The sequence below is a fragment of the Salmo trutta genome, chromosome 31 (assembly GCF_901001165.1).
Source record: "Salmo trutta chromosome 31, fSalTru1.1, whole genome shotgun sequence".
NCBI classification, from domain to species: Eukaryota; Metazoa; Chordata; class Actinopteri; order Salmoniformes; family Salmonidae; genus Salmo; species Salmo trutta.
Genome location: NC_042987.1, coordinates 14,400,816 through 14,544,994, shown reverse-complemented (window position 1 = coordinate 14,544,994; position 144,179 = coordinate 14,400,816). Strand labels below are relative to the sequence as shown.

General features: G+C 41.8%; 3 protein-coding genes across 6 annotated transcripts; 1 reads left to right on the top strand and 2 right to left on the bottom strand.

Moving 5' to 3' along the window:
- Positions 1-40,537: 40,537 nt before the first annotated feature.
- LOC115169603 (zinc finger protein SNAI2) lies at positions 40,538-43,154 on the bottom strand. The gene is made up of 3 exons (XM_029725376.1): positions 42,902-43,154; positions 42,054-42,575; positions 40,538-41,489 (listed from the first exon to the last, which is right to left on the bottom strand). Exons 1-3 carry the CDS (start codon positions 42,978-42,980, stop codon positions 41,308-41,310), a joined length of 783 nt encoding a protein of 260 aa, XP_029581236.1. The 5' UTR covers positions 42,981-43,154; the 3' UTR covers positions 40,538-41,307.
- A 2,165-nt stretch (positions 43,155-45,319) lies between these two features.
- Positions 45,320-114,780, top strand: sntg1 (syntrophin, gamma 1). Of its 4 annotated transcripts, XM_029725372.1 has the most exons (20): positions 45,320-45,921; positions 46,010-46,072; positions 83,969-84,297; positions 85,344-85,398; positions 90,950-91,084; positions 91,579-91,635; positions 91,863-91,920; positions 92,015-92,058; positions 92,459-92,500; positions 92,818-92,920; positions 93,249-93,331; positions 94,342-94,472; positions 94,909-95,038; positions 98,226-98,264; positions 100,501-100,617; positions 108,552-108,623; positions 110,434-110,586; positions 111,329-111,421; positions 112,408-112,518; positions 112,906-114,780. In XM_029725372.1, the coding sequence occupies exons 4-20, from the start codon at positions 85,372-85,374 to the stop codon at positions 113,089-113,091; spliced, it is 1,581 nt and encodes a 526-aa protein (XP_029581232.1). In that variant the 5' UTR covers positions 45,320-45,921; positions 46,010-46,072; positions 83,969-84,297; positions 85,344-85,371; the 3' UTR covers positions 113,092-114,780. The 4 variants fall into 4 exon arrangements, with proteins under 4 accessions (XP_029581232.1, XP_029581231.1, XP_029581235.1 ...); XM_029725371.1 differs by having other exon boundaries at positions 45,320-46,072; XM_029725375.1 differs by lacking the exon at positions 100,501-100,617 and having other exon boundaries at positions 45,320-46,072.
- A 916-nt stretch (positions 114,781-115,696) lies between these two features.
- pcmtd1 (protein-L-isoaspartate (D-aspartate) O-methyltransferase domain containing 1) lies at positions 115,697-138,553 on the bottom strand. The gene is made up of 7 exons (XM_029725370.1): positions 138,368-138,553; positions 121,681-122,007; positions 121,359-121,525; positions 121,021-121,123; positions 120,581-120,752; positions 119,506-119,629; positions 115,697-118,776 (listed from the first exon to the last, which is right to left on the bottom strand). The coding sequence occupies exons 2-7, from the start codon at positions 121,818-121,820 to the stop codon at positions 118,388-118,390; spliced, it is 1,095 nt and encodes a 364-aa protein (XP_029581230.1). The 5' UTR covers positions 121,821-122,007; positions 138,368-138,553; the 3' UTR covers positions 115,697-118,387.
- Between the last annotated feature and the right edge of the window lie 5,626 nt (positions 138,554-144,179).

Below are 144,179 nucleotides of genomic sequence, written 5' to 3'. Positions count from 1 at the left end.
TAATTTGCAGTACGTTTTCCAATCAGTTGGGCTGCCAGACTTATTTTTCATACCTTTTGCCTCATCCCTCTCAACCATACAATTTTTCAATTCCTCATCAATCCAAGGGAACTTAACTGTTTTTAAAGTCATTGTTTTAATGGATGCGTGCTTATTAGTAACTAGAATAAGCAATTTCATAAATGTGTCAAGTGCAGCGTCTGGTTGCTCCTCATTACACACCACAGACCAGCAAATATTCTTTACATCATCAACATAATATGAATCACTACAAAACTTCTTGTATGACCTCTTATACACTATATTAGGCCCAGCCTTTGGAACTTTGGTTTTCCTAGATATGGCTATTATATTGTGATCACTACATCCTATGGATTTGGATACTGCTTTAAAGCAAGTTTCTGCAGCATTAGTAAAAATGTGATCAATACATGTTGATGATTTAATTCCTGTGCTGTTTGTAACAACCCTGGTAGGTTGACTGACAACCGGAACCAGGTTGCAGGCATTGGTTACAGTTTGAAGTTTTTTTCTTGATGGCAGCTTGATGATAGCCAGTCAATATTTAAATCCCCCAGAAAATGTACTTCTCTGTTGATATCACATACATTATCAAGCATTTCACACATATTATCCAGATACTGACTGTTAGCACTTGGTGGTCTCTAGCAGCTTCCCAGTAGAATGGGCTTTAGGTGAGGCAGATGAACCTGTAGCCATATGACTTCAACAGTATTTAACATTAGATCGTCTCTAAGCTTTACAGGAATGTGGCTCTGAATATAGACCACAACACTGCCCCCGTTGGCATTTCTGTCTTTTCGGTAGATGTTATAACCATGTATTGCTACCACTGTATCATCAAAGGTATTATCTAAGTGGGTTTCAGAGATTGTCAGAATATGAATGTCATTTGTTACAAGCAAGTTATTGACTTCATGGACCTTGTTTCTCAGGCTGCATATGTAAATATTGGCTATTTTTAGCACTTTTCTGGGTTGCTTGATTGTTTTTAATGCTTTACTGGGAAGCTTATCAGAAGTAGACTTACTCATGTTATTGATATTGGAGCTGATAGTGCAGGGTCAGGTGCACACAGTGGTCTTCCTACTAGGGCACACTGCGTCATTGCTAACAGTGCAATTCTGGTTCATAGGCTTATAATTACTGCATACAATAGCGGTAGCTGTAGGATAAACATAAGTATTCTGTGCAATTAGGGGCACATAAATTAAGTTACTTACTGTCACGTCCTGACCAGCAGAGGGCGTATTGTGTTAGTCTTGGTCAGGATGTGGCAGGTGGTTTGTGTTTGTTAAATGTTGGGTTGGTGATTGGGACTTCCAATTGAAGGCAGGTGTGTTGAGTTGCCTTTGATTGGAAGTCCTATATAGGTGTGTGTGTATTTCTTTGGGGTTGTGGGTGGTTGTCCTTGCACTGCGTTGTATGTGCCTGCAAGACTGTTGCTGTTGTCTTTATTGTTTTTTGTCCAGTGGATACTTTACTCCTTTTTTTTAAATTAAAAACATGAGTATCCACATACCTGCTGAGCCTTGGTCTTCTCTCCATGACAACTTCTGTGACAGAACCACCCACCACCAAAGGACCAAGCAGCGGAAGAGGAGGAAGCCATAGGAGAACAAAATGGAGGAATGGACATGGGAGGACGTCCTGGACGGCAAGGGAGCCTACACCTGGGAAGAGATCCTGGCCGGAAGGGATTGCCTCCCATGGGCACAGGTGGAGGCACTCAGGAGAGTGGAGGCAGCTGGACAGAGGAACCAACGCGAACGTTATGCTGGAACACGGCTGGCGAGGAAGCCGGAGAGGCACCCCCGGAGAGGCACACGGGTAGTTTGGCCAGGCCAAGGAAGAGCCGTAAGCCAGCTACCCGTGACTACAGGGAGGTGCGTATGAGGTGGAGGGCGCCATGTTACGCTGAGGTACGCACCATCTCGCCTATACGGATGCACAGCCCAGTCCGCCCGGTACCAGCGCCCCGCAGGTGCCAGGGCAAGGTGAGCATCGAGCCGGAAGGGGTGATGCCAACCCTGCACTCAAGACCGCCAGTGCGCCCTTTCGGTCCGGTGTTTCCCGCTAGACGCACTAGCATGGAGGTGCGTGTCTCCAGGCTGGCACGTCCAGTACCATCCCCACGCATCAGGAATCTAGTGCGTCAGCCCAGCCTCGCCAGTCAACAGTCACCAGAGCTGCCCGCCAGTCAAGAGTCACCAGAGCTGCCCGCCAGTCGTAAGTCACCAGAGCTGCCCGCCAGTCATAAGTCGCCAGAGCTGCCCGCCAGTCAGGAGTCACTTGAGCTGCCCGCCAGTCAAGAGTCACCAGAGCTGCCAGCCAGTCGTAAGTCGCCAGAGCTGCCCGCCAGTCGTAAGTCGCCAGAGCTGCCCGCCAGTCAGGAGTCACCAGAGCTGCCCGCCAGTCAGGAGTTACCAGAGCCGCCCGTTAGTCAGGAGCCGCCAGAGCCGCCCGCTAGTCAGGAGCCGCCAGAGTGGCCCGTCTGCCCGGAGATGCCCGAGTGGCCCGTCTGCCCGGAGATGCCCGAGTGGCCCGTCTGCCCGGAACTGCCCAAGTGGCCCGTCTTCCCGGAACTGCCAGAGTGGCCCGACTGCCCGGAACTGCCAGAGTGGCCTGCCTGTTCGGGGCTGCCAGAGTGCCCTGCCTGTCTGGATCTGCCAGAGTGCCCTGCCTGTTTGGATCTGCCAGAGAGGCCCTGCCTGTCTGGATCTGCCAGAGTGGCCCAACTGCACGGAACTGCCAGAGTGGCCTGCCTGTTCGGGGCTGCCAGAGTGACCTGCCTGTCTGGATCTGCCAGAGTGGCCCGACAGTCCGGATCTGCCAGAGTGGCTTGCCTGTTCGGGGCTGCCAGAGTGCCCTGCCTGTCCTCCGGCCCAGCCCGAGTGGCCCTCCGGTCCTCCGGCCCAGCCCGAGTGGCCCTCCTGTCCTCCGGCCCAGCCCGAGTGGCCCTCCTGTCCTCCGGCCCAGCCCGAGTGGCCCTCCTGTCCTCCGGCCCAGCCCGAGTGGCCCTCCGGTCCTCCGGCCCAGCCCGAGTGGCCCTCACTAACAGCTCACTAACAGCAATGCAAACAGTTGTGCACACAATTTGAGAGAAATAAGCTTTTTCTGCGTATGGAACATTTCTGTGATCTTTTGTTTCAGCTCATGAAACATGGGACAAACACTTTACATGTTGCGTTTATATTTTTGTTCAGTATATTACATCTATGTATTTGAAACATGTCATTATATTAGGCTTCGGTACAGGTCCATATCTCAATCATCTGAAATGAGTTATAGTCGAATCTAATCTCTTTTATAGACAGCCTGTCATGTCGTGCCAAGAAGTGTCTATTATTTGACAATTTTTTTTATTATAAAGTGACACATAAAGACAGCACATGGCCAGATTATGATATGAATGATCATTATTATCCTTTAAGTCAAGCCAATAGTATTCAGATAAAGATGCTGGGATTTCAGTAAGACTAAAATGTGGTGTTGTACAAGCACACTGCACTTTATTACGGGCTACAGTTTTAGTACTCGTCATTACATTCTCTACCAGAAAGTTGCTTGGCCGTCTTTGATGTCAAAATAATCGTCAAGCTTTGGTAATTTGAATCAGCTGTGTAGTGTTAGGGCAAAAACCTCCATGGATGTTTGGAATGTCCAGGCCGGAAAACATTTCCACACACAGAGAATTGGTTAGAATCAGTTAGTATTGTGAACAATTATTCCCTGGAACTGGAAGACACGGACTGACCAATCATATGTCAGTCATCTGGTTCTCTCTCTCTCTCTCTCTCTCTCTCGCTCTCAATATCACACGTAAAAAATCTAATCTGTCACAGAGAAATGGCTAGAGGAGGAGCTAAGTAAATCTAAATTGACCCTGGAAGAAGGTGGAATTGGATACATTCTTACTATGATTACTGGATATGAGTTGAGGAAATCCTTATGTGGGATAAATATTCAGTTGGCCCACAGCTCAACACAGCCTTGAACAGAACAGCTGCATTGAACATGAAAAATGGAGCACAGCTTGGCAAGGGAAAGCAACTCTCAAATTGGGGAAATATTAGGAGGTATGTAAGATACTATAAACATTTATACTAGTAGGTGTTTCGCATCAGTTCAGTGGGAATGTGTAATGTTAGTTTTGGTTTGAGTCAGCTAAATATATTTTTTCTTCTTCAGCTCAGCCAGCTGGCGATGGGTACCCTTGAGGAAGCAGGTGTTTTTGAATTTGAATGACAGGTGGTAACCAGTGTGCTTGCTGTGGCATGGTTGGTGTAGCTGGGCTGTCTGTAATGTCTCTGTATCCTGCCAGTACATTTTGAAGCCAAACTTTTGCGCTAATACAGCAAGATTTAGATGATGACCTAACAGAAGGAAAACCATTTTCTTTACACTATTCAAAGAACTGTTCATGTTTTCTTTGTCATTGAATCGAACTTACAATAACATAATCACCTATCCGAAAGCATAGTGCACAAATTGAAATAACACTAAACTGCAGCCACATTTTTGTATAACTAACAAACATAGACTTCACTTTATTAACGATACTATGAAAGATCTTTAGCAGGTGTACCACTTTTAAATTCCCATCCCCCAATAGAAGTTGAACTGAATGAACCCTTTACACTCGTGGTAATTGGCCTATAGGGATAGGGCTAAATTGAAATGTTTCTTACAGACAAAATATGAAAAGCATATGCATAACCATGGTAGCAAATGAAAGGAAACAGTTTGGAGATTATGGGGAAATTATTAGACCAAAGGTGAGGACACAAGAGTTCACCGTGACACAAGACTGAATCCATAAAAAATAAAGGAGAGCCGCACACTCTAGGAGCTCAGATGCAAAAATATTTATGTCCAACGTTTCGACAGACAAACTGTCTTCATCAGGGTATAATGACAAACACTGCGGGGTGACTCGTTTATATAGTGTCAAAAGACACACACAGGTGTCTGTAATCATGGCCGGGAGTGGCCTGATAGCATTGGTTAATTCTCATATATTAAAATAGCATACAAAAAACAGAAATGGATAGCGTACGATCATAGATACAATTTGGCTACATAAGCCTACAAACATTTACAATAGCAAAATCACAATAATCACAAGAATGGCTTCAGATCAAAGTCTACGTTGAGACCGAAGGGAGAAAGGGTCTTTAAATTAAAGACCAGGCAGCCTCTCGTGTCAACAATAATTGTCGAGGTCACCCCCTCTCCTAGGGAGGGTGACATGTTCGATGCCAATACAACGTAGAGACAAAATCGAGTGGTTTGCTTCCAAAAAGTGGGCCGCAACTGGGTAAGTCGAGTTTTTGCACCTAATGGTGCTACGAGGCTCCGAGATTCGTACCTTTAATTTGCGTTTTGTTTTACCCACATAAGTACTGTTGTTGTTCACGCAATCCAAAAATGGTCCATTATAAATCACAATCTGGGTCAAGTGGGCATCATTTGAAGGCTTGTTCTATTGCCAACATTACTAGCTCATTTATAAAATACGATATTACAGTGTTAGGCTTTCACAATGTAATTCAGGTAAATCAAATCAAATTTCAAATCATATAAAATGTATTTATATAGCCCTTCTTACATCAGCTGATATCTCAAAGTGCTGTACAGAAACCCAGCCTAAAACCCCAAACAGCAAGCAATGCAGGTGTAGAAGCACGGTGGCTAGGAAAAACTCCCTAGAAAGAACAAAACCTAGGAAGACACCTAGAGAGGAACCAGGCTATGAGGGGTGGCCAGTCCTCTTCTGGCTGTGTCGGGTGGAGATTATAACAGAACATGGCCAAGATGTTCAAATGTTCATAAATGACCAGCATGGTCAAATAATAATAAACAGATTGGAATTTAGATGGGCATAGAAAGGAGTCATGACTGCATTCAGGTGCATGCCGCGGCTCATTTTCTTCACAGTAGACAAACAGGCTCATTCTGTTCAGAACAACCCAGGGTACGACGCCATGTCATCTTGTAACTGTACATCAAACATAGTGATTATAAACGTTGACACTGTACAGAGCCTTCGGAAAGTATTCAGACCCCATGACTTTTAACACATTTTGTTACGTTACAGCCTCATTCTAAAATTGATTAAATCGTTTTTTCCCCTCATCAATCTAGACACAATACACCATAATAACAAGCAAAAATATATATTTTTTAAACATTTTTGCTAATTTAAAAAAAAATTAAAACTCAAATATCACATTTACATAAGTATTCAGACCCTTTACTCAGGACTTTGTTGAAGCACCTTTGGCAGTGATTACAGCCTTGATTCTTCTTGGGTATGATGCTACAAGCTTGGCACACATGTATTTGGGGAGTTTCTCCCACGGACATTCAGAGACTTGCCCCGAAGCCACTCCTGCATTGTCTTGGCTGTGTGCTTAGGGTTGTTGTCCTGTTGGAAGGTGAACCTTCGCTCCAGTCTGAGGTCCTGAGCACTCTGGAGCAGGTTTTCAATGAGGATCTCTCTGTACTTTGCTCCGTTCATCTTTCCCTCGATCCTGACTAGTCTCCCAGTCCCTGCCGCTGAAAAACTTCCCCACAGCATGGTGCTGCCACCACCATGCTTCACCGTAGGGATGGTGCCAGGTTTCCTCCAGACGTGACACTTGTCATTCAGGTCAAAGAGTTCAATCTTGGTTTCATCAGACCAAAGAATCTTGTTTCTAATGGTATGACGTGACACTTGTCAGTCCTTTGGGTGCCTTTTGGCAAACTCCAAGCAGGCTGTCATGTGCCTTTTACTGAAGAGTGGCTTCTGTCTGGCCACTCTACCATAAAGACCTGATTGGTGAAGTGCTGCAGAGATGGTTGTCCTTCTGCAAGGTTCTCCCATCTCCACTGAGGAACTCTAGAGCTCTGTCAGAGTGACCATTGGGTTCTTGGTCACCTCCCTGACCAAGGTACTTCTCCCCCGATTGCTCAGTTTGGCCGGGGGTGGCCAGCTCTAGGAACAGTCTTGGTGGTTCCAAACTTCTTCAATTTAAGAATGATGGAGGCCACTGTGTGCTTGGGGACCTTCAATGCTGCAGACATTTTTTCTTATCCTTCCCCAGATCTGTGCCTCTACACAATCCTGTCTCTGAGCTCTACGGAGAATTCCTTTGACCTCATGGCTTGTTTTTTTGCGCTGATATGCACTGTCAACTGTGGAACCTTATATAGACAGGTGTGTTCCTTTCCAAATCATGTCCAATCAATTGAATTTACCACAGGTGGACTCCAACCAAGTTGTAGAAACATCTCAAGGACGATAAATGGAAACAGGATGCACCTGAGCTCAATTTTGAGTCTCATAGCAAAGGATCTGAATACTTACAGTTGAAGTCGGAAGTTTACATACACCTTAGCCAAATACATTTAACTCAGTTTTTCACAATTCCTGACATTTAATCCTAGTAAAAATTCCCTGTCTTAGGTCAGTTAGGATCACCATTTTATTTTAAGAATGTGAAATGTCAGATTAATAGTAGAGAGAATGATTTATTTCAGCTTTCATTTCTTTCATCACATTCCCAGTGGGTCAGAAGTTTACATACACTCAATTAGTATTTGGTAACATTGCCTTTAAATTGTTTAACTTGGGTCAAATGTTTCAGGTAGCCTTCCACAAGCTTCCCACAATAAGTTGGGTGAATTTTGGCCCATTCCTCCTGACAGAGCTGGTGTAACTGAGTCAGGTTTGTAAGGCCTCCTTGCTCGCACACGCTTTTTCAGTTCTGCCCACACATTTTCTATGGGATTGAGGTCAGGGCTTTGTGATGGCCACTCCAATACCTTGACTTTGTTATCCTTAAGCCATTTTGCCACAACTTTGGAAGTATGCCCGTGCTTCACGGTTGGGATGGTGTTCTTCGTCTTGCAAGCTCCCCCTTTTCCTCCAAACATAACAATGGTCATTATGGCAAAACAGTTCTATTTTTGTTTTCGTCAGACCAGAGGACATTTCTCCAAGAAGTACGATCTTTGTCCCCATGTGCAGTTGCAAACCATAGTCTGGCTTTTTTATGGCGGTTTTGGAGCAGTGGCTTCTTCTTTGCTGAGCGGCCTTTCAGGTTATGTCAATATAAGACTAGTTTTATTGTGGATATAGATACTTTTGTACCTGTTTCCTCCATCATCTTCACAAGGTCTTTTGCTGTTGTTCTGGGATTGATTTGCACTTTTCGCACCAAAGTACGTTAATCTCTAGGAGACAGAACGCTTCTCCTTCCTGAGCGTTATGACAGCTGCGTTGTCCCATGGTGTTTATACTTGTGTACTATTGTTTGTACAGATGAACGTGGTACCTTCAGGCGTTTGGAAAATGCCAATGATGAACCCGACTTGTGGAGGTCTACAATTTTTTTTGGAGGTCTTGGCTGATTTCTTTTGATTTTCCCATGATGTCATTCAAAGAGGCACTGAGTTTGAAGTTAGGCCTTGAAATACATCCACAGGTACACCTCCAATTGACTCAAATGATGTCAATTAGCCTATCAGAAGCTTCTAAAGCCATGACATCATTTTATGGATTTTTCCAAGCTGTTTAAAGGCACAGTCAACTTAGTGTATGCAAACTTCTGACCCACTGGAATTGTGATACAGTGAATTATAAGTGAAATAATCTGTCTTTAAACAATTGTTGGAAAAATTACTTGTGTCATGCACAACGTAGACGTCCTAACCGACTTACTAAAACTATAGTTTGTTAACAAGAAATTTGTGGAGTGGTTGAAAAACGAGTTTTAATCCAATTAAAATCAAATCAAATGTATTTATAAAGCCCTTCTTACATCAGCTTATATCTCAAAGTGCTGTACAAAAACCCAACCTTAATTACTCCAACCTAAGTGTATGTTAACTTCTGACTTCAACTGTATGTAAATAAGGTATTTCTGTTTTTTTTTTTTTATATACATTTGCAAACATCTCTAACAACCTGCTTTCGCTTTGTCATTATGGGGTATTGTGTGTAGATTGCTGAGGAATTGTATTTTTTTTAATTCATTTTAAAATGAGGCTGTAACGTAAGAAAATAAATTCACAGGTGTTTGGCTCGCTTGTATGACTTCAAATCAGTATATATTATAATCCTCAATGTCTAATCTTTCATAATATATTGAGTCCTATTAATTTACTGCTTTTCCCTCACTCAGACCTCCAAAAACATGTTGTCTCGCGAGGTACTCAGGTTCAGAACGTCTGTCAGTCAAAACCCATACAGCGCTGTGAAGCGCAGAGCCTGATGTCTGACGTCATGTATAGCATGTTACTGTACACCCACTGCATTCCAATTTAGACGTTTATCAGTGTTTGCAGGGCAACAAAACTTCTGGGAAACCAAACCCACTATTGTGTCCTAAAGCAATGACTCCAGTCCCAAACACCACTAGCTGTAAAATGATTTACTAAAACAGTGATGGTGCTGTGAGCAGCGTGTTTTAACTTGCTGTGGGTGTTACTCAGATTTACAGCACACTGCCCTGGAATGTAGGGCTTTCCATCTGGTTAGAGGTGGTGCTACCTGCCTCTCCTCCTCTCCTGGCTGTCAGTCTATTATTATGACTACAGTAGTCACACAGTTAAGTGAATGAAGCACTTGGACAGATTTCCTACTCATGATGACAAAGTTACAGTAGTCTACCTCAAACCACACACCTGTGCTTAACAATAAGCTCTGAGATCACCCTGTGATACAATATATGAAAATAATTGAATCACGATAACTCAGGACTTATGATGTTTTATACTGTCAAAAGAGGTGATCAAAGCATTACAGTAATCAAAATGTGGGGGAATGTATTCTGAAGAACTGAACAAGAGCACTTTACTCTAGCAAGTTGAAAGCTGACCTTGAAAGCTGACCACATGCATGCATTTGTGTGTGATCAAGTGTGTAAAGCCTTGACATGATCATTTTGACTGAAGAGGATCTGCGTTGCGGGCCGTCAGGTGAGGTGACAGGGGCTAGCACCATTCTTCCTCCAGGACAGGCAATCCCAGGCTCAGGTCACCACCCCTGGCTTCAAACCACCTCTCGAGAGGAGCTACCTGGCAGTTTAGACATCCTCCCATCTCTCCTTCCATTCCCCATCTAGGAAGCACTTAACATTACAGCAGGGAATAAAGTGGTAATAATATGGTAATAGTAGAGCAGTAATATAAAGTGCTAACCTCTGTATGAAGTAGGAAGACTGGGGACAGGGTATGAGGGGATAATATACTTAATAATTCTCAGAAATGGCACTATAAGTGAATCAGAACATAGCCAGGGGGGTAGTTAGGGTACTGCAGCTAGATATGGGTTATATGGGCCTATCCATGTTATGGCGCACATTACAATATGCCCACAAGGACAAGGTACTATTCATGTCATACATACACTACCTGCCCGAATGCTTAGTGCCAACTGTAAAGTTTGGTGAAGGAGGAATAATGGTCTGAGGCTGTTTTTCATGGTTCGGGCTAGGCCCCTTTGTTCCAGTGAAGGGAAATCTTAACGCTACAGCATACAATGACATTCTAGACGATGCTGTGCTTCCAACTTTGTGGCAAAAGCTTGGAGAAGGCCCTTTTCTGTTTCAGCATGACAATGTCCCCATGCACAAAGCAAGGTCCATACAGATATGGTTTGTCGAGATCGGTGTGGAAGAACTTGACTGGCCTGCTCTTTTGGCTAAATGAAGCAAGTACCTGCAGCAATGTTCCAACATCTAGTGGAAAGCCTTCCCAGAAGAGTGGAGGGTGTTATAGCAGCAAAGGGGGGACCAAATGCATATTAATGGCCATGATTTTGGAATGAGATGTTTCGACGAGCAGGTTTCCACATACTTTTGGTCATGTAGTGTATATGAACTCTTCACCTGCCTTGGGGCAGTTTACAAAATAACTTCCTGTTGTTGTCTTTGTCACACTGGTTGAAAATTCTTTAAGGATTTTGAAAATAAGCCACTCTTTCTCTCTCCGCCACAGGCTTTGATTCTAAAATGCTAACGCTAGATAGCCGGAGGCTACAATGAGATGACTTGAAGATAAGGGCTGGTTCAACCTGTCTATACTCAACACTGCACAGCTTTCTACAACAGAGGACAAGACAACATTAGATCATTATTTGATCAAATAGTGTATGTAAGTCACTTGTATGGCTTTGGAAAGCCCCACTGTATAGCTGAGAGGAAACCATGTGCATTGAATTATTAATGGTACGCTATGCAATTGTGTTAGCTAGGCTAAGGGTTAAGGTTAGGGTTATGATTTAGGTTAAAGGGTTAAGGTTAGGATTAGGGGAAGGGTCAGCTAACATGTAAAGTAGTTGCAAAGTAGCTAAAAAGCAGTAAGTAGTCGCTAATTAGCTACAATGCTAATTTTGTCCGTGATGAGATTTGAACACGCAACCATTGGGTTGCTAGACGTTCACATTATACAGCTTGCGAATGTCTAACAACCCAAAGGCTGTGTTGTTGACTCTCATCACGGACAATGTTAGCTTTTTAGATAATTAGCATCTACTAACTACTTTTTAGCTACTGCAACTACTTAGCACCTTCTGTCTTATCTAACCATAGCAAATGTAGCATATCATACTAATTTGAGTTAATGTTTGCTATGTCACGTCTAGTCTATGAAACCAGGCTGTTCGAGGAAACATGCATTTTCAATGGGGTTACAAGTTATTAGTCAGGCTAAACATGTCTGACAAATGCCTTTAAAATTGAAAGTTAATTAGACTGAATAATATGTGTATTAGTAGAGAGCAGAGCTTTTACTGCAAATGCTAATATCCTGTTTCACCAGAAAAGTGTCTTAGATTTTTATGATAAACTAAAGGGGGGTTAAATATTTATGTTCTACGAGGGGATATGTTGCAATTACAACACACTTATAAACATCACTTCAAAATCAAAATGGCCTTTTCCAAGAAACTTTCAAGAGATTATTTTCATTTCCAGTTAGTGGTCACAATCTCGACTGTCATAAATAATGTCATTGCTGCATTCCTGGGCCTACCACAACCTTTGAGGATTTGAGATGGACTGGTCTGGTCTGCTGTCTCTGCACCACTGCCCTGATCTGAAGGGTAATTGATCAAATTGTGTCATGAGCTGCAGAAAAAACAGCTGCTGATAACGGATATGGGGAAGACACTGATTGATGTAGGATAAGCTGTGGCTTTAAAGCCAACAACAAGTGCCATTTGGAATGTATTAGGAGATAAGGTTAATGACTTTCTGATTAATACTCATTTAGACCTCTTAACTGAGCCTGTTCATTTCCCTGTCTGTAACCAGGGATCATTGGAGATCTTTATCAATAAGATGTGATTTTTCTTCCACTGTGTCACTCTACACTGAGTACAGAAGTGGAGATGATAGCTACACTAGGGCTTGTAGAACGCAGAGACACATCGTCATCCCACAACAGTCGCGGTACTTGCCACAGATAACAGGAATGTTCCACTATGATGACAGAGGGAGTGGCCAGGCAGGCCGAACACAGGATAGGATGCACGCACGCACACACACATACACACACACATTCACCTCCTTCTCCTGACTCGTCCATGCTTCTCTACTGAGTCCTTTCACTAATCCCAGGTCTGGGCTATCTTCGCTGGTCAGCCAAAACAAATGGCTGGGTTTTCTGCTGCTGCTGGTGGGGAAGCAGCAGGTGTTGTGGCTGTCAAAAGTCACTTTACACCTCCCCCTCCCCTTCTCTCTCTCTGCTCACACCCCCTGTGTGTCTATCCTAGCCACCAGCCACACTCACTGCAGGAGGGAGAGTAGAGACAGAGAAGGGGGTGGAGAGGGACTCTCCAGGCCTCTGCTTTGTTATCAGCATGCTCCAGCTTTGAAGTGAGCTAGCGGCCAGAATCTGGACTGTGTTTACTTGAAGGCAAGCATAGCAGGCAGTGAAGGCATCCCCTTGTTGTTGTGTGTGAGGTAATCATGGCAGAGTGGTAAAGTTGCCCTGGCTGTGGCTGTCTGTAGTGATGATAACGACATGCTGAGGTAGGACAGGAGAGAGAGGGGAGAGACCAGGGCCCGTATTCATAAAGCGTCACAAAATAGGAGTATTGATCTAGGACCAGTTCTGTCTTTTAGGTCATAATGAATAAGATTAGCTGGGCAGCAGAGACGTGATCATAGATCAGCACTCCTACTTTGAGACACTTTGTGAATACGGGCCCTGGACCAGGCAGGGCCATGATAAGTACTGTCTGGAGCACCTCTTACTCACTAGGATGTGGTGGAGACAGAAAGACAGGCAGGGGAGCTCACAGGGGGGAATGTTGCCTACGTGGACAGGATTTATAAAAATCATGCAAACTACAAGGTGGTGTTGTGTACAGGGATCTGGCAACTGTCTTGGGTTAAGCTGCTGATTGTCTTAAGATTCAAGAGTTAGCGATGTACTCTAATAAGTCTTATGTGTCTAAGTCAGGGTGGACCGAATGTGGCCCGTGAGCTTATTTAATGCAGCCAAGAAATCAAACAATACTTTCACAGTACAGTAGTAGGTATTTGTCAGTCAAACATGTCATATTTACTTATCCAATACAATATTGATAATACTCATGGTAAATAGATTTAGAATTTGTAACATTCTGTTTAATGAGGTGGATATGAAAAAAATATGATTATATCCACTGCATTCCAAAAGCAGAAGGCATAAGGGCCCTAGTGATGGTTTATAATGCGTTTTTTTTTTCCTCTGCTCAGCAGCCAAACTGTAGTATTTTTGTTGTCGCTTGGGGAGTGCATGAGACATGCACACTTGAGGCTGCAACAAAAATATATATTTTTTAATCAAAGAATGTCAGTGCTTCATCTTTACACCATTGCTATAATTCCGTCGTTATCAATAATTACAAGCTACTCACTGTTGTAACATGGAACGAGACACTTACATTTTTTGAATAGCTGCAGTTCAGACATAGTCACAGCTTGATGATGTCAGACAGCTAGTCTGAGGTTAAGGGTCAAATTTCACATCATTCCATCCTGGTCATTAGGACTTGTGAATGCACAACCTCCCCAGATACCAGTGCAATGCATGGACCCTGTAACCTAAAGTGATGTCATCTAGGGGTCTGGAGGTTGTTGCACTGCAAAGGCCAGATAGAACCATAGAAGCCATCCAGGCCTTGTTCACTTCAGCTGCTTTTGCAGATGTGCTGCAAGCCTTCAGTGAGTTGGGTGCCAAGAGTAAGGAGGCCAAGTTTGCCTATAGGAAGGCCTGTGTTATGTGTCTGAACTGGTGAAGCAATTCTAGATCCTGAGTGGTATCTCATCTGATTGTATATTTCAGTCATATAGGCTAACATCAAGCTTTCATTTTCCATTTGTTGATGTTGTATGTATTCATGTCAGCAATTTCCGTGTTTAGTTTTTTTTGCAGTGCTGCGGTAAATAAAAGCAATCTAGTTTCACTTTGCTTTACTAACTACATTTTAATTGGCATCTAAATGCTTGAGTATTCTTATTTAGTTCTTTAGGTAATGTGCTGCAAAATCAAAAATTATGTTCATTTTATAACACACAGTAGATCATACATTTTAAATTGAAAACGAAGTACTGTCAAGACAACCTGACATTATACTTCTTTGCCATTAGGAAAAGAACAAAGGATTGTGAATTTCCTTCAAATTATGTCTGATGAAAAACAATATAACCCAGAGCTTGTAAAAGTGACAGTGAAGAGGATTTCAAAGGGAGAGCTCATCAAAGCCCTAATGTCAGTCTGATAAGACTGGTGCTGTTTTCATTTGTGAGTGTTTCTGCTTTTCTCTCCCAGAAATGTTAGCCTTCCTTATCACCTGCAACGCATCTGGAATTCCAACAGCTGATGAATGTCTTCATTAGTAGTGATATGAGGAAAGAGCTAAACAAACAGACAGAAATGTGTGGAGTAGAAAATATTTACTGCAAGAAAAGCAATGTGGGCATATACCTGTAGTTTGCTGAAGTTTGTTGAAAACGGTTAACTTAGCAGAATTTGATAATGCAGCACTTAAAAAAAAAAACAACATTTTGATGAGTTTGTTTTTCATTACGATTCAAACATTTCATAATGAAAGCAAAAGTATTAACCTATAAATAAACACAACTTTAGCGATTTGACTTTTATAGTCAGGTAAATCTCCTGTGTGTTCATGTCAAGAGAAAGTAGCTGCAGCAGAAAGGCAATAGTTGACCTTGTCCTTCTCTGCTGTGGGTCTGTGGGTTTTGGTCCAGAGACAGGAACTCCCATTACAGACACTGTGTCTGCGATCAACTCCACTACACACTAGAATGCTTTGTTCCCTGCCACCAACGAAAACCTTAGACAACAAAAACACACACATTCTGGAAGAATGAACATTTTAACATTTGAGAAGGGCCCGTTTCTCCTCAAAAAGCATGCTTTAGTTTGGTCTTCAGTGGTAAATATTATTCCCCCATTAGAAAGAGAAAAATTTGGGAGTTTCAGAGAAATACACTGAATATACAAAACATTAAGAACACCTTCTCTTTCCAGGACATAGACTGACCAGGTGGATCCAGGTAAAACATATGATCCATTATTGATGTCACTTGTTAAATCCACTTCATTCAGTGTAGATGAACGGGAGGGGACAGTTTCAAAAAGTTTTTTTAAAGCCTAAAGACAATTAACACGTGGATTGTGTATTTGTGCCATTCAGAGGGTGAATGGGCAAGACAAAAGATTTAAGTGCCTTTGAATGGGGCGCACCGGTTTGTGTCAAGAACTGCAACGCTGCTGGGTTTTTCACGCTCAACAGTTTCCTGTGTATATCAAGAATGGTCCACCACCCAAAGGACATCCAGCCAACTTGACACAACTGTGAGAAACATTGGAGTCAACATGGGCCAGCATCCCTGTGGAACGCTTTCGACACCTTGTAGAGTCCATGCCCCGACGAATTTAGGCGAGGGGTGTAACTCAATATTAGGAAGCTGTTAGGAAGGTGTTACTCAGTGTACAGTATGTCTGGAGAGGCTGCTGAGGGGAGGACATCTCATAATAATGGCTGGAATGGAGCGCATGGAATGGCATCAAACACATGGAAACCATGTGTTTATTGTATTTGATATCATTCCACTTATTCCGCTCCACCCATTACCATGAGCCCTTTCTCCCCAATTAAGGTGCCACCAACCTCCTGTGCTGGAGATAACATAGGAGCTGTTGTTAAAGGTCCAATGCAGCTGTTTTTATCTCAATATCAAATCAATTACGTACCTTACTGTGATTGTTTTCAATTAAAATGGTCAAAAGGAAACAGAAATTGCTTCTTAGCAGTCATTTCTCAAACAAGAATTCTGCTATGACTGTCTGGAAGTGGTTTGAGTGTGGAGGGGAAAACTGAAAATGTGCTGTTATTGGCAGAGATGTTTGGAACTCTCTTTCTTAAACAGGCTGAAATTTCAGGTGGTCTTTGCAACTACTCTTACACTAAAAGAGCTTTATCGTCCTTTTCACAATTCACAGTATGATTCCAACCTCATAGTGTGGAAATATTTTTTAAACACAGGACAATCACGTTTTTTGAATGCACTGGGCCTTCAAAAACCCATTAATCAAGGTTCACAGCCAGGGGTAATCGGTTATGATGTCATGGCATGCCTTGAGAAAATGAAATGTTTTGGTATTGCGAAAGGAACCACCGAACCACATAGTGACCCCAGACATACAGTACCAGTTAAAAGATTGGACACACCTACTCATTCAAGGGTTTTTCTTTATTTTTACCACAAGTGTACAAAGCTGTCATCAAGGCAAAGGGTGGCTACTTTGAAGAATCTCAAATATAAAATACATTTTAATTTGTTTAATATTTTTTTGCTCACTACATGATTCCATATGTGTTATTTCATAGTTTTGATGTATTCACTTTTATTCTACAATGTAGAAAATAGTAAAAATATAGAAAAACCCTGGAATGAGTAGGTGTGTCCAAATTTTTGACTGGGACTGTAAGTGCTTTAGCTATGGGGGTTAGCTAGCTACTGCTTGCTTGAAGAAATACCAATTGGAGACCACAACACACAGTCAAATAATAGAATGTGAGCATGTCACTAGAACAACAATTCTAAGAGAATTGTAAGAAAATTGAGAAGTAGAATTTTACAGAGGAAAATATAAAGTAAAATGTATTCAACATATTGGAAAGGTCAATTTTGGTGTGTTGTGGAAACCGAAAAGGTGGCTGTGCAATAACCAACCAACAAAAAAATGTGTTATCCAATCATGTGTGTTGATGCTGTGCCTGTTTCCTGTTAAGCAGAAACATTGCTCATGACCTTTTTTGCCAATAGCAATGAATTTTTCATCCGCTCAAGCTAAACAAAATCTCCTCAAACTCCACCCTATTCTCAATGACAGGGTGAGTCACTCTCGACTAGACACACTAGTTTACAAAAAAAAAACCTTCGCACCCCCTTCGCATGTGTCACCTGCACCGATTTCAGCATTAACATGTCTTCTCTGAGTTTGCATAACGAGTTGATTGGGGCGATTAAATAGAGTTGGTTTATGAATCGTCCGGCACTCCCTCCCTCCCTACCTCCCCACCCGTGTCTAAGAGCAGTTATCTCCTCCAGCAGCAAGCTGCCACGCGCCTCCTGCACCTGATTATCTCATCGGCGCATTCCAGACGAGAGGGCCAAACAAGCCGAAACCAAGCACCCACAGACACTGATACACTTGTTCAGTCAGCCATCCGCAGGTGTAGCTGCCCTCCTTTCTCTGGCTCTGTCCTAGAGGTAGGCGACTGGGCGCGGCATCGTAGAGTCGAGGAGCACTATGGCTAATCACAGAGAAGAAAGGAGAGAAATAAAGAAGTCAGTGACAAATGGCCTTTCTGCCTCAAGGAGCAATGTGGAAAAGAACAGCCAGAGGAGATTATATATTTTTTTGCTTCTATGTTAATGACTCCCCCCCCATTTGTTTTTCATCACAAGAGTGCTCATTCAAGATTGATATTGTATGCGTGGTACACAGTGAGCATTGTGGTTAAGCTACATTGGAGTCTGCCATCCTATCACATTTTAAGTGAATCCACAATTGCCCTATACACTAGTATGCAGTCTCACTTTCCTGGTTAGGGCTTTCAAGTGAAAATGTTAAATGCATACCACAGTACAGTGCCTGCACATATATACAGTGTGTAAGACTGACATGTATTTGAAGTCTCCAATGGGATTTTGAGGACAGGCATGAAAGTATACAATATGTGTCATTTTAAAAGGGAACATTTTACCCAATCCCTTGTATAGATCTGGCTTTAATTTAATCAACTTCCTCCCAAGCGAAATAATGTTCTCTCGCTGGCTCAAATGACTAGTAGATGAGAAAAAAGAGGGGCTCATAACTTTCGGGCAGAATTCTGCCTCTCTTAAATTTTTTTTGCTTAGTTCATTCATACATCATACACCTCCTCCTCCATTTCTGCCTCAATAGATTCAAGAATTTCCTCGCCATGCTGTGTACTCAGACATTGAAGGAGGAAATCGCAGGAACTGGAGCATTTTGATGACGTAATTGGCAGCAGATGGAGAGAAAGATGGAGATGGAGAGATAAAGGAAGAGGAATGCAAAATAATATCTGCTTGCGCATGTACCGTGGGGCTGTCAGGGCAGGAGCGGCAAGGGGACTCTTCTCTGACTTCCGTCTCTAAAATGTACTACCCCAAAAATGTATACAATATATTACACAGTGGCCTAGGGTGTGTTGTGGAAATTAAAGTAACTCGGTTCTAGTATGGAGGCTTGCTATAAAAAAAAAATAGATTACTTTTTGAGAAAGATTTTTATTATGGTTATCTCCACCTGATCGTGGCTCACACAAGGCAATTTAGAAAAGAAGAGTTTCATTCTGAAACGCTATATATCCATTTTAAGAAATGTTGGTAAATTAACTTTCATTGTTTAAAGAAATTATGAAAATAATTAGTGTGCTTTTTCACTATCTAATCATGGCATGGGGTTGTTCAATGACAGATATGTGTTTGTTTAAAATCTATCACTGGTTTCATTTCAGAGAGACAAATCATATTTTTGTTGGTTGCAAAATGCTATATATCCGCCTCACTCTCAGAGAAGTAAGTAATACTGCTAGATTTTAAAACGTTGAATGTAACAAATAACTACATTTTTATAAAGAACTGTACAAATGATACATTTGAAATGTCAATATTTTTTTGTTAAATGAACAAATAATGAAATACAGTAATATGAGATCTGATCTTACATTTGAGTCATTTACCAGATGCTCTTATCCAGAGTGACTTAAGTGCGTTCATCTTAAGATAGCTAGGTGAGACAACCTATCAGGTATGAAGGTAAGACCCAGATGCAGACAACGTTGAATTAACAATGGTTTAATAATCCAACAGGGGCAGGCAATAGACAGGTAAAGGCAGGCAGGGGTCAGAAAACCAGAGGTGGGGCAACGGTACCGGACTGCAGGCAGGGTCAGGGTCAGGGTAGGCAGAGGTCAATAATCCAGAGGTGGGGCAAAGGTATAGGTACAAAGGTACAAGACAAACAGCAGTGGGGCTAATGACTCTAGAGATGGGGAACAGGGCCGATGAAATGTTTATGGGACTCCACCCGGAGGATCTAAAAAATTGGTAGGCATAGTGTTTTGGAAATAAACTCTTTAAACGCTACTACAGCAGAAACACTATGTACTGGTCATAGACTGCATTATCTGCCATATTTAATTCACTCTGTAGCACCAGCTGAGCTACGAGAATAACTTCTCAACCAACCGAGTCCTCCTGGAAAAGCTCCATGTCTTCCAGTCCAAGGGCAATCGACATATTCCCCTGAAAGCTATTGCAATACCATATAAACGCTCCCAAAAGAGGGTCAAGTAGGCTCTTTTCTATACCCTAGCCTGTTGACAATGGGACATTCAAGGAACAACCAGTAAGACGATGGAGTGACTGAGGATGCAGGCTGAGACCTGTACCGGCATGAAGTTATGCCTTTGTAAAGGCTAAGGCACTTGCCTGTGGCAGGTGCAGGGAGCAGACGTGATGAAGCTGAGGCGCTGAGCTGTTCCTATTAAGAGGTACCCAACCTGTCGAATTGTCAGGACAAGTTAGAGACTGCAACCACCCTGTTAAAAAAAGGCCATAGATTCAGCACATTGTGACGTGCACTTTCAAGCTTCAGCATTAAGAATGGGAAAATCCTAGGACGTTTAACTTCACCTTGAAGATTTTTCTTATTTGATATTCGTCATGTAATGTGAATAAATAACACATCATAATAGTAATTACATTGTCTGAAAGTGCTTTTATAATGAGCTCCTCAACAGTGAGGAAAAGCCAACATCCACGCCCACTAGAAAGTAACATCTTACTTATTTTGTGTCATGTACTCATTTGGCTCAATTAACAATCCAATGATGCAACTTTTGGATACAAAACAAATTAACAGGAGACAAAAGCCCAACAGGAAAGCCGAAAGAGCGTCTTAGACGTCTTGCGGGGATTCTTTAACTTTTCCTGTTGAAAAGTGATATGCCAAGTATAAATACAGTAGAGTACACACACTAAAGGGTAAAAATATACATGTTTTCAGCCAAATAGGGTTCTTTAGACACCACTGCAAACTTCAAGGAGTAGGGTATTCAAGGAGTCGGGTATTCAAGGAGTCGGGTATTCAAGGAGTAGGGTATTCAAGGAGTAGGGTATTCAAGGAGTAGGGTATTCAAGGAGAACAAAAGAGGAAAGGCCAACCTCCAAACATGTGCCATGTCACAAGGTTACCTGGACCACCTATTGAGATGTGCCGTTTGTTAAGTAAATCAGATGTTAAATGAGGTGAAAAGGAGACGAGTAGGACTTTAATGACCTTCACCGATCCAGTTCACAAAAGGGCCATTGCAGCTAAGTTAGTCCACTGTATCTCAAACCACATGTTGTTACCAGTGGTCACATACAGTATAGTATATCCATTATATTTTCGTTAATCTATTCAGCTTTGAATACCCAACATATAATAAAGACATTATTAAAATAATGCTGCAATCTCTGACTGTGGTTGCTGTGCTTTGAAAGGCAGGCACCTGTACCTGTTGGGACGCGGGCAGTGCACTAAACCTCACAGCTATGTAAGCAAGCATGTCCCGTCATGTTGGGAGGGATTCCTGTAGTCACAGTCTGACAGTAATGATCTGTATGGAGCTGACTCTCTGAGGGGGGAAACAAAGTGAAAAGGTTAAACGAGGAATGTTTGTAATCTTTTTTGAAGAAGCAAGGATGTGATTCATAAGGTGTTACTGTACACTCACAGCTCGTAATACTGTCTTATTTTATATGAGCTGTGGGATGGTCTTTGGGTTATGAAGCTATGGTCGACCAGTTTTTGCCAGGCAAGTAGACTAGTTGTTTTTGGGTTAGGGTTAGGTTTAGGGTTATGTCTAGGGTTGAGTCGAAGTCATGGCATGAAGCTACGCTTATGGTGGAACTTTCTTTTTTTTATTTGAATGAAAATGACTAATATTTATTTTTCGAAATGTGTTTTAACTTTGTTACAAATACTTTGTTGGCAGTTTTGATTCAGTTCAAACTTCCTGTAGTCTGTTTGCGCAGGTAGTTTCCAGCTGTCAGAGTGCTTCAGTCATTCGTACATGTGCTTCAGTTCTTCAGTCATCCGTACACGTCCTGAGAGAATGAGTGACATCCCCTGCTTTTAACAGTGATTTATTTGTGAAGCCCAGGAGATGGACCGTGCTGCTAATCTGTTCTGACTACATAATGGTGGTGGATCTAATTTTCATTGAGACTAAGTCAACAGAACAGGGGAAGGGAAGGGAAGGGAGAGTAGTGGGCACTGGCTTCAGTCTTTAAGATTCCTTTTCTTTTGGAGACTTTATTTAACAACAAGTTTACATTTACAGTATGTGTGAACTTTTTTTTAGCTATTTCAGTTTTTTAAGAATAGGGCTGTAAGTCAACAATGATAGGTCTACTAATTAAATCCAACAAGTTCTCCACAGGTGCCCCGAGGGAAGAGAAAATAACGTGGCTTAAAAGTTCATTTATATTCATGTGATTTCATGTCGGTTGGTTTTCACTTTATCTTTGAATTTCAAAACCAGCATGCGGGTTAGAAATCTCCCAGTTAATCTCTCAGGTCTTATCATCACATGCTCAAACAAAAATGTACCATCATACTCTTTATCCACACTAGAGCCCTGCATGGGCATGCATTTAAAGCACTACCCATGCCCGCAACGTTCAGGCCCTACCCTACTCTACCATGGCATGATTGCTTCTGCCAAATTTAAGGCCCCGCCCTGCCGAACCCGAAATCAGAAATAAATTCCTCCTTTAGTATAAATTAGCTGCTCATCTGTCTGTCCGTCGCTCCCTGCGCTGCTTGCGCTACTTGCACTCTGTGCATGGCTCTGCTTTTGTGAATATCCATAGCACCGCCTCTGCTTGCTGTTCAGCTCAATGACGAGACAGAGAGCAGTTAGCTATAAACTAGTTACTTTTTGTCACTCTAAACTCTGACAAAACTCAAAGAACATTATTATTTTCAGTAAAATAATCTCTCCTGTGGACTCGGACAATGTTCTGGTCTTATTTTTGGCGGGTCAGCGTGGATGATGTGTTGTTGCCTACCCTCACTACCTGGGGACGGCCTGTCAGGAAGTCCAGAATCCAGTTGCAGAGGGAGGTGTTCAGTCCCTTAGTTAAGAGTTTCAAGAGCTCTATGGTGTTGAACGCTGAGCTGTAGTCAATGAACAGCATTCGCACGAAGGTGTTCCTTTTGTCCACGTGTGAAAGGGCAGTGTGGAGTGCATTAAAGATTGCGTCATCTGTGGATCTGTTGGGGTGGTATGCAAATTGCAGTGGGTCCAGGGTGTCTGGGATGATGCTGTTGATGTGAGCCGTGAACAGTTTTTCAAGGCATTTCAAATCAAATCAAATCAAATTTTATTTGTCACATGTGCCGAATACAACAAGTGTAGACCTTACAGTGAAATACTTACTTACAAGCCCTTAACCAACAATGCAGTTTTAAGAAAATAACCCCCAAAAGTGAGCGATAGGAATAACAAATTATTAATGAGCAGCAGTAAATAACTGTAGCGGGGCTATATACAGGGGGTACTGGTACAGAGTCAATGTGCGGAGGCACCGGTGTCGAGGTAATTGAGGTAATATGTACAAGTGACTATGCATACATAATAACAGAGAGTAGCAGCGGTGTTCTGGGGGGGGGGGGGGTGACGCTTGTAGTGCAGTAGCAGAGAGAACAGTCTATGACTAGCTGGAGTCTTTGACAATTTTTAGGGCCTTCCTCTGATACCGCCTGGAATAGAGGTCTTGGATGGCAGGAAGCTTGGCCCCGGTGATGTACTGGGCCGTACGTGCTACCCGCTGTAATGTCTTGCGGTCGGCGGCCGAGCAGTTGCCATACCAGGCAGTGATGCAACCCGTCAGGATGTTCTCTATGATGCAGCTGTAAAACTTTTTGAGGATCTGAAGACCCATGTCAAAACTTTTCAGTCTCTTGAGGGAGAACAGGTGTTGTCGTGCCCTCTTCACAACTGTCTTGGTGTGCTTAGACCATGCTAGTTTGTTGGTGATGTAGACGCCAAGGAACTTGAAGCTCTCAACCTGCTCCACTACAGCCCCGTCGATGAGAATGGGGGCGTGCTTGGTCCTCCTTTTCCTGTAGTCCACAATCATCTCCTTTGTCTTGATCACATTGAAGGAGAGGTTGTTGTCCTTGCATCACACAGTCAGGTCTCTGACCTCCTCCCTATAGGCTGTCTCATCATTGTCGGTGATCAGGCCTACAACTGTTGTGTCATCAGCAAACTTAATGATGGTGTTGGAGTTGTGCCTGGCCGTGTAGTCATGGGTGAACAGGGAGAACAGGAGGAGACTGAGCACGCACCCCTGAGGGGCCCCTGTTTAGGATCAGCGTGGCGGATGTGTTGTTACCTACACTTACAACCTGGGGGCGACCCGTCAGGAAGTCCAGGATCCAGTTGCAGAGGGAGGTGTTTAGTCACAGGGGCCTTAGTTTAGTGATGAGCTTCGAGGGCACTATGGTGTTGAATGCTGAGCTGTAGTCAATGAATAGCATTCTCACATAGGTGTCCCTTTTGTCCAGGTGTGAAAGGGCAGTGTGGAGTGCAATAGAGATTGCATCATCTGTGGATCTGTTGGGGCGGTATGCAAATTGGAGTGGGTCTAGGGTTTCTGGGATAATGGTGTTGATGTGAGCCATGACCAGCCTTTCAAAGCATTTCATGGCTACAGATGTGAGTGCTACGGGTCAGTAGTCATTTAGGAAGGTTATCTTAGTGTTCTTGGGCACAGCGACTATGGTGGTCTGCTTGAAACATGTTGGTATTACAGACTCAGACAGGGAGAGGTTGAAAATGTCAGTGAAGACACTTGCCAGCTGCACAGCGCATGCTCGGAGTACACGTCCTGGTAATCCGTCTGGCCTGTTTAAGGTCTTTCTCACATCGGCTGCGGAGAGTGTGATCACACAGTCGTCCGGAACAGCTGATGCTCTAATGCAGTAGCGAGTTAGTGTCCCGCTCCTTGAAAGCGGCAGCTCTATCCTTATGCTCAGTGCGGATTTTGCCTGTAATCAATGGCTTCTGGTTGGGATTTGTACAGTACGTATGGTCACTGTGGGGACGACGTCGTCAGTGCACTTATTAATTAAGCTGGTGACTGATTTGGTAAACTCCTCAACGCCATTGGATGAATAGTGATACCCAAACCCTACCCGTGCCCTACTTATTGATGAAAAAACAGACCCTACCCGGCCCTGACTCGATGTATAATGTTGGGGCCCATCGGACTCGAGTCGGGTAGCAGAGCTCTAATCTGCACATATGCCCTAAAAGTTACCAAACAGTACCATGTGAAATCATATATGTACCTCTGAAGGTACATTGTGTATTTTCATATTTTTGTATCCAAGGGAACAATACCGTACTTTTATTTCTAAGAGTGTAGCTTTAACCTTAATCTTAATAAACTCTAGCCCTAACCCTAACACTAACCCTAGCCCACATTAGTCACCTAGCTAACATTATCCACAACAAATTGGAATTTGTAACATATCATACATATCATATTATTGTATGAATTCCAATTCTTAACATATCATATGAGTTGTAATTCATAACATATCATACGAAATGGGTGATGGACATACCATACAAAACGTAACATATACTAAATGGGGGGAGACAGATTTACAGAGGGAGACAGATTTACATTTACTGTTTCATCTACCCCTGGTTGCCTTGAATGTGGAAACACACAGGTGCTACAACCAATGCAATACTATGTGCACTATCCTATAGCATCGAAGCATACAGTATAGATATTGCTGTCCTAATTACAATGGCCCTGAATGCTTGATGATATACATTACCTGTGACTTAGTTGTTCCTGAAGAAGCATGGGCATCTAGTTCATGGTGCATGAGTCCTGCCATGCCAAGCCCTACTAGAGGCATCTCCTCTGGAGGTCTCTGTCCTGTTGGGGCTTGTCTGCTCAACACAATGCCCAGAGTCTGTATAATCTGGCCGGGAGCTAGTTTATTCAAGCACCTTTTGTTTGCTCACCCAAATCACGTTTTCCCTCCGACATGGCGACACCACTGATGATCAGATAACCACTGAACAGACAGACTGACAAACTGGGGAAAAATCCAATTAAGACAAAAGCCATGCTATAGGAAAGGTTCTATCTCAGACAGGTCCTAGGCCAGGTCGTAACTGTTAGTGGACAGACAGACAGACAGACAGACAGACAGACAGACAGACAGACAGACAGACAGACAGACAGACAGACAGACAGACAGACAGACAGACAGACAGACAGACAGACAGACAGACAGACAGACAGACAGACGGGGGAAAATACCAATAATCCAAAAACAAATCAATGTTATAGGACAGGTCAGGTACGTGCACAGATAGGGCTCTACCTGTGCAGAGCGCAAGTCCCTTTGCCCTTCCGGTCTCCAAAGTGCCCTTTGCTGTGGTAGTGTAATTTCCCTTAGTATGCAATTTTTTTGTACAATTTTTGTTGTTGTCCTGAACCCACTGCCCACAAGTAATCGTTAAAGTCATCATCATTGCGCATATCCAGATTAGTGACCAGAAAGAATTTGTTCATTTGGTCCAGTTTTGCCTGTCAAAAACAGAGTAGGTCTATGCTTATCAACCATATAAAACACAGTTTAGCAATCTACTACTGACTCATCTTCGACAGAACAATAGGCTATCTGACGATTTGATTGATAATTTTCATATTTCAGATAGGCCTAGTTTGGGTGGCTACTGGCAACATGTCAAAATATATGCAGCTGTAACATCGCACTGAGTTTAATATTATGGGATGAAGATGTAACATATTCTGGAAAATTTATTACGATATTTGTCAGGAAGAACAGGGCTACCCAGCTGGCAACGAGCACTCTGCAGGCAGGCTGCCCTCCAAAATGATGGCTCCGTGCAGAGAGAACATGCTTTCCTTCCGACTGTATGATTTTGCTTGCTCTGGACTCCAGAAAAGCGACATGATATACAGTACATTCTGAATGTTTTCAGACCCCTTCATTTTTTCCACATTTTGTTACGTTACAGCCTTATTCTAAAATGGATACAATTTCTTAGGGCTAGGTGTCCCGCTAGCGGGACAACTTCCAGTGAAACTGGAGGGCGCGCAATTCAAATAAATAATCATAATAATTATGGATATTTAACATTTAGGTACAAGTGTCTTATATCGGTTGAAAGCTTAAATTATTGTTAATCAAACTGCACTGTCTAATTTACAGTAGCTATTATAGTGAAAGCATGCCATGCGATTGTTTGAGGACGACGCCCCACAACAAAATATTTTTCCACTGGTACAGGTTTCATAAATTCACAAATAGCGATTAAATATTCACTTACTTTTTGAAAATCTTCCTCTGATTTGTCATCCAAAGGGTCCCAGCTATAACATGTAGTATCATTTTGTTAGATAAAATCCTTCTATATATCCCAAAAGGTCAGTTTAGTTGGCACCATCGATTTGAGTAATCCACTCATTCAACATGCAGAGAAAGGAATCCGAAAATCTACCCCTAAACTTTGTTTCAACAAGTCAAAATATGTAAGTCGCTCTGGATAAGAGCGTCTGCTAAATGACTTAAATGTAAATGTTAAATGTATCTATTTACTCCTCAGATACCCTAAAATGTAATCAAACTATAATATTTCTTACGGAAAGAAGTATGTTCAATAGGAAACCAATTTTAACAGGTGTGTCTTGTCTTCATGGCGGGCGCAAACACACATTTCCAAGACTGCGTCCGTGTACTAAAACTGTTATTTCTTATTTGTTTTGTAAGTTACAAGCCTGAAACCTTGAACATAGACTGCTGACACCATGTGGAAGCCATAGGAATTGCATCCTGGGAGCTAGACTTGAGTATGCCCTTATACTTGCCATTGTAAGAGCATGGTCTCTCAAAAAACAAAATTCTGTTGCTTTTTCTTTGGATTTTCTCCTACCATATCTATTGTGTTGTATTCTCCTACATTTTTTAAACATTTCTACAAACATTTCTACAAACTTCAAAGTGTTATGCATATTATATGTTATATGCATATCCTGGCTTCAGGGCCTGAGCAACAGGCAGTTTACTTTGGGCATGTCATTCAGACAGAAATTGAGAAAAAAGCGGCCTAGACCTAAGAAGTTTGTCACAAGCGTCGATGAAAGGTGACCAAAACGCAGCGGGTATAGTGCTCATCTTTGTGTATTTATTAAAGAGAGAGTGAACCCTTAAACAAAAATAACAAACGACAATCAACAGTTCTGTAAGGTACACGGCTATACAGAAAACAACCACCCACAAAACACAGGAAAAAACAGGCTGCCTAAGTATGGCTTCCAATCAGAGACAGCAAAAAACACCTGCCTCTGATTGGAAACCATACTCGGCCAAACATTGAAAAAGAAACATAGAAATAGAAAACTAGAACCAAAATCCCCTAGAACCAAAAAACCGCAAAACACACAAAACAAACACCCCCTGCCACGCCCTGACCATACTACAATTACAAATAACCCCTTTTACTGGTCAGGACGTGACAAAGTTGTTTAAATCATTTTTTCCACTCATCAATCTACACACAATACCCCATAATGACAAAGAAATGTTTACAAATGTATAAAAAAATAAAGAACTGAAATATGACATTTATATACTGTAAGTATTCAGACCCTTTACTCCGTATTTTGTTGTAGCACCTTTGGCAGCGATTACAGCCTCGAGTCTTCTTGGGTATGACGCTACAAGCTTGGCACACCTGTATTTGGGAAGTTTCTTCCATTCTTCTCTGCAGATCCACTCAAGCTCTGTCAGGTTGGATGAGGAACATCGCAGTCCTCGTGCTCCTAGACCTTAGTGCTGCTTTTGACACCATCGATCACCACATTATTTTGGAGAAATTGGAAACCCTAATTGGTCTACATGGAAAGGTTCTGGCCTGGTTTAGATCTTATCTGTTGGAAAGATATCAGTTCGTCTCTGTGGATGGTTTGTCCTCTGACAAATCAATTGTAAGTTTTGGTTCCGTTTTAGGACCACTATTGTTTTCACTATATATTTTACCTCTTGGTGATGTCATTGGAAACATAATGTTAACTTTCACTGCTATGCGGACGATACACAGCTGTACATTTCAATGAAACATGGTGAAGCCCTAAAATTGCCCTCCCTGGAAGCCTGTGTTTCAGACATAAGGAAGTGAATGGCAGCAAATGTTTTACTTTTAAACTCGGACAAAACAGAGACGCTTGTTCTAAGACCCAACAAATAAAGAGATCTTCTGTTGGATCTGACAATTCATCTTGATGGTTTTACAGTCGTCTAAAATAAAATTGTCAAGGACCTCGGCGTTACTCTGGACCATGATCTCTCTTTAGACGAACATATCAATAATATTTCAAGGACAGCTTTCTTCGCAACATTGCAAAAATCAGAAACTTTTTGACCAAACATTATGCAAATAAACTAATCCGTGCTTTTGTCACTTCTAGATTAGACTACTGCAATGTTCTACTTTCCGCCTACCCGGATAAAGCACTAAATAAACTTCAGTTAGTGCTAAACACGGCTGCTAGAATCTTGACTAGAACCCAAAAATGTGATCCTATTACTCCAGTGCTAGCCTCTCTACACTGGTTTTATGTTAAGGCAAGGGCTGATTTCAAGGTTTAACTGCTAACCTACAAAGCATTACATGGGCTTGCTCCTTCCTATCTCTCCGATTTGGCATACCTACACGTACGCTACGGTCACAAGATGCAGGCCTCCTTATTGTCCCTAGAATTTCTTAGCAAACAGCTGGAGGCAGGGCTTTCTCCTATAGAGCTCCATTTTTATGGTAAGGTCTGACTATCCATGTGACAGACCAAGACACTGTCTCGACCTTTAAGTCTTTATTGAAGACATCTCTTCAGTAGATCCTATGATTGAGTGTAGTCTGGCCCAGGGGTGTGAAGGTGAATGGAAAAGCACTGGAACGATGAACCGCCCTTGCTGTCTCTGCCTGGCCGGTTCCCCTCTCTCCACTGCGATTCTTTGCCTCTGACCCTGTTACGGGGACTGAGTCACTGGCTTACTAGTGCTCTTCCATGCCGTCCTTAGGAGGGGTGCGCCCCTTGAGTGGGTTGAATCACTGATGTGATCTTCCTGTCCAGGTTGGCGCCCCCTTGGGTTTGTGCCGTGGGGGAAATCGTTGGGGGCTATACTCAGCCTTGTCTCGGGGTAGTAATTTGGTGGTTTGTGGATATCCCTCTAGTGGTGTGGGGGCTGTGCTTTGGAAAAGTGGGTGGGGTTATATCCTGCCTTGTTGGCCCTTTTCGGGGGTATAGTCGGACGGGGCCACAGTGTCGCCCGACCCCTCCTGTATCAGCCTCCAGTATCTATGCTGCAATAGTTTGTGTCGGGGGCTAGGGTCTGGCTGTTATATCTGGTGTAATTCTCCTGTCTTATCCGGTGTCCTGTGTTAATTTAACTATTCTCCCTCTTATTCTCTCTCTCTCCCTCTCCGTCCCCTCCTGGAGGACCTGAGCCCAAGGATCATGCCTCAGGACTGCCTGGCATGATGACTCCTTGCTGTCCCCAGTCCACCTGGTCATGCTGCTGCTCCAGTTTCAACTGCCTGCAGCTATGGGACCCTGACCTGTTCACCGGTTGTGCTACCTTGTCCCGGACCTGCTGTTTTTGACTCTCTCTCTACCGCACTTGTTGTCTCGAACTCTGAATGCTCTGCTATGAAAAGCCAGCTGACATTTATCCCTGAGGTGCTGACCTGTTGCAACCTCTACAACCACTGTGATTATTATTATTTGACCCTGTTGGTCATCTATGAACGTTTGAACATCTTGGACATGTACAGTGGCTTGTGAAAGTATTTACCTCCTTGGCATTTTTCCTATTTTTTTGCCTTACAACTTGGAATTAAAATAGATTTTGGGGGGGTTTGTATCATTTGATTTACACATGCCTACCACTTTGAAGATGCTAAATATTTTTTATTGTGAAACAAATGAGACATAAGACAGAAAAACTGAAAACTTGAGCGTGCATAACTATTCACCCCCGCAAAGTCAATACCTTGTAGAGCCATATTTTGCAGCAATTACAGCTCTTGGGGTATGTCTCTATAAGCTTGGCACATCTAGCCACTGGGATTTTTGCCCATTCTTCAAGGCAAAACTGCTCCAGCTCCTTCAAGTTGGATGGGTTCCACTGGTGTACAGCAATCTTTAAGTCATACCACAGACTCTCAATTGGATTGCGGTCTGGGCTTTGAAAAGGCCATTCCAAGACATTTAATTGTTTCCCCTTGAACCACTCGAGTGTTGCTTTAGCAGTATGCTTAGGGTCATTGTCCTGCTGGAAGGTGAATCTCCGTCCCAGTCTCAAATCTCTGGAAGACTGAAACAGATTTCCCTCAAGAATTTCCCTGTATTTAGCACCATCATTCCTTCAATTCTGACCAGTTTCCCAGTCCCTGCCGATGAAAAACATCCCCACAGCATGATTCTGCCACCACCATGCTTCACTGGGGGGGTGGTGTTCTCGGGGGGATGAGAGATGTAGGGTTTGCACCAGACATAGCGTTTTCCTTGATGGCCAAAAAGCTCAATTTTAGTCTCATCTGACCAGAGTACCTTCTTCCATATGCTTGGGGAGTCTCCCACATGCCTTTTGGCGAACACCAAACGTGTTGGCTTATTTTTATCGTAAGCAATAGCTTTTTTTTCTGGCCCCTCTTCCGCAATGCCCAGCTCTGTGGAGTGTACGGCTTAAAGTGGTCCTATGGACAAATACTCCAATCTCCGCTGTGGAGCTTTGCTGCTCCTTCAGGGTTATCTTTGGTCTCTTTGTTACTTCTCTGATTAATGCCCTCCTTGCATTAAGTTTTGGTGGGCGGCCCTCTCTTTGCAGGTTTGTTGTGGTGCCATATTCTTTCAATTTTTTAATAATGGATTTAATGGTGCTCCGTGGGATGTTCAAAGTTTCTGATATTTTTTTATAACCCAACCCTGATCTGTACTTCTCCACAACTTTGTCCCTGACCTGTTTGGAGAGCTCCTTGGTCTTCATGGTGCCGCTTCCTTGGTGGTGTCCCTTGCTTAGTGGTGTTGCAGACTCTAGGCCTTTCAGAACATGTGTATATATACTGAGATCATGTGACAGATCATGTGACACTTAGATTGCACACAGGTGGACTTTATTTAACTAATAATGTGACTTCTGAAGGTAATTGGTTGCACCAGATCTTATTTAGGGGCTTCACAGCAAAGGGGGTGAATATACATGCACATTCCACTTTTCCGTTTTTTATTTTTTTGCATTTTTTTAAACAAGTAATTTTTTTCATTTCACTTCACCAAAATGGCCTATTTTGTGTATGTCGATTACATGCAATCCAAATAAAAATCCATTTAAATTACAGGTTGTAATGCAACAATATAGGAAAAACGCCAAGGGGGATGAGTCCTTTTGCAAGAAACTGTACTGTTATAATCTTTACCTGGCACAGCCAGAAGAGGACTGGCCACCCCTCAGAGCCTGGTTCCTCTCTCGGTTTCTTCCTAGGTTCCTGCCTTTTTAGGGAGTTTTTCCTAGCTACCATGCTTATACATCTGCATTGCTTGCTGTTTGGGGTTTTTAGGCTGGGTTTCTGTATAGCACTTTGTGACATCGGCTGATTTAAAAAGGGATTTATAAATAAGTTTGATTGATTGATTGAATAGAGACCCATCCATTTAGCTAGATGTGTCTGGGGGAGGTTTGATTTGATTTGATATATAGTGTGTTTATCAGAGACGTGAAGAACTCCATGCAGGCTGTCATGTGCCTTTAACTGAGGAGTGGCACCCGTCTTGCCACTCTACCACAAATGCCTGATTGGTGGTGTGCTGCAGAGATGGTTGTCCTTCTGGAAGGCTCTCCCCTCTCCACAGAGAAACTCTGGAGCTCTGTCAGAGTGACCAATGGGTTCTTGGTCACCTCCCTGACCAAGGCCCTTCTGCCCCGATTGCTTAGTTTGGCTGGGCGGCCAGCTATAGGAAGAACATTTGAGTCATTTAGCAGACACTCTTATCCAGAGCGACTTAATTCAAGTAGTGAGTGCACTTCCTAGGTTTTTGGCCTTTCTAGGGAGTTTTTCCTAGGGAGTTTTTCCTAGCCACCGTGCCTCTTTCACATGCATTGCTTGCTGTTTGGGGTTTTAGGCTGGGTTTCTGTACAGCACTTTGAGATTTCAGCTGATATACGAAGGGCTATATAAATAAATTTGATTTGATTTGCATACATTTTCATACTTCCATTTAAGAATGATGGAGGCCACTGTGTTCTTGCGGACCTTCAATGCTGCAGAAATATTTTGGTACCTTCCCCAGATCTGTGCTTCTACACAATTCTGTCTCAGAGCTCAACGGACAATTCCTTTGACCTTATGGCTTGGTATTTGTTCTGACATGCACTGTCAACTCTGGAACCTTATATAGACAGGTGTGTCTTTCCAAATCATGTCCAATCAATTGAATTTACCACAGATGGAATCCAATCAAGTTGTAGAAACATCTCAAGGATGATCAATGGAAACAGGATGCACCTGTGCTCAATTTTGAGTCTCATAGCAAAGGATCTGAATACTTAGGTACATTTTTTAAACATTTGCAAACATTTCTAAAAACTTGTTTTCGCTTCTTCATTATGTGGTATTGTGTGTAGATTGATTTTATCCATTTTAGAATAAGACTGTAACGTTACAAAATGTGGAAAAAGTCAAGGGATCTGAATACTTTCTGAATGCACTGTATCCCTAGTTGATATTGGCTGCTAACATGACTGACTTTGAACTCCAAATACAGGTGTAAAACACAGTTTATTTCTGTTGCCTATCTTGCATTTTGAAAATGGGTCACCGTTTGGCTGGTGCAACCTGGTCTCATAACAATTTGTGTTGTTTTGTACGTAAATCAGATACACCCAGTTTGTATGATATGTTACGTTTTGTATGGTATGTATAATTTGTGGATGCCATCATCCATTCGTTATGATATGTTACAAATTACAATTTGAATGATATGTTATGAATTTTGCTAAAAGTATGTTTACGAATTCTAGCTAAGTGGCTAGGTGGCTAACGTTAGCTAGCTGGCTAACGTTAGCTAGGCTAGGGGTAGGTGTCATGTCCTGACCATAGAAGCTTTTATTTTCTATGGTAGAGTAGGTCAGGGCGTGACGGGGTTTTGTCTAGTTTAAATTTTCGATGTTATGTTGTAGTTTCTGTTTTTCTATGTTGTTTTCTTTTGGGATGATCTCCAATTAGAGGCAGCTGGTCATCGTCGTCTCTAATTGGGGATCAAATTTAAGTAGATGTTTTTCCCACCTGGGTTTGTGGGAGATTATTGTGAGTTAGTGTATGTTGCACCTCTTCGTCACGGTTTGTTGTTTTTGTTTATTAGTTTATTGTATGTCTTGCATAGTTTCACAGTTAAATAAAGATGTGGAATGATACACACGCTGCGCCTTGGTCTCCTTTATCATACGACAGCCGTCACAGTAGGGTTAGGAGTTAGGGTTAAGGTTAGGGTTAAGTTTAGAAGTTAGGTTGAAGGGTTGGTGTTAGGGGAAGGGTTAACAAAAAGGGTTAGGATTGGGGGAAGGGTTAGCAAAAAGGGCTAACGTTAAGATTACGGTTAAGGGAAGGGTTAGCTAACATGCTAAGTAGTTGCAAAGTAGCTAAAAAGTAGTAAATTGTTGAAAATTTGCTAATTAGCTAAAATTGTCCGTGATGAGATTCGAACGCGCAACCATTGGGTTGCTAGACATCCGCTGGTCTATGAGACCAGGCTGTTTATGGCTGTAATGGCAGGCTACATTTCCACAGCAATTGTGCACTTAATTTGAGCCATTTTGCTACAGTAGGAAAATAATCCTGCACCGACAGGAAAAGTGAACTATTATGTGGATTTTAATGAATGGACATTTTTAATAGGTGTTGATATATTTATCGTAAGGGAAAATCAAGACTGAAATCTCTAAGTGGAAATTACAAACTTCAGATGCCTTTTTAAACCTCAAATGCAGTACAAGCTTGACATTTTCTGCATTGCAGGAAAGTTATCCTGCAACAGGGTGATCAAATTAAGATCCTCCATCTGTACAGTATTTCTTGCAATCTTCTATTTTGACTGGAATTATGTTGGTCATTGTTAATAAGTGCAGCATCTAAAATACTTTTGTCATCAGATTGTTCTGCTTTCCCCTCTTCCTGTAATAATTGCTCAAGGAGTGCCCTTTTTTTTGTAAGAGCATAAAGGTCTGTTCACGGCCCTGGGACAGGTGGATGTAGACCGTTTGACTGGACATTTACAGTCCATGACCAGACATAATCTCTTCTAGGAAACTCATATGTCCAGCTAACAAAATGGACAGCCAAGATAACTTTATAAATGGTCAATGTGAAACAACCAATGAGCCCCATGTTAAAAACATCCAGGAACATGCATGATTTTTAAATCTCAAAAATGTGCTATGTAAGAATCACAATCCAAAGTTAATGGCACCTGATACAATTCTGAGGTCCAATGATTTCATGCTGGTCTCCAGGGCTGGTGATTCTCAAGCTCCCGCACTATTCTGTTTCACTATTGACCCATTAAGTCAAGAGAGGTTATGCTGTAACATCTGTGTCTCTGAACAGCTGTTCTTTGATGTTGGTACCTGGGACTTGGCCGGGGAGCCGGGGACTGGGACCTATCCCCAGGGGACCTCCACAGGGTTTTGATCCTGCTATTTCTATAGACTAGCAAGAGTCACCCTGCATTTACATTTCATCCATATCCACATTTCTACTTAAACAATGATAAATTGCCTACCGCCCATATGCTATGTTGTGTTTGGAAAGCTTTAGTAACTGTTTAGCCTACGTCTGATAGGCTATGACATTCATTCACCTTTTTAAAATGAATATCTCTAGGTAACATTAGCTCATTGTGAATCTAAATCTAAACACATTCCCAGCTGCCCAATGTTTTGCTGTAGTGTAGCTGTGTATGCTGTTGCTGTGGAATGGAGTGGAGCACCACTTATCAAGTGGTTAGTGGCCAGGCAGCAAGGCAGTCAGGCATTCAGGCAGTTCTCCCTAGCCCTGATTCATCATAATTAGGTCACTGGCTTGGCCTCCCTCCCCTCCCTCCCTGGGGAAGCTCTCACATACTCCACAGTGCCCCAGCCCCACCCCTGTGCCCCTGAAAATGTATGGTCAGGTTTGTGTTCAAGCAGTTACCCACATAATCACCGCTTGAAAATAATGATAATGGACCCAGAGATGTGCTCAGAAATCATGTCTATTGCTTCACCGCAGCAGCAGACGGATGTAAACACCTCAAGAATAATTTGTTTCACAAAATGACCTGACATATTTTCCTGGGAAACAGCCGAACTACTCTATAAACAACAGAAGTACTCTGTAAACAACATAGCAGATGTATTGAGAGTAAGACTGTCTATTTCTCACAATTAGTTTTCATTTTACATTTGGAAATGAGCTGATGCAATTAAAGTGGTAAAAGTCACAACAGCTGGTGGTGTCGTCCCCTGTGGGTACTGAACTAGCATACATACATACATTTAGCAGGCATACTGTATCACCTACCTGTGGAGAATACATCATTGTGAAGCAACATTTACTCTAGCCTGTCTAATGGCTCTGTTTGTCAGTATTTAAATAGTGTATAGGCATACTGTGGAATGGCCTACCAAAAACATTGATTGGAGTTGGATGAAGTTCACCTTGAAAGATCCCAGAATAAAAATGATTGTGTGGCCTTTGATCTAAAAGTAAACTTTATCAACTAAACACAATGAATAATAATGAATCAGCTGCTCTTGGGTATTTTGTGCAATTCAGGATTTACCATTGAGAGGGGATGGTATATCCTACAGGAGAAGATACTGGGAGAATATCAATTGCATACTCCTCGCATCCTCTCTCTCCTCGCCTCAGGAAATGAGGCGTATGCAATTGAGAGAATCCCCGTGTCATTCTGATGATATTAATTCTAATTGATTGAGCGGCATGTGATTCAGGTTGTCACATGATCACATGATGATCAGACCAATTTGGCAAGGTCGGGGGGGGGGGGGGTTACGGATGTTTGGCAAGTCTGTCTCACTGTAAAATATCAGACTGGGCACAGAAACAGTGCAGTTTACAAGACGGAAGAGATAAGAACTTTTGTCACAACCAAGCATTTTAACAGTATTGTTAGATACCTTATCATCATCACACTGACCCTTTTATAACCCTTTATACAGCCCAACATTTGCTTATGAATTATTTCTGAATAATCTATACAGGTCTCATAAGGGGTTTATGAAGGCTTCATTAAGCCTTAGTAGTTGTAATTTGTCATTCAACCCATTTAACATTTAGAACCTAAAATAGATATGAGAATCCATCGCACAAGATCCTCATCGAAACACCACTACCCATATAATCTATAGCTATAACATTGAAGAACAAGTGTTGGTTAACTTAGGGCATGTTTCAGCTCAGCCAAATACTCCAAGGTCACAAAGGGACATGTTGTTTACTGAAATGTTGTCTTATCTTGCTGTAGTCATGAGATGTTACGACTTGCACATCGAGGAGGAAATACAATCAACTAGCTAAGTATGATCACAAGATCTTTTGACAGCTGACCTCTGTTCGACTAAACTGCAACTTGGAAATACCAGAGTGGACGACTATTGATTTGAACAACACAGCCTTGCTTTTCATCGCTTCCAAGTGTTCCCTTAGCGCTTCTCTAATGACATGTTGACCCAAATTATTCCTTGACCTGGTTGTAAGGTGCATCACTCTCCTTTCACAATCAGGGATGTGCACATGCAGGTCAAATTTGTTTGTTCTTTTGTTTCTTAAGTGTTTATACACCCAAAAAATAAATGGCTAATACAGCCAAAATATAGAATATTTCAAAAGTTTTCACCTATTTCACAGCGCTAACTTGATGTGTATGTCCACATTGAATCAAACTCATGAACACCTAGCCTACTACATTTCTGGTGGTTGAACAGTCTGAGGAACCAAGACATGTGGACCACTTTAAGCAGAAAATAACTCAAATCTAGCACAAAAAGTTATCCATCCAGTCATTTGGAGAAGATAGTGGAATTTGAAATGAAAGAGAGGGGGGGGGGGTAAGAGAATCATCTTTAACAAGATGTGTGAGGTCTATAAACAGGCCAGGGAGGCATCCCTGCAGGCGGTCATAGGGATCAGAGGAAACACAATCAGGCCATTCTCCTGAGCCAGGGTTTGGAGAGGAGCTGGTAGATCACGCTGTGGCTGGCAGGACAATCAGGCCTCAGAGGACACCCTTAACTTTATTTGTTCCACTTGACAGTCATAGAGGAACCATACTCCCCATTCACTGTTCAGTCAGCAGGTTTCAAAGAATGTGCCCCCTCACATCTACATGTGTTTGACTATCCCCAGCGGTCAGTGCTCTACATTATGTGTATGTCCGTGGCAATACTAAAGACAATGAATACAGTTTCAAGTTCTTGTGTGGTGCCAGATATTTTGTGTTTTTTTTGTGTACAATAAGTGTTATATTTTTTAAAAATGACATTCATTTTTTTATTGTATAACCTACCTACCAGAACAAACAAATAGTACACCGTAGATGGATGTCCAAACTAACAATATTTTAATTACTTGAATGTTAGTTCAGAAGTTATTTAGAAAACACCTAATATCAAATGGATTCAAACGTATCATTCAGAGAGCATGAATAGTCCATTTTTGTCACTATTGTCTTTTAGAAAAGATACTTAAAGCACTCCTGCTGTTTACATCTTCAGGTTTGGTAATTATACACAACAGGACAACTATTAACAGTTGCCACCTCATACAAATATTTGATTTCACAAGTTCCCATAATACAGTAGCCATATGAAGCCAAACAAATGAGACACCTCTTCTTCTCCCTCCTTCTCCTCCTCTTACTACCCCCATCACTGCTAAATGAAATATTCATGCCAGGATGAAAATCATTGCATGTCCTTTTCAAATCGGATAAATCAGCCAGGCTTTTAATAATCATTGTAATAAAAATAAATGGAAGGCACTATTTCACAAGAGAAGGAGATGGCAAGTTATGGAAATACAACATTGGCATTGCGTTAAGTAGAAAGAAACCTCACGAATCTCTGAAAGAAACGAACAATGTTCTTATCTTATGGGTGCATTTCGAGTATAACCAAAAGCAGCTGATTCATGAAAATTCCTTGGGGACACACCTTCCTCCAAACCTTTCATATACAGTACATTAGTGATATTTTAACATGAAATCATGACTATATGGTTCACATAGCTATAAGAGAGTCATATGTGGTTTATGTATGTGCCTGCACCTGCCTCTCTCATGGTGAGGTCTGACAGAAAAAGCCTGGAGCCACCTGGTCCAATCAGAAGTCCAGGAGAGAGCACCTGGAATAGCTTGACGATGACTCATATGTACGTATCTAGAATCTACCTACAGGGAAGATCAGCTCAGGAGCCCTTCAAAATGAGCCAGGAAGGAACACAAGTGTCTGTTTGTCAAGTCAGATCACTCAGGTCAGCAGCTTTTGGGCATTACGGAACATTCTCTCTAGTCTAGATTGTACCACACTGGTGTCTGTCTGTTTGTTAGAAATAGTTTGCCTTCTACTGTATCCTTTTAGGCATTGCACTTTTTGGAGTGATTTAAAAAACAACATTTAAGCCTATTGTACAACATACTATAAAAGACAACAAGATGTAGCCTGAGGAAGTCAGTTTTAATTCTTGATGGCACACATCCCAGAATCCTTGCAGGTTGTCAAAGCAATGCAAATCCGGGGATTGGGTGGAAACATATTAGAGGGCAGAACTATAACTTATTACAGTGCCTCTGCAGTGATTGCTGTGAATTAACCATTCAGTATCAGACCTCAACTTATGCATTAGAAGGAAGACAGATATAATCAGTTTACTTCCTGGAAGCATTCACCACACGTACAGAAGCCCTGTTTATACCTGCCATTAACATGCATCCTTCATCCTGATCTTGTCCTGCTCTTGCACTTCTAAGATCTGATCAAAATCAGTTCACAATGCGGATTTTAATCATCTACACCTGTCTAAAAATGTGGGCACAATCAGAATGTGGACAAGATATGGACGAAGGACGCATTGTTAGAACCAGGTATAAACAGGGCTAGAGAGACAGACAGACCTCTGAGGGATTGGTCGATTAGGATTACAATAGATAGCCGTCCACAAGAAATAAGCTCTTCCATTTCAAAAGTAAGATTGGCTGCAGGCAGGCAAATAAAGGGCCGTGCTCCCTCAAAGGGTGTAACAAGTGAGTGCTGATCAATATAGCCAGCATGTGTTAAATTTCAAGTTTGTTTGATGTCTGGACAGGTTCACAAGGAGCAGGTTCAGCCTTGAGTCTGGGCTGAGTCATCCTTCATTCTTTCTACACCTCTACCGTAGAATGAAAGCATGAAAGCGGACCGGAGCAGGAACCTGACTTCTGCTGTGTTGTATGTTTAACTTTGAAGCAGTTTTAAAGTTACTATAGGAAGTTGACAGACTACAACTCCACAGACAGGTTGTTATCATAGTAATGTCAGGCAAGTAGTTTCAAGAGAAAGTAGTAAAAACATTGCAGCTTGTATAATGATAAATCTAAAGTCTGCACATGATACATGATGTGATGGAGCTTAGTTTATTTATTTGATTACTAATCTCATAAAGTTGAATTAAGATGTTTCATGACACGTTTTCTAGTATACCCAGCAAGCGTACGTCATCATGCCATACCCTGATATTCACAGTCCTTGCACAGAAAAATAAAGTCAAGCATTTTACAAACATTTTATGAATCTTTATTTTAAAAGCATCTCAAAAATATTAAAATCATTTATTCAGTATCACAATTCAAACTGTCAAAAATACAATCATCTCAGTCACACTTACATTCAAATATATAAAAATATAAATGAAAACAATTGTTTTAGAAAAATAGTTAATTGCCAAGTCAAAGTGAGGCACTTGGTAAAAGTATTGTTATCTGCTGGCAAAACAGTTACTGTGTGATTGAGTTGTAATACTGTCACCCTAAAAATTGTCTTTCCACTTGTTCCTTAAGTTATGATGGCTTTAAATATTCCATTGACTGTGCACAGTCCGTCTCTATCGTTTGTTACCATACACCATGTGGAATACCTATGTGGTTTCTTAGAAAAAAGAAAAATATTATGACATAACCGGAAATATATCCTCTGAGAGAGATTGGTCAGAACATCAAAATGTTTGAGAAGGCACATTATTTCAAATCTCTCCACTTCCCAAAAGTACATGAAAAGCAATGACTGTAAGGTACATGGTATAACAAACATAAAGTTCAACACAGGTTGCAATGGCAGAAAGATACTGCTTAAAATGAAAAGCACATGACAGACAGAGCATTTGTTTTTACACTGAAATGAAATGGATTGTTGGTCAGTCAGTAAAAGAGTGTCTTGCATATTTGGTTACAAAGCCTCAGTATGCAATATCCCCTGAACAGTTCTTGAGGACTGGAAAGTACCAGAGGCCTCTGGTGGTGGGCACTGTATCCCAGCCCAGCAGTCTCAATGTACTACACAACAACCAGATTCCTCATGCTTGTGCAGAAGAGACATTCTGGAGAAGGTTTTGGAACAGTTCTTGCATTGGTATTTTTTCACATCCGAATGGGTTTGTAGGTGAGCCCTGAGGTTGGACCTGTCCGCAAAAGCCCTACTGCAATGGGGGCAGGAGAAGGGCTTTTCTCCTGTAAGAGGGGAAAGGGGAAGAAATGTGTCAGTATTCACAGGCGGATAAAAGATACAAACTGACATAGGCCTAATAATGTAGGGCTATTTGCTCCATAATCAACTGTAATAACTTAACTAGCGCACGGACTGATACAGTTACTCTTATGTTGCACTGTAAAGGTTAGGAAACACTAGAGCCAAAATCGTTCTTCCCTGACATTATGTCAAGCATGAGATATGGCTTGACATAAAATTCCAAATCTTTTACTTTGTGAAAAGTATAAACCAGAACATAAAATATTGTACATCATGGAACTTCATAGTCTGAAAACCACACCTTTAACTTAAGTTAAAACACAACATATAACTGTTTTACACAGGCATTGCAATGTACTTTGCAATATGTATATGATACATACATTTCATAAAAACAGTTCAAATCAGTTATCATAAATGATATATTCCATAAACTGTTGCACATAGTTATCCTAAAACGAAATAGCCCACCATGCAGCTATCTTCAATATTTCCAAGTAGACTACTGTACAGTAATGGCACTCCAAACCGTTATAGCTACTCACCAGTGTGCGTTCTGATGTGTCCCTGAAGCAACCACGGTCTTGAGAAAGCTTTGCCACATATTTTACAGACACAAGGCAAAGTGTGAGTTCTAATGTGCATTTTTAGGGCTCCAAGACTGATGTACTCCTTTTCGCAATATTTACAACTGAAAGATTTCCTCGTCTGAGCGTCGCAGTGCAGTTGCTTATGCTTTAGCAGTCCAGAATACGTGGAATAGGATTTGTTACACAAACTACATTGGAATTTCTCTGTCTCCACTCCATGAGGATCTGTAAGTTTGGTAAGCATCCGGTCGTCTTCATCGCTCCTGGGGCTCTCGGAGCCGCTGTGGTCTTTGGATGAGGTGTCAGAGAGCGACGAGGGGTATCCAGAGATGGGAGAGAGGTCACTTGGAAGCGGAGATAACGGAAAACTGCTTGTAGTCCATACTGTGATAGGGTTGTATGCGACCGAGCTAAGGATCTCCGGTTGAGGAATGACAGGCAATGGAAGGCCTTTGTAGAGATAGGGTGAAATAAATACTGAAAATAGAAACAAAATCATACATTTAGGTGATTAAAAATAACTTCACTGTACAGTAATAATAGGCCTGTATATGTCCATGTATTATTTATTTTAAAAAGAGCTGAATAACATCCCTCATTGAAAAGCACAGATTAGAAAGTTACAAAGTAGCAATAACTTTGACATGGAGATGCAATGAAACTATGTATCCGGATACATTTCAACTACGTATCCGGAAAATAGCCTGGCCGATGTCAGTTTGTAAACTTGTAACAATTTAGTTGCATGTCAGTGTAATCCACGCATCTGTTAGCGATGGATTTAGAAAATGTATTTGCTTTACCTGTAGGGCTTTCCAGCTCGCTATAATTTGGCTTCTTAGAGGAGTTAATATGTTTCTTGACAAGAAACGATCGTGGCATCTTGGAAAAATAAATGTGACTGAAACTTTGGTATAAAACTTTTTGGGTAAATATAACGGTCCCCTCAGGGCGCGACAAATCACTGCAGAGACGGAAATCCTTAGTGCATACGCCAGTGAAGTGCCATTGTAGTGCAGAGAGCGCTGTTGTAACAGTACAGCAGGCAGCAGTAAAGAGCTGTAAATACTCCCTATCAGGTGCATGGGAGGAGTCTCCCAAGACTCATTTACATGTCAGGCGTCTTCAAACCAATTAAAACCACGTACATTTGTAATGGGCGGAGTCAAGAGCCACCCTCTTGGTAGACAGGTGTATTTGTGTGTGGAGTGGGGAGATTTGTGCGCTAGTGGTGGTGGTGGTGATGGTGTTTGGGTTTGTAGCTGGAGACAGCTGTGATATAGGGATGCATACCAGTGCAATCATCGGAATGTGCAGGTTGTTTGTAATGAGCGTTGTGTGTTGCATAGCTCAGAAGGTATGAACATCGATAGCCTGTTCAATGGCATGGAGAACGAATTTAATGAGGGATACCATTGTAAAAACGCATCTGCATTGTGCTACACAGCATACACACATGTTTGATTGTTTCTTGATGTATACCCTTTCCCCAATCCCATGACGTGTAATGTATGCACAAAAAGGGGATAGCGGAAACCAACTCCATTACTGTTCACATTGTCATTGAATGGGGTTGTCCTCAACGAAGCTTCCTCTGATGTCAGTGTGAATGCAGGTGGTAAATCATACATTTCCTTGTCAATAATCCAATAAAGTATTCTTCCTTCAAATGTCAATCTAACTAGTTGGCTTTCAAGGTCAGTCTGAACAACATAATTACATTTACCTCTGTCTGCTGAGCCTGCTGAGCGGAGCCTGCAAAGGAGAAGGAAATGTATTACTCTACGCCCCCTTGTGTCCAGTTAAGTCTTCGCAATGGCATTATTTGGCAAAATGAATGAAACAAAGAATGAATTTGAATGGTTCCCATAGCAATTAAGATTGGCAAATTCAGCAAATTTTAGAATCTTATTGCGTTGCTAACTTAAAGTTAATTGTGAACTGGTTATCTTATCTTCCAAACCTAATTGGAGACAATAAATCATTTGCTTCTTTCCTGGCTAAATTAGAAGGGTAGGAGAGGCTATCTGTGTATAATTAGTTGGATGGCTCCATTTTTGATGGGTGAGACCTAATGTTCCAGCACATTAGATAAACTGTCTTGACTGACCATGTGTGTATTTGTCTCACGACACACTGTGGAATGGATGTGCAGCTCATACGTCTGTTTATATTTGTATTTTTGCATGTTTGAATGTTAGTGTTGTGTTCTGCTTTCTGTTGGTTTTTCGAAATAAACAACAACAACAAAAAGTAAAAGTGCGTAAGTTTTCCATGGTGAGAAAGCATCAATGTTTCACAAAGATAGTCTGTGTGCACTAACTGAAATTCTGGATGAGCTATACCGCACTTAAAACACACCTTTATTGTGAAAACACAAGTCAACACTGCAGCTTTCCGCATCTACCTCAACATGGATACCCAATATATAGGGGTTACTCACAAGGTACAGTGCCTTGCAAAACGATTCATCCCCCTTTGGCGTTAATTCCACGTTGTAAGGCAGCAAAATAGGAAAAATGCCAAGGGGGTGAATACTTTCGCAAGCCACTGTAGTACTGTATAGGGATTTGATGCTAAAGCAGATGGGTGTGCATCGTCTTCAATCTAATTAGGTCATGTCCAGGGCAGCAAAGTGTTCATTGACTAAATGTTCTATAAATAAGATCAACAATCAATAGAAAATCACCTGAAACGACAATATGTCATTTGTGAAAAGAGGATAAAATGCCTCTGAGATGAATTCAGGACTAAGAAGCCTTATGTGGTGCAAGTGATGATAGATAGCATTCAAATTCAAATGTTTTAAATTCAATTTTGTTATTTAACCTTTATTTAACTCTTTTATAAGGGCCATTTTATCTCTCAGGTCTATGATGCTCAAATTGGTCCCACTTTAATCAAGTGTGAATAAAATTGGTAGATAAGATGGTCATTCAATGCACTTACAAAGGGGAATGCAATTATTAAAGTCCTATGTAACAACTTAATGTTAATACAATGTCATGACAGAGTTATTACACAGGTATAAGAGCAACTTCATGTAAAGTGTTAGACTTTGGGGCAGTGTGTTGTGTAGAAAGAAACAGAGACACTATTGAAATCATATACATATGTAGACCTACTCTCTTTATGGCTATACATAGCTCTGATTGCAATACACCTGCAACTGGAAAACCTGCACAGCTGCTCACCCAATAAGGGCTGCAGGGTAGAGGCTCTTACGGCACTGAACACAGCTGTCTGTTAATGTATTGAGGGGCTGAAATAGAGTTTCCTGATCTGATGTGAGATACACATTGAACTGGCTCCTTTGAATCTGCTTTTGCAGTAATTTTCTTCAGGACGCATTCCCTAACCAAACCATACCGCAGTGCTCGCCGATAATTGCCTTTTTAAAGCGCTCCTTGGACCGGAGTCATTTTGCTTGTACTTATCTTAGGCTATGTGAATACTTGATTTTCTTAATCAACGGTGAACGTAAATTCACAGTAATTTCCTCATTGGGAGAAATGTGAGTGGTCCGTGAGTAAAATTAACAACTGAGTCGATTGACGTGAGTTAAAACAAATCGCATGTGATTTTTAGCCAGTCATTTTGGCACCAGCGCGCACGGTAAGGGAAAATGTGAAACTGTATCTATCCCATGCCTTGCTGGCGAAGACTGTCGAAGGAAAGGATGCCCTGTCTCGTTTCTGCTGGAGAAATATGGAGAAAAAAAATACACGTTTTTCGTGTAGCCTAGGCTAAGTGTGGGATGCTTAACGGTTTCGCACACTGCCTCAGTGTGTGGATATCGTGGGCGACGGTGGCACAAGGATAGGTAGGCTATGATTTCACATAGATTTTTTAGATTCACATAGATTTTTTTAGAATCTGCAGCCTTGACTGAATAAATAAACACATTTCAGCAGGGATTGATGTAAGGGGCCGACTGCATCCAATATCATCACCACCTGTTACCAGAAAATCAGGTAAGCTATATAGAAATATTCCAAGTCAACTTCTCGATTTATATTGTATAATACAATGTCATTTGCATTTAAGATGTTAATTCACTGTAGTTGGATATAGCCTACTAGTATATGAGACAATATAATGTATTAATTGTACCTTTAAAAACGTTCACTTTTATTTATACGCCATTTGTAGATTATCACTTTCATAAAGCCTAATTCAGAAGCCAGTAGGCTATGCTCTTCATGATCTATCTAATAAGTAGCCTAACAATCTATCATCATTGGCTCTCACATACGCGTAATGTAGCCTACGAAAGGGAACAGTTCATTCAGATTATGATAGAGAACCCATTAAGTGTAAAAGATGAAAGGAATTTAGGTTGCAACATGCAGTAGCCTCTTTTGCCGTCTGACGTGTCCAAATGTATAGGCACACGCAGTTCCTTCAGCTAGTGCCGTGTCAGTCCTCTTTCCATCCACAATGATGTAAAACAAGGTTGAAGTGCAAGGCTATACACTGCCCATATTATCGACATGGTCAGTTTTGTATGATATAGACTTGTAGATGGAATTCTGCTGCCACGGGAAGGCAGTTGCTGGTATTAATCGTATTCCAGTTATTAACATGGTTGTACAGCCTACTAGATTGTTAGTCTGCTGGAGCTAATAGTGTGGAGTACATGCAATACCAGCCTGGCCTAATATATCACCAGCCCCATGGCAATCAAACTATAGTCTCTATTCTGGTTTTAATACCTTTTAGGAAGGTATATTTGTTCAAGTAAAGACAAATCAACTCAATAACTTGAGGGTTCAGTTGGTGTATATCTTATGATCATTTGGTGGGTGCTTATATTTGTGCTATTTCACACATGTACACGTGCATATGAATACATACAGCATGTGTTAATTAGATTTTTTTTTTTTTTACATATCCCAATTGTCTTTGAGACACCCTCAGAAAGTGGGGTAACAGCCAGGGATAGCCATTATTAACAGTGATCCTGGAACAATTAGGGTTAAGTGCCTTGCTTATGGGCCCCATCTACAGATTTTTCACCTTGTCAGCTCAGGGATTTGAACTAGTGACCTTTTGGTTACTGGCCCAAGCTACCCAACGCCCATTGTGCTACCATCCATTGGCTTTAAGATGGAGGTTAAAACCTAGCTAGATTTCATTGACACACTCTTAATTTGTATTCAATGTAAGCTGCTTGCTGAGCTCAATGAAACCATAGGATAGGCTATACCTGTAGGTCTGTATAATGGCCTTATCATCAATATGCTGTAGTTCTTACAAATTCTTCAGAAAGGATTACTGAGCAGTCTAGGTCAATGGTCAAAGGTAGCAATTTGGTTGATGTACAGTATAATGGCAGATCCTAGTTCCTATGGAATGAAAAGGTGGTGACATGTCATTGACATGTTTATGTTCCGACTATACCCCCTCTCCCCATACAGCTCATACTATAAATCAAAGATCTCTTTGTCAAGAACATCAGGCTTGAGGGAAATTGGCCAATAGGGTACTGTGACCAGGTGTCAACCAGGCATGACTCTCCTATCTACAGTGTCACATTGTAATGCCATTAAGTACACTCATAGAAAAATAGATACCAAATAGAACCCAATAGGGTTCTTCAGCTTGTCCCCATAGGGGAACCCTTTTTGGTGCTAGGTAGAACCCTCTGTAAGTGGTTCTTCATAGAATCCTCAAAGAAGGGTTCTATACCTAGAACCCTGCATGAATGGTTCTAATGTGCTATAACACTTTTATCTTATGTTGTTATCTTTCAAATTAAACTATTTTTGACAATACAGAACGCATATCATGAAGCATTTCTTTGAGAGCCTAGTTATACCATAACACCGTGGTCTGAAACTACTGGTTTACTGGCCACATCAGGCCTGCAAGTCACATTATGCTTGCTTGCAAAGTGATGTGTAATTCCTATTGGAATCCAGACAAAGTAAGGATATCTAACAATTGTAACTTTTAGTCAACTGCAACCTGCATTCAGAATGACTGCCAGGGTAGGGGAAATTCATTCATTAATGAGACTACATAAATCATATAAACTGGAACAACCATCTCAGTAACAGGTTCAATAAATCAAACTATTAACTAATGTAAATTATTTATCTTTGTGTAGCATAATCAACCAATCAAAAAGTACCTTCAGAAAGTATTCACACCTGAGGCCTCCCGGGTGGCACAGTGGTCTAAGGCACTGCAGTGCTTGAGGCATCACAACATACCTGGGTTCAATCGCTGGCTGTGACCGGGACACCCATGAGGCGGTGCACAATGGTTAGAGGAGGGTTTGGCCTGCTGGAATTTCCTTGTCCCATCATGCTCTTCAGCTGGATGGTGTTTCCTCTGACACATTGGTGCGGCTGGCTTCCAGGTTGTGTGGTTTGGCAGGGTCGTGTTTTGGAGAATGCATGGCTCTAGACCTTCGCCTCTCCCAAGTCCGTAGGGGAGTTGCAGCGATGGGACAAGACTGTAACTACCAATTAAAAGTTTTTTTCCACATTTTGTTGCCTGATTTTAATATTGATTAAATTGAGATTTTTTTTATCACTAGGCCACATTTGTATTTGGTCTTGACTCGGTCTCGGAGAGTGAGGACTCATAATTTCTTCCCGAGACCAGCGGAGTACAAATGTCATAATTATCCTTTTCCATTCAGCCAGCCCATAAAACTGCTTTGCAAGGCCAAATATATACACTCCTTTCTTGAAACATGAATATCTTAACAGCCTTTATATCTATTATACACATGTTTGCACAGTGGCGAACCTATAGGCCTTCATTGTGTGACAGGTTTGTGATTCTAGGACAGCAACCGTAATACCATTGCACTCATGTAGGAGAGTGCACCTTTTGTAAAACACAAAGGGCCAGTTGTGTAGTGTAGGGTATACGCAGGTAAGCCATATACCCAACATTTTTTCAGTGGGAATTGCTTATACTCACATCTTAATCCCTACTGATGCATATCAAAGTAGTGTAGTGGAGGTATGCGACTTATCAATTAATAGAGAAATCATGCACTAAGTAGCCTACACAATTGCAAAGCACGTGAAATATACGCACATGCGCGCCGCACACATAGCCTAGTTTCAGCGGGCAGCAAGAGTGTGCAGTTCTCAACTGGTTTTGGCATGGAGTAGCTCACAGAAGAATGACATCGGTAGCCGGTAGGGTAGGAAAGACATTTCAACAGTAAATGCTAACTAAGGCAACAATGGGTATGCAAACCAGGTATTGAAAAAGTTTAGTCTGAAGTGTTGGTTAGTTGGCTATTGTGATGCGCAATTGTCATCATATGCTGTTTGCATCAGGGGTATAGACATGGATGGGCCTGGGTGGACAGAGGCCCACCCACTGGGTAGCCAATCAGATTGATGTGGTTTAAGCATTGTTGTGGACTTAGACCATCACATTGTATTCTATAAAAAAAGGGTGATTTGAGAGTGAAAATCTGAAATATTTCTAGAAAAACAGATTTTTCACACAGGGAGCCTTTCCTTCGCTGGGCGGGCTGTTTGGGAACTTTTGAGCAAAATTAGAGTATACCCACTTCTCCAGGCACCACTACACCACTGCATAGGGCCGATGGAAAGACAGCAGTCACACACAGCATGATGTTAAAGGATAAGCAGTTCATCAACTCTGACATAATAAGCCAGTAGGTCCCAATCATAAGAATACAAAAACACAACCATTAAGGATTACCCAATCGAAATGTACAACTATTACTTCCCATTGTAAAAAAAACATTTCACGTTTAGCACACAAAGTAACCGGTGACCTAAAGTTTAAAGTGGAACTGACAGCGTTTTAACTACTTTGCCACCACAAACCGATGCTGGCACTAAGACTGCACTCAATACTCAATGAGCTGTATTGATCAGCAATGAAAAGCCAACTGACATTTACTCCTGAGGTGCTGTCCTGCTGCACCCTCTACAACCACTGTGATTATTATTATTTGACCCTGCTGGTCATCTTTGAACGTTTGAACATTTTGGCCATGTACTGTTATAATCTCCACCCAGCACAGCCAGAAGAGGACTGGCCACCCTTCAGAGCCTGGTACCTTTCTAGGTTTCTTCCTAGGTTCTGGCCTTTCTAGGGAGTTTTTCCTAGCCACTGTGTTTCTACATCTGCATTGCTTGCTGTTTGGGGTTGTAGGCTGGGTTTCTGTATAGCACTTTGTGGCATCAACAGTCTTTATAAATACATTTGATTGATATAAGGCCATAAGCAAACAGGAAAATGCTCATCCAGAGGCAGTGATCCTAGTGGCCGGGGACTTTAATGCAGGGAAACTTAAATCCGTTTTACCTCATTTCTACCAGCATGTTAAATGTGCAACCAGAGGAAAACAAATTCTAGACCACCTTTACTCCACACACAGAGACGCTTACAAAGCTCTCCCTCACCCTCCATTTGGCAAATCTGACCATAATTCTATCCTCCTGATTCCTGCTTATGAGCAAAAACTAAAGCAGGAAGCACCAGTGACTTGCTCAATATAGAAGTGGTCAGATGACGCAGATGCTAAGCTACAGGACTGTTTTGCTAGCACAGACTGGAATATGTTCTGGGATTCTTCCGATGGTATTGAGGAGTACACCACATAAGTCATTGGCTTCATCAATAAGTTAATCGATGACATCGTCTTGACAGTGACCGTACATACATACCCCAACCAGAAGCCATGGATTATAGGCAACATCCGCACTGAGCTAAAGGGTAGAGCTGCCTCTTTCAAGGAGCGGGACTCTAACCCGGACGCTTATAAGAACTCCCACTATGCCCTCAGATGAACCAACAAACAGGCAAAGTGTCAATACAGGACTAAGATTGAATCATACTACACTGATTCCGATGCTCATCGGATGTGGCAGGGCTTGCAAACTATTAGAGACTACAAAGGGAAGCACAGCCGCGAGCTGCCCAGTGAAACGAGCCTACCAGACAAACTTAAATACTTCTATGCTCGCTTCGAGGCAAGCAACACTGAAGCATGCATGAGAGCATCAGCTGTTCCGGATGACTGTGTGATCATGCTCTCCATAGCCGTTGTGAGTAAGACCTTTAAACAGGTCAATATTCACAAGGCCGCAGGGCCAGACGGATTACAAGGACATGTACTCCGAGCATGCACTGACCAACTGGCAAGTGTCTTAACTGACATTTTCAACCTGTTCCTGACTGAGTCTGTAATACCAACATCTTTCAAGCAGACCACCATAGTCCCTGTGCCCAAGAACACTAAGGTAACCTGCCTAAATGACCACCGACCCGTAGCACTCACGTCTGTAGCCATGAAGTGCTTTGAAAGGCTGGTCATAGCTCACATCAAAACCATTATCTTAGAAACCCTAGACCCACTCCAGTTTGCTTACCGCCCCAACAGATCCCCAGATGATGCAATCTCTTTTGCACTCTACACTGTCCTTTCCCACCTGGACAAAAGGAACACCTATGTGAGAATGCTATTCATTGACGACAGCTCAGCGTTCAACACCATAGTGCCCGCAAAGCTCATCACTAAACTAAGGACCCTTTGACTAAACACCTCCCTCTGCAACTGGATCCTAGACTTCCTGACGGACCGCCCCCAGGTTGTAAGGGGAGGTAACAACACATTTGCACGCGTATCCTCAACACAGCGGCCCCTAAGGGGTGCGTGCTCAGTCCCCTCCTGTACTCTCTGTTCACCCATGACTGCATGGTCAGGAACGACTCCAACACCATCATCAAGTTTGCCGACGACACAATAGTAGTAGGCCTGATCATCGACAACGATGAGACAACCTATAGGGCCGTGTGGTGCCAGGATAACAACCTCTCCCTCAACGTGATCAAGACAAAGGAGGTGATTGTGGACTACAGGAATAGGAGGACCGAGCATGCCCCCATTCTCATCGTCAGGGCTGTAGTCGGGCAAGTTAAGAGCTTCAAGTTCCTTGGTGTCCACATCACCAACAAACTATCATGTTCCAAACACACCAAGACAGTCGTGAAGAGGGTACGACAAAGCCTATTCCCCCTCAGGAGACTGAAAAGATTTGGCATGGGTCCTCAGATCCTCAAAAAGTTTTACAGCTGCACCATCGAGAGCATCCTGACTGGTTGCATCACTGCCTGGTATGGCAACTGCTCGTCCTCTGACCGCAAGTACATCACTAGGGCCAAACTTCCTGCCATCCAGGACCTCTATACCAGGCGGTGTTAGAGGAAGGCCCAAAAATTGTCAAAGACTCCAGCCATCCTAGTCATAGGCTTTTCTCTCTGCTACCACACGGCAAGCGGACCCGGAGCACCAAGTCTAGGTCCAAAAGGCTTCTTATCAGCTTCTACCCCCAAGCCATAAGACTCCTGAACAGCTAATCAAATGGCTACCTGGACTATTTACATTGTCCCCCCCCCACCCCCCCACCCCCTCTTTTACGCTGCTGTTACTCTCTGTTTGTTATCTATGCATAGTCACTTTACCTCTACCTACCTGTACATATTACCTCAATTACCTCGACCAACCTGTGCCCCCACCCATTGTCTCTGTACCGGTACCCCCTGTATATAGCCTCGCTTCTGTTATTTTAATGCTGTTCTTTAAATATTTGTTGGTTTTAAATTTTTCTATTATTTTTTATTTTTTTACTTATCTTTTTTTTTACTCAACACTTAATTTTTCTTAAAACTGCATTGTTGGTTAAGGGCTTGTAAGTAAGCATTTCACTGTAAGGTCTACACTTGTTGTATTCGGTGCATGTGACAAATACAATTTGATTTGATTTGAGATATGAAACAAACAGACAAATATAATATAATTCAAAAATATCAAATTCACAGTTTATGCTACAAAACCAACTTAATAAGAGGTTTAAAAAAGGTGTTATTTTTGACTCAACGTTTCATGATGTATAGTAAGGCATTGTTGGCAGAATAGATGGATGCAGTTCAATGCATGATTATTATAATTCACCAATAAATGTCTTGGTAGTCCAAAAAATATTGCTATCAGGTGGTATTCGGGATGCACTGTTTCCATTTCAATGACTCAATATTCTGGACAAAAACGGACGAATGTAACTAAGGCTGGGAATGGCAATAGAATCAAACTAGCAAGGGCAATGATCACATAACGTGGCTAATAGTGAGGTCAGAGTGAGTTGTTCTCAAATGTGTGTATGGGAGAAGCTAGCTAGCAAGCTAGCCAACTTTAGCAAGTTAGCTTGGGTGCTTGGTTGGGACAAGCATGCATTGGCAGGCAAGCTGCAGAAGGATGAGGAGGCTACAATTCTCCATTATTTATCAGAGCAATTTTGACGACCAACTAGCTGAAAAAATTTGAGAGGGTTTATCTAATGTTCCTTTGTTAGATTTTAGCTCATCTTGCTCTGCCTAGCATTAGTTGTTGATGTTGTTGTTGTTTACGTGCATAACTAAGGCAGAGAGTGCCTACCTCCCGTGGTGTTTTTTTTTCATATTTAAAGAAATCCATTCAGGTGTATAAATACATCCAGTCACTACAAAAATACAGGCGTCCTTCTTAACTCAGTTGCCAGAGAGGAAGGAACCTGCTCAGGGATTGCACCATGAAGCCAATGGTGACTTTAAAACATTTATAGGGTTTAATGGCTGAGGAGAAAACTGAAGATGGATCAACAACATTGTAGATACTCCACAATACTAACTTAATTAAGTGAAAATAAGGAAGCCTGTACAGAATAAAAATATTTCAAAACATGCATCCTGTTTGCAACAAGGCACTAAAGTAATACTGCCAAAAAATAGTTTTATGTGACGCGCCAGGCTGGTTTTCCATGATCCGTGTTTATTTGACGAAGTATGTTTATTTGGTAAACTATAGCTTTTGTGACTGTTTTGGCGCTTTGTCCTTTTGCCATTTTTGCTGGAGGTTACTCTCTGCTCTCCTGCACCTGACTTCGCTACCAGTACGCACACCCGGGACAGAATTCCACACCACCCATGGAGTCAGCAGGAGCAGGTACTCCGGTCAGAGGAGTCAAGGAACGTGTCCGAGAACATTCGGCGATACTGCAACATCTCCGTGCCACGATGGATAGCGTTGTCCAGACCATGGACCTGTCTCTCCAGCGCCTCGACCAGCGCAACTGGGGTTACCTCGGTTGCGCTGAGAGGGTGTCCGTCCCTCCTGGATCCAGTCCCAGTGGGATGCGTCTCTCTCTTCCCAGGGAGTATGATGGGACAGCAGCACGGTGCCAGGGGTTCCTATTACAGCTGGACCTATACCTGGCCACCGTTCACCCAGCTCCCTCGGGAAGGGAGAGGGTGTCCTACCTCGTCTCGTGCCTCTCGGGGAGAGCTCTGGAGTGGGCAAACGCCGTGTGGGGAGAAGGAGACGCGGCGTTGGACCACTTCGAGGAGTTCACCCGTTGCTTCCAGGCTGTCTTCGAGCATCCGTCCGAAGGTAGAGTGGCGGGGGAACGGCTCTTCCACTTGAGGCAGAGGACGAGGAGCGCCCAGGAATTCGCCCTGGAATTTCGGACCTTGGCCGCCGGAGCTGGATGGAACGACAGGGCCCTGATCGACCATGCAGCATGCGCGAGGACGTCCGGCGCAAGTTGGCCTGCAGGGATGCCACCATCACATTCGACCAACTGGTGGATCTGTCCATTCGGTTGGATAACCTGCTGGTCACCCGCGGACGTCCAGAGAGCTCTGTCAGTTCCATCTTCCAGCACTCCCCCTCCGGTGCCCATGGAGCTGGGAGGGGCTGCACTTAGAGAGGCCTTCACGTGCACCATCTGTGGCCGCAGAGGACACACTGCCGGTCGGTGCCGGGGTGGTGCCTCTGGGAGTCGAGGCAGCAGGTGTCACCGCAGGTGAGTCTGCACCACTCTCATCCAGAGTCGTCTGTTGTCCACCTGTTTGTTCATGTTCTTTTCCCTAAGTTTTCCCCACATTCCCAGCATAAGGCGCTTGTCGATTCAGGCGCGGCTGGGAATTTTATCAACCGAGCGTTCGCCCTTAGTTTAGGGATCCCCATTATTCCTGTGGTTAGACCTTTCCCGGTACACGCTCTGGATAGTCGACAATTAGGGTCCGGGCTAATTAGGGAAGTCACCATGTCTTTGGCCATGGTGACGCAGGGGGATCACAAGGAGAGAATCAGTCTCTTTATTATTGACTCTCCTGCGTTTCCCGTGGTACTAGGCCTTCCCTGGTTGGCTCATCATGACCCCACCATTTCATGGCAACAGAGGGCTCTCACGCGGTGGTTGCGAGAGTGCTCGGGGAGGTGTGTAGGGGTTTCCGTTGGTGCTACTATGGTGGAAAGTCCAGACCAGGTCTCCACCGTGCGCATTCCCCCAGAATATGCCGATTTGGCTCTCGCCTTCTCCAAAAGGAAGGCGACTCAATTACCACCCCATCGACGGGGGGATTGTGCGATAAATCTCCTGGTGGACGCTGCACTTCCCAGGAGTCACGTGTATCCCCTGTCGCAAGCGGAGACGGAGGCTATGGAGACATATGTCTCTGAATCCCTGCGTCAGGGGTACATTTGGTCCTCCACTTCACCCGCCTCCTTGAGTTTTTTTTTGTGAAGAAGAAGGAGGGAGGTCTGCGCCCGTGCATTGACTATCGAGGTCTCAATCAAATCACGGTGAGGTACAGTTACCCGCTACCACTCATCGCCACGGCGATTGAGTCAATGCACGGGGCGCGCTTCTTCACTAAACTGGATCTCAGGAGTGCGTACAACCTGGTGCGTATCTGGGAAGGAGACGAGTGGAAGACGGCGTTTAGTACCACCTCAGTGCCTTATGAGTACCTCGTCATGCCGTACGGGTTGATGAATGCTCCATCAGTCTTTCAATCCTTTGTAGACGAGATTTTCAGGGACCTGCACGGGCAGGGTGTAGTGGTGTATATCGATGACATTCTGATATACTCCGCTACACGCGCCGAGCATCTGTCCCTGGTGCGCAGGGTACTTGGACGACTGTTGAAGCATGACCTGTACGTCAAGGCTGAGAAATGCCTGTTCTTTCAGCAGGTCATCTTCTTCCTATGGTATCGCATTTCCACATCAGGGGTGGAGATGGAGAGTGACCACATTTCAGCCGTGCGTAATTGGCCGACTCCCACCACGGTAAAGGAGGTGCAGCAGTTTTTAGGGTTTGCCAATTACTACCGGAGCTTTATCCGGGGGTTTGGCCAGGTGGCTGCTCCCAATACCTCACTGCTGAAGGGGGGACCGGTGAGACTGCAGTGGTCGGCTGAGGTGGACAGGGCTTTTGGTCACCTGAAGGCTCTGTTTACCTCGGCTCCCGTGCTGGCTCATCTGGATCCCTCTTTGGCGTTCATAGTGGAGGTGGATGACTCCAAGGCTGGGATCAGAGCTGTGCTCTCTCAGCGCTCGGGCACGCCACCGAAGCTCCGCCCCTGTGCTTTCTTTTCGAAGAAACTCAGCCCGGCGGAGCGAAACTATGATGTGGGGGACCGGGAGCTGTTGGCTGTTGTCAAGGCTCTGAAGGCGTGGAGACATTGGCTTGACGGGGCTAAAGACCCTTTTCTCATCTGGACTGACCACTCACGTCTTCCGGCACTACGGGGTGCCGGAAGTCTCTGATCGGGGTCCCCAGTTCACGTCTAGAGTATGGAGGGCGTTCATTGAACGTCTGGGGGTCTCGGTCAGCCTCACCTCAGGTTTTCACCCTGAGAGTAACGGGCAGGTGGAGAGAGTAAACCAGGATGTGGGTAGGTTTCTGCAGTCATATTGCCGGGACCGGCCGGGGGAGTGGGCGGCGTTCATCCCCTGGGCAGAGATGGCCCAAAACTCACTCCGCCACTCCTCCACTAGCCTCTCCCCTTTCCAGTGCGTACTGGGGTATCAGCCGGTTCTGGCACCTTGGCATCAGAGCCAGATCGAAGCTCCTGTGGTGGACGAATGGTTTAAGCCCTCGGAGGAGACCTGGGACGCAGCTCATGTGCATCTGCAACGGGCCATGAGGCGACAGAAGGCGAGCGCCACCGCAGTGAGGCCCCGGTGTTCGCACCGGGGGACCGGGTCTGGCTCTCAACCCGAAACCTGCCCCTCCGCCTGCCCTGCCGGAACCTGGGTCCGCGGTTTGTGGGGCCATTCAAAGTCCTGAGAAGACTGAACAAGGTATACTACAGGTTACAGTTTCCCCCAGATTACCGTATTAATCCCTCGTTCCATGTGTCTGTCCTCAGGCCGGTGGTGGACGGTCCACTCCAGGAGTCTGAGGTGCGGGCGGTTCCTCCACCCCTGTGGACATCGAGGGGGCCCCGGTATATGCTGTTCGAGCCATCCTGGACTTGAGGCATCTGGCAAGGGGCCTTCAGTACCTCGTGGAGTGGGAGGGGTACGGTCCGGAGGAGAGATGCTGGGTGCCGGTGGAGGACGTCCTGGACCCTTTGTTGCTGCGGGAGTTTCACCGTCTCCACCCGGATCGCCCTGTGCCTCGTCCTCCGGGTTGTCCCCGAGGTCGGTGTCGGCACGCTGCTGGAGCCGCATGTCAAGGGGGGGTACTGTCATGACTTCCGCCGAAGTCGGTCCCTCTCCTTGTTCGGGCGGCGTTCGGGCGGTCAACGTCACCGGCCTTCTAGCCATCGCCGATCCACTTTTAATTTTCCATTTGTTTTGTCTTTGTTTAACACACCTGGTTTCAATTCCCCAATTACTTGTTCATTATTTAACCCTCTGTTCCCCCATGGTTTTTTGTGAGTGATTGTTTGTATGTATACGGTCCGTTATTGTGGGCTAGTTTACTGTGTTGTATTTATTTGATTCTTTGAGTAAAGTATGTTCCTTACTCATTTCTGCTGTCGTGCGCCTGACTCCACACCAGCTACACACAGGCCGATTACATCAATAGAGCATGCTGAGGAATATGACAATGACGGTTGTGGTTTGGAATGTTTTACTCTACACAGAGTAAAAATGACACAATCACACTCAACTATGGTTATTAACACCAACACTGTTTTTCTTTTACCCCACTGAGTTTTAATTTAACTCATCAATCAACATTATAAATGTTACACTGAGGAATCAACACTAGGTAACACTGGCCGATTTGCTGTGAAAATACTAATTTGAAAGAAAGAAATAATGGCAAAGATATCAACTATGTCAGTACTGTACAGTGCCTTCGGAAAGTATTCAGACCTCTTGACTTTTTCAACAACAAAAAAATTACATTACAATTCTAAAAGAATGACAAAGCAAAAACAGGTTTTTAGACATTTTTGTCAATATATTCAAAATAATGAACTGAAATATTACATTTACACAAGTATTCAGACCCTTTACTCAGTACTTCGTTGAAGCACCTTTGGCAGCAATTACAGCCGCTACAAGCTTGGCACACTTGTATTTGGGGAGTTTCTCCCATTCTTCTCTGCAGATCCTCTCAAGCTCTGTCAGGTTGGATGAGGAGCGTCACTGCACAGCAATTTTCAGGTCTCTCCAGAGATGTTCGATTGGGTTCAAGTCCGGGCTCTGGCTGGGCCACTGAAGGACATTCAGAGACTTGTCCCGAAGCCACTCCTGCGTTGTCTTGGCTGTGTGCTTAGGGTCATTGTCCTGTTGGAAGGTGAACCTTCGCTCCAGTCTGAGGTCCTGAGCGCTCTGGAGCAAGTCTTCATCAAGGATCTCTCTTTACTTTGCTCCGTTCATCTTTGCCTCGATCCTGACTAGTCTACCAGTCCCTGAAGAATATCTCCACCACCATGCTTCACCGTAGGGATGGTGCCAGGTTTCCTCCAGACATGACACTTGGCATTCAGGCCAAAGAGTTCAATCTTGGCTTCATCAGGCTAGAAAATCTTGTGTCTCATGGTCTGAGAGTCTTTAGGTGCCTTTTGGCAAACTCCAAGCAGGCTGTCATATGCCTTTTACTGATTTAAGAATGATGGAGGCCACTGTGTTGTTGCGGACCTTCAATGCTGCAGAAATGTTTTGCCTCGACACAATCCTGTCTCAGAGCTCTATGGACAATTCCTTCGACCTCATGGCTTGGTTTTTGCTCTGACATGCACTGTCAACTGTGGGATGTTATGTAGACAGGTGTGTGCCTTTCCAAATCATGTCCAATCAATTGAATTTACCACAGGTGGACTCCAATCAAGTTGTAGAAACATCTCAAGGATGATCGATGGAAACAGGATACACCTGAGCTCAATTTCGAGTTTCATAGCAAAAGGTCTGAACACTTATGTAAATAAGGTATTTCTGTTTTTTTTTTTACTTACAAAAACCTGTTTTCGCTTCGTCATTATGGGGTATTGTGTGTAGATTCTTTATTTTTAAATGTTTTTAAATCAATTTTAGAATGAGGCTGTAACGTAACAAAATAAGGAAAAAGTCAATGGGTCTGAATACTTTCCGAAGGCACTTTATATGTACAATTATAAATGGAATATCAGATACTGTACATGCTGTACATGCACAAATAAACACTGAGGTAAACACTGAGGTAAACACTAATGCTCAAGCACTATTTAAAATAAAATAAAAAAATTATATAGAAAAGCTTATTCAGATTCATAAGGGTTCTATGTAGAACCTTTCTTGCCTTCCAAAGATTCCTTCTTGCCTCCATAGAATCATCAAAAACCCTTCCAAAAATGGTTCTTAGGATGAAAAATATTTTCCCTCCCTTTTTTCTAAGCGTGTAGGAAGGGATAAGATAAATAAGCACACACGTTCCAATCTTGGTATGGTTCTAATGCTGGACCTAGTGCAAAAATGTTGAGTAAATCATTTGGTGTCAATATCGCTCTACTGGGTAAATGACTCCCCCAGGAGCACACTTCATAGTTTACTCACTCACTCACTCACTCACACACACACACACACACACACACACACACACACACACACACACACACACACACACACACACACACACACACACTTGGAGATATAGCTTTTGTTTTAGAGAGTTGTCCACCAGTTTTTCCCACATCTCTTTAACATTAAATTCATACGTTTGTTTTCGATTTCACCTTGGTGTTTTCATGCAACAATGTAACCATTGAAAGTTTGAGAAAAAAAGTCTGTAGAGCTAGATAGCTAACAATTGATGTGGGGAAGAGGATACCTCGTCAGTTGCACAAATGAATACATTTAACCAAACCCCTCTGACTCAAAGTGGTGCAAGTGGCTGCCTTAATGGATATCATTAAGGCAGCCTTGCTTGAAAATGCATGACTTTGTAGACCAAGATTATTTGATAATGTCAAATCTTTTTTTCATGCTTACTACTGATGTTTTCATGTCTGCTAAATTGTGCAAAATGAAAGCCAATTCCACTTTGAAAAGACAAATGAGAAGCACTGATCCTGATGTTGCCCTTTAGCTATGGCTGCTGCGCTGCCTCTGAAGGAAAGATGAAGAGGGTATAGAAAGGCTGGATGTCTTGGTGAGGTTGTGGCCATGGACGTCTTCATCCCAATTTACTGTAGTCCCAGAGCTGAGTGGGGGAAAGAGGAAGACTGTATCACACCTCATATTTCTGTACACTCTGGAGAGGGACTGTTTGGTCGTCCATTCATCTGTATGAATTGTCCCAGATGTTGACTGGATTTCACTGTGGAGCTATGCTATAAGGGTTCGTGTGATGAATACACAGTAGCGCAAAGAGATTTTACTGTAGATGCTTCAGTCAATCATTCAGTCAGTGTACCTCAGAGTGTTATCTCTCTGTTTTCTGCAGAGTCACTGTTGTGCAAAAATAAAATATAGTTGCTGTAGTCTGGCCCAGGCACTGCAGAGCGATGAGTAATCAAGTCAATCCTCACCAACTCTCATAACACAAAACACACAACACTCATTTAATATGCTTAACTGATGTAGTGGTCTCTGACTCTGGAATACTCTGGAATACATTATACTATTGTTGTATTTATACAACAGTATACAACAGTATGTAACAATCAGAATGGAGAAAGACCCATTGAATCAGTTAGAATTTATGTGTTGCCACCCTAGGGTCATGCACTAGTTCTAATGCAAATGTAGAATTTGTAATATTCAAAAACATAAAATAACGATTAATGTAGATAGCCTGCTTAACCAATGGTACCTTGACAGCTAGATGCCTGTTGGTCTCTGCTCAACCCGGTAGACGAATTTGCTTTTCCACTATAAACTGCATGGAAGTCTGGTGCTATGTTTGTTGCGAATGGAGAGGGGACTGTGGATCGGTCTCCGTCTGTCCGTATGTACGTTAGTTTGTACATTAATCACATATGATATTTCAGACAGCACTGGCCCAATTTTGATGAAACTTGGGTGAATGATGTGTCTTGCCATCGAGATCCGGCATTTACAAAATGACACTGATTGGCCCAAGGCGGGAGCTATAGTAATGAACTGAAATGTGTTTGTCACACCAGAGAGGAAGAGGTGAAGCGAGAGGGATAACTGGGCCCAAATGTTACCTTGTCCAGCAGGTGGTGTTTTTTTTTTTTCTCACCCAACGAGGAGTTTTTGTATGGAGGTCAATGAGAGATTCTTGAATTTGGTTAACAAGAAATTGAATGGCTTATTTGCTACGTGTGGCTTATTTAATCAAACAGAAGTTCCGTAGTGCTTAGGTTGTTACGCGCGTACTGATATAAGTAGGACAAGTGACATCCAGGCAACTTTGGGAAAAAAACACTTTATATCGGAGTTGTGCCTGTTGTTCCCACACGTATCAACCCTCTCATTGGCTAGAGTGGTCCCACCTGATCTTGCCTCCTCCTGACTGCTTTCTATTTTCAAGACATTCATTTTCACTGTTAGAGTGGCCACTTGAGTATTTGGTCAGTATAATGGATCATCTGTGGTCACACACGATAACTGAAATGTGTTAGTCACACACAATATCTCAATTGGCCCAAGCGGGGTCGCTGCACCATTCGTGGGGGACAAAATGTTTACTGTTGTCCCTCATGATGAAGTTGGGGAGGGTACTGTGGATCTGTCTCGGTCTGTATGTTTGTTTGTATGTTAGTCACACGCTATATGGGCTCCCGAGTGGCGCAGCGGTCTAAGGCACGCATCTCAGTGCTAAAGGCCTCACTACAGACACCCTGGTTTGAATCCAGGCTGTAAACCAACCGTGATTAGGAGTCCCATAGGGCGGCGCACAATTGGCCCAGCGTCGTCCGGGTTTGGCCTGTGTAGGCCGTCATTGTTAATAAGAATTTGTTCTTAACTGACTTTCCTAGTTAAATAAAAAATATATATCTTAGAACTGGCCTGATTTTGACGAAACTTGGGTGAATCATGCGTCTTGCCATAGAGTTCCAGAATTTACAAACAAGAGATTGAAAATGAAAACTTTGAAAGGTTATGCCCCTCACCCCGTTTGACCTAAAGTCATGAAATCTGGTACACAGGTCCCTCTCCCCACAAGGAACACATTTCCCTGAACGACGCATAAGGTCTGCCATGATTAATTTTCTGTCATTTTGAATTTTGGGAAAAACATTTAAAAGGCTACTCTTCTGGCACCGAATGACCGATCTGCACCAAACTTGATATGTGGCATTTATGGACAAAGGTTTCTCAACACAATATTTTCCAGACTAGCACCTAAAACATGGCTGCACTGACCAATAAACATTGACCAATAAACATTCAGGTAGGCGTGGTCTGGCACATAAATGAATATAAAATCAGTAAAGGATATTCGTATTCTAATACAATATGGTACACATGTTGCAAACAGTGTCAAGACTCAACATATGCAAGAACATTCATATCAACCACACAGTGGTGCTATAATGGGCACATGTTTATATCTCTTGATCTGTTTGACTCAGAGTGCTGACATTTGGCTCATATGCTCAGGGATATGAGTCTAACTAACCCACACGATATCTCAGACACCACTGCCCCGATTTTGATGAAACTTTGGTAAATGATGTGTCTTGCCATAGAGATCCGGCATTTACAAAAATACACTGATTGGCCTAAGGGGGCCACTATAGTATTCAACTGTACGTACGTTAGTCACACACGATATATCAGACACCACTAGCCTGATTTTGACGGAACTTGGGTGAATGCATTATTGGCATAGAGATCCGTCATTTACAAAATGACACTGATTGGCCCAAGGGGGGCGATGCATCATTTGTCGGGGACGACATGTTTACTGTTGTCTTGTTTCTTAACCTCTTACATCTAGATGTTCCGCTAGCAGAACGTCTGCTCCAATATCCAATGATGGGCATGGCGTGAAATACAAATTCCTCTAAAATCCGAAAACTTCCATTTTTCAAACATATGACTATTTTACAGCTATTTAAAGACAAGACTCTCGTTAATCTAACCACACTGTCGGATTTCAAAAAGGCTTTACAACGAAAGCAAAACATTAGATTATGTCAGCAGAGTACCCAGCCAGAAATAATCAGACACCCATTTTTCAAGCTAGCATATAATGTCACAAAAACCCAGAAGACAGCTAAATGCAGCACTAACCTTTGATGATCTTCATCAGGTGACACACCTAGGACATTATGTTATACAATACATGCATGTCTGTTCAATCAAGTTCATATTTATATCAAAAAACAGCTTTTTACATTAGCATGTGACGTTCAGAACTAGCATACCCCCCGCAAACTTCCGGGGAATTTACTAACAATTTACTAAATTACTCACGATAAACGTTCACAAAAAGCATAACAATTATTTTAAGAATTATAGATACAGAACTCCTCTATGCACTCGATATGTCCGATTTTAAAATAGCTTTTCGGATGAAGCACATTTTGCAATATTCTAAGTACATAGCCCAGCCATCACGGGCTAGCTATTTAGACACCCGGCAAGTTTAGCCTTCACCAAAATCACATTTACTATAAGAAAAATGGTCTTACCTTTCCTGTTCTTCGTCAGAATGCACTCCCAGGACTTCTACTTCAATAACAAATGTAGGTTTGGTCCCAAATAATCCATCGTTATGTTCCATCAGCGTCGTTTTGTTCGTGCGTTCTAGACACTATCAGAATGGTAAATCACGGTCGTGCGCATGGCGCTTAACGTGACAAAAAATGTCTAAATATTCCATTACCGTACTTCGAAGCATGTCAACCGCTGTTTAAAATAAATTTTTATGCAATTTATCTCGTAGAAAAGCGATAATATTCCGACCTGGAATCTGCGTGTTTGTAAACAGAGGGAAAAACAGAAAGGCGGGGGCGGCCAGTGCCCGCGCCTAAGCCCTTTGTCCTCTGATAGACCACTTAGCAATAGCGCTCGTGTGTTTCAGCCAGGGCTTTGCATTACGTCATTCAGGTTTTTCCCGGGCTCTGAGAGCCCATTGGAGCCGTGGGAAGTGTCACGTAAAAGCAGAGATCCTTAGTTTTTGGAAGAGATGTCAAAGAAAGCAAATAAATGGTCAGACAGGCCACTTCCTGTAAAGGAATCTCTCAGGTTTTTGCCTGCCAAATGAGTTCTGTTATACTCACAGACACCATTCAAACAGTTTTAGAAACTTTGGAGTGTTTTCTATCCAAAGCTAATAATTATATGCATATTCTAGTTTCTGGGCAGGACTAATAATCAGATTAAATCGGGTACGTTTTTTATCCAGCCGTGAAAATACTGCCCCCTAGCCATAAGAGGTTAATTACTTTTGTTCTGTATTGCAACTTAAAAATATAAATAGATTTCAGCTGTGTTTTGTCCATGTGGGAATGAGTTAAAATGCACAATGTTTGGTTAGAGCATCTACAGCACATTGACTCAAATTGGTAATTTATTTTAGACAATACAAGTTATAATGTTTGCTTATTACAGACAGTAAGTAATGACTTTCTCATTTGCCTTAGAAGGGCAATTTTGTCAGTTATATACTGCTCAAAAAAATAAAGGGAACACTTAAACAACACAATGTAAGTCCAAGTCAATCACACTTCTGTGAAATCAAACTGTCCACTTAGGAAGCAACACTGATTGACAATAAATTCCACATGCTGTTGTGCAAATGGAATAGACACACTGAGCACATGTGACAGACGTGACAGAGTCTGGAGACGCCGTGGAGAACGTTCTGCTGCCTGCAACATCCTCCAGCATGACCGGTTTGGCGGTGGGTCAGTCATGGTGTGGGGTGGCATTTCTTTGGGGGGCCGCACAGCCCTCCATGTGCTCGCCAGAGGTAGCCTGACTGCCATTAGGTACCGAGATGAGATCCTCAGACCCCTTGTGAGACCATATGCTGGTGCGGTTGGCACTGGGTTTCCTCCTAATGCAAGACAATGCTAGACCTCATGTGGCTGGATTGTGTCAGCAGTTCCTGCAAGAGGAAGGCATTGATGCTATGGACTGGCCCGCCCGTTCCCCAGACCTGAATCCAATTGAGCACATCTGGGACATCATGTCTCACTCCATCCACCAACGCCACGTTGCACCACAGACTGTCCAGGAGTTGGCGGATGCTTTAGTCCAGGTCTGGGAGGAGATCCCTCAGGAGACCATCCGCCACCTCATCAGGAGCATGCCCAGGCGTTGTAGGGATGTCATACAGGCACGTGGAGGCCACACACACTACTGAGCCTCATTTTGACTTGTTTTAAGGACATTACATCAAAGTTGGATCAGCCTGTAGTGTGGTTTTCCACTTTAATTTTGAGTGTGACTCCAAATCCAGACCTCCATGGGTTGATAAATTGGATTTCCATTGATTATTTTTGTGGGATTTTGTTGTCAGCACATTCAACTATGTAAAGAAAAAAGTATTTAATAAGATTATTTCATTCATTCAGATCTAGAATGTGTTATTTTAGTGTTCCCTTAATTTTTTGGAGCAGTGTATATTAGACGCCTGTCACGTCCTGATCAGTAAAAGGGGTTATTTGTCATTATAGTTGGTCAGGGCGTGGCAGGGGGGTGTTTTTTTTGTTTGTTTGGGTATTGTGGGTTTAGGTTCTAGTTTTCTATGTTTAAATCTAGCTTTTCTATTTCTATGTGAGTTTTGTCAATGACCTCCAATTAGAAGCAGCTGGTTGCTGTGGCCTCTAATTGGAGGCCATATTTAGTTGTGTTTGTTTTCACTGGTTTTTGTGGGTGGTTGTTTCTAGTATAGTCTGTGCACCTTACTGGACTGTTTTCGTCGTTTGTTTATTTTGATTAAGTGTTTTCTTTAATAAAATAAGAAGATGAGCACTTTACCTGCTGCGTTTTGGTCCACTCCATACGACCCTTATGACAACGCCAGGTAAATGCCATACAGGGTCTTGAATCATTGTTTCGTGACTCTTAATTGCTGCAGATGTGAAATATGTTTTCCAATTTGTCATGAAATTGCAAAATCTCTAGGAGTAGCCAACTTTTTGGGAACAACTCCACATAATTACAACTCCACAATCTTCTCAGAGTTTCTTACTTTCTCCTTTGACGTACATGAAATGTAGGCTAAATACTATTATTTATTGTAATATATATATATTATTTTGGTGCATTATTTCTGGTGCTATTTATCCTTCAGACACTATACCATCAGTCTTCGAATTGCTTTACAGTACAACCATTACCCTTAGCATTTCAAGTCTTTTGATGATTTCACCCCCCTCCCCCCCCCCCCCCCCGTAGATACAGTCTGTTTTAGAAAATAATAGGCAATGTCCTCTGACAGTGGAAAGCTGTTTCTATCAGGCCGATGCTTACTGCAATACAACTGGGTTATTTATCTTTCATGTCTGTGTATCCTCACAGCATGGTATTATATCCACCCCCCAAAGCTCCCTCATGTAGGACTAGCTTGTTACACTGCTAAATATGGCTGCTACTTGATTTTTATGTTGTACTTCATGTTATTTTTCTCAGAAATTAACAATTCATTGTACGAGGCACTGTAATATACATGGAGATAAATGAAGGCATTAATGTTAATTGAGACAATTAATTGAGACAATCCGATTATCTGCTTCACTTCACTCAAGCCATTAACTTATATATTGGTATATTATCCTCTGTTCTTAATAGAACACAATCAATTCATTTCAATTAAGAAACTCACTGGAGAAAAAATATGAAACTCACCAGGGGGTAAACAGTTGACCACTATACAATCAGTTACACCTCTTTAAAACCACAATCCAGAGTTAGTGTTTAAGCCCAGCCACTTGGTTTGTTATAAATCTGAGGATTGGGGCCGGGGAAACGTAAGCAGAACTCTCAAATTCATTAACAGAGCCATGGAAGCAAGGACCGACAGTCCATGTGTTTGTCATAAAAACATGTTGAAGCTATAAATTGTATGTTTACACAACTGTATATCCCCACAACACAATATTTGGTAATAATGAACAATTCCTGGATATTCCGTGCTTCAATGGGGCAGCACCAGTTTGTGAAATGCTCCTGTTGAACTTAAGTTGACACCCATCGGATAGTTCTAGGCTGTGCCAAGCCAAAAACCATTCATCATTTTAGTCATTTTAGCAGATGCTCTTATCCAGAGCGACTTACAGTAGTGAGTGCATGCATTTCATTTATTTATTTATTTTCCGTACTGGTCCCCCATGGGAATCGAACCCACAACCCTGGCATTGCAAACACCATGCTCTACCAACTGAGCCACACGGGACCGCATCACAATCAAGAAGGTCAGGAAGCGGGTCCATAAATGTGTCCGTCACTAATTTACCTCTGCTCCCTCACTCTTACTGCTGAATGGACCTGGCCTGAATGGACCAGGTATAAACGGTACAGTGAAATGCTTACTTGCAAGCTCTCCTCAACAATGCAGTACAAATATCAATATCAATGATAATCAAAGTCAAATAAAAAATAATACAAGTAATTCAAAAATGGTATACATAGTTGTATACACAATATAGTTTACACGTAGTAGTATACACAATAGGATATACAGTATAAAGTATGAAGTAATAAAGTCAATAGTGTCTTGGTTGAGCAGTTGAATAAAAAGTATATAAATAGTACAGCAGCGTTGACAGTGTGTGTGTGTGTGTGTGTGTGTGTGTGTGTGTGTGTGTGTGTGTGTGTGTGTGTGTGTGTGTGTGTGTGTGTGTGTATATAATGTAGGGTTGAATGTGTGGAGAGTCAATGCCAATAGTCTCTAAGGTGCAGAGGAATTGCAGGTCTGAGCAGTCATTTAAAAACAATTGTTTGTCATTTAGCAGACGATCTAATCCAGAGCGATTTACAGTTAGTGTGATCAGATGGTGTGAGAGAATGTGTTCGTCTCACAATCACTCAGCATCAACATGGAAAGGGCCAGCACTCACACAGACTGTTGTGGCTCAGGTATTAGCTAACTTCTAATCTCAAGAAGTAATGACAATGTCTTCCTCTTTCCTATCCACTCCTTATAAGATTGACAGAATAAGGAAAGATACCGGGGGTAATGCTGGGAGAGGTTTGACAGTCCCTTTTACAAATGATGCAAAATAGGAGACAAGAACTCAGGACCTAGCAGAATATACAAAACCATCACACACTCACAGCCAAGCACAGACCTACTGTAAGTAGTATTTGAAAACAGTATACAAATTAGGGTGCTCTTGAATCTGAGAGCTTCTCTGTAAATACTGAGCAAATAATTGGTCGCTTCCCGAGGTTAGCATTTGGAAATCAGTGTGAAGATCAAGCGCTGTTTTTCTTAGAGAAAAAACGTGATTCATTTTTCTTAGAGAACAACTCTGTAGAAATCGAGCCCATACAAGATAAGAACATAACTGTTTATTATAATCAAACTGCATGGCAAGGGCTGTGCAGTGAGATAGACTTCAACTGTTTCATTTGAGAGATTCAACTCAATGCTGTATCATAAGACTACTCGTGCTTATTTGGTCACCAATTAATTTAGATTGATTTCACTAAATTAACCAAGTTTGTGCATTTGGTTATTATTCCATTTACCTGATGACTGTGTAGGTTTGGCCATGAGGCTATACAATAGCCATGGTTTAGACTATGAAAATACTGTAGTTACTTTGGTTTGGATATGGCCTCTGGTCGGTTAGGCTCCTGGTCAAAAACTGAGGTAGATAAGAACCCATAGAGATAGATCTGGTAGTTTCATATCATATATCTCAATGGAAGAATCCACCCGAAGAGAGGACGGAATGGAGATGGGTGGTGGTGAAGGTGGGATGCAGAAATCAGCCAGCACACCATTGTGACATTTGTCGTCACGTGTAGGTGGAAGGCTAGGCAGAGTTGAACATGTATTGTCATCTGATTGAGTGAAGTTTTCTTCCTGAACCTACAGTGAGCTCCAAAAGTATTGGGACAGTGATCATTTTTGATTTTTTTTACTTTCTCACTCATCATTATTCACGATTCATTCAGGACTATCCGTGATCATGGTAGCATCCACATTAATGTAGAAGTGTTTGGAAACATATTCTATTCTTATTTACAATAAAAATGACTCCAAAATGACCCAATTCATTATTTACCATTAATTTCTATTGGGCACAAAATAATCGGAAACACAGCCAAAACAAACAGTAAATGCATCCAACAAGTTTGGAGAGTCACAAGCTTGGTGTAGTCATTGCGTGCTAGGAATATGGGACCAAATACTAAACTTTTGACTACTTTAATACACATATAAGTTAATTTGTCCCAGTACATTTGGTCCCCTTAAATGGGGGGGACTATGTTCAAAAAGTGCTGTAATATCTAAACGGTTCGATATGGATGAAAATACCCTCAAATTAAAGCTGACAGTCTGCACTTTAACCTCATAGACATTTTATTATTTCCATACAGAGCCAAAACAACCAAAAATGTGTCACTGTCCCAATACTTTTGGAGCCTACTGTATTTGTTCATTTCAACTAATGAGCGAGAATGGGACTCTCACCTGGGACATTAGTGTGTTGTATCCAAAACAGAGCTGTACTTGCTAAAAGCTTTAATCTCACATGTCATATTTGACAGATATGTCTAAATAAACAGTATGTCAGAGTATATGCCATATCCAGAGACATACTTGTCTGCTTCCATCAGACTACTTAAGCTTAAGCCTACAGCTATTATATCCACCTCCCTTAGATTCAGGTCACTTTACCAATGTAGCCAGTAGGCTAAATGGCTGGTCTATTCCTCGAGGGGCGACACCGGCTGTCTTCAGGTCCTAGGCAAGGCGATGCCTCCATCAGCCAACACCTTCCAAGCTAATGAAGCGTTTTAACTCCTCCCTACTCTATGCAAACTTTCCCCTGCTATTGTTTCAAAGCCAAGAGTGCTATTCGAGAGAAACACTGTGCAATAAATTGGTTTCGGGGGAAATATCTGATAGCGTGCCTGTGAGTTGCGCTGACTCAACTTAAATTGTACAAAAGGTTCAGCTCAGTGTATCTTACTCGGATTCACGCAGTGAAGTCAACTGCTTGCCCTTGTCAGTATGTTCTTGAGGGCACCTGCTGGAAGCAGGCCTGCGTTTGTCTTCAATACATACGGTATGTAAAACAATTCCTATTTTAGATGAACATTTTAGGACTTAGAAGGTCAGATGTTGACATTCATTTTTAAAGACGGTCTAAAATGGTGTCAGTAGACATCACTCAAGGAGTCGGCAGGCTCCAGATGGAATGCCACAGTATTGAGAGACATTCCAAAGTCTATGTTTTAAATAAAGGTTTTTAAGTTGTTCATTTAGTATAGTCTTGGATGCAGAGGGAAAAGATTTACATAACATGATGAGGTATAGTTTCAAATGTGAATGAAAAGCAAGTGAAAAAGTCTTAAAACAACGATCACAGAGGCCACTTGCCACTACAGCTCAGTTATATCTGTAATATTCATATGTGAATACATACTGAATTATAATTGGATGCATTTTACCGCCGTATCCTACTGTGCAGTGATTGGTTAAGACCACCCAGACGGTTAGGGCATCGTCAGTTGATCGTGGTTGGAGATAGGCGAACATGTAGTTGTAGCTAGTTAATAAAGAGTTATGTTAAGAAACATCCTGTAGTTCTACGTTTTATTATTTTGTACAAAGCGTACAAAACAAGACATGGTGTCAGAGTAAATGGTCTTAAAAGATGGATTTTTATGGAGTTCCTTCACCTCGAATGGACTGGGAGTCTACAAACTTACCCGATGCATGGCGTAAGTACAAACAGCATGTGGAGCTAATGTTCACGGGTCCTCTGAAGGAAAGAGGAGAAGAGGAAAAATGTAGCTACCTGCTCCTCTGGATCGGTGAAAAAGGGAGAGATATTTACAACACATGGACACTTACCGAGGCTGAATCAAAGGTAGTGAAAACATACTACGATCGTTTTGAAGCATATGTTGTGCCGAAGACTAATACAATTTTCGCTAGGTACAAATTCCATGAGAAAGTACAGGGAGCTAGCGAGTCTTTTGAACCGTTTGTGACTGGGCTGCGTCTGCTTGTGAAAGACTGTGATTATGCAAACAAGGATGAGATGGTCAGGGACCGTATTGTATTTGGAATACACTCACCGCGAGTGAGAGAGAAACTTTTGAATGTTGGGTCTGAGCTAACGCTGGACAAAGCTATCGACATAGCCAGATCTCACGAGCTAGCACAGGCTCAGATGAAAACCATTTCGCGCCGCAGCACGAGCGCATCACGTGAACAAGCAGTGCACGCAGTCAGGCAGACATCAAAGCACACCTCCGGTGCCCAGAGAGCTCGTTTCAGAACGGAGAGAGACATAACTCCAAAACAGAGCGACACAGACTCAAAACGCCCCAAAACATGTGGATATTGTGGATACAAAGTGCATGGCGAACAAGGAAATTGCCCAGCTAAAGGCAAACAGTGTACTAAATGTGGTAAATGGAATCACTTTGCAAAAGTGTGCAGAGCTTACCGTGGAAAAACAGTACACACAGTGAGTGAAGATGAAATGTCAATCAAAGAGTCAAATGATGATGAACTGTTTATTGATTCAGTGACACAAAAAAGTCACATATCAGAGACAGAGCAAGCCTTTGCTGACATTGAGATAGGAACACAAGGCACAAAGCTAAAGTTCAAACTAGACACTGGTGCACAAGTAAACATTATTCCTCTGAATAAGTACCGCAACTTGACATCTGAGTGCGAGCTACAGCCCACCATGCGCAGACTGACTGGTTATGGTGGTGAACAGCTCCCAGTAAAAGGCACATGCACTTTCAAATGCAAATACAAGGAAAGTGACATGATGTTGGACTTTTACGTTGTTGACACTAGAGCACCTGCAGTGCTAGGTCTTAAAGCATGTTTAGACATGGACCTCATCAAGCTAGTTTTATCAGTAACAGCACCAGTAGAGACAGGAAATGTACTGGAGGAGTTTGCTGATGTCTTTACAGGAATAGGATTATTCCCAGGAGAATGTACCATTCACCTTGACCCAGACGCAACCCCTGTGGTCTACCCCCCGAGAAAGATTCCCCTTGCTCTCCGTGCCCGTCTGAAGAAAGAGTTGGAGAGCATGGAACAATCTGACATAGTCACCAAGGTTACAGAACCGACCGACTGGGTAAACGCGTTAGTGGTGGTGGAGAAACCACGCACAGGCAAGCTCCGAGTATGCCTCGACCCAAGAGACTTGAACAAGGCTATCAAACGGCCCCATTACCCTTTACCGACGCTAGATGGCATCACACACAAGCTAGCGGGAGCACACTACTTCAGTGTCATGGACGCTAGATCAGGCTACTGGGCTATCAAGCTCACAGAAGAGTCATCTAAGCTCACAACATTCAACACACCGTTTGGACGCTACAGGTTCCGTCGCCTGCCTTTTGGGATTATCTCAGCCCAAGACGAGTTTCAGCGAAAGATCGACGAAGTGTACGAAGGCCTCGACGGAGTTGTGGCAATTGTGGATGATATCCTTGTCTATGGTCGAACCAAAGAGGAGCACGACCGAAACCTCCGCGCGATGCTGCAAAGATCCCGCAAGAGAGGAGTCCGGCTCAACCCAGAGAAGAGCACAGTCGGCGCTACAGAGGTCAGCTACTTCGGACATCTTCTCACAGCGAATGGAATCAAGCCAGATCCACAGAAGATCTCAGCCATAAAAGAAATGGAGCCACCAAAAAACCGTGCAGAGCTGGAAACAGTGCTTGGCATGGTCAACTACTTATCCAAGTTCGCACCCAGCCTCTCCAATGCTAATGCACCTCTGCGTCAACTGCTAAAGCAGTCCAGTGAGTTTCTTTGGGACAAGCAACACGACATTGCTTTCCAGAATGTGAAAGACTTGATCACGAGAGAACCAGGACCAATCCTTGCCTACTACGACCCCAACAAAGAGCTCAGACTCCAAGTGGACGCGTCGAAGTATGGACTAGGTGCAGTGCTACTGCAAGAAGGAAAGCCCATCGGCTACGCTTCCAAATCTCTCACAGACTGTGAAATCAACTACGCTCAAATTGAAAAGGAGCTCTATGCCATTCTGTTCGGATGTAAACGTTTCCATCAGTACGTATATGGACGACAAGTCATTGTGGAATCCGACCACAAGCCCCTTGAGTCAATCATGAGGAAACCACTAGCTGCAGTCCCGCCAAGGCTACAGAGAATGATCCTTCAACTACAAAAATACGACTTCACAATCACTCACCGTCCAGGCAAAGACATCCCTGTCGCAGACACACTCTCCAGGAAGTTTCTTACCTACAAGGACAGCAGCCTCAGTGAAGGCATGGACATGCAAGTACACACTGTGTACAGCAACTTACCAGTTAGTGACACAAAACTGAAGGAGATCCAAGCAGAAACAGGAAAGGACTCTCAACTCACACAGCTGAGGGAAGTCATACAGGATGGATGGCCTGAGGAGAGGAGAAAATGCCCTCAGAGCGTCTCAGAATTCTGGAACCATCGTGATGAACTATCACAGATCAACGGAATCATTTTCAAAGGAGAGAAAATCATTATTCCTACCAGTCTCAGAGAAGAGATTTTGACAAAGATCCATGCTGGACACATGGGCATGGAAAAGTGCAAACAGAGAGCACGGGACATTATGTTTTGGCCTGGAATGTGCAAACAAATAGAGGACATTGTTGGTAGATGCACCATCTGTCTTGAAAGACGCCCCTCAAACACCAAAGAGCCAATGTTACCTCACTGTATCCCAGACCGACCCTGGCAGGTCGTGGCAACCGATCTGTTCACCTGGAACAACGAGGACTACATCGTAACAGTGGACTACTACAGCAGATACTTCGAACTTGACAAGCTTCACAGCACCACATCTGCAGCTGTGATACACAAGCTAAAAGCAGCCTTTGCCAGGCATGGCATTGTAGAGACTTTAATATCTGACAATGGGCCCTGTTACAAATCAAATGAGTTTGAATCCTTCACAAAAGCATGGGAGTTCACACATGTCACCACAAGCCCACATTACCCTCAAAGTAATGGCCTTGCTGAAAAATCTGTGCAGATTGCTAAATCACTCATGGACAAAGCAAAAGCAGACAAGAGAGACCCCTATCTCAGTCTCCTTGAATACCGCAACACTCCAGTTGACAACTTCAAATCACCAGCCCAGCTGTTGATGAGCCGCAGACTTCGCTCAACCCTTCCCAGCACCAACCAGCAGCTGCAACCTGAGGTCGTCAGCTACAATGAAATGCATGGAAAACGTGCACAGAGACAACAACAACAAAAGCGATACTACGACAGGTCAGCTAGACCACTGCCACCACTGATCGACGGAGAGTCAGTTAGAATCCAGGAGCATGGCCTCTGGAAACCAGCAGTCGTCATCCAGCCAGCTGACACTGAACGTTCATATTACGTCCGCACAGCAGAAGGAGCAGTGTACCGCCGCAATCGTCGTCACTTACTGAACACAAAAGAACAACACACTGATGAGATTAACTGTTCCCCTGAAAGAGAACGTGATGGACTAAACACACACACAGCACAACATACACCATACTTACCTGCAACACCACAAGAGCTGTTGACTGACACAGAAGCATGCTCAACATCATATCGCACAAGGTCAGGAAGAGAGGTCAAGCCCAGAGCTGTCCTCGACCTGTGAAATGTCAAAGGGTGTAGGCGGATCGCTGCCCTAAAAGAGTTCCAGACTGTAAACTTGTTATTGAAAGTTCACTTGAAATGCTTTGGTATTGTATTTGTTTGAAATGTTAAGATGTCATTTCTACAGTGAAAGCTGAGTTGCTGAGAATCCCTTGTTCTAAAAGTAACAGTATGTTGGATCATTGTTTCAGAGTCTATGTTGATTCAGTTGGTGTGTTATGCAATATAAATGGTTACTTACCTTGAGTTCAAACTACAGAGCATGTATTCAAAAGAAAAGCTTCGAATATGTAAACATTTGTATTTTGTTTTAAAAGAAGGGGGATGTAATATTCATATGTGAATACATACTGAATTATAATTGGATGCATTTTACCGCCGTATCCTACTGTGCAGTGATTGGTTAAGACCACCCAGACGGTTAGGGCATCGTCAGTTGATCGTGGTTGGAGATAGGCGAACATGTAGTCGTAGCTAGTTAATAAAGAGTTATGTTAAGAAACATCCTGTAGTTCTACGTTTTATTATTTTGTACAAAGCGTACAAAACAAGACAATATCGTGTCAAGAAAGGCACGCTAATGAGCAGAATTTCTCCTGAGGTTTCAATTGAAACACAACAAAACACCTCTGCAGAAATGTTTGTGCTTTGCATACAAATGACAAGGACACAGAAGAACATGAATTAATGAATGGGACTTGCAAAGCAAATGTCCCATTCAAAATCGTCGTCATACTTCTTCTACTCCTCCTACACCGTTTAAGCTAGAAATGTCATTCAAACTTTAAAACGTGCAGGTCGGTCTGGAATAGTCCCGCTTGTCAAAAACTGGTTTCATCTACGCAGTTTCCACGTCAACCTAAAAAATCTATATGATGACGTTGAATCAACGAGGAAAACTGATTGGATTTTCAAAAAGTAATCAACGTATGTGCATTTTGTCGTTCTTTCACCCAACTTTTAACCTAAATCCAATGACATGGTGTCATTTTTTGTTGATTTCACCTTGAATTCACCGTAGTTGACAACTCAACCAAATGTAAATCAAAACTAAACATTGAACTGATGTCTGTGCCCTGTGGGTGTGCTTGTATACAAAGTTTTGATATCTTCTATACTTTTAAAACTATTAAGCCATTATTTTTGTCCTCCATCCACTTCAATGGGATTTCCTCAGCATTCTAAATGGCCATTGGGACATCATAACTCCCAAAATTCTATTCTATTAACTGTAAACAATGTAACTTTTGCTCAAATCAGCTACTTTGACCGCTGACAACAATTTAGACAAAACGTTAAAGCACATTAAAAATTCCTCTACTTCTCTGCTATTCAAATCTGAAATCAGAACAAGAACATATTCTATTATACAGCTGTTTTACTAACCGCATCAATGACGTTTCCTCTATAAACAACTGAAATTTTGAACACTTTCCCAAAACGTTCAACAAAAAAGTTAGAGCGTCTGAAATCCTCCTCTACTCTGCTATTGAAATCTGAAATCAGAACAAAATATACCAATCAAATAGTACAGCTATTTTAGTAATCACATAAATTACTTTTCTTCCTAACTTTTTGAAACAACTGCCATTTTGACAGTTCGGACCGCTAAAATGGCTTTGAAAAAAATATTTCAGCTAATAGGGAAAAGTATCTAACAAAATAACTACATTATAGAATTCACTAATCATAAGCTATTTACATATAATAGACATTCGGGTGCATTTGTGGACACAATTCTTACTTACTCGAGCTTTAAGCTAACTTCCCACTGTCATGTAACTACGTTGGGTGACACTTCCGTTTCCCATAGCAAAATTAGCCCTACTAATTTACTAATTCAGTCTGTTTGAAGTGCCACAATTATAGTTTTCTACAGTTAAGAAGTCCAAAACATATTGAAACCAGTACACACACCCTCCTTCCATTGTCATAGTTTAAAGCAGTGGTATTCAAAGTCGGGGTCGCGACCCCAGGAACTGCAGTGGGGTCGCCCCCTGAAGAATATTTGACCATAGATTATTGTATGTGACATTATAATAACAAAATACAATTTTATTAAGTAAATGTATTTATTTATTTATTTTCATTTTGATAAGATATGAAAATTCTGATGATGTAAAAAAACGACATCCCGGTGAAATTTGCCGACGTCAACGAGGTACTGCTGTTCAGGTTAGTCTTAGTGTAAAAAAAACTAAAAGTCCAAATACGTTGTGAAAACAGAATACATTTTTTACTGTCTACATGCTCATGGTAAAACATTTATAATAATTGCATTTCAAATAATGAATCTAAGATGTATGTAGGGCTCTATAAAATCTGCATTGCGGAGAACAGGTAGGGAGTCCCGGAATCCAGACTTTTAACCTTTCACATGTGAGTTCCAAATATCTCTAACGGTCGCCCCAGCATGAGTTGTTTTATGCACGTGATGTCAGAATGCACTCACTGTTCCAAAATGTGACTATTACACAACAGGACAGTTAACACGCGCTCAGGAAGGAGACGCATTCTGTCTCCTAGAGATGAAAGTACTTTGGTGCGAAAAAATGCAAATCAATCCCAGAACAACAGCAAAGGACCTTGTGAAGATGCTGGAGGAAACATGTACAAAAGTATCTATATCCTCAGTAAAACGAGTCCTTTATCAACATAACCTGAAAGGCCGCTCAGCAAGGAAGAAGCCACTGCTCCAAAACCGCCATAAAAAAGCCAGACTACGGTTTGCAACTGCACATGGGGACAAAGATTGTACTTCTTGGAGAAATGTCCTCTGGTTTGATGAAACAAAAATAGAACTGTTTGGCCATAATGACCATTGTTATGTTTGGAGGAAAAGGGGGAGGATTGGATGCCGAAGAACACCATCCCAACCATGAAGCACGGGGTTGGCAGCATCATGTTGTGGGGGTGCTTTTCTGCAGGAGGGACTGGTGCACTTCACGAAATAGATGGCATCATGAGAAAGGAAAATTATGTGGATATATTGAAGCAACATCTCAAGACATCAGTCAGGAAGTTAAAGCTTGGTCATAATGGGTCTTCCAAATGGACATTGACCCCAACCATACTTCCAAAGTTGTGGCAAAATGGCTTAAGGACAACAAAGTCAAGGTATTGGAGTAGCCATCACAAAGCCCTGACCTCAATCCCATAGAAAATTTGTGGGCAGAACTGAAAAGCGTGTGCTAACAAGGAGGCAGTTATATGTATTTTCCTTTCACTTTCTTGAAACAGCACAGGAATGCCCCTGTGTGTGTGAGTGTAGTTGGTGCATATGTCTACACTTTGTGTAGCTGTTAGCGGTTTTGCTAATGGTGACCTTCTGGTAGAGATTCAAAAATGTAAGCTTTGCCTACCTGGCAGAATGATATCATGATTATTTGCATCAATCCAGTGTCCATTTGTTTTGCAAACTCTGCAATCACATGAGTGCTACAGAAACATTGCTTACCAAACAATGCTGGTGCACACTTGCTGGTGCACACTTGCATTAAAGGGTAACTACACCCATAAAGCCACATGTCTTCTATTTTTCACAGACCTCAAGAGTGGTCTCCTGATGTGGTTTAACCATTTACACTCGTAGTGGCCTGCAGGGATGATAGCAATTGAAAATGAACAGTTTGGAGATGATGGGAAATTGATTAGACCAAAGTGAGGACACAACATTTCACTGTGACACCAGACTGAATCCAAACATTACACTATGGATTTTATGTACATTTTACATTTTTTGTACTTTTCGCTGCATTTGTTGATAACAAAATCGGAATATACTCTGGATACATTCAGTAACATGATAGGAATACTCCTGGAGAGTGTGTTGTAGTTGCAACATAAGACAAAAAAAGAGTCAGGGGACTAACTGTTGTCTCCAAAGTGTGCACAGTTCCTAAGTCATTTCAATGCACTTTTATGACTCAAAAAAAGAGTCTTCAACTACAAGGTGCTTTTTTGAGCTCTCCTAGCTGTGCCATTGAGGAACTAGAGCAAGCACACTTGTAGTTATTTTGTTTGGAACACATCCCAACGGCGGCCGCTGATTGGCTGAATACCCGGGGCGCGAGGTGGTTGGAGTTGTCAACAAAGCAGCATGACAGAAATAAGATGGCAATTTTTTGAACTACCCATGGTTTCTTTGAGAAGATATATAAACCGATCTGTGCATTTGAACAACAGCATAAATACACCTCAAATCAAATCAAATTGTAGTGGTCACATACACATGGTTATCAGATGTTATTGCGTGTAGCGAAGTGCTTGTGCTTCTAGTTCTGACAGTGCAGCAATATCTAACATGTAATCTAACAATTCCACAACAACTACCTAATACAAACAAATCTAAATAAATGAACGGAATAAGAATATATACACTACCGTTCAAAAGTTTGGAGTCACTTAGAAATGTCCTTGTTTTTGAAAGAAAAGCACATTTTTTGTTCATTAAAATAACATCAAATTGATCAGAAATACAGTGTAGACATTCTTCATGTTGTAAATGACTATTGTAGCTGGAAATGTCTGTTATTTTATGGAATATCTACATAGGCGTACAGAGGCCCATTATCAGGCTCAAAATGGCCAGAAACAAAGAACTTTCTTCTGAAACTCGTCAGTCTATTCTTGTTCTGAGAAATGAAAGCTATTCTATGCCAAGAAATTTCCAAGAAACTGAAGATCTCGTACAACGCTGTGTACTACTCCCTTCAGAGAACAGCGCAAACTGTCTCTAACAAGAACAACTGAGCAAGAGGACAAGTACATTAGAGTGTTTAGTTTGAGAAACAGACGCCTCACAAGTCCTCAACTGGCAGCTTCATTAAATAGTACCCGCAAAACACCAGTCTCAACATCGACAGTGAAGAGGTGACTCCGGGATGCTGACCTTCTAGGCAGATATGTGGCTATTCCATAAAAAAAAATCAGCCGTTTCCAGCTACAATAGTCATTTACCACATTAACTATGTTTACACTGTATTTCGGATCAATTTGATGTTATTTTAATGGACAAAAAATGTGCTTTTATTTAAAAAACAAGGACATTTCTAAGTGACCCCAAACCTTTGAACGGTAGTGTACATTGCAAAGTTTCATAAGGACTGGAAGCGAGGCAGCCCTCTCTGTCGGAGCCATCTCATTTGCTTTACTTTACCACCTATTTTACTTTTCATGTCAAAAACCAAATGACCACTGCTGCACATGCTGCCACTGTTTTTGACAGATTAGATTGTACTATTTAGAATGAGCAGCCAGCTCACAAAAGAACTAGTGCATAGCTAGCTAACATAATGTCACAAAGCATGATACGCTAGCCAGTTAACTTTCATTCTGAAATAGCTTCATATTATAGTCAGATATTAGTTTAGAAAGACGTTGGCATGGGAGCCAACTAGCTAGCAAGCTAGCTGCTTATCAAAGGTAGACAGCTAACTTATTAATTTGACCAAAAAAATCTACAACACCACATATATAGCTACTGTAGGCTATATCATTAAAAATCAAAAGCTATTTCCATGTGAAAATGTTATGTGATTTGCTCCATTGGTTTTTGTTGGTAGGCCATTCTGATAGGCCTACATTATGCTCAAATAGACACAATAGCCTATTGGCTACAGTCTAAAACTGTTAATGTGAGCTGGAAGTTGCACAGAATTCTCACAATGTTCAAGTTTCTGCTCACAAAACCTGAAATTTGCTCAGTATCCAAATAAATTCGAGGGAACATTGGTTGAATCCCAGACGAAGCTTTAACGTTCTTAAAGCTTTAACGAAAAGACAATATACAGTATCCCATTGAGCCCATTTCAGCCATTGCCAAGGTGTGTTTGACAGGTCTTTACAAACATTTCTGTGGTCAAACGTTAACAGGAAAAAACGACAGTAACAAGAAAGAGTATGAAAGAGTCGCAGGAGTAAAATGAAAGCAATCAATCCAGGGAGATTTAAGTGACAATTGGATTTTGCACACCTCAAACACAGGAAATAGATGGCTGAAAAACACAGATCCTCAGTTGGGAGGGGCATGCGTGTTGCAAGCTCTGTTGCCAACATGACTAGCTAAGTTATAAAAATACAATGCAATTCAGGGAAGCAATTCAGGGAAACAGATCATCATTTTGGTGCGCATAGAAAGGAGTCATGAGTGCATTCAGGTGCATGTACTGCAGTGAATTTTCTTCACAGTTGACAAAGACATGCTCATTCTGTTCAGAATAACCCAGGGTATGATGCCAAAGATAGTAATCATAAACACTGACACTGTATATGATGTGAGCTTTATGATATGGAAATGTGAAGTGCACATTTGGACTCACAGGAGTTTGGCTTGCTTCTATGACATCAAAGCTGTATTTACAATAATCTTCAACGTCTCATCTATAAAAATACATAGAGTCCTTTTCATTTACAGCATTTCCCTCACTTGGTGAACAAAAATGTGCCAAAGTTGCCCAATTAATTGGAGGGATGGGGCCAACTTCTCAAGTTCAGAACGACTGTAAGTTAAAATCCGTTTCGTTTTGCGCTGTGAAGCGCAGAGCCTAAGGTCCGAAGTCATATAGCATGTGATTGTACGGCTACTGCTTTACAATTTAAGCTTTTATCAGTGTCTAAATCTGCCATTTTCAACCCGTATACGTGTAAATGGTGTAAAGGGTGATTTTGACTGCTAAAACCTGAACAAACAGGGCCAAACTGAAACATGGAAAAACAAAAAAGGGTATTTTGTGTAGATTGATGAGGGAAAAAAACATTTATTCAATTTTAGAACAAGGCTGTAACGTAACAAAATGTGGAAAAAATCAAGGGGTCTGAATACTTTCCGAATGCACTGTATGCTATGCTCAGTTAACTTGTTTGTCCCTCCTTGGGGCAGAGGTGCTCCGAGGGAAGGAGTTCCCCCTTTCCGGTCAGTGAGTCCCTCTTCCTATGGATCCCCCTCAAGCCCAGAGAGGACTTCATGAACATCCCGCTGTCGTCCAAATACGATGTGAAAAACTATTTCATTTATTTAAAACTTTGACAATGCATATACTGTGGTATTCTAGTAGTGTATAACACTGTAGTAGTCCGAGTGTTGTTATTTCTGATGAAATGTGTGATCTAACTGCCCCACAATCCAAAGTAATAAGGTTGATATAGTAGTATATCAAAGTAATCTGACCAATTATTTAATTACATTTAACTTTGAAAATATTTAACTGCTTTAAGATTTTTTTTTAAATGTACTTCTTCAACTACCACAAAAATCATTTTAAACCGGTAAAGCAAGTCCCACAATTTTACTTCATGTAGAATTGCCATCTAGTTGCTGCAAGGTATTTATATTAGACCCACAGGTGCCTACAACCTGCAGCAGTTTAGACTTCTCACCCCTTTGTAGTGAACTGTTTTCTGAAATTAAACCTCTGGGCTTGTCAAAAAAATTGTCTCTGTGATTTCTTACCCCTTACCCATAAACTGGTCTGGAATACAAATTATTAGATCACACCGAGAATTTGTCGTCATCAGTATTTTTGCATTGTAAATTGTTTTTGTGCCATGTTCGGGGGCTCACTAAATATGAAATATAATTTGTATTTGTATTTATTATGCATCCCCACTACTCTTCCTCTGGTCCGGTAGAATTAATCCAGTTATACAATTTTAAAAACATTACAATACATTCATTACAGAATTCACAACACACTAAGTGTGTTCCCTCTGCCCATACTGCACTACAACATACCTACGACGCAAAATCCATGTGTACGTGTGTGTACTATGTTTGTGTTACTTCACAATCCCCGCTGTTCCATAAGGTGTATTTTTACCTGCTTTTTAAATCTGATTCTACTGCTTGCATCAGTTACCTGATGTGGAACAAAGTTCCGTGTAGTCATGGCTCTATGTAGTACTGTACGCCTCCCATAGTCTGTTCTGGACTTGGCGACTATGAAGAGACCTCTGGTGGCATGTCTTGTGGGGTATGCATGGGTGTCCGTTCAGCTTGTCAACACCTCTTACAAAAACAAGTAATGAGGAAGTCAATCTCTCTTCCACTTTGAGCCATGAGAGATTGACATGTACTGTATGTCATTAATGTTAGCTCTCCATGTACTTTTAAGGGCCAGCCGTGCTGCCCTGTTCTGAGGCAACTGCAATTTTCCCAAGTCCCTCTTTGTGGCACCTGACCACACGACTGAACAGTAGTCTAGGTGCGACAAAACCATGGCCTGTAGTACCTGCCTTGTTGATAGTGTTGTTATGAAGGTAGAGCAGCTCTTTATTATGGACAGACTTCTCCTCATTTTAGCTACTGTTATATTAATATGTTTTGCCCATGATAGTTTACAATCCAGGGTTATTCCAAGTTGTTTAGTCACCTCAACTTGCTCAATTTCCACATTATTCATTACAAGATGTAGTTGAGGTTTAGGGTTTAGTGAATGATTTGTCTCAAGTACAATGCTTTTACTTTGGAAATATTTAGGTCTAACTTATTCCTTGCTACCTATTTCGAAACTAACTGCAACTCTTTGTTAAGTGTTTCAGTCATTTCAGTTGCTGTAGTAGCTGACGTGCATAGTGTTGAGTCATCCGCATACATCGTCACACTGGCCTTACTCAAAGCCAGTGGCATGTCGTTAGTAAATATTGAGGCGCCTAAACAGATATCCTGGGGAATTCCTGCTTCTACCTGGATTATGTTTGAGAGGCTTCCATTAAAGAACACCCTCTGTGTTGCATCAGGCACAAACCATATGGGTTATTTCTGTGATATACTTTTTGGGGATTAGCCCTTTATAGCCTCATGGTCTAGTTTCCCACTACCTCACAGACTGACTCAAATGTTATGTATTTTTCTAATCTCAGCTCGTGGTCCTTTGAGCCTGGATCTGAGTGGAACTACTCCTGAGTCCGCCATCAGACACCCTCCCTAACCACCATAAGGATTGGGACAGCATCTTGGCCACACCAACCTGGCCATAACAACAGCCCATACACCAGGCCAGCCAGTGCCCAGAGTGGTCCAAAACCAAGCCTACCATAGGCTAGGCTCCACAACCAGCTCCAGGTGAGAGCCTGCGTCCCCCCACGGCCATGCCCAGGGAAGCTCCTCTGCCACAGGTAGAATCAGTGCTCACCTGCCTGATTCATGGCTAGACCTCTGCAGACAAAGAGCCGGGGGCCTTTCTACTGAGGTGAGACTTGAATATATACTAAAAGCACAAGCACAATGTTGTTTTAGTATAATTCATTCATTTTCAAGGACAGCAGTTTGTTTTCTACAAAGTTGAGGACAAGGGAAGCATATGTTTCTATTTATCCTCATCCCAAACCTGAGCCATTTATTTATGGCTCTGTCTCAAACCACCTCTATTACTACTTAAGAACAGAACTGTACTACGCCTTCATCTGTGACTTGTCTTCAACAGCTTCAGCTGTAGCATGTTTTAATACTGCAGTACTACTGGGCTACTCCAGAGACATGTGTCCATCAGCTGTGGTTGTTGCGTGTCTCACTGTTTTAATTATTAGCCCTGCTGTAACACAGTAACAGATATGGTAACACAGTCAGTCAGGAGCAATGGATTCCATATTAAAACATTAATCATGGTACAGATTAAGATCTTAATTTGAGGCAGTTTTCTACAGCAGGAAAATAATCATGCAGCAGCAGGAAATGTGAATTATTATGTGGATTATAATGAATGGACATTTTTTTGGCAGTTGATACATTGTTCCTACGGGGAAATCAAGTCTGAAATGTCAAATTACAAACTTCAGAAGACTTTTTAAACCTCAAATGCATAACATTTCTTGCAGTGATGGACAGTTCTCCTGCAACAGGGTAATCAAATTAAGATCTTACATCTGTAGATACTTAGGTTCTCACCTTCAGGTTATGAATTATTCATAGACATTTAATGGTCTTTGGTTTCCTCCCTGATTAATCCATGGGGTTCTGCACAGGATTCTGCTAGAAAGAAGTGAAATTGCAATGCAAATCTATTACTCTGGATTCAAATTGTTCATTCCTATAAGGATGACATGACAGTAATGAAAATAGGCAGACCATGCCGGTGGGTTTTGTGTTTATATTAAGTGGAAAGGGATACACCATCACGAAGAGCTTGGTCGATCTGTGTTATTACTACAAATGAGAAGAACCATGTCCCTGACTAACTGCTAGGTATTTTGTTCAGGAAGCAAATTCAATTTCCTTTCCTCTTCTTTCTTTTTCCAGGGCAGATTCCCTCACTGTGCCATAGCACATGGATTTCAAGACTTCAAATGAAGAGGTAGCTACAATTTGAGTTGAATAGCTTTCAATCCCTCAGCATTTTGCAAAGATAATTGGAGCAAATTGGTCTGCCATGGTGACTAGTTTTATGTATTTTTACTTGGCAGCGTACTCAACTGCTGACACGTGTTAACCTTTGGAACACAACAAGTGTCATTGAGTTATCATATCACAATGCATCTCTGGCTTAGGTAGATGAAAATGTGACTGTCCTTGTTGCATGTCTGGTGCCTGGTGCCTACCGCCTGCAGTGTAAATTGGGAATGTACACAGACGACAGCATCTGATTGGAGTTGATGATGTAGATAATGATGGACAGGATTAGGATGGGAGGGTAATGATGACACACAAGATGGGATCAGAGATAAGGGTAATTACTGTACATACATGCTGTACAGCAGGTCAAACAATGCTCAGCCGAGCAACGCAGAGAGAGGCTCCTGACCTACCCAGTGATACAGCTGCATCACAGCACTGATTCAGCTAGGCTAATGAGAATGACTCTACCTCCAACATATCTCTCTCTCTCTCTCTCTCTCTCTCTCTCAATTCAATGGGCTTTATTTGCATGGGTAACATATTACATTGCCAAAACAAGTGAAGTAGATAATATACAAAAGTGAAATAAGAAATAAAAATGAACAGTAAACATTACACTCACTGAAGTTCCAAAAGAATGAAGACATTACAAATGTCATATTATGTATATATACAGTGTTGTAACAATGTGGAAATTGTTAAAGTACAAAAGGGAAAATAAATAAACATAAATATGGGTTGTTTTTACGATGGTGTTTGTTCTTCACTGGTTGCCCTTTTCTTGTGGCAACAGGTCACAAATCTTGCTGCTGTGATGGCGGACTGTGGTATTTCCCCCAGTAGATATGGGAGTTTATCAAAATCTGGTTTGTTTTCAACTTCATTGTGGATCTGTGTAATCTGAGGGAAAGATGTGTCTCTAATATGGTTATACATTTGGCAGGAGGTTAGGAAGTGCAGCTCAGTTTCCACCTGTTTTTGTGAGCAGTGTGCACATAGCCTGTCTTCTCTTGAGTGCCAGGTGTGCCTACGGCGGCCTTTCTCAAAAGCAAAGCAATGCTCACTGAGTCTGTACATAGTCAAAGCTTTCCTTAAGTTTGGGCGCGGATGTTTAGGTCAAAGTATGTATAGTCCAGTGGGTTCTGGTAGTCTTTAATAGTTGATTCTAAGATTTGCATTCGATCATGTATATGTTTTTGCTGTTTGTTCTTTGTTCTTTGTTATAGAGCCAAAAATATTAGAGAAGTGGTTTACCCATACATCTCCATTTTGGATAGATAATTCTTCGTGTTGTTGTTTGTTTAGTGTTTTCCATGTTTTTGGTTGGACAAGTTTCTCAATTTCTTTTAGGTTTTTGTATTCTTCATCAAACTATATGTCATTGTTGTAAATTTTCTTCGGTTTTCTGTTTGAAATATTTAGATTTGATAGGGAAGCTGAGAGGTCAAATATACTGTTTAGATTTTCTACTGCCAAGTTACACCTTCACTATTAACGTTTTGTCCAGGAAATTGTCTAAAAGGGATTGAATTTGTTGCCTAATTGCTTTTTGGTAGGTTTCCACATCACATTCCTTCCATCTATAGCATTTCTTAATATTACTCACTTCCTTTGGCTTTGATGCCTTGTAATTGAATATTGCTCTGTTCAAGTAGACTGTGATTTTGCTGTGATTTGATAAGGATGTCAGTGGGCTGACTGTGAATGCTCTTGGAGACTCTGGGTTGAGGTCAATGATAAAGTAGTCTACAGTACTACTGCCAAGAGATGAGCTATAGGTGTACCTACCATAGGAGTCCCCTCGAAGCCTACCATTGACTATGTACAGTCGTGGCCAAAAGTTGAGAATGACACAAATATACATTTTCACATAGTCTGCTGCCTCAGTTTGTATGATGGCAATTTGCATATACTCCAGAATGTTATGAAGAGTGATCTGATGAATTGCAATTAATTGCCATGCAAATGAACTGAATCCCCCAAAAACATTTCCACTGCATTTCAGCCTTCTCTTGTTAACACAGGTGTGAGTGTTGATGAGGACAAGGCTGGAGATCACTCTGTCATCATTGCTTTGCACAAAAAGGGCTTCACAGGCAAGGATATTGCTGCCAGTAAGATTGCACCTAAATCAACCATTTATCGGATCATCAAGAACTTCAAGGAGAGTGGTTCAATTGTAAGTCCAGCAAGCGCCAGGACCGTCTCCTAAAGTTGATTCAGCTGTGAGATCGGGGCACCACCAGTACAGAGCTTGCTCAGGAATGGCAGCAGGCAGGTGTGAGTGCATCTGCACGCACAGTGAGGTGAAGTCTTTTGGAGGATGGCCTGGTGTCAAGAAGGGCAGCAAAGAAGCCACTTCTCTCCAGGAAAAACATCAGGGACAGACTGATATTCTGCAAAAGGTACCGGGATTGGACTGCTGAGGACTGGGGTAAAGTCATTTTCTCTGATGAATCCCCTTTCCAATTGATTGGGGCATCTGGAAAAAAGCTTGTCCGGAGAAGCCAAGGTGAGCGCTACGCTTTTCAGTCCTGTGTCATGCCAACAGTAAAGCATCCTGAGACCATTCATGTGTGGGGTTGCTTCTCAGCCAAGGGAGTGGGCTCACTCACAATTGTGCTTAAGAACACAGCCATGAATAAAGAATGGTACCAACACATCCTCCGAGAGCAACTTCTCCCAACCATCCAGGAACAGTTTGGTGATGAACAATGCCTTTTCCAGCATGATGGAGCACCTTGCCATAAGGCAAAAGTGATAACTAAGTGGCTCGGGGAACAAAACATTGATATTTTGGGTCCATGGCCAGGAAACTCCCCAGACCTTAATCCCATTGAGAATTTGTGGTCAATCCTCAAGAGGCGGGTGGACAAACAAAACCCCACAAATTCTGACAAACTCCAAGCATTGATTATGCAAGAACGGGCTGCCATCAGTCAGGATGTGGCCCAGAAGTGAATTGACAGCATGCCAGGGCGGATTGCAGAGGTCTTGAAAAAGAAGGGTCAACACTGCAAATATTGATTCTTTGCATCAACTTCATGTAATTGTCAATAAAAGCCTTTGCTTGTAATTATACTTCAGTATTCCATAGTAACAACTGACAAAAATATCTAAAGACACTGAAGCAGCAAACTTTGTGGAAATTAATATTTGTGTCATTCTCAAAACTTTTGGCCATGACTGTACATACCCAGCGTGTGACAGAGCTGCAGGAGATGTGACCCGTTTTTGTTGGTTATGTTGTCATAGTTGTGCCAAGGGGGGCATATGAGGGAGGGAATGCTGTCATCTCCAGGCAGGTGTTTGTCCCCCTGTGTGGTGAGGGTGTCAGGTTCTTGTCCGGTTCTGGCATTTAGGTCGCCACAGATTAGTACATGTCCCTGGGCCTGGAAAAGATTGATTTCCCCCTCCAGGATGGAGAAGCTGTCTTCATTAAAGTATGGGGATTCTAGTGGGGGGATATAGGTAGCACACAGGAGGACATGTTCCTTTGTTAAGATCATTTCCTTTTGAATGTTCCTGTTTTGATTAATTTCATGGGGTGAGTTAGGTCCTCTATACCAAATTAGCATACCCCCTGAGTCCCTTCCCTGTTTCAAACCTGGTAGTTTGGTGGATGGGACTACCAGCTCTCTGTAACCTAGAGGGCAACCAGTGGGTTCATCTCCTCTATACCATGTTTCTTGTAGGATGACAATGTCTGTATTTACAATTTCTTTGATGAAACCCAGGTTCATGCTCTTTAGGCCAAAGGCAGATGACCTCAGGCCTTGGATATTCCAGGATGAGATAGTGAAGGCTTTGTGTTCCATAAAGTGTCCAATGTTGTTGGTCGTGTGGTTTGGCCTCAGGCCAGTAAGTGTGAGCAGAGCCTGCTGAGCATCTTTTTTTAATTTTTTTTATTTCACCGTTATTTAACCAGGGAGGCCAGTTGAGAACAAGTTCTCATTTACAACTGCGACCTGGCCAAGATAAAGCAAAGCAGTGAGACAAAAACAACAACACAACACAAATGTTCAGTCAATAACATAAAAGAAAATGACCTGGTCATAAACGCTGTTCAAGTACATGGTGGAGTGGTGGGCCAGGTAAACATTTGGTTTTGAGGCACAGTCACAGGAAATACTTGCGTTTACCCGCTGTGTGGTAGCAGGGTGGAAGTATTTTCGTGGTAGCAGGGTGGAGATAACCACTTGTGCATTGGGGAAAGTAGAAGAAACTTTTTCAATCTCTCTCTCTCTCTCTCTCTCTCTCTCTCTCTCTCTCTCTCTCTCACTCTCTCTCACACGCACACACAAACTCACACGTGTGAGACATACACACCATAAATGCCTCTGTGTATTTTAATTGTCAGTTTGAACTAGTTGTGGATATAGTGTCCAAGGCAACACACTGTAAAAACACATTCACATTGAAATGCTGCTGTTGATATGAATAATACTCACCCAGGCTGTGCACAGCACAATTAAATGTCATTCTATGAGTTGCCATACCTGCAGTTGAGCTGCCATGATTTCTTTACACAGAGCTAGATACAGTACATGTAAATATCATTATTTGAGATGCCTTACCTGTAATCGAGCTGCCATTTCTGACTAAAAATACTGGTGACTAATGTGTCCTTCGGTGACAGTACTGCGTGTGTTGTCAAGGATGCTCAGTGACATTGGCCCGCTTGGCTTTACATTAGTAATCATGTCAGGTGATGGCGCTTCTCTTATTTAGACTTAACCATAGTCTCAAGGACAGGACAGGCATTCCAAATAGCTGGTGGGGAATTGGCTCTGCAGAATACAAATGCATGCAGATTATCATGTTTTAAATGGATCACGGGATATGATGATGATTTCTATCATCCATTTCTTTTGCGCAACACTGAGAAATGCATATCTGGTGCCTGAGCATTATTTTAGAATCTTAGATGGATAGACGAAATGATGCTGAATTATTTCATTGGAGATGAAATTGTAACTAATTGTTTCTTTTGTCTGTTATTAAGAGGCATATCATTGCAGTTATCTGGTTTAATTTTCAGGGCCTAACGACAATATATTTTGCTCAGATTAATGTTATAGCACAGTGCATAAAACATTTATGCAATTCACACTAATTAGTGAAACTGAATACATTGGAACATGTCCAGGCCTAAGATAAAGTTCAACACTAATTTCTCACACTGCCAGTTCAGCACATATTTGACTGAGAACTAACCTTAATCAGTGAGTCTATATTTATCCTGTCTTCTTTTAACATAATTGCAACATAATATGGAAGATATATGCAAAACATTAGTGAGTAAAAAAAGATTTCCCTGAATTGATCATGAATTATGATCGATCTTTTCCTAGCCCATTCTAAAATGTCCATAGGGCATTCTCCGTGTCACTCTGTCAAAAGTCTCTACAATGTCTTTCCAATTCGATGACATTTTCATTTCATTTCATGGCCAGTTAATTCGGACATAGAAGAATGAGAAATTATTTTTCCACTGATTTACTTTGCAGACGAAGACTGGGGTTTATCTGCTGCAAGATGGTAATGAGGAGCCTTTCAATATTCGACTGCACTTGGCTAAAGACATTCTGACAATTCAAGAGCAAGATGTCATCTGCGTGTCAGGAGAACCATTTTATTCGAGTGTAAGTAACCTGCCGTGCCTGTCACATAAAATAACACGCATTGACATCATGCTGCTCTTTTACAGACACTCCAAAAGGCTCGGGCCGGCATTGACTGCATGTGTGGGTATGGATGTGGACACGCAGACCCGTGAGCCTCTGCAGCCACTCGTGATGAGTTCAGATTTTTTTGTGGCCGCCACACCCATCAAAGTTGCCCATACCTTCTGTAGATGGTGACACACACACACACACACTATATCTGGGGTGTACTTACATGAAGTGTGTAATAAGTGTGTAGTGATACGTACTGTATGCACAGAAACAGGAGAGACACCCACGTCTCATATCAAGCACCATTTAAAAAAAGGGACCTTTCCTTTATTACTTTCCTTCGGTCAGCGCTGTTGTTCTTTCATTTGCATCTACGGTAAAACTTAAACTCGAAGTAAAGTCAAATTAAACTCGAAGTATCTCCATAATAAACATGGTCTCTTTCATCTGATTCCTTGCAGGAGAGAACTGTAACAATCAGAAGACAGACGATTGGAGGTTTTGGCTTGAGCATCAAGGTAATTTACATGGCCATTGATTAGTTGTTTTCTCCCTATTCCATCTTTTAATTTACTTTCACCTAATGCAATTGATCTTTTAAAACCACAATTGATTCATATCAACAGTAGACTAATGGAGTAGCCTATGCGGGAAGATACAATAGTTTCTCTTTTTTCCTCTGTTTCTTTCTTTTCCGCTATTTGTTTGTGCAACAAACTACATAACTATATAATCACCCCCCTAGGGAGGCGCAGAACACAAAATCCCTGTTGTGATATCAAAAATATCAAAAGAGCAAAAAGGTAAGCTCTTTTTTAGTTCTTTGTATCCATTTCATTATGCCTTACGAATGATTATTTCTTCACCCAAATATAATATATAATATATTGTCTGCAGCTGAACTGTCTGGGTTGCTGTTTATCGGAGATGGAATCCTCCAGGTAAGCCATGATGAGTATTGTGACAGTTTCTTCTGCCTGGTGTCGTTCAGTGTTTGTACTACAGGTCTGGTTGAATTCCAACCCCTTCAAACTCTGCTGATGGATCACTATGCGATATATGAGTGCACTGAGCTATGTGTTGGCATGGCCAGGAAGAACATAGTGTACAATTGCAATAGAGATCTTTGTTGCAACTGTCACTGTCAGCTTTCATTGTTTTGCAGCAATGCTATTTATGAGCACGGACGACAGATATATAACGCACTTGATTGCTGTTTTACGAATCAAGGACACCGTTTTCAAACACACTTCAATGATGTAAAATAAAGCATATTATGCATATCATCAGTTTAATGGATCTGATATTATTGTTACTAACCATAAGACTGTTTGTTTTTAGATAAATGGAATAAATGTTCGAAGCTATCGCCACGAGGAAGTGGTAAGAAGCCGACAACTTAATATCTCATATTTCACTGAAGCTGCAACACTTGCAACGCCACCTTATCTTGTTTCACTTTTTCGACCTTATCTGTGGGACCCGTAAGATCTGTTTTACACCTTTTTCCAATTTGTATGTTCCAACCTCCCAAATGCGTGAGGCCGCATAAATCTCCCAGGTTTTCAACCAATATCTAATCTACTTGTTCTAAGAAGGGAATTTGCAGTACATCCATCATCCAAGTACGTGGTTGAAATGAGTATAAGACTTAGAAGTCCAATGGCAGTGTTGACAATTCTATTAATTTTCCTTTCCAGGTGCAGGTTTTGCGAAATGCCGGAGAGGATGTCACCTTGACTGTTTCTTTCTTGAAGAAGACACCAGCTTTTCTGAAACTGCCCCTCTGTGAAGACTGCACATGTACGCGTATCTTAGAAACCTCCAAACGAAATATCAGAGCTGAAATTGTGTTATTTTCGCCAAGGAAATGAGAGGAAATAAGAACAAGATTAGAGAAAGAACCTTCTCCATCTACACATGGATTCTATGCTGATTCATGCATTGTCTGACTGTTATTGGTCTCTGGTACTGTATATTACTGAAATAGAGCTGGAAATAAAAGTTGTTTTGAATATTGTTATTACCTGAAATAGAGCTAGATAGAAAAGTTCCAGTGAATATTGTACCAAGGCTGAAGAAGCGATAATGACTTTTTTTTTATAACTTCTGAATGTCATTCTTCTCCCAGGTGTTCCAAGTGATCAGAGCAGTGGAACGTCCTCCCCTCTATGCGACAGTGGCTTACACTTGAACTACCATCCTAACAACACGGTACAGTTCAACATGATCATTTCTATATATCTTTCAGCCATATCTCTTCTCTCTGCAACTCTTGAAACATGGCCAGTAGGCTGTTGTTATTCCACAGTGGCATTCACAGGCAGATGGTGACAGTCCGGGTGCTCTAACTCTTTCTCACTCTTTCTCTGGGCCAGAGAAAAAAAAAATATTATTCAGTAGTTCCCGAAATGGCGTGTACTTATACAGCCTCTGCTGCATCTCCATCTACCCGTATGAATCATGAACAGGCCTGGGCTGTTTACATCTTAGTAAGCCATGGGAGATACTACCGTAATTTCCGGACTATTAAGCGTACCTGAATATAAGCCGCACCCACTGAATGAATTTTTTTTTATTATTTTGAACATAAATAAGCCGCACATGTCTATAAGCCGCAGGTGCCTACCGGTACATTGAAACAAATTAACTTTACACAGGCTTTAACGAAACACGGCTTGTAACAAAAAAAAATTGCAGTAAGTTTTAGTTGTCTTTTTGCACTGAGTCAATTCCTCACGCTGCTGTTTCCAACGTCTTATCATCGACTCATTAAGACCAAGCTCCCGTGCAGCAGCTCTATTTCCTTTTCCAACAGCCATATCAATCGCCTTCAATTTGAAAGCTGCATCATATGCATTTCTCCGTGTCTTTGCCATGATGAGGGTGACAAAATGACTACCGTAATCAGAATGATGGGAAGTTTGAGAGCGCTCGATTTAATCTAAACAGTAAACAAAAAAGTTGTTTGACCTTAACCCGTTAGGCAATTTCATTGGTCTAATGAAAGCTTCATGCCGCCCAAAAACTGAGCACGTCACAGAATGTTTTTTTGGAGAAAAAAAAATTGAAAGCGGGAAAAATCCATATATCAGCCGCATCATTGTTTAAGCTGCGGGGTTCAAAGCGTGGGAAAAAAGTTGCGGTTTATAGTGCGGAATTTACGGTATATGAAGTGCCAAACGATGAGGTGTTCCATTCTCTGTGTGTATAAATTCCTGCAGGACACACTGTCCTGCTCATCTTGGCCCACGTCCCCTGGGCTCCGATGGGAGAAGAGATGGGTGGACCTGCGCCTTATTCCTCTCCTCCACTCTCGTCTGTCACAGCACGTCCCCGGCTCTGACGTCTGCAGGTACAGTAAGCTGAGTGCTGTGCTGCAGCAGGGGGACCGGAGACTGCTTGTTGTCAAAATGCAGTCATGGGCCATTTTCTGGCACACTGTCACTGCTACTGAAGGTTCAGTGACCCCGGTGCCTCTGCTATTTGAGAGGGATCCCCTGGTAAGGGACTTTGGTGACTGTGTTAAAATGGCTTGTTTCCTGTAAATAACTTGAGATTATTCAAATTAAGAAGTCAGACACTGGCAGTTTTGCTGCAAAGCTTGCTTGACTGTTACTTATTTCTCTTGAATGTACAGTAATAGAATTGCGAGTTCATCGGTCATCATAATATACGGACAGATAAAAAACGATATTGGGATATACCTCGCTCATATTGATGCCAATATCACATTGAACTTGTGCCAACCAGTGCTAAATACTATATTTGTCTGATTCTGATTTCTATAGGAAAAATGCATTTCAAGTCATAGCTGTGGATGGGGTTTGCAGTGGGGTTATCACGTGCCCCGCTGCTGAAGACTGCCTAGATTGGCTCCAAGCAATCGCAACTAACATATCAGCTCTCACCAAGCACAATGTGAGTATAATCAAACGGAAGGCAAAAACATGAGTAAGATAGGTCGATTTTCCATAGCCTTCAAGATCCACAGGTTTGGCTTTGAAAAATACAATAGAGCGCTGTATTACTACAGTAATATGGATTGCATGTGGCTGTTAAAAGTGGTCATGTTTCAGAGGATGCATGACTCGACCTTCACGTCTCCCGAGCCTGTTGGGGAGTTGAAGCAATGAGACAAGATTGTAATTGGCGAAAAACAGCTAACTGTATCAATACATGTGTCAGATGTATCATATAAGTCACATACTCTATATATGAATGTCTTTTCATGCTATGGGGCATGAAACATGCACTTATTTTTTTAGAGCCGTAGGTCACAATATCAGAGTTGGCTCTTGGAGACAGCTACGGCATACACTTATAACCCCAAGCTAACTAGCCATTTGTATCATCTATAATTCAGAATGATGCATTATGCAATAATAATAATGCCGAGAGGTGGCAAGCAAATTAAAAAGAACTCCGGAGATAGCAACTGTGTCCTATGCTCCATTTCTCTGTTTGAACAGCTTGGGAAAAGCTTTCTCTCGCTGGGTGTGTGGGGAACAAGTTAGTGCTTTGTTTTACTTCCAGATGGATAGTGCTCAACAAACAGGGTCAGGAAAGTGTGTGTACCAGTCAGCTCTGTATCTTACTGGTTGGACCGTCCTCACTTTGTATCCTCCTGACAGAAAGCAAATTAGAGGTTTTGTTTTTTATTGTTGCTATCTCTGAGCACCAAAGTAGATTTTTCCAAATTAATACCATGTCGTCCATTAGTGTTCAATGAGTAAGTGGACCTGGTAAAGAAGTACAAAACTACAGAGTTTATTTTCTTTCCATTTGCTCTCGAAGATGCTTCTTTGAAGATAGGTTAGCCAGCCGTGTCGATGGTTCCAAGTGGTGTGATGAGAGTTGTGTAATATGATGGGGTAGTAGAATGGCCACACTTAAATTAGCTTTTGAAGATACTTTACTTGGGACAGCTAATCAGCCGTACCAGTGATTGTCCTGGAGGTGAGTTTATCGTCTCTACCTCGTAATGAGATTCACTGTTCAAACCACTTACAACGTGCAGCTGCAGCTTGACGCTTTTCTGGTCTAGTATGTCATGTTATACAGTTTGTTCGAAATGGACAGTTCCATCAGGCTGACACGCTCTCTGAACTCATTCAGGGGCAGGGACTACTTACTCTGCACAGTTATAAAAAACATCTCAAATCACATCCCTTTCTTAACAAAAACACTTTCACAATTGTTCATATTACATGCACAATGCATAGTATGGAAACTTCGAACATGTAGTGTATATACTTTAAGTTACAGTATTTCCTTAACATTTTTAATGACATCACAAAATAACAAACAAAATGACATTAGTTTTCTATAGATCGCCTCTGACCATTCCCCACGTTCCATGTTAGAAATATTGTTTCTGTAGTTGCTTTTGAACGTGTTAGAGTTTCAGCAGGAAAAAGGTCTGTTGAGACAAAGCACATTCTTTTGGTGAATTTGGAGAGGGATACCTGCATCTTCTCCCCTTGATTTACAACAAGGCATGAGTTGTCAATCACCATTAGTTCTTTCCTTGCCCCTCTGCGGGTGAGAAGGGGTCTGAATGAAGTTATTCATTGCAAACCTGATCTGACCAATTTGGATTCTTGTGGACAGTCATGACACTGGCTAATGCTAACTCCCACTCAGATAAAATCCTCATTCTGGCCTGGGTGGGTGGTTGGAGTACTGCTGAGAGTGTGGTTCGGAATGTAGTAAAGAGCATCTCAACACCTAGCATAGTATTAGCAACCTCTAAGAAATGTAATTATAATGTAGCCTAGGGGCAGTGTTAGGGAGAATAAAGCCTCTAGGGGGCTAATGGGGAATGGGATAATGTGGAGTGGACTAAGTGAGGGGTCACACTGAGCATAATACTGATGAGTCACTGTCACTACTGTACAGTGTGGAACAGAGGGTTTTCTGGCTGCCACCAATTTGCTCCCCACCCACTTCTTACTGTACCAAGAAGCATGGAAGAGGTTGTCACCTGGATATGATTATATCAGTCTCTCTAAAAAAGGAAGCTTGGTTGGTAAGTGAGAAATGAAGAATTATTTACAGTGGCTGATCTGCTCATTGTGTGCAACACTAACAGAATAGTTAGTAGACATATCTGTGGCAGACTTCCAACGTCTTTCTAAGACACTGGACAGGTCTAGTACTGCATAGGGTTTTCCGTCCCAGAATAAAAGGCAAATCCCTCCATAACATTGAAAAAATAAACATTTGCTCCTCTCCTGGATCACTGTAAAAATTTACCCTTTTGGAAATGAGATGTTGTGAAAATGAAAATGTTATAGCTACCCTCCTCCATAGGAAGACTTTGTGGGGAGGCCGGCAAGGTATAATTTGGTGCTCTCTGTTCCTGCGAGAGGGTTCTATTGATAGCGTGGTGTGAATTAGGAGATACTTGGGTTCAAATACTATTTGACATCATTGCAAATACTTCTGTGCTTGATTGAGCTTGCCTGGTTTAAAGGACCAATAGAATAGCCCCAAAACGGGCACTCTAGGTAGGCTAGAGAAAACACTGAAAGTATTGGAAAGATTTTAGATAGTATTTGAACCCCAGTCAGAGCTGCTAATACCCGTTACCTAACAGAATGTTTAAATTTCTCTCTGTCTATTTCTCTCTCTGTAGCTCCCTAGCTTTTACTTCTCACAGACAGATAGAGACAGACAGACAGAGAGAGACAGAATTTTTTGGAACAGCTTCAGGTCCTTGTTGAAATTACTCAATCCATTTAGCAATTTACATACATTGAATACATTAAGTAGTTTCACTTCAACAGTGTTCTTTTATGTCTGTGGGGATAACACAAGAATGTTGTAAATAGAGAGTTAGCCGTTAGTTTTGGTGGGCCCATGCTAGACTGAGTGTGTGTGCTTCTCAAAGAGGAGCATATTATACTGGTATGATGATACTTACTGAAATGTTATACAGCCAACAAATGGTGTTTCAGTGAAACAAACCAGTGAGTAATAGGTTATTATTTCCATAGTAATAAATACGCAACATAAATAATAGTCTCTGGACTATAAAATCAAGCGCTACCAAATGTAATCTTTGTGTATTATGTTGCAATGAGTTTAATGTTTGATTTTACAGGTGAAGAAGATAAACAGAAACTTCCCAGTTAATCAACAGGTAAGCTACTACTACTACTACTACTACTACTACTACTACTACTACTACTACTACTACTACTACTACTACTACTACTACTACTACTACTACTACTACTACTACTACTACTACTACTACTACTACTAAGGCAGTACATCGTCCCAGTAAAATAAATAGTGGGGGTACACCTTACCAGTAAAACATGAGCCTATCACAATTAATACAACATGCCCAAAAAACTATAGGTTATTACCCTATTAGTTAACATTACTGCATATCAGACACACTAACAATTTGTGAATTGAAACCGGGTGGTACACACTCCAAATTGCATTGTGGTTTAAGGAGAACACTTACATCTTGAGTGGCTGAGATGCTTGCAACAAGGCGGAGATAAGTGGCCGAGACCGAGGCGCACGTGGACAACAGTGGATGATGCATCAATTTAGGCTAAGTGTAGGCCTAATGACAATCGCAGAATTTAATTACACTACACGTAGGTGTTTTGTAACAGATGTCTCTTTCCATTCATCAAATTGCAAGTGCAAAGTGCACTGTTGGGTTTTGGATGCTGTAATTATTTTGTGAGTGAACGAATGTGCACAGATAGCCTACATGAGTGCCTTTGTTAAGTGACTGGCTATGCTTAAGCCACGTTAAAAAGGCATACAGTAGGTGTTGTGTCCATAAGGCAAGGGGAAGCTAAGCTTTAAATTAAATTGCCCAAATTGTATAGCCTAATTAGTTTACTCCTTTCTATACAGAAATTAATATCACATTATTCAAAATGGGCAACTATACCAGAAAGCATGATTTTGCCACAAAGAATCATTTGCTTAAAAAAAAGAAAGAGCTGTTGATTGTTTTAAATCGCATAGCCTACAGTTGGAAGGGCCCACAATTTGGCCAGTGTGCAGAGCAGAGAGACCCAGCCAGGAACATTGCAATATTTTAAAATACAATTGCGGAACAACTGTTTGGAAAGCAAATGGCTATTGCTGTAAAGAGATCCAATCTGTCTTTTAGATATCAAAATGAACTTAATTGAGCAAACAGTAGCCTATCTTACTGGCACCAGAGGAGAACATCGCCCATATCCTCAGTGTATGCATATTCAATGTCTTTATCATTGGGTCAGAGCCACTTTTGTTTTTTTGGGACAATAATTTCCTCCTCTAGGTTAGATGGGAATCATATTGTATTTATGTCTCCCCTTTTCGTAGGCCGATTATATGGATCAGACAACATCATTTTTATTGATCAGTGTCAGCAGAGTAGGCTACCCTGTAATTTTTGTGGTACACTTGGGTATTCCGTACCGGTAAGAAATTAAATATACTTTCACCCCTGCTTCTAATACTACTATTTATACCTTACAAAATAATCCTCACCATTGATATGAAATTTTCATGACATGGTCTTTTATTCAATGCATTCTTTTAAAGCACAGTTAAGGTTTAAAAAATGACAGACTATGCCCAAAAGTTGCTTCATCCAATTCGTCTCCACTCTACATGGTTTACTGTACTAGAACGCTCTCTGAATGTCAATCCAACCTGAATGCACAGAACACTGGAAGAATTATCACTGTGAAAGAAATGTTTGTCAATTAATCCCGTAAGGTATCGGTTGCCAACTGGCGATTTGACATGAAAATAAAATGTCATTCATTCATTCATTCCAACCAGGTTTAATAGTCCACAGAAAGGCCATGGTTGACTGGCAGTGCCAGTGGCAACTATTGCAGATGGAGGGAGAATGTTTGCATCATAAAGTCAAAGCAAATAGAAATCATCAGGAAGAGAGGACAACACAAGTTCCCTTGGTCCTCACTTCAGCAACAATCCCTCCATCAGCCTAGACATGGATAGTGAATTAACTGTTTTTATAATTAATTCATCTCCAGCCTCCAAATGACAAAAGCATGGAATCATTTGACATCCCGTATCGTCATGGCAATTAAGTACATTAGAAGAGACCGACTGCTCATGCTGGTCCTGAATCTTTCACTCAGTGTTTTCATCCATTAAGATGTCCATAGAGAGAGAGAGAAATGCAAGCAAACATTTCCACTGTGGCTCGCTGCAATCCTCCTGACTGAGATAAGTGCAGAAAGACTTGATGCCTCCTGCCTTCCCTTTTCTCTAAAGTGTTTTTCTCCCTCTCCCTCTCCATTTCCATTTCTTCCACTCCTCTCTCTTTGCTTCTCTCCCTCTTCCTTTCTCTCTCCCTCCATATCCCCCCCTCTCTCTGATAGATTATCTACATGGGCTGGGTAGATGAGAAGGAGCAGGACTCCGTTCAGGACCGAATGTATTCATCACAGTTCCTTGCCTTGAGGGGTTCCTCACTCTTCAAGTTCTCAGCACCTCCTGTACGTTTTATATCCTATATTCCCTTTAGTAGCAATGGTAACACTTTATTTTACAGTCTGTTTTAAGCTGGTACTTACCAGTGGCGTAAAGTACTTAAGTAAAAGTACTTTAAAGTACTACTTAAGTCATTTTTTTAGGTATCTGTACTTTACTATTGATATTTTTGGCAACTTCACTACATTCCAAAAGAAAATAATGTACTTGTTACTTCATACATTTTCTGTGATACCCAAAAGTACCAAAAGTTATATTTTGAATGCTTAGCTGGACAAGAAAATAGTCCCATTCAGGCACTTATCAAGAGAACATCCCTGTTCATCCCTACGTCCTCTGATCTGGCGAACTGACTAAACACAATTGCTTTGTTTGTAAATGATGTCTGAGTGTTGGAGTGTGATCCTGGCGATCCATAAATTTAAAAAACAAGAACATCTTGCCATCTGGTTTGCCTAATATAAGAAATTTGAAATGATTTATACTTTCACATTTAACCTTTATTTAACTAGGCAAGTCAGTTAAGAACAAATACTTATTCATAATGATGGCCAAGGAACAGTGGGTTAACTGCCTTGTTCGGGGGCAGAACGACAGATTTTTACCTTGACAGCTCGGGGATTCGATCTAGCAACTTTTCGGTTATTGGCCCAACTCTCTAACCACTAGACTACCTGCCGCACTTTTGATACTTAAGTATATTTAAAATGAAATACTTTTAGACCTTTACTCAAGTGGTCTTTTATTCAGTGACTTTCTCTTTTACTTGAGTCTTTTTTTATTAAGGTATCTTTACTTTGACTCAAGTAGGACAATTGGGTATTTTTAGTGAGTTTAGGTTTTTCCCTAATTTTGTTTTGTTCCATATTCTGTTTGTGCTCCCTATAATAAGTTGCTGTGGGTTTTTCTTTTAGTTTGTCTTTTTGGAGGCAAACCTAGTGGGCAATGTTCCTTCTCATTTTCTTGGGCAGTGAGGGAATTTCAGGTCGGCTGAGTGCAAACTTGAAAGTTGTGAAAATTCTGTGCAACCTGCTTCAAGTTACAGTTTTGACAGTGGATAGTGTGGCAATTTGATCATAATGTACTGTGCATTCGGAAAGTATTCAGACCCCTTGACTTTTTCCACAATTTGTTACATTACAGCTTTATTCTAAAATGGATGAAATCATTTTTTCCCCTCATCAATCTACACACAATACCCCATAATGACAAAGCAAAAAACTGAAATATCACATTTACATAAGTATTCAGACACTTTACTCTGTACTTTGTTGAAGCACCTTTGGCAGTGATTACAGCCTTGAGTCTTCTTGGGTATGACGGTACAAGCTTAGCAAACCTGTATTTGGGGAGTTTCTCCCATTCTTCTCTGCAGATCCTCTCAAGCTCTGTCAGGTTGGATGAGGAGCGTCGCTGCACAGCAATTTTCAGGTCTCTCCAGAGATGTTCAATCGGGTTCAAGTCCAGGCTCTTGTTGGACCACTCAAGGAGATTCAGAGACTTGTCCTGAAGCCACTACTATGTTGTCTTGGCTGTGTGCTTAGGGTCATTGTCCTGTTGGAAGGTGAACCTTCACCCCAGTCTGAGGTCCTGAGCGCTCAGGTTTTCATCAAGGATCTATCTGTACTTGCGCCGTTCATCTTTCCGTCGATCCTGACTATTCTCCCAGTCCCTGCCGCTGAAAAACAACCCCACAGCATGATGCTGCCACAGCCATGCTTCACCGTAGGGATGGTGCCAGTTTAGCTCCAGATATGATGCTTGGAATTCAGGCCAAAGAGTTCAATCTTGGTTTCATCAGACCAGAGAATCTTGTTTCTCATGGTCTGAGTCCTTTAGGTGCCTTTTGGCAAACTCCAAGCGAGCTGTCATGTGCCTTTTACTGAGGAGTGGCTTCCGTCTGGCTACTCTACCATAATGGCCTGACTGGTGGAGTGCTGCAGAGATGGTTGTCCTTCTGGAAGGTTCTCCCATCTCCACAGAGGATCTCTGGAGCTCTGTCAGAGTGAACATCGGGTTATTGGTCACCTCCCTGACCAAGGCCCTTCTCCCCCGATTGCTCAGTTTGACCGGGCGGACAGGGGGTCAATGTAAATTGTCTGGTGGCAATTTTTATGAATTGTTCAGCAGTCTAATGGCTTGGGGGTAGAAGCTGTTGAGGAGCCTTTTGGTCCTAGACTTGGCGCTCTGGTATGGCTTGCCGTGCGGTAGCAGAGAAAACAGTCTATAACTTGGGTGACTGGAGTCTCTGACAATTTTATGGGCTTTCCTCTGACACCGCCTATTATATAGGTCCTGGATAGCAGGAAGCTTGGCCCCAGTGATGTACTGGGCCGTTCGCACTACCCTCTGTAGCACCTTACGGTCAGATGCCGACCAGTTGACATATCAGACGGTGATGCAACTGGTCAGGATGCTCTCGATGGTGCAGCTGTAGAACCTTTTGAGGATCTGGGGGCCCATGCCAAATCTTTTCAGTTTTTTGACGGGACTGAAAAGTAACACAATAAGAATAACTGGAATAATTGGAGTCGTGTTTGGCCTCGCAGTCATGGGTGAACAGGGAATACAAGAGGGGACTAAGTACACACCCCTGAGGGGCACCAGTGTTAAGGATCAGCATGGCAGACGTGTTGTTGCCTACTCTTACCACATGGGGGCGGCCCGTCAGGAGGTCCAGGATCCAATTGCAGAGGGAGGTGTTTAGTCCCAGAGTCCTTAGCTTAGTGATGAGCTTTGTGGGCACTATGGTGTTGAACGCTGAGCTGTAGCTGATGAACAGCATTCTCACATAGGTGTTCCAATTGTCCAGGTGAGAAAGGGCGGTGTGGAGTGCGATTGAGATTGCATCATCTGTGGATCTGTTGGGGCGGAATGCGAATTGGAGTGGGTCTAGGGTGTCCAGGAGGATGCTGTTGATGTGAGCCATGACCAGCCTTTCAAAGCACTTCATGGCGACCGACGTGAGTGCCACGAGGCAGTAATCATTTAAGCAGGTTACCTTCGCTTCCTTGGGCACAGGGACTATGGTGGTCTGCTTGAAACATGTAGGTATTACAGACTCGGTCAGAGAGAGGTGAAAATGTCAGTGAAGACACTTGACAGTTGGTCCACGCGTGCTTTGAGTACATGTCCTTATAATCCGTCTGGCCCAGCGGCTTTGTGAATGTTGACCTGTTTAAAGGAGCGTTATCACACAGTCGTACAGAACAGCTGGTGCTCTCATGTATGCTTCAGTGTTGCTTGCCTCGAAGTGAGCATAAAAGGCATTTAGCTCATCTGGTAGGCTCGCGTCACTGGACAGCTCCCGTCTGGGTTTCCCTTTGTAGTCCGTAATAGTTTTCAAGCCCTGCCACATCCGACGAGCGTCAGAGCCGGTGTAGTAGGATTCAATCTTAATTCTGTATTAGCGCTTTGCTTGTTTGATGGTTCGTCTGAGGGAATTGTGGGATTTCTTATGTGTCAGGATTAGTCTCCCGCTCTTTGAAAGCGGCAGCTCTAGCTTTTAGCTCGATGCGGATGTTGCCTGTAATCCATGGCTTCTGGTTGGGATATGTACTTGTTATCACCGCATATTTCTGCCAATGCATTGTTGTTCGGCCATTTTTTAAAATTATATTTCAACATTTGAGGTAAACAATATGATCGCACTGGTAATAGATCCATCGTTGTATTACTTGTGAGGCACAGCTGAGTGAGCATTTAAATATTTTTATTTTAATTACATTTTACAGGGCTGATGGTGCCTTCATCTGATGGTCAGTTTCAGTGGAGGGAGAGAGCAGCAGACTGAGGGAGCACCTCTCAACATTCCTCCACTCTCCCTTTCCTCCACTGATACTGACCAAAAAGGGACATCGTCTTTCAGCTAATGGTGAAACTCCAGGCGCACCCCATTATTTCTGCCTCATGCACAAATTCATGTTGTTACTCCCATGAACAGAGAAAGAGAAATATTCCTCGATATTAAAAAAGCGCAATCCTATAGATACACTTTCCTACTCATTCATTACCGCTGCAGTGCTTGTTGTAGCGCTGAGTGGAAATAGGAAGAACGCTCAGATTTGTGGTTTATAAAAGTGTTGAATCGAGAGTATTGACAGTGCTGAGTGAGAACTTAAGCATGAACTCACTCATAAAAACAGCAGCCCTTTGCTGTATTCGTTGACAGTCTCTCTCTAGTCCTAGTTTTAAAACTCAGTGTGAACTTTGCTGTAGCTTTCTTTAATGCCTGCTACGTTACTACAGACACGGTAATCGGAGACATCCGATTGTCCAGCAGTAAGCCTATAGTGCACTTGATTTGCTCTCCGGGCACACCGGGAAGGCAGAGTTTGTACCTTCAGACACATGAAATTGTTAAAAATGGCAAAAGCTGCCTACCTGGTGCGCAGGGCAGCTGAATCGGGCGCACCTACCGCCAACAGCCCAATAGAATATAACTTTTGTTGTAGACTTTCTGTCACTGACAACTAACATAGGTGTTATAAGATTGGTGAAATCGGTGTGAAAGTTGCATAAACGCACATGAAAAAACGAAAACCAGTGACTTTGATTTGGAAGCATTATGAAAAGACCCAACTTGGGAATTACAATATAACTGTACAAAGGCGAATCTGATCATCATTGCAAAGCATTATGACATCAGTGTGTTATCTGTCCATCCAAAAGTAGTGGTCGAAAATTTACTCAATGCTGCTTTGGTGCTGAAGGAAATACTCTCAGAGAGAGGCTGATGAAAGGGTGATACGGGTGGTAGAATAAACCCTGAAGACGTGCAACTGTGGGAGTTAGAACTAAAGGCAAAATTAGAGCAACAGAAATGTAAGTTTGAGTACAAGAAAAAGGAACTTGAGTTAGAATACAGAAAAGAACAAGATGAGCGTACAGCCAGACTTTTTTATCAGTTGTGTATGAACCTTTTGTTTCTGATGGGTTTGTGTCTCTTCAGAGTGGTGATGATGTTAAGTAGCCGGTTAAAATACTGCGAGACACTGTGGCAGCCCAATCCTTCAGTTTGGAGGGTGTTCTGCCTTTATCTGATACTTCAGCAACTCGTGACAGTGTGTTAGTTCAAGGCGTGGAGCTGGGCTGCATCAAAGTTTCTTTCTTTATTGTGGAACTCAAGTCTGACCTTGTTTCTAATCCTGTGGTCATTGGAGTGAGGCCTAACCTACCTGTGAAAGGGGTCTCATTCATTTTGGGCAGCAATCTGATTTGAGGGAAGGTTGTGCCAAATCCTGGTTTTTGTGGGCAGAGTAGAGGAACGTGATGGGTTTATCAGACAAATACTCTAGATTGTTCCCAGTTTTAGCTGTTACACGTGCTATGTTTAAGACTGATTGCATAGAGCAAGTCTAGTGTTGAGGAGAATGTCAGCGATCCCACCATGTTTAATCTGTCTGAGACCTTTGTGTGTTCCTGATTTCAGGAAACCTGAGTTGACCTCCTTTGAAAACCCCAAAGGTGAGCGAGTTGGTAGGACCGCTGAAAGAAGAGGTTCCCTACAGTTGAATTAGGAAGCAGCTAATTGCTGAACAGAGAAAATATGCTTCCCTCTCCCCTCTTTTTGTTGAGATGCGTCCAGAGGAGGAGTTTGATGAAGTTCTCATGGGTCACTTTGACAGAGATGGTGTTGTGATGAGGAAATGGCTTTCTCAAGCCACTTCTGGTCCAAACGATAGGCCCAGTGTATCTCAAATTGGCGTTCCAGTTACACTCTGACAAGAGATACAGAGGTTGGCTCACGATGGAAGTATGGTAGACCATCTTGGGGTGAACACGATGTGTGATTGTATCCTGCGTAACTTCTTCTGGCCTGGTCTGAAACATGAGGTTGTGGTTTACTGTAAATCCTGTCGCATTTGCCAGCTGACTGGTAAACCGAACAAAACTGTGCCGGTGGCACCTTTGTAGCCTATACCTGCTTTTGACACACCTTTTAGCAGGGTTCTGGTGGACTGTGTTGGTCCTTTGCCCAAAGCAAAGAGTAGTAACCATTTTCTCTTAACCGTCATGTGTGCTGCCCCTCGTTTCCCCAAGGCCATTCCACTGAGAAACACCATGGCTCCCAGTATTGTTAAGGCCCTTGTGAAATCCTTTTCAACTTTTAAATCCACAGATAGTGTAGTCTGACTAAGGTTAAAATGTAATGTCAAAGATCTTCCAGCAAGTGCTACAGAAGTTGGGTGTTACCCATTGCCCCTCTAGTGCATATCACCCAGAGTCACAAGGCGCTCTTGAGAGATTTCATCAGACTTTGCAGTCTATGTTGAGAGCTTACTACTTTGAGTTCGAGAAAGACTGGGATGAAGGGATGCCTCTAGTGCTATTTGCAGCACAGGAGGTTGTTCAGGAGTCTCTCGGTTTCAGTCCGAACAAGCTAGTGTTTGGACATTATGTGAGAGGCAGTGAGGCTCCTCAGAGTGGGAAGGGTAGGACCATCCTCCTCACTAAATTTCATAAAAATAAAAATGCAAACATTTTAAAAGTTATCTTTTTAGATAAAACTATACTTAATATAAATAAAATAATTGATGAAAACACAGTATTTTGCAATGGTCTACAGTAGCCTCAACAGTACTTTGTAGGTAGTACCATGGTGTAGCCGGAGGACAGCTAGCTTCCTTCCTCCTCCGTGTACATCGACTTCAATACAAAAGCATGAGCATCCTAGGTTCTCACCCCCTTCCACAGACTTACACAGTAATTATGACGACTTCCGGAGGACGTCCTCCAACCTATCAGAGCTGTTTCAGCATGAACTGGCATGTTGTCCACCCAATCAAAGGATCAGATAATCAATCTAGGACTGAAAGCATAAGCTACAGCTAGTTAGCACTGCGGTGCATAAAATATAGTGAGTAGTTGAGATTTTGTTGTTGTTTTATTAAAAGTTATTTCCTGCAATTCTATGCATTCTTCTTATTTGTGTTTATATGATTCCAGGGGTTGAAGCCCAAACTAGTTTTTTGGGGGGGACCCGCGGTCCGTATTGACCCCGTTCTGCGTCTGGATCTAGTCTGCGGTCCACCAGATGAGTATGGGGCTAGGTTGTAGCAACCACATGATGGGTATAGGGAAAATTTGAGTATCATGTAGTAGCCTTAACCTATCGCTGTTACATTTAACTGGGTGAATGGAATATGAATGACAGTCATCCAATATGTTGTAGTAGAAATAAGGCCAAGCTCATGAAAAAATAAATAATAATCGTCCTCCCTCATCTTAAACGGCACTGACCGCCACTGGTCCATTGAGCTTGCTGAGAGAGAGGTTGTTGGAGGACAACACCTCAAACATGAAAACAAATCTGTTGGAGCACGTAAGCGCTTTTCAATACAGATTGCAGCTACACTGCACCTGTGAGTTTGCCAGTGAGAATATGGAGAATATGGGTCACTGTTGCAAGCTCACTTTTCAGGCCCTTACACCATGGAGAAAAACATTTGTAAAATGGATGACCTCGTTACCACACCGGAGCACAGAAAGAAAAACCCACACCAACTTCGGATAGGGAGTAAAGAGAATATAGAGCAAAACAAACAGGGGAAACATCAAAACTCAGGCTTCTTTCTTAACTAAAGTGGTTGAGCTGGAAATCTTACCTCAGCTGCCGTGAGGTTTAGCTCTCCCAACATCTCCTTTCCCCCGATGCACTGGGCCAGCAGCTCTTAAAAACCAGCTGGTCCAGCACAGGTGGCTAACGAGGTGACTCCAATCAGTGTGCACCTCAGCTATAGCGCTAACATGCTAACCAATATCGAAGTGGAGAGAAAAAACAAACCCGTAACGAGTGTGAGCACAGTGTGTGCAAGTAGGATATAAAAGATTAAAGTGAAGGAAACTGAAACAGACCAATGTAATTACACTTCAAAAAGATTTCAAAGGGATCCATCTGAATAGAAGACTAAAGGGTATTTAATGTGTAATGTTGCAGGTGACTACATGGGACTGGACGAGGGCAGAGAAAAGCTACACTGTGTACGAGATCATGTGTAAAGTTTTAAAGGTATGTCAACAACTTTTACGCCTGAGGTAGTGTATTTAGAAAGTGCTGAGTAGCAAATCTCAGGGTCTGTGTTTGAAAGATGACATGAAAAAGAGAAGAGATCTGTGCTATGTGTCCTTTGTCATTTTAATGGGAAGAGTTGTGACATAGAATGTGTGGATATTGCACAATTTCTACACACATTGCGTCTTTGCAAGGCTAGGGTTTAGTAATTTCTTGACCACTGGTTTCGCTTTCATATGACAGTGCAAAACAGTAAAACTCAAAATGCTGCTATTGGAAGCAGTTATACTTTCTGAAACTCTGGCTGGTATTATTGAATTTTTCTGCAATGCTCTTTCACGAGTGCATTTGGTATGCACAGCAGCATGTCTCTGCTGGGACGAGGGAGTTGACACTTGATTTTGAAATCCTCACAGCAGCAACAGCAGCTCCGCTTATTTATTTCTCACTCAGCCAGGTTCGTTGTCACATACTGAGTGAGCTGGTCATTCGCGCCATGCACATAACTGGTTATTTCTATATGTATTGTCAACTATGTCCCTCCACCCATAACACATTGAATTACACATGTGAAACAGCATTTCTCAACATGTGAAACAGATTTTATGAAATACTAAAATGCATGTTGATTGAATTCCAGCCAATGTCTGTCACATCCCCTTAGTGTATCACTGAATTTAGTATCTGCATACAGTACAGTATACAGTGCCTTTCAAAAGTATTCATATCCCTTGGCGTTTTTCCTATTTTGTTGCAAATTAATTTTTTATTTGGATTGCATGTAATGGACATACACAAAATAGTCCAAATTGGTGAAGTGAAATTAAAAAAATAACTTGTTTAAAATATTATAAAAAATTAAAAACGGAAAAGTGGTGCGTATGTATTCACCCCCTTTGCTATGAAGCCCCTAAATAAGATCTGGTGCAACCAATTACCTTCAGAAGTCACATAATTAGTTAAATAAAGTCCACCTGTGTGCAATCTAAGTGTCACATAATCTGTCACATGATCTCAGTATATATACACCTGCGCAAACTCAACACCTCTCATCACCCCGAGAACACCATCCCCCCAGTGAAGCATTGTGGTGGCAGCATCATGCTGTGGGGATGTTTTACATCGGCAGGGACTGGGAAACTGGTCAGAATTGAAGGAATGATGGATGGTGCTAAATACAGGGAAATTCTTGAGGGAAACCTGTTTCAGTCTTCCAGAGATTTGAGACTGGGACGGAAGTTCACCTTCCTACAGGACAATGACCCTAAGCATACTGCTAAAGCAACACTTGAGTGGTTTAAGGAGAAACATTTAAATGTCCATTTAAATGGCCTAGTCAAAGCCCAGACCTCAATCCAATTGAGAATCTGTGGTATGACTTAAAGATTGGTTATGCACGCTCAAGTTTTCTGTTTTTTTGCATGATGTGTAAATCAAATGATACAACCCCCCCCCCCTACAAAAAAATATATTTTAATTCCAGGTTGTAAGGCAACAAAATAGGAAAAATGCCAAGGGGGGTGAATACTTTCGCAAGCCACTGTATGAGTCACTCACTGTCCCTTGTGCACATTATCAGCATGATAGCAAGACATGGGTTCAAATAATATTTGAAACATTTAAAATACTGTACTTGATTATGATTGAGCTTGTCAGGGGCAATGGAACCAATAGAATTGTCCCAAATGTACCCCGCCCATCTGGCATTCCAGGCAGGCTCAATGAAACCACTCAAAGCATTTAAAAGAAAACAAATACCAATTGAACCCAGGTGTGATGGCAGGCATGACTAACGTGGTTCTCTCAGGACAGTGACCTCTTGGACAAGCGGAAGCACTGCTTCAGTGTCCAAACGGAGTGTGGGGAGGACATGTTCTACAGCGTAGAGCTGGAGTGTGAGCTGCTCATCTGGGAGAAGGCCTTTCAGATGGCTACCTTCCTGGAGGTGGAGAGAATACAGGTACACAATAGATGAGAGGAAGAACTTTTTCATAAATCAATTTCCAGGCAGGTTACAACGCCCCCCAAAGCAACATCCAAGCTCTCTGTCATCAAAATTGTCACTTGAAACCAATCAAAACCAAACTCTTTTAGGTAGGGGTGGGGAGTGAGGCAGAGCTATGTGGGAGGGCTCATCCTGCTTAAACAATGGTAGGAGATAAACGTATAAGTGATAAAGAGAAGCAATGGCATACTCTACTATACAGGCCAAGCTTGCTCATCCTCTCACAACAACTGATTTATGTGCGTTTAGCTGTGGAAGATTATGCTGTCTATTATATTGTCACGTCCTGACCATAGAAAGCTTTTATTTTCTATGGTAGAGTAGGTCAGGGCGTGACTGGGGGGTTAGTCTAGTTTATTATTTCTATGTGGGGCTCTAGGTTTGTTTTTCTATGTTGGTGATTGTGTATGATTCCCAATTAGAGGCAGCTGGTAATCATTGTCTCTAATTGGGGATCATACTTAAGTAGCATTTTTTCCACCTGTGGGTTATGGGATATTGTTTATGTGTAGTTGCATTGTCGTCACGGTTCGTTTATTCTTTATTGTTTTGTATTTTTTTTCCTAAGTTTCACTTTCGAATAAATTATGTGGCACGCTACTCACGCTGCGCCTTGGTCCGTCTATACACCGAACGTGACATATATATATATATATACCTCTAGTGACTAGCGTCATGCACTGTTTCCCCTCCACAGTGTAAAACATACGCTTGCATCATGGAGAGCCACCTGATGGGACTGACCGTAGACTTCAGTATGGGCTTTGTTTGTTTCGATGCTGCTTCAAAGGTAAGTTACATTACTGGTGCATCAACTTTGGACATATACCAAGTCTGAGAGCCACCAGAACTACTCCACTAGAATGCATAATGTGGACAAACAGGACACATCGACAGCTATATTGTTCTCTGTGTTTCTTGGCCTAATTCCTACACAGCGAGGCATATTATTTTTCTCTCCCCAGAGAGTCTTGCAGTAGCCAAGCCTACTGCTGATAGGCAGGGTATTGTTTATTCAAAACAAGCATGAAATTACAATTCATATTTAAACGGCAATTGTAAAACTATACACATGGTGGGGAATGTTTAATAATTTAATCAGATAGGAGACCGGCCTTGTGCTGCACTCACAGGATTCAGATCTGTGTGGAGCCCCTAGGGCGAAAAGTGTTGCTTCCTATTGTGTTTTGTACACGTATATCTTGTTTTGCATGGAATGTGAATAAATTAATTAGCATATTCTACTTGGGCAAATAAATGTACATTCTATTCAAAAGACAGACAGTGAAACAGAGGGAGCGCTCAATCTCTATTGACACAAATTAAAACCGACCTACCCAATGTTGAAAACTCAGGCTACTGGTTTAGAACAAGGTGACGTGGATGCTTTCACATTCTCTAGACAGCCCAAACAAAATGATTGACTATTAGGAGGAAGTTAATCATCACTCTGTAGTAGATTCCAATCGTCATTCACAACAGGATGTCATCTTCCAGGTGACTCTACAATCCACACTGGGTTTCCTGCTGAGGTTATGACTTATTATAAGTGCACTGTCTGGTACATCTTCAAATATTAGGTGGAAAAACAGGATGGGAATCATTTAGCTCTGCAATTCAGTTATATGGGAATTATAGGTAGATCATTTAAGAGGAATAATCAGGATCAAATAGATAGATCACAGCTAGTTTACCGTAACGCTTGACTCCATCTTAGAGAAGATAAGCTTCTTTATAAACCATCTCCATCCACATTTACTTCCTTCCCCTATATAGGCAGTGCTATGGAGATACAAGTTTTCCCAACTGAAAGGATCCTCTGATGATGGGAAGAGCAAGATCAAATTTCTGTTCCAAAACCAGGACAATAAAGCTATTGAAGCCAAGGTAACAAACCTCTCTGACTCAAGTGAAATCAGCCATTACAGATACCATATTTGTATCATGTTTTCTTAGCCACTATCATCTGATACCAATGTGAACAACGATATACTGTATTGTGCATTCATACATTTATTATTATACCAAAACATTTACATTTTTACATTTTAGTCATTTAGCAGACGCTCTTATCCAGAGCGACTTATAGTAGTGAATACAGTTCATACATTTCATTTCATGCATTTTATTTTATTTTTTTTTATTTTTTTTGTACTGGCCCCCCGTGGGAATTGAACCCACAACCCTGGCGTTGCACACACCATGCTGGCGTTGCAAACACCATGCTCTACCAACAAAACATGAAATACTTACTGTCTATCTTTTGTTTCCCAGGAGCTGGAATTTTCAAACCTCTTTGCCGTGCTTCACTGTATCCATGCGTTCTTCGCTGCCAAAGTTGCTTGTCTGGATCCAGTGTTTCTGGAGAGCCAAGGTGCTGCGACTACCACTGGGGGGGCTCCCACTCGCACCAGTGTCTCCTGTAATACACAGACATCCAAAATCAAATACTCTACCTGACAGAGCCTGTTCACCCCCTCTCCTTCCCCTGGGTACTCCCTCTCCACACTGCACTTTCACTACATCATGGACCAGAGAGGAGACAAAACAAACGAGTATGACATGTGAATCCAACATGTAACTGGTACTATTATTGACACCTCTTTTTTTTTCTTCCAGAAAGACACATTTTTATATTTTATCAGAGAAAGGGATGATAACTGAGTGAACTTTTGGACCTGTACATTGCACTGTACTTCAAACAACTTTCTAATATGGAGGAGTGAACGCAGAACCAATGAATGGATGACAAAACAATTCAGATTATTATTTTTTTTCTTTGGGTAGGTCCTCAGACATGATTCACGTGTTGTTCACACTGCTGATAAACATAACACAATCGTATATCCATGGTGAAAATTGAGACAAACTGTTTTCTACAATATCATTTTCTTGAAGGTTCAAGTGGAACAGGTACATACACTGAGGACTATGAACAAATTGCTATCTTCTTCCTGACAAAAGATTTCAAGACAATTTGAATTCTGATGATTATAGCAATTTTAAGGATGGTCACTAAGTTAATATTGCCAACATTTATCACTGGAAGTGTTAATTAGCCATACAGAAATGTTAGTCATTTTTTTCATCAATTAAACTGATTGATTTCCTAATAATCATGAATAATTATTAGATTCATGAATATTGAATAGATGGGAATGTGAACTGCAGTGTTACATAGCTTAGTATTTTTTTCTTGTGCGGTTGTATAATGAAGTTGAAAGCACTTAGTTTTCTCCAATCTATATTATTTGATTTATCTGAAAATATCCTTTAATTCAACAAATAAACGGTGAAATGTGTGTGGATTATGGATTATACACACATATATACACTAATCAACCCTATGGCACCTTTTAATTCTGTGTTCTTGTCATATAGATTATTTTTGTTGCCCCTGAGGTAGTTCCGATATGGTATAAATATAAATCACATCATGTCAAATTATATACAATTTCCTTTCAACAGAACAAATGAATGGATAGTTGCAGAGAAGAAATGGCTCAGGTTTTGGATGTAAGCACAGCTTTTTTTTATTGATGTGGAGGAGAGGACAGGGATGAGTGCTGCTATGATGAATCTGTCAGGAAGAGGGGCAGTCGAGAGGTGTTTTTTTAATCAAGACATTCAGCGAAGAGTAATCTCTCACACACCCAACCTGGTCAGGACTCGTTTTAAGGGCGGATTCACAATCATTAAGTCAATTGAATCATTGAGAAGGATTCAGACTAAGTGCTAGCTACAGCCAACCCAGTCAGCCAGATTCAGAACATGTGCTTGTGTGAAAATGTCTTTACCTCTCCTCACTGGAAGATATCGCTCTAAATACAACCTGCAAAAACGGAATAAACCCTTTCTGTAATGTTATTTTTCTTTATCTTTAAGATGTAAATAAAGGTTGACATCCAAATGAATAAAAGGAAAATAAGGAATATGTATAATATTACTTGAGGATTACTTGATAGGATTAAGACATTTATTAATTTGATGTCTTCAACAGAGACTAAATAGTTGATACCCTTATGCTCTCTTTACCAAGTTCAATGATGACCCATGGTGAATTTTGAATATATATTTTCTATAATATACTGAACATGTTGTGTTGGTAACATGTTTCATGAGCTAAAATAAAAGATCCCAGACATGTTCCATATGCGCAAAAAGCGTATTTCTTTCAATTTTTTTGCACACATTTGTTTACATCCCTGTTAGTGAACATTTCTCCTTTGACAAGATAATCCATCCACCTGACAGGTGTGTCATATCAAGAAGCTTATTAAACAGTATGAACATTACACACTTTCACCTTGTGCTGGGGACAATAAAAGGCCACTCTAAAATGTGCTGTTTTGTCACACAACACAATGCCACAGATGTCTCAAGTTTTGAGGGAGCGTGCAATTGGCATGCTGACTGCAGGAATGTCCACCAGAGCTGTTGCAAGAAAATCTAATGTTAATTTCTCTACCATAAGCTGCCTCCAATGTTGTTTTAGAGAATTTGGCAGTACGTCCAACCGGCCTCACAACCGCTGACCACATGTAACCACGCCAGCCCAGGACCTCCACATCCTCGTCGTGTTCACCAGGGTCTTGACCTGACTGCAGTTCGGCGTCGTAACTTATCTCTTTCACATACCCTTTGGCTTGGAACACTTCAAAACAAGAGATTGAAGGGCTATTTATTTTTTATTAATACATTTTTTTATAACATGTGGTCGACTTGTGAATAACATTTTGATCCTAACTTGAGCTAATAGACACATTGTTTGACAGTAAAGCCAAAGATGAAAAGCCACACACTTGTGAATAATGTATTTTATGACCACAATTTACTATTTTTGGGGTTACAGTCAGTGCTGGGCTGGTGCTGGGTTAAGGCTGTTGCTATGCTACTTCTGCAGACAGAAATTAGACAAAGATTAAACCACGACTCACTGAGTCCTTGGCAAAGAGGAAGAATTGAAACTGAAATACTTGGGTGAGAAAAGCATGGCGCTACAGTAACTAGCTGTGGGACTCTATGACAGTGGGAAGGCATTAATGATTTAAACAGAGGCAAAATATGAAGTCTGTGACCTTTATTTTGTGTATGCCGAAACATGTACAGAGGGAACAACTGACACCATTTCAACAATGAACTGCCATCACACTTTGAAATATCAACAAGAGCCTGATAAGAAGAAAAACAGAACAATAGTTCTGCCTTTCTACAAATTAATTGAAGGCAAGACCATAACATACGCTTGGAATTGGGTCTTTACTGTGGGGACCATTTGGGGAACCAAACAATCCTATCAAGTATTACTGTACATATGATAATGCATCACCTCTGGTACATGGGGTAATATGACTCCTGAATTATGTCCACCATAACTTTGCCATTTCACCAATTGTAAATAATGATTTCAACAGTTTCATGTGTACATAATTTAGCATCTCTGCATTTTTCAGAGATTCGACTATTCAAAATGATGACTATAAAAATGTGTTGTTTTTGCCAATTAGAGCCATACAGTTCTGCTGCTTCTTTTTTGTAGCTAAAGTCATTTATGTATTATTGCTTACAATTCAAATGTTTTCCTGGCAATACGAAGACTGCTCAGGTCATGATGGAAAAAGGTCTACAGGATCTTCACAAAATACAATAACCAATATATACAAATCAACTAACCCCATGTTAAACCCAAATAGTACACACTACACCAGAACAAGATGGAAGGCTTTGTGCACATGCCTGTTTAGCCACAGAACTAACACAAGCGGAGTTTGGATCTACGTACAAGACTTCGCAGTGCCTTGTGACAGCAAGAGGGCGCTACAACAACAAACAAATCCAACCTAATCCAAATGATTTTAGAACCAAACGTATCATAACCAGCTACTGCACTGTTGTCATGTTCATACAAAATTTAACCTCAATAACATATCAACAACTATCATTTCAGCTATTGAAATATAAAAATGCTTTCAAAGCAAGACCAATCAGGCATTTCCAAGTATGTGACGCAACTGTCAAATATGAATACAAACGTGACATCTACCAATGGGTATTGAGCATGCTATTCTTTCTCAAGCATTTCTGGAATGTACTGTAGAAGCACCCCATCCTTCTTAGACGTCACTGTGGTCAGAATGTCCCCTTTTACTTTGCCATAAAACAAGAATCACTTGACAAGGAGTGGATGTGATGGGGTGTAATGGCATTTTAAAAGCCATCTCTTAAACTGGGAGTCTCACAATAAAATGATAATTGATACACGTAGCGCTACCTGACTCAAATACCATGTGTCTTGTCATTTGCTCCAGTCCACAGTAAAAACATACATCAACCCAAGGATAACAAGTCTCTTTTCATGATTTAGGACAACAGAATAAGGTGCTTGTTATGTTGAATACACCAACAGTACAGAGAAAGGATTCCAAAAATCTCCCATCATTGTGATTTTGCGCTGCTGCAAATAGAAAACACAGTACAATACAACGTATTGTGAGTTTTTGTGCCACACCACCTCTTTTCATATAGAAATAACTAGTATATTTATGATCATGTAGGACATCACCTCCAAATGATCATGAGTGGATGTCTTGTAGACCAAAGATGACAAACATGACCTTCAAGAGAATCCATACCACTTATCACTAAACTATAGTATTATTATTATATGACTCATATACCCCTGTGAGTTCATAGAGGGTTTTCTTGTTTGTTCTGAGGTACTGTAAGTGTTAAGTCCTCATGATAAAGAACTAGAGATGCTGTGCCGGGGGAAAAATAGATTCTCGGATCAAGACATTTATGAGAAGGCCATTTTCATTCACCATTAGAAATATGTTCATTAATTAGAGTCCCCAGTAACCTAACCGCTGGCATGACGATTATAAACCCTTCTGCAAGTCAGCAAAAAAGATGGGAAAAGAAGTCTTCCGGACAAATCACTCAAGGCCATAAAAATGTATCACCAAATTAAAATGCCTATTCATATAAAAGCCTAATGTATGTTACTTAAGAGCAAAGTGAGATAAAATATGAGGATATAATCATTCTAAAAGTAACACTTCTGATAGATTTACGAATGCCCTCTAGGTGAAATTACAAAGCAATCTAGTCCGAGTCCCACTGATCTCTCATCGTCACGCAGCATTAAAAATCACTCTACTCAAACATAACAGTGTGAGGAAAGAACAATGAAAGAATTGCCCCTTCGAAGATTCATGAGAAAAATGTTTCATAAAATGTTCCATAATAGTCTTTGATTCAAATAATATGAGGTGCACATGCATGTCTCTGGTTCTTCCATTCAGCAATTGTACATCTTTATTCCGTAATAAGTTCTTCAAAGCTTCTAGAAAAAGTTGCAGTAAAATTATGGATCTTTTCATTATCATATTCTTAACAAATATAGTTAGCATTTTTTATTTTATACAATTTCATTTAGTGACAATTTGCTGGAATATTAACATGTGATAAAATCTACATCCTCAAAATATAATCTTTGAAATGATTTTCCATTCAGTAGGCTTTTAAATAAAGCTTTGATATATAAATCCAAAACAATGGACAACATAAAAAAACAGATCATAGTATCCAAGACAACCAGGAAGTCTCTCAGTCTCCATTCCAGGTTCACCTTTAAGAGAAATTCAAAATAATGCTACATCTTTCTGCACTGAAAAAAGACGACAGGAAAGTGAGGAAAAGCATCTGAGCAGGCATTGCATCCATTAGAACGGATGCCAGTAGGTTGAGCCATCAGTTATTTCTCTCGATAGTGTAACAGATAGGCCTTCAGCGATTCAGGCAGAGGTAAAGTCATGATTTTATCTCGCAGTACATTTACTGCCTTCAGTATCTCAATGCTGCCAATGTCTCTCTCCTCCTCCTTCTCCTGCGCCTCCTTCTCCTCCTTGTGCTGCTCCTCCTCGATCCGTTCGTCCTCCTCGCTCTCCACGGCTTGGGGGATCAGCTGGTTGCCCACAAAGACGTATGTGTTAATACGTCGCCGCCGGCAACGCCTGCGCTTGCGTTTCTGGGGCGCCCTCTGCACCAGGCCGTTGTCAGGGCTCTCCTGGTTGGTCAGATCTCGGAGGGTGCGGCGGATGTAAATGCGAGACAGGTCCTGAAGGCTCCTGACTGTCACCGGGGCTGAGGAGGAGAGGGACAATGATGGCAGGTCAAATCACATTAGCCAAATAAAATTCTCCATTAAGATTCAGCACACAACAGCTCCATATATTGTCAGGTCATTTGGGGACAATACTAATTTAACCTTTATTTCGACAGGGAATCATGGTGAGACCAAAGTCTCGTTCTCAAAAGAGCCTTGCATTCACAACAATAAATACAAAAAAAACTAACATCAACATCAATAATACACATCAATATACAAACTTCATCTTCATTTATAGAAAAATATGTAAAAATCCATTAGTGTTTGAAGTATTTAGTATTATGTATCCACCCTGCAGGGCAGCAAGGCCTCTAGAGTCAAAGCAAAGGTATTATTATTTATTTATTTATATATTTTTTGAAACGTCTATCTTTTAACTTTAAATAAATCATTTGACTTAAAATGTGTGGCTTACTTTACACTTGAAAAGATAGATAGAAAAACTAAACAAAAAGGGGGAATTGTTCTAATGTGGCTTTTTACAGAGAACAGAAAAGAAAATAACAGGTTCATATTCACTAATGCACACCGTAGACAAATGTGGCAAAGGGAAAATGAAAACAAGTATTTTTGGGGGGGACGAATTCAGGTACACTGTCCCTGTTTCAGTTCTCTTCCTTTTGGTGCCTAGTGAATAAGACCCAGGGGTTAGAGTAGAGAAAGGGGGATAGAGTAGAGAACGGGGGATAGAGTAGAGGACTCACGCAGTTCTACTGCATCAGGCTTGCTTCCCTCAGCTCTGTTCTGCTGGACCAGAGGAGCGAACGACACAGCCAGGATATTCTTACTCTCCCAGGAACACTGGCCAGTCCTGGTGATCTGGGTCAGCTGCAACAAGAGACAAAAGAGTGCCAGTTACTGTATAGCGACCACGATAACAACAGCATCAGTCCATTGAGACAACGGAGAACATTCACCAACCATGTTAACACCACCAAATCCACTAGACACATACCAACATCAACAACAACACCACCATTCCACTAGCTAATGGAGAACTTATACCAGCCATGATAACAACACAGTCAATAACCATGACAACAGAGGGACAACATCACATGTATTATATGCATTTTTTGTTCCACACCAGAAAGGGACATTGGTGCTTTCAAATCAAATATCTACTTGACAAAAAGCTGGTTTTGGCCGTGATGTAGAGGCGTTGATCCAGAGGAACTGTGGTGGACCTAAGCTTCTTTAAGCTGCCACAGCCCTTTGGCCTCAATTTCTCCTCATCAAAAGCTTGTATCTCCTTATTGCGCCACCAAACCAACCTGGCAACGTAGGAGTTTCAACCGTTTTCGGAAAAACAACATAAGCAGCTAGACTTTCCATTTCACAGGATGAAGGACTGTGTGGCCTTCTGCAAGGCCTTAAACACATGTTTTGGGTTCCCTTCCCTGCTTGAGTGCCACACAATGTCATTCTGTTTCAAGTGGTGTTGCTATTTACCAATTTCTTGGAGGACAATATAGAGAAGACTTATGGTGTAAGTCCCCGTTCAGGGGCTTCTGATGCACAATAACAATGGCTGGGAATCATAACATCATTGGTCATTGCAGGACATGGCTATTTCACTTTATCTGCGTCCGAAATGGCACTCTAGTCCCAAATAGTGCACTTCTTTTGAACAGGGCTCTGGTCAAAAATAGTACACTATAGTGAATAAGTTGCCATTTCGGACGCAGCCTCTATGATTCCCGACGGGGACGGCATCATCGTGAATAATGATGATGTTTACGTTTTCTGCAATATTCAGAGGCGTTCTCTACCGCTTACCTGATCTTCTATAGGCATCACTAGAATACCCCCCACTTTGAGCAGGATTTTCATGTAATTTTCATGATCCTTCTGCACCCCCGCACCACAGTAGATACGGTCGTATTGGTGACTGTCTGACGAGATCTCCAGACAGTTGCCCACCATGAAGACTGGTTCACAGAACTCAAACCTGACAAAAACGAAACAAAAAGTAATACAAGTAAGCCAATTCGTTTTTTCTATCAGTCTGAGAAGAAATGTAAAAATAAACAAACAGATTTGAACACATTCAAATGTATTCCATTTGCAAGACACAATCTTAAGGCGGCAATTTCCACATCTGGGAATTGGCAGGCACATAAATACTAACTGAACTGCAGCTAGTTATTTAACTAGTTTCACTGCACCATTACACCCTACATAACATTTGTAACACTTTGATTAAGCATCCAACTCACTTATCAAAGCTGTCACTATTCTTGATGAAGTCATCGAGTTTCTCCTTGGCGTAATCCACCACATCCCTGTGGAGCTCAACTCCATGGTTCACTCCAAATGGACCTGCAAAAAAAATATATATATATATTAAAAAGTTCATTATCAGTGATTACACATCATTTATGAAAGAAGATGCGAGTGTGTTTGACTTCATATGCTGTTCATGTGTGTTATTTAAGCATTGGTTAACTCATTAGGGCTAGAGCATCAATGTATATCATCACTATATAATTATCAAAATCAAGATTTCCCTGAAAGCATAGGTTCAATTGAAAAAAAAAAACAACAGCATCATTACCTATGATGAGTCCCACCATGGTGCTGAGGTACCCAGTCCCGCTGCCCAGGTTAAGGAAGGACAGTCCCTGCTGCAGCTTCAGCGCCTCCATCACCTCAGAGTAGATACAGGGGGCAGACAGGTGAATGTTGCCATGCTTCCAAGCCAGGTCCTTGTAGGCATTGTCCCTGCAGTATTGATAAAGTGTTAGCTTCAGGAACATCTTTACTAAGGGGCAAATCGTAACTTCCACTTAGTCTTCAATCTACATCAATGCAAGTTAGGATTCTCCCCCAAGACAAAACTGAATATGCTGTGCAGAGCATTATGGATACTGTAGTACCTGTAGCCAACCAGGTAGTAGTCCCCGCGGTCGATGGCCCTGAAGGCCTGCTCCACGTGGTCCGTACGGATGTACTGCGCCTCCTTCAGGTTGTCAATCAGATCATCGTTGTCCTCCCCGGCACTCACCGCACCCCCCATGGCGAGAAAGAAACAGTAGAACAAAAAGCGGGAGCAAAATTCTTCTTTCCACAAGTGGAGCGCTGTGTTGTTGTCTTAATGTGGCATGGAAAGATGAAGAGGACACCTGAGGGATTGAGTGGTTGTGTTCTTCTTCTTCTTCCCTTGGGGCCACTTCACACCATTGTCGTATCAAGACAGGCTAACTCTAGGGAATTGAGAGAGAGAGAGGGAGACAATGTTGAGAGATGTAAGATTAGAAGTATAGCAGGGGATGTCAGTCTGTGCATAGACCCAGAAGGAATGATCCATGTAGTTACAGATGGAGACTACGGAGAGAAATGCATATGCATCCTATTCAACTGGTCAATACCCGGAAGAAACAATCCGCACACTTACTTCCTTTTGAAATGCACTTTTGGGACAGAACCATATGTACATAGAGATGTATCCAAGCAATATCAAAGCTCTTTTGCTAAATGTTGATGTGGTGGTCCCTTTCGCTATTGAGACTGGTCGATACACCAACATTGCTCTAGATAAATGTGTCTGTACTTTTTGTGACAATGCATCCATTTTAACTTTAGAAGTGGAGAGAGAGAGAGAGAGAGAGAGAGAGAGAGAGAGAGAGAGAGAGAGAGAGAGAGAGAGAGAGAGAGAGAGAGAGAGAGCTGCATGTGAGCGCTCACATTTTTCAACATGTTTTTTACAAAAAGATAGATAAACTTGGATTTATAGGCAGGGACATATACAAGATGCTACCCTTCACCGCATAACCTTCACTCCAGGTCAAAACTCTAAACCTACAACCTAATTTTGGACAAAATTACCTGGAAGGATTAATACACCATCCAACCTAGAACTGAGATAGACCAGACAGACCAAATACAACTTCAATTGTCGAAGCCTTTGAGCCCAACAAATGGCAGGCTACCCCACCCAAATCCGGAGGCCTTGAAGCCCCCTCCTGCTGTTCAGAGACCATCTACTGAAATAAAAGCTTCTCCCAAGTGGGTGTGACACCTACTCCCGTTGCCTGCTGCACTGCTGCTTGGATTCCACCTGGCGATCTGTTCACTGTCTGCCCTGGTTGTCTCCCCCTGTCTGGTACAGGTACCCCCACCACACTCCCCCCTCTCTGTTCACCATCTGCCCTGGTTGTCTCCCCCTGTCTGGTACAGGTACCCCCACCACACTCCCCCCTCTCTGTTCACCATCTGCCCTGGTTGTCTCCCCCTGTCTGGTACAGGTACCCCCACCACACTCCCCCCTCTCTGTTCACCATCTGCCCTGGTTGTCTCCCCCTGTCTGGTACAGGTACCCCCACCACACTCCCCCCTCTCTGTTCACCATCTGTCCTGGCCTGTCTCCCCCTGACTGGTACAGGTACCTCCACCACACTCCCCCCTCTCGCCCAAGCTTTCGCTCGCCTCCAGCACACAGGCACTGTTGGGGCGAGTGACTCTGAACTTACAATGGCTAACCCCAAGTCGTTATCATTTTTTTTGTGCATTTTGCCTCATGACTCCTGCATGCTTTGTTGACTATGAACGTTCTTGTTTACCCAACCGTGGGACAGACTGTTTGTTCCCACACTCGGGATTCTGACTCTCGATTGGTTACACTGACTTTTGGCCTCCCATCCTATTCTAACCACCTCTCACCGGCTTTGTATTCATGTTACGGGATGAAATTGCTGTATAATAATATGATCTTGTTGCCATCTAATGCACATTCAAATGTCATAAATCAACACAGCAGAGTTCTCCCTATCCTCTGCCGTGCCTCGATTGTATTACTGTTGATATCTGGAAATGTGTATGTACACCCTGGCCCATCTACTGCTGCTAGCCCCAATTCTGACTTGTGCTCCGATATCGGTTTCACTGATTTCTGCTCTCGTAAAAGCCTGGGTTTTTTTGCACGTTAACACGAGAAGCTTATTATCTAAAATGGATCAATTGAAAGTGTGGGTTCACAGCTCCAATCCAGATTAGTTGGTCATTACTGAGACGTGGTTAAGAAAGAGTGTTTTGAATACTGATGTTAACCTTTCTGGTTAGAACCTTTTTCGGCAAGACAGATCTTCCAAAGGTGGTGGAGTGGCAATCATTACCAAGGATCACCTTCAGTGCTCGATTGTCTCCACCAAGTCTGTCCCCCAAAAATATGATTTTCTGGTTTTAAGCATTAAACTTTCAAATAGCTCTTCGTTGACTGTTTCTGGGTGTTATTGTCATCCATCAGCACCGGCCTCTCTCCTGGCCCCTTACACTTAGTCTGAATTTATCCTGCTAGGTGACCTAAACTGGGACATGCTTAAACCACCTGACCAAGTCCTAAAGCAATGGGACTCTAAATCTTTCTCAGATTATTACCAATCCCACAATGTATGACTCCAAACACCCAGAAAAGGCTACTCTCCTCGATGTTATCCTCACAAATAATCCTGATAGGTATCAGTCTGGTGTTTTCTGTAATGAGCTTAGTGATCACTGTTTTACAGCCTATGTTCGTAATGGCTGCTCAGTGAAACAACCTGTCCTGATTTGTCATAGACGCTTGCTAAAAAAATAGAATCAGCTTGATCCCCTCTGTCGAAGACGCTTGGAACTTTTTTGATATTTTCAGTGATATTGTTAACAAACATGCCCCCACAAAGAAAATGAGAATTAAAAAACAGGTTAAGCCCCTGGTTCGACTGTGATATTGCAGTTACTCCACCTCAAGAATTGCATTTGGCGAAAGGCTCGGCATAAGCATACACAGGCTGACTAGCTCTTGTTCAGGTAAATGAGAAATAAGTGCACTCAGGCTATCCAGAAGGCCAAAGTTAGTTACTTTAAGGAGCAGTTCTCTCTCTGTGGGTCTAACCCCAAGAAGTTCTGGAAAATGTTAGACCTGGATAATAAACCCTCCTCCTCACAGCTGCCCATGTCTCTTAATGTTGATGATGTGGTTGTTACTGACAAGAAGCACATGGCTGAGATTTTGAATCACCACCTCATTAAGTCAGGATTCCTATTTGACTCAGCCATGCCCACTTGCCCATCCAACATTTCCTCATCTCCCACCGCTTCTAATGTGACTAGCCCTAATGCTTCTCCCTCGTTTTCCCCTGCCACGCTACAAAGTTTCTCCCTGTAGGCAGTCACTGAGTCCGAGGTGCTAAAGGAGCTCCTTAAACTTGATCGAAAAACCCCCCCAAAAAATGGTTTAGAGCCTTTCTTCTTTAAGGCTGCTGCCCCTATAAAATCGCCAAGCCTGTCTCTCCTCTTTGGGGAGGTTCACATTGCTTGAAAGGCAGCCATGGTTCGTCCTTTATTTAAAAAGGGGGAGATCAAGCTGATCCTTACTGTTTAAGGCCCATTTCTATTTTGCCCTTTTTAATCAAAAGTGTTGGAAAAACTTGTCAATAATAAACTGACTGGTTTTCTCTCTGGTGTGCAATGTGGTCTCCGCTCAGGTTATGGATGTGTCACTGCAACCTTAAAGGTCCTCAATGATGTCACCATTGCCCTTGATTCTAAGCAATGTTATGCTGCTATTTTTATTGACTTGGCCAAAGCTTTTGATACGGTAGCCCATTCCATTCTTGTGGGCCGGCTAAGGAGTATTGGTGTCTGAGGGGTCTTTGGCCTGGTTTGCTAACTACCTCTCTCAAAGAGTACAGTGTATAGTCAGAACATCTGCTGTCTCATCCACTGCCTGTCACCAAGGGTGTACCCCAAGGCTCGATCCTACGCCCCACGCTCTTCTCAATTTACATCAACAACATAGCACAGGCAGTAGGAAGCTCTCTCATCCATTTATATGCATATTATACAGTCTTATACTCAGCTGGCCCTCCCCGGATTTTGTGTTAAATGCTCTACAATAAAGCTTTCTTAGGGTGTCCAACAAGCTTTCTCTACCCTTAACCTTGTTCTGAACACCTCCAAAACAAAGGTCATGTGGTTTGGTAAGAAGAACGCCCCTCTCCCCAGAGTTGTCGTTACTACCTCTGAGGGTTTAGAGCTTGAGGTAGTCACCTCATACAAGTACTTGGGAGTATGGCTAGATGGTACACTGTCCTTCTCTCAGCACATATCAAAGCCGCAGGCTAAAGTTAAATCTAGTCTTGGTTTTCTCTAATTGGAAATCGCTCCTCTTTCACCCCAGCTGCCAAACTAACCCTTATTCAGATGACCATCCAACCCATGCCAGATTTCGGAGACGTAATTTATAGATCGGCAGGTAAGGGTGCTCTCAAGCAGCTAGATGTTCTTTACCATTCGGCCATCAGATTTGCCACCAATGCTCCTTATACGACACATCACTGCACTCTATACTCCTCTGTAAACTGGTCATCTCTGTATTCCCGTCGCAAGACCCACTGGTTGATGCTTATTTATAAAACCCTCTTAGGCCTCACTCCCCCCTATCTGAGATATCTACTGCAGCCCTCATCTTCCACATACAACACCCATTCTGCCAGTCACATAATGTTTAAGGTCTCCAAAGCACGCACATCCCTGGGTCGCTTGTCTTTTCAGTTCGCTGCTGCTAGCGACTGGAACGAGCTGCAACAAAACACTCAAACTGGAAAGTTTAATCTCAATCTCTTCATTCAAAGACTTAAATCATGGAACACTCTTACTGACAGTTGTGGCTGCTTTGCGTGATGTATTGTTGTCTCTACCTTCTTGTGCGGTGGTCTGTGCCCAATAATGTTTGTACCCTGTTTTGTGTTGCTACCATGTTGTGCTGCTGCCATGTGTTGTCGTCTTAGGTCTCTCTTTATGTAGTGTCGTGATGTGTTTTGTCGTATATTTTTATTAAAATGTATTTTAATCCGAACCCCTGTCCCCACAGGAGGCCTTTCGGTAGGCCGTCATTGTAAATAAGAATTTGTTCTTAACTGACTTGCCTAGTTAAATAAAATGAATTAGAAGCCCATGCCTTGCTTTACTGTGGGTTATACAATGACATTAGGGAATATATTTTTTCATCAGCTGTCCAGCCAAAACAATAATTTTAACAGTCTAGATTAAAATAAAGTGTGGCATTTCATCAGGTAACAATACCCTTTATTTTTAAAGTGCCTAAATATCTTTTCATCTACTGTACTTTGTTTATGCATACATGTGCATAGATGTGTGTATTATAGATGATGCCAAAGGAAATACTGGACCATGTTTGACAGATTTTTTTGTGTGTTTCAAAACTCTACTTAAGTGGTCCACAATGTGTGTGTTAACTGTATTTTGTATTGTCAATTATTGTGGAGTGACACTTAAATAAGTTTTCCGAACTCTACTACAATTCAGATATCGTCAATTACGCCCCTTTGGTGCTCAGTCCTTGATATCTAGTGAACTACCTCGTAAGCACATTAATCTAAACGGTAGGGGCAAAATGTATCCAAAATCCTCATGAGTTCATGCACGTTAACCACAATGAGATATTCATTCATAATAACGTAAAACATAAGTATAGTATTTTATGATGAAGCATGAAAATCACTGCAGGACAGGTAGCAACTAATAACTGAAGTTATAATGCCCATTTAGGAGAGATGCAGCAGAGGAAGCAGACATGTCTTGAATTCTCTATCTGCTTTCTCAGCATCTCCACCTGACATATCCCGAGTCAGCCAATAAAGATTACATTCAGAGGTGACATTGTAGAAGTAGCAGCTAGCAGGCTAGGCCTTGTGGAGAGGTAATTTTCCATTGGCTGTTCGTTCACACACTGGCAAAATAAATAATTGCTTAATTCTCACCAACGTGTGACAGTACCGTACGGTGTTACAGAAGCAGCTTTTTATCCTTGCTCTTTAAACCCTCCCTGAAATGCATAGCCATGCAGGGTGCACCACAAAGATTAAGAGTGGTGCTGCGCCACCTTGTGGACTGGCTGTGGCACTACGTAAAAATTCAGCAAGGCACAAAGTTGTGGACTGTAACAGGTAGAATAAGTTAATAGTCAGCTCTATTAAAATAAATGTCTATAGGCAAAACTCTAACATTTGCCTACATAACGTGACCCAGATTTAATGACAAATCATGATCATTTGACATGGTTAACTTCTTTGGGCTCAACTCCCGTTAACGGGATCGATTTGACAACATCCGGTGAAATGGCAGTGCGCCAAATTCCCCAAAAATTATTACAAATATTTAACTTTCATACATTCACAAGTGCAACACACCAAACTAAAGCTTAACTTCTCGTTAATCTAGCCACCGTGTCAGATTTCAAAAAGGCTTTACGGTGAAAGCAAACCATGCGATTATTTTAGGACAGTGCCCAGCATACCAACACATGAAAATCACATTTCAACCCGCCAGGCGCAACACAAAAGTCAGAAATAACGATTTAATTCATGCCTTACCTTTGAAGAACTTCTTCTATTGGCACTCCCATATGTCCCATAAACATCACAAATGGTCCTTTTGTTCGATTAATTCCGTCGTTATTCCATTTATTTGGCGCGTTTGATTTAGAAAAACACTGGCTCCAACTCGCCCAGCATGACTACAAAATATCTAATAAGTTACCTGTAAACGCTGTCCAAACATTTGAAACAACTTTCCTAATACAACTTTAGGTATTTTTAACGTAAATAATCAATAAAATTTAAGACGGGATAAACGGTGTTCAATACTGGATAAAAACAACGTGAAGCGTGTGGCCTGGAGCGCGCATCAAAACATTAGAGAGCACTCGGCTGGACCCTTGTTCTGAACTGCCGTACTTCTTAATTTCTCTAAAGAAAAACATCAACCAATTTCTAAAGACTGTTGACATCCAGTGGAAGCGATAGGAACACTGTCACCTCAACAACAACAAAAATTCCTGGATGATTTGTCCTCGGGGTTTCGCCTGCCAAATAAGTTCTGTTATACTCACAGACATCATTTTAACAGTTTTAGAAACTTTAGAGTGTTTTCTATCCAAATCTACCAATTATATGCATATCCTAGCATCTGGGCCTGAGTAGCAGGCAATTTACTTTGGGCACGTTTTTCATCCGGACGTCAAAATACTGCCCCCTAGCCCAAAGAAGTTAAACAGAATTTGTGCCTGAGTTGATCTACTGGGCTTATAGTGAAGTCAAGAGAGCCAGTGGCGTCATTAGGCCTGGGCTTCAGCCCCAGATGTTTTTTGATTCAGCCTTATATCTATATATGTAAAGGTTCATGTAGATATAAACATTGGGTTGTTATTTCACCTGAAATGCACAAGGTCCTCTACTCCGACAATTAATCCACAGATAGAAGGGTAAACTTTTGTTTTCTAGTAATCTCACCTCCTTCAGGCTTATTCTTCTTCTTTGGACTTTATATGGCGGTTGGCAACAACTTTAAAAGGTACATTACCACAACCGACTGGAGTGTGGACCTCAGTTCATCTTTCAATCACCTACGTGGGTATATGCTCCTAAAAACCAATGAGGAGAAGGTAGAAGCGGGCCTTGCAGAACCAAGATCTATTTTAGCGCCTGGCTACTCAGGCGCTTGTTGACACGTGCGAGCAGTGTGGGTGCAATGATTGAATAACATGTATGTGTAAATTGTTTTTGCAACACACACGACACAAGCGGTGTGGTCAGCATGTAAGATCACCATGTGCAATACAAAGCGTCAGCTAGAGAGGTGTAAAGCCATTGTACCATTGTACTCTGGAGCAGTGGAAACGCATTCTCTGGAGTGATGAATAACGCTTCACATGCTGGTAGTCCGACAGACAAATCTGGGTTTGGCAGATGCCAGGAGAACGCTACCTGCCCCATTGCATAGTGCCAACTGTAAAGTTTGGTGGAGAAGGAATAATGGTCTGGGGCTGTTTTTAATGGTTCGGGCTAGGCCCCTTAGTTCCAGTGAAGGAAAATCTTAACGCTACAGCATACAATTACATTCTAGACGATTTTATGCTTCCAACTTTGTGACAACAGCTTGGATAAGGCCCTTTCCTGTTTCAGCATGACAATGCCCATGAGAGCAAAGCAAGGTCCATACAGAAATGGTTTGGTGAGATCGGTGTGGAAGAACTTGACTGGCCTGCACAGAGCCCTGACCTCAACCCCATCGAATACCTTTGGGATGAATTGGAATGCCAAACGGCTAGCCAGACCTAATCACCCAATATCAGTGCCCGACCTCACTAATGCTCTTGTGGCTGAATGGAAGCAAGTCCCCCAAGCAACATGCCAACATCTAGTGGAAAGCCTTCCCAGAAGAGTGCAGGCTGTTATAGCAGCAAAGGGGGACCAACTCCATATTAATGCCCATGATTTTGGAATGAGATGTTCTATGAGCAGGTGTCCACATGCACTACATGACCAGAAGTATCTTCCGACAGTGCCACTGTGCCCCCATGTGGAGTGAAGCTGAACTTTACCACACACACACACACACACACAATATTTAACCCAGTTTAAAATTAGCTATGTTGAGGTGGTAGAACTGACTAAATTAAATGAATCATAACTTATTCCATTCTACAGGTAAACATGCTTGGCTCATGTCTGATATTTTTTTATATAGGCTATGTAACTACTTGAGCGTTTATTTGTATTACTCTTTATTCACTTAGCTACTTACATGTTCTATTGTTTTTGCATTGTCGAGAGGTTAACCTGCAAGTAAGCATTTCACTGCACTATATACTCCATGTATATATGACAAATAAACTTTGAAGGGAAGGGGGAGGTTAGCCAGAAAGAGGGGGAAAGATGGCCAACTTTGTGGTTAGATTGTAGGTGAACAAAACATTGAAAATGCATCGTCCCTTAGAAGGGCAATCAGCAGTTGCTACGTCCATTTTTGAACTTGTAAATTAATGATATGTACCCATTGATTCTTGAAGAATAGAACCCCTCATGAGCTTAGTTCAACTGTTGCACCCCATCAGAACCTAAAATATAAGCTTGTTTTACCACAATGTTTGTAAACAAAGTAAATGTAAACAAACACTATATAGCATTTAAAAACATGCTTAAAACTATCATTTTTATATTATGGTTGGTCAGTCCTTGCATCCATAGCTGTCTATAATTTGAAAGAGGTAACATTTCTCCAGCCCATCCCTCAGCTTTTACCAAAACAGGGTCAGGGAGTACGCTTTGTTATCGTTTCAACTGCTGATTGTCACTGTGTCCTCAAAATGTTACGTAATCTAAAAATCTCACATTAATTTAGTCAGTTTTACCAGCTAATCATAGTGGTCTTATAACTTATTTCATTCTACAGGGAAAAAATGTGCTCATGTCTCTTTATTTTCATATAGCCTAGGGCAGGGGTATTCAACTTCAACACTATGAGGTCCAGAGCCTGCTGGTTTTCTGTTCTACCTGATCATTAATTAAACACACCTGGTGTCTCAGCTCTAAATCAGTCACTGATTAGAGGAGAACAATGAAAATATGCAGCGGAACTAGATTGGGGCCCAGAGTTGAGTTTGAGAGGCCTAGGGGCTATGTCTTGTCGGTCATGTTTGGAGTTGTGTTGCGCTGTCATGCGGACACTTGCCTTTTTACAGTTTGAGAACACAGTAGGGCTGGGCGATATATGAACAAAATATCATATCACGATATTTGATGTTTTATTTTGTGTTTTGGGATAATAAAAGTTCTAAATATGCTTTATGAGTAGTTCATGACCCTAGGGTAGCAACACAAAGTATATGCGATTTCAATTAGGCTTTCTCCACTTATACTGTTAAATCTAACCCCCCCACCCCCCAAAAAATATATACATACATAAAAAACAAAAATCTGCATTCATCAATTTATGCACTTTTATTATAATTGTAACACTGTGCCACGCAGCACGATATGGGCCCAAAAAAATATAGCCTTAGTTAATTAGTGAACTGTTGGAATCATGGAAATATAATGATTACTCTAATTCTAGAGTTGGAATATAGCGGGCAGCACCTTGAAAACGTTGTTTTGACATGACAACGAAGGAATAAACCAGGGAGGAACATTTAACAGGGTAGGAACCGAAGTGTTGGTCAGTGTTTCCAGGTGACACTAAATAGATGCTACATTACATATTACTTTATGTAGCTAGCTAGCCAACATGTTCATACTTCAACTATTCCTCTCTGATAAGATACCGTTGCTCAAACATGCGTATCTAGGCCTACACTAGCACTGGTACCAGGCAGAATTAGCTAGCTAGCTACGTTTGCTCTGACTCTTAGTACATTTAGCAAGTTAGCCAACTAGCGATTAGCGGCTAACACAAATTATTTTAAATCAAATTTGAATTGTCACATGCGCCAAATAAAATATGTGAAATGCTTACAAGCCCTTAACCAACAACACAGTTAAGCAAATACCAACAAAACAAAAAGATAAGAATAACAAATAATTAAAGAGCAGCAATAAATAACAATAGCGGGGCTATATACAGGTGGTACCGGTACAGAGTCAATGTGCGGGGGCACCGGTGTTGAGGTAATATGTACATGTAAGTAGTTATTAAAGTGACTATGCATAGATAATAACATAGAGTAGCAGCAGCATAGAAGAGGGTGGGGGGGTGGGGGCAATGCAAATAGTCCGGGTTGCCATTTGATTAGCTGTTCAGGAGTCTTATGGCTTGGGGGTTGAAGCTGTTTAGAAGCCTCTTGGACCTAGACTTGGCATGCCGGTACCGCTTGCCATTCGGTAGCAGAGAGAACAGTCTATGACTAGGGTGGCTGGAGTCTTTGACAATTTTTAGGGCCTTCCTCTGACACCGCCTGGTATAGAGGTCCTGGATGGCAGGAAGCTTGGCCCAAGTGATGTACTAGGCTGTACTCACTACATTCTGTAGTGCCTTGCGATCGGAGGCCGAGCAGTTGCCATACCAGGCAGTGATGCAACCCGTCAGGATGCTCTTCGACAGCTGTAGAACCTTTTGAGGATCTGAGGACCCATGCCAAATATTTTCAGTCTCCTGAGGGGGAATAGATTTTGTCGTGCCCTCTTCACGATTGTCTCGGTGTGCTTGGACCATGTTAGTTTGTTGGTGATTTGGACGCCAAGGAACTTGAAGCTCTCAACCTGCTCCACTACAGCCCCATCGATGAGAATGGGGGAGTGCTTGGTCCTCTTTTTCCTGTAGTCCACAATCATCTCCTTTGTCTTGATCACGTTGAGGGAGATGTTGTTGTCCTTGCACCACACAGTCAGGTATCTGACCTCTTCCCTATAGGCTGTCTCATCGTTGTCGGTGATCAGGCCTACCACTGTTGTGTCATCAGCAAACTTAATGATGGTGTTGGAGTCGTGCCTGGCCGTGCAGTCATGAGTGAACAGGGAGTACAGGAGGGGACTGAGCACGCACCCCTGAGGGGCTCCTATATTTAGGATCAGCGTGGCGGATGTGTTGTTACCTACCCTTACCACCTGGGGGTGGCCTGTCAGGAATTCCAGGATCCAGTTGCAGAGGGAGGTGTTTAGTCTCAAGGTCCTTAGCTTAGTGATGAGCTTCGAGGGCACTATGGTGTTGAACACTGAGCTGTAATCAATAAACAGCATTCTCACGTAGGTGTTCCTTTTGTACAGATGTGAAAGGGCAGTGTGGAGTGCAATAGAGATTGCATCATCTGTGGATCTGTTGGTGCGGTATGCAAATTGGAGTGGGTCTAGGGTTTCTGGGATAATGGTGTTGTTGTGAGCCATGACCAGCCTTTCAAAGCACTTCATGGCTACAGACGTGAGTGCTACAGGCCGGTAGTCATTTAGGCAGGTAACCTTAGTGTTCTTGGGCACAGGGACTATGGTGGTCTGCTTGAAACATGTTGGTATTACAGAATCAGACAGGGAGAGGTTGAAAATGTCAGTGAAGACACTTGCCAGTTGGTCAGCGCATGCTCGCAGTACACATCCTGGTAATCTGTCTGGCCCTGCGGCCTTGTAAATGTTGACCTCTTTAAAAAGGTCTTACTCACATCAGCTGCGGAGAGCGTGATCACACAGTCATCCGGAACAGCTGATACACTCATGCATGTTTCAGTGTTGCTTACCTCGAAGCGAGCATAGAAGTTATTTCGCTCGTCTGGTAGGCTCGTGTCCCTGGCAGCTCTCAGCTGTGCTTCCCTTTGTAGTCAATAATAGTTTGCAAGCCCTGCCACATCCGACGAGCGTCGGATCCGGTGTAGTATGATTCGATCTTAGTCCTGTGTTGACGCTTTGCCTGTTCGATGGTTCTTCGGAGGGCATAGTGGGATTTCTCATAAGCTTCTGGGTTAGAGTCCCGCTCCTTGAAAGCGGCAGCTCTACCCTTTAGCTCAGTGCGAATGTTGCCTGTAATCCATGGCTTCTGGTTGGGGTATGTACGCACAGTCACTGTGGGGACGACGTCCTCGATGCACTTATTGATAAAGCCAGGGACTGATTTGGTGTACTCCTCAATGCCATCGGAAGAATCGCAGAACATATTCCAGTCTGTGCTAGCAATCGCTCATTGAGTGCGGTTTTAGTTCCAGCATCGATCTGAGGTGGTATGTAGACAGCTACAAAAAAATACAGATGAAAACTCTCTAGGTAGATAGTGTGGTCTCCAGCTTATCATGAGATACTCTACCTCAGGCGAGCAAAACCTCGAGTCTTCCTTATAGATATCGTGCACCAGCTGTTGTTTACATATATGCATAAGCCCCTGCCCCGTGTCTTACCAGAGGCTGCTGTTCTATCCTGCCAATAGAGTGTATAACCCGCCAGCTATATGATCTTAATGTTGTCATTCAGCCACGACTCGGTTAAACATAAGACATTACAGTTTTTAATGTCCCGTTGGTAGGTTATAAGTGCTTTCAGTTCGTCCCATTTATCTTCCAGCGATTGAACGTTAGCTAGCAGGACGGAAGGCAAAATAACCACTCGTCACTTGATCCTCTCAAGGCACCCTGATCTTTTTCCTCAAAACCTCAGTTTCCTTCTCCAGCGAGGATTTGGCCCCAGTCGGGTGTCTGTAGTATATCCCTCCCGTCCGACTCATTGAAGAAAAACTATTTGTCTAACCTGGGATGAGTAATCGCAGTTCTGATGTCCAGAAGCTATTTTCGGTCATAAGAGACGGTTGCAGAAACATTATGTACAAAACACGTTAGGAACAACACGAAAAAACAAACAAAATAGCATGGTTGCTAAGAAAATAAACTAGCAGATAGTTTGCAGACTGTAAGATACACATACTAATAGTGTATAGAACGCTTGTGAAAAGATGCAGGTCACCAAAGTTGTTGCATCCATCTGACCATGCAGGGTTAAAGGCAAGAAAGTACTCAATACTCCATGGTTGAGCAACTGCTCTCTCCTTGAGTGACAGGGGGCCGGGCTTGGTGTGGTTAGCTGCATGCAGCAGCAGGAGGGAGAGAGATGACTCAAGTAGAAAACAGCGTGAACTATAAAAACAGACATTATAAGAGACAGCAACAGAGGAGGGCAGACAAGAGACAGCAACAGACACAGAGAATGGGATGGAGAAAAGCAGAGGAGGGTGTATCACCTAAAGCTGCTCCATGGATTCTAATTACTGCACAGAGAGAGACTCATTGGACAGAACAGAGTCTGTTTGAAGTTGAAGGGTTTGGGCAATACACTGTAGATGACCAGCGCATTCGGAAAGTATTCAGATCCCTTGAATTTTTCCACATTTTGTTACGTTAATGCCTTATTGTAAAATGTATTAAATTGTTTTTTCCCCTCATCAATCTATACACAATACCCCATAATGACTTGAACCCGATTAGAAATGTTATCAAATTTATAGCACCTTTGGCAGCGATTACAGCCTCAAGTCTTCTTGGGTATGATGCTACAAGCTTGGCACACCTGTATTTGGGGAGTTTCTACCATTCTTCTCTACAGATCCTCTCAAGCTCTGTCAGGTTGGATGGGGAGCGTCGTTGCACAGCTATTTTCAGGTCTCTCCAGAGATGTTCGATCGGGTTCATGTCCGGGCTATGGCTGGGCCACTCAAGGACATTCAGTGACTTAGACGAAGCCACGCCTGCTTTGTCTTGGCTGTGTGCTTAGGGTCGTTGTCCTGTTGGAAGGTCATCCTTCGCCCCAGGCTTAGGTCCTGAGCGCTCTGGAGTCGGTTTTCATCAAGGATCTCTCTGCACTTTGCTCTGTTAATCTTTCCCTTGATCCTGAGTAGTCTCCCAGTCCTTTACGTGCCTTTTGGCAAACTTCAAGCAGGCTGTCATGTGCCTTTTACTGAGGAGTGGCTTCCGCCTGGCCACCCTACCACAAAGACCAGATTGGTGGAGTGCTGCAGAGATGGTTGTCCTTCTGGAAGGTTTTCCCATCTCCAGAGGAACTTTGGAGCTCTGTTATCGGGTTCTTGGTCACCTCCCTGATCAAGGCCGTTCTACCCCAATTGCTGTTTGGCCAGCTCTAGGAAGAGTCTTGGTGGTTCCAAACTTCTTCCATTTAAGAATGATGGAGGCCACTGTGTTCTTGGTTGACCTTCAATGCTGCAGAATTTTTTTGGTACCCTTCCCCAGATCTGTGCCTCAACGCAATCCTGTCTCGGAGCTCTATGGACAATCCTTCGACATCATGGCTTGGTTTTTGCTCTGACATGCACTGTTCTAAATACCTATTTTTGCTTTGTCATTATGGGGTATTGTGTATAGATTAATGAGAGATACAAAACATTTTTTAATCAATTTTAGAATAAGGCTGTAACGTAAGAAAATGTGTAAAAAGTCAAGGGGTCTGAATACTTTCCAAATGCACTGCATGTGTTCCAGAGTAGAGCGTGTTCCAGAGTCTCACAGAGTCTCACTGTAATTGAGTACTGGCAGTGTCTGCTTTGGGAGGAGGGAAGATCTAATCTCTCAATGTTCATCTCCAAGTGCCCTAAATTCATGCATTTAGCTGTTGAAATTCATTTTTTTGCTGTTGAAATTCATTTTTTGCTGGGGGAGAATGCCCCCAGACCCCCCTACTGGCTTTGGGCTAAGCCCCAAATGTCTTCAAATCCTAGAACCACCCCTGGAGAGAGCATGCAGTGACATGTAATGCGCCTTCCTAAGAACGAGACAGGGACAACCGGCTGGGCAGGGTGATGAAACATGTAACCGATCCTGGGACAACCCAATAACATGCTCAGTGAAAGTATCTATACACAGTGCCATGCTCTATCTGGAGGGGGCCAAGATATAGGCTAGGCCACTAGGTTGTACAGTGTTACTGAAAGTGTGGATGGGGGTAAATAGTAAATAAATTATTATTCACAGTTAATTCTGGGGTCATTCAGGGACAGTATAAATTTAAATCAACTTTTATTTCCCCTGGTACTACAGAGTGATTTGTCAATGAAAACTTGAAATTATATGAGCAACAAATATTCCACTTCATTTGGAACAAGCTAGACAAAATTAAACTAAACACACCTATTTATATAATAAATATGAATTTGAAGGGCAGAAATGATTAAATATGAAAGCATTGGACCTCTCACTTAAGGCTTCAATCATACAAAAATCATATGAAAACTTGACAGTAGGCTGTCCACTAGCCTAATGTTTAGTTTGTTCACTTAGCTCTCCAAACTAGCTATGGATTTTGCTAAAACGAATATGCCTAGCTACATCTAGAGGGGGAAAAAAACTGGGGGAGTTGTTAGATACATTACAATTTAGCCTCTGTAGGTAGCTACTGATGATACAATGTATTCATTGGCTAGTTCTCCTCCACGACTGACGTAACCATTTGAAACCAATCAGCCGCTTTCTAGTACAGACACATGGTGGACGTTTTCTAGCCAATCATCTTACGAGTGTACCATGTTAGCTTTATCTGCACTGTGTGTGATGGGAGAAAAAACAATAACAGGAAATGGGCAGGATATCATTTTTTTATGGTTAATAACTATCAAATTGATAACATTGAATTTAGCTTCATAATGTAGCCCGCAGACTAAGTTGCATCTGCTAACGACGCGTTACCCAACGTTCGGTTAAACCTACTGTACGTGTTGTTGTGATGCGTTATTTTAATCATGCATGAAAGACAGACAACCCATTTTAGTTACCCTAACTAACATTTCAGGTTAGTACTACTAGCTAGTGTTGTTATGTATGCAAAGTGTGACAAAACACATTTCACACAACGTTAGGGCCATAGCTACAAGCATCTACAAGCATTGCAGGTTAACGTTAGATAATGTGGACCAAATAGCATGTCACATCTTGAACGTTGCCAACTGTAGCTAGCTAGCTCGATGGCTGCTTTTCAGTCGAATGATGGCCATGATCAACTAACTTAGTTAACTAAAATAGCTAGCTATGTATTGACGAAATAATAGGCAAAAAATACATTGCGATTCATGGTGAAAGGGTTGGTTAAGTCGAGTTGACAGCTAGGCATTGTTGTGAAAAGATGTCAACAGTCTCTTGAAATTAGATTTAGCACATTGCTAATTATGCGGGCCCAAACAAAGTCTGTGCGTCACCAACTCAGACAAAGCAATGGTAGCTAACGAGCTATAGCTGGCCAGCTACCATTAGCGAGTAGCCACTTTCTAACAACATACAAAATGTCGACATTGCACTTTAGATTGGAAAATACTCACAGCGCCGAGTCAAATGAATAAACTCAGTCCCAGGGGTGGATGCACTTCAAAGGAAAACACCAAGGTCAGTTAGTTTAACGAGCTGTAGTTTGTGAAGTGGTGACTTGCCTACCAGTCGGTTCTTCACTCCGAAAGAACACAGCTGAGAGGATGTAAACACATGTCACGTGCTGTTGGCAGACGTCGGCAGACAGACGTGTGTTTTGCGCTGCAACAGAAACAGCCTAATGATTACCTCAAGGGAAAACTGAACCAGGGTAAAAAATCTAAGACATATCCCCCTGAGACCCAGCAATACATTGTTGTCCTCTCTAGTGTACATTAGTTATTGGTCTTTATCTCTGAGGACATACAAGCCGCTGTATGAAGTCCTGTTCTCCCTTTGAGAGGACATTCCGGGCTTTTCAATGATACTGAACAGAAATATAAACGCAACATGTAGTTGGTTTCATGAGCTGAAATTAAATATCCCAGAAAGCTTATTTCTCTCAAATTTTGTACACAAATTTTTTACATCCCTGTTAGTGAACATTTCTTGTTTGCCAAGATAATCCATCCACCTGACAGGTGTGGCATATCAAGAAGGTGATTAAACAGCATGATACTTACACAGGTCCACCTTGTGCTGGGGATAATATAAAGCCACTCTAAAATGGGATTTTTTTTAAACACAACCTAATGCCACAGATGTCTCCAGTTTTGAGGGAGCGCACAATTGGCATGCTGACTGCAGGAATTTTCACCAAAGCTGTTGCCAGAATATTTAATGTTAATTTCTCTACTATAATCCGCCAACTATTAGAGAATTTGACAGTATGTCCAACCGGCCTCAAAACCAGACCACGTGTAACCACGCCAGCCCTGGACCTGGCTTCTTCACCTGTGGGATGTTCTGAGACGAGCCACCCGGACAACTGATTAAACTGCGGGTTTGCACTCTCACTCACTCTCACTCCTACTCTCACTCTCTCTCTCTCTCTCTCTCTCTCTCTCTCTCTCTCTCTCTCTCTCTCTCTCTCTCTCAAAGCATGTATACTGATGATTCAACCTTTATTATTTTCCCTTAACCCTAACACCCCTCCACCTTTCTATTCTCATAGTTTCTACCGATTGTAAATAGAAAAAATACATTTTTGCTAAGAGTATTATTAGATTATTGATCGATTGACTATGACTTTTCTTACCCAGCAGTGCTATTTGCAGAGTTAGCTCCAACTAAATGTTGGAATTTGCCAAAAACAAGCTATATATGGGCAATACCAAAACAAGTGATCTAATGATTCTGTCTCTTCGCAGCAAAATCTGCAGAGCTGGGATGGTGGTATCCCCATATATATATATATATATATATATATATATATATATATACACAGTTGAAGTCAGAAGTTTACATACACCTTAGCCAAATAGATTTAAACTCAGTTTTTCACAATTCCTGACATTTAATCCTAGTAACAATTCCCTGTCTTAGGTCAGTTAGGGTCACCACTTTATTTTAAGAATGTGAAATGTCAGAATAATAGCAGAGAGAATGATTTATTTCAGTTTTTATTTCTTTCATCACATTCCCAGTGGGCCAGAAGTTTACATACACTCAATTAGTATTTGGTAGCATTGCCTTTAAATTGTTTAACTTGTGTCAAACATTTCGGGTAGCCTTCCACAAGCTTCCCACAATAAGTTGGGTGAATTTTGGCCCATTCCTCCTGACAGAGCTAGTGTAACTGAGTCAGGTTTGGTCGCATTGCCTTTAAATTGTTTAACTTGGGTCGCACAAGCTCGCACAAGCTTTTTCAGTTCTGCCCACAAATTTTCTATTGGATTGAGGTCAGGGCTTTGTGATGGCCACTCCAATATCTTGACTTTGTTGTCCTTAAGCCATTTTGCCACAACTTTGGAAGTATGCTTGGGGTCATTGTCCATTTGGAAGACCATTTGCGACCAAGCTTTAACTTCCTGACTGATGTCTTGAGATGTTGCTTTAATATATGTTTAACGGCACAGTCAACTTAGTGTACGTAAACTTCTGACCCACTGGAATTGTGATACAGTGAATTATAAGTGAAATAATCTGTCTGTAAACAATTGTTGGAAAAAGTACTTGCCAAAGCTATAGTTTGTTAACAAGAAATTTGTGGAGTGGTTGAAAAACGAGTTTTAATGACTCAAACCTAAGTGTATGTAAACTTCCGACTTCAACTGTATATATATAACATCCTATTGGTTGCAAGAATTGTATAATCATTTAAATTGAAACGTTTTTGAATCTGGGTGTCATTTTGTGTATCAGTTCATAAACCATGTGCCATGGAATCAGTATATTGAAAATCTCCTCCCAACTATTTTGCAACATGTATGGTGGCGTTGTCCATTTTTTGGGCCTTAAATGAAACTGGTATACTTTTTTATTTATCACAATTTTCTTTAGACAATTTTGGTTTTAATGCAAGGCCGACAGACGCTCCTTACCTTCTCCCCCTTCCACGTTGCCTCCTCTATTTTTGCGGTAATGCTGCAGTTTGTTGTAATTTTGGATAGAGCACACATTTCCATATATTTTGTGTGACATAACTCCACCAGTCCAATTTATGATATAATTTTCAACGGTTATACAAGGTTTTTAATATTTTTTCCAAAAATAATGATTTTTAAAAAATCAATTACTATATTTGAGTTTAACCATAGTATTTGTTGTAATATTTATTCTGGCTTTTCTGATGGATTAATGTGAAATTGCAACCAGCTGTCTATGGCTTGTTTTAAAAAGCAATATTTTGGAGATTATTTCATTTTCAAATAACCGAAAGTGAGAGGTTGTAATCTGAATGAAGGGAAAAAGCCCATTCTTGAACACGGAGTGAGACATCCTTCCTAATGTGCTAGAGAACCAGTTCGGATTTAAGTATAGTTTTTGTATGATTGAAGCCTTAAGTGAGAGGTCCAATGCTTTCATATTTAATCATTTCTGCCCTTCAAATTCATATTTATTATATAAATAGGTGTGTTTAGTTTAATTTTGTCTAGCTTGTTGTTCCAAATGAAGTGGAATATTTGTTGCTCATATAATTTAAAAAACAACTTGTTAAGTGTAGTAAGGGCCATAAGTAAATAGGTAAACTGGGATATGACTAAATACTGAATCACAGGGATTATTCCACAAATAGACAGGTGTTGTCCTTTCCATGGAAGCAAGATCTTATCTAATTTGGCTGACTTTCTATTAAAATGTATTGTAGTGAGAGTATGCACAGAGTACAGAGTATGTCCACTTCACAGTCAGACCATTTTATTGGTAAATTACACGGTAATGTAAAAGTTGAATTTATCCAATACATAGCTATCCAATACGTATTATACTGCACTTATCATAATTCGGTTGTAATCCAGAGAGGTTAGATACATTATCTAGATAATCTATGAGGCTGTGCAGGGATCCAAATTGCAGATTTAAAAGAAAACATTAATCGTCAGTGTACAATGACACCTTTGTCCTGGATTTCTAGCCCCTTGATATTATTGTTGGATCTAATTTTAATAGCTAACATTTCAATGGTCATAATAAATAGATATGCCGATAGGGGACAACCTTGTTTTACTCCTCTTGACAATTTAATACTTTCTGAGAAGTAGCCATTATTTACTATTTTACACCTGGGGTCACTGTACATAACTTTAACCCATTCTCCTAAATTAAAATAGTCCACGCATTTATGTATAAATTCCAATTGTACTTTATCAAAGGCCTTTTCAAAGTCAGCCATGAATACCAGGCCTGGTTTCCCAGATTTTTCATAGTGTTCTATTGCTTCCAGTACATGTCTTATATTATCTCCAATGTAAAAAAAACCTGTCTGATTAGGATGAAAAATATCCGACACTTTTTTAAATTCTATACGCTATGTATTTTGCTAGAATAATGGCTCACAACACTGAAGTGTAAGGGGTATCCAGTTTTTCAGGTGGACTGGAACTTTATATTTACCACCTGGGTCCTGTTTCAGTAATAGTGAAATCCGATATTCTTGCTTGAGTATCTGATAGTCTACCATATTTATAGGAGTGGTTAAAATATGTTAATAACGGACCTTTGAGTACATCGAAAATATTTGATGTACCTCAACTGGTATGCCATACAGCCCTGGAGTTTTCCTGGACTTGAAGGCCTTAATTGCATCTAGAAGTTCCTCCTCTGTAATTAGGCCTTCCCATTAGTATTTATGTACAGCTGTTAATTTTACACCATTAACAGAAACATCCTTACAATAAACGTGTTAGTGGAGATGGATGAGACTGAAATAAAAAAATGTGCTTAAAGTATTTTGTTTCCTCTTTCAAAATATTGTTTTGGATGACTCTGTTATTTGTAACAAGTTTCTGTAAAAAAAAATGGTAGCATTTCTATGTGTAAATGAGAACTTGTTCTCAACTTGCCTACCTGGTTAAATAAAGGTGAAATAAAATTAAAAAAAATAAAAAATGTTGAAGATTAAAAAATAATTTAGTGCATTTTGCCCCATACTCCTTCCAGTTCGCTTTATTTTTATAATTTATTACACTTTTATAATAAATTCCTCTTCTTTTTGTTTTTCCTCTAACTTATTCTGTGCCTCTATGTTACAGTTTTTATTGATATCTACCTGTACTGTTAGTTCCTCCATTTCCTTTGTTAAAATGACCTCTATTGACCTAAATTGTTTTTGTTTTAAAGATGAGTATTGAATTGCATGGCCTCTAAAGGCGCATTTAAAAGTGTCCCATACAAATAGAGGATCTGCTGTACCTATGTTATGTTGGAAAAGATCAGTTACAAATTCTTGGTTAAAAACAAGTTGTCATCCAGTATGCTTTGATTACATTTCCAATATCCTCGCCCTAACTGAAATTCTGTAAGAGTAATGTGTATACCAATTATTTGATGGTTCGACCACATCCTGTCCCCTATCAACACTCCTCTAACTTTTGGTGCCAACAAAAATGACATAAGAAAGTAGTCTCGCCGGCTAGCTTGATTGAGCCTTGATTGAGCCTCCGCCATGAATACTTATGTAAATGTAATATTTCTGGTGTTTTTATGTTGTTGTTATAAATTAGCAGACATTTCTAAAAACCTGTTGTTGATTTGTCATTATGGGGTATTGTGTGTAGAAAATGTGGAAAAAGTCAAGGTGTCTGAATAATTTCAGAATGCACTGTACATTAGGATCAAATAGCCACAGTAACCTACTTGGCTACTCGTAAAACTATAACTTAAAGCGGGTACAGCCTCAGTGCTCACAGTAGACAAGCGCTGGAAGTTGCACAGAATTTTCACAATGTTCAAGTTTGCGCTCAACAGACCTGAAATTCTCCCAGTGCCAAAAGAAATTAGAGGGAACATTGCCCACTAGGTTTGCCTCCAAAAAGACAAACTAAAAGAAAAACCCACACCAATTTATTATAGAGAGCGCAAAAATAATATGGAGCAAAACAAAACTGGCGAAACACCAAAACTCAGGCTTCTTTCACACTAAGGTGGTTGAGCTGGAAATCGCACGTCAGCTGAAATGAGGTGTAGCTGGGGGCTCGTCCGGGATAAACCTACATCTATCTCAACATCAAAAGGATATGTGTAAAGCCAGTGATAAGTGTAAAGAAAATATTCAGTGTGATGTCTAAAACATAAAATTATGATGTTAGCCACAGACACAGTTGAGGCAGTTTGAACTAGAACTCTATATTTTAGTTTAATAGCAGCAAAACAATTGTCATAATAACTAATATTCTGAGTTGTGGATACAAACACAAGTACTGATATGGTTGCCATAACATAATA

What these genes read in the sequence shown, in the direction of transcription:
- LOC115169603 (XM_029725376.1), bottom strand. Translation starts at nt 42,980, where the DNA reads ATGCCACGATCGTTTCTTGTCAAGAAACATATTAACTCCTCTAAGAAG. An exon ending in CGAGCTGGAAAGCCCTACAG is followed by an intron (nt 42,576 to 42,901) that starts GTAAAGCAAATA and finishes TTCTATTTTCAG; the next exon opens with TATTTATTTCACCCTATCTC. An exon ending in ACACATCAGAACGCACACTG is followed by an intron (nt 41,490 to 42,053) that starts GTGAGTAGCTAT and finishes CCCCTCTTACAG; the next exon opens with GAGAAAAGCCCTTCTCCTGC.
- sntg1 (XM_029725372.1), top strand. Translation starts at nt 85,372, where the DNA reads ATGGATTTCAAGACTTCAAATGAAGAG. An exon ending in CAGCTCTCACCAAGCACAAT is followed by an intron (nt 95,039 to 98,225) that starts GTGAGTATAATC and finishes TTGATTTTACAG; the next exon opens with GTGAAGAAGATAAACAGAAA. An exon ending in ATAAAGCTATTGAAGCCAAG is followed by an intron (nt 112,519 to 112,905) that starts GTAACAAACCTC and finishes TTTGTTTCCCAG; the next exon opens with GAGCTGGAATTTTCAAACCT.
- pcmtd1 (XM_029725370.1), bottom strand. Translation starts at nt 121,820, where the DNA reads ATGGGGGGTGCGGTGAGTGCCGGGGAGGACAACGATGATCTGATTGAC. An exon ending in TACTACCTGGTTGGCTACAG is followed by an intron (nt 121,526 to 121,680) that starts GTACTACAGTAT and finishes TCAATACTGCAG; the next exon opens with GGACAATGCCTACAAGGACC. An exon ending in AATAGTGACAGCTTTGATAA is followed by an intron (nt 120,753 to 121,020) that starts GTGAGTTGGATG and finishes CGTTTTTGTCAG; the next exon opens with GTTTGAGTTCTGTGAACCAG.